We start from the raw sequence: 144179 nt of genomic DNA on the forward strand, positions 1-144179 counted from the left end.
TTCTCATTTAGGAGTTTTCTTGTTTTTACTAGGCTGTATTTTCCCTCATTGTATTGGGTTTTCCACCTATAATTCGTTGTAGTGCGGGGTTTGTTGTCAGATATTGTGTTAATTTTGATTTGTCTTGAAATATCTTCGTCTCTCCATCGATGGTGATTGATAGTTTTGCTGGGTATAGCAGCTTGGGCTGGCACTTGTGCTCCCTTAAGGAGTGCATGATGTCTGTCCAGGCTCTTCTAGCTTTCATTGTCTCTGTTGAGAAATTGGGTGTGAGTCTGATTGGTCTGCCTTTATATGTTACCTGACCTTTTTCTCTCACTGCTTTTAGTATTCTTTCTTTGCTTTGGGCACTTGGTGTTTTGACTATTATGTGTAGGGAGGAATTTCTTTTCTGGTCCAACCTATTTGGAGTTCTGAAGGCTTCTTTTATGCTCGTGGTCATCTCATTCTTGAGGGTAGGGAAGTTTTCTTCTATGATTTTGTTGAAGATATTTACTGTGTCTCTTAGTTGATACTCTTCTCCCTCTTCTATTCCTCTTATCCTTAGGTTCGGTCTTCTCATTGTGTCTTGGATTTTCTGTACATTTTGGGTTAGGAGCTTTTTGTTTTTTGCATCTTCTCTGGCTGTTTTGTCTATGTTTGTAATGTTGTCTTCTGCCCCCGAGATTCTCTCTTCGATCTCTTGTAATCTATTGGAAATGCTTGTTTCTGTGACTCCTGATTTCTTTTTTTGGTGTTCTGACTCTAGGGTTATCTCTTTTAGTGTTTTCTTTATTGTGTCAATTTCTGTTTTAATTTCCCTCTTCCATTCCTTTATTTCTTTGGTTCTGTTTTACTCTAGTTCTTTTAGTTCTTTGAGTGTTTTTCTTGTTTCTTCTTTAAAAGCTTCTGAATCTTTTTGCTTTTCCTCCCTTTCTTGTTTAAGTATCTCTATCAACATCTTGAGGTATGATTTCAGTTCTGTGTCTTTTTTTCTGGAATGTTTGGAATTCTGATGTTTGCTGTTATGGGAGAGCTGGGTTCTGGTGTTGCTAGATTGTCTTGGTTTCCTTGGGATATACTCTTTCTCTTTCCTCTTGCCATTTTGTTGTCAGTGATATGTTCTTGCCTTTCCCTTGTATCTGGTCTGTGTCCCTGGTTCTCCACTGGTCCAGGTGTCATATGGGCCGAGCCCTGTTCTATGCCTCAGAGTCGTCAGGTGTGTACAGAAGTTCCAATGTTCTGTTTCTGGTCACTGGATCAGGCACAGCAGGGCAGGGCAAGACAGGGGGTGCACTTTCCGTGTGCACTCCGCAGAGATCTCTCTGCTTCCCTGCAGCCTAGGTCTCCCACTCACCAGTTGTTCAGCCTTTACGAGCTGCCGTTCTGGGTAGCAGATGGGCCGGGCTTCGCTCTGCATCCTGAAGTCACCTCCGGGTGGAAACAGAAGTTCTAATTTTCTGTTCCCAGTCACTGGATCGGGCAAGGCAGGGCAGGGCAATGCAGGGGGTGCACTTTCACTGTGCACTCCGCAGAGATATCTCTGCTCCCTGGCAGCCCAGTCTCCCACCCACCAGTTGCTCAGCCTCTACAAGCTGCCGTTCCTGGTGGCAGATGTGACAGGCTCCGCTCTGTGTCCTGAAGTCGCCTCCAGGTGGAAACAGAAGTTCTGATTTTCTGTTCCCAGTCACTGGATCGGGGAAGGCAGGGCAGAGCAAGGCAGGGGGTGCACTTTCCGTGTGCACTCAGCAGAGATTTCGCTGCTCCCCGGCAGCCCAGGTCTCCCACCCACCAGTTGCTCAGCCTCTAAGAGCTGCCTTTCCGGGTAGCAGATGGGCCAGGCCCAGAATAGACTTTTAAATGTAACTAGCTTTTTAATGTAGCTAGTTGTTTTTATTATAGTTCCCTGATTGTTTTAATTCTCTATTGTTTATTATTATAAGAGAAAGAGCCATTTATTGAGACAAAAACTTGTAAATGTAGGAGGTGGCTCTGGTGCTGCTTGTAGTTAAATGCTAAATACTGGCTCCCAGATCTGGTTGTCACTGGTGAGCACATCCTTATACCAAGTGACACTATGTAAACCTGGCCCTTCCCCTCTGCAGGTTATCCATAGTCGGTTAATAAAGATGCCTTGTAGGCTGCGCTGTGCAAAAAAAAAAAAAAAAAAAAGGATGGAACAAAGTTCCCAAGCATGGGGTTTCAGGCAGAGACCATGAGGAGAGAGATTAGAAGGAAGAACTCAGCATGGGGTAGGTGGATCTTGAGTATCTGGCCTTGAAGATAAGCCTGTTGGAATTGGAGTGGCCCAGGCAGACAAGGTGATATCTCAGGGTCATTGGCAGGGAAGTAGACAAGTTATCATTCTACATGGAATTTCTGCCAATTTTGTTTCAGATGTTATTTAAGTTTTTTAAATATATTTTTTTGATAATTTCATACACAAATACATTTTCTTTGTATTAATTCTTCTCTCATCAAATGAATCTTAGTTTCCCATCCTTCCACGTTTCCCAGTTCTGTACCTTCACCTCCCTTTCTCCCATATCCTGTTCCCCTATTTTTTTGACAGAAAATATCAGGACTTCTAGGGATATCTGCTTAACATGGCATACCAGTATGCAGGAAGACTAATGCACAAACCCTCAATTAAAGGCTGGAGAAGACAACCCAGTACAAGGAAAAGGGTCCCAGGAGCAAAAAGCAAGAGTGACAGAAACCCTCACCCCTGCTGTTAGGAGTCTCACAAAATCTGCAAGTTCAACAACCATACCATATATTCAGTGACTGTAGTGGAGACCTGCACAAGCTCTATGATTACTGCTTCCTTCTCCATGAGGCCCTGTGAGTCATGCTTCATTATTTCTCTGGGTAATGTGCACTATTTCTTAAGCATATATCAAGGATCTGACCGTTTTTCTTGTTCTTGAGTCAAAATCTTGTAGATTATTTTGAAGCTGTTTGTATTTTAATGTTAATTCCACTTCCCCAAGAAGAGCTGCCTATTCATATGACTCCAACTGAACCTTTCCATTTTAGTCAGTAAAATAAAGGAAAGCCAGTTACTGGGCGGGACGAGGGAGGTGGAGATAAGGGAGGTCTAAGAGGTCAGAAGACATGGGGTCAGAGCATGGAGGGTGAAGGTCTTCGTGGCACCATGTAGTTTCCCAAGACCCACGTGATATAAATTGGGCATTAAATAGCTATGAACATTAAGGATTTTATAGGTCTAACATCTTATATAAAGGGCAGTTTGTATCTTTGTCTATTTGATGAAATCTTGTTGTGTAGAGGGTTTGTGGATTGAGAGTTAAACATATAAACCTGTATGAAAAGCTATCCTGTTGTAGAGTTGTGTTTGTGTGAGATTTTGGGGTTCAGAAATACCCCAGGACAGAGGTGGGGAACAAGCACGATCATAAACCACAAAGGGAAAGAAATTGCACATACAAGTTGGGCCATGGTGGCTCGGACCGGTAGCCAGAGGTGCGCGCGTCTCTGTGTCAGGGTCGGGCCTGAGGAGTGAGTCCTTAGGGCTGGTAAAGACATAAACCGCTTCATATTTTTTAATATTTACTTCAACAAAATCTGCCTCTCAATTTATCCCATTTTGCTGTGTTTCCTGAAAACATGTATCTGAAGCTGAGAACTTTGAAGCTTAAGGGGAAATAAAAACATTTTTATTCCTTAAGAGCCACAACACTGAGTGAGAAGCAGTGATATGGCTGGGACAGTCCTTCTCCTCTCCTCTTCCTCCGAGATTAACATATTGGCATTCTACTGTAGCTATATTACAGTCTATTCTGTTGCACTGCTTGGGGACTTACAGCATAAGTGTTGAGACAGGAGATAAAGGAGAAATTTATTCAGAGTTAAGTAGCCTAAACCTGGAGAGACAAAGGCTACGTTTTCTTTCTTGTGGACCCTAAGCTAAAACCTAGATTTAAGTGCATAGAGTGAAGTAATGGTAGAAGTCAGGGAGGCATAAAGGAATCCCAGGAGAAGAGCGATACAAAATCCTCAAAGAGGAGAGCAGGACATAGGTTCTACCAAGTGACAATTACAAACAACTTTGTGTTTGTTTGTTTTGTGACAGGGTTTCTTTGTGTAGACGTGTCTATCCTGGAATTTGTTCTGTAGACCATGCTGGCCAGAACTCACACAGATCTGCCTGCCTCTTCCTCTGACACCCTGGGAATTTGCCATCCCTGCCCAACATACTGAAAGATTATAAAATTAGGGTAAGTTTGATTTGTAATGGAACAGAATAGTTATATAGCAAGAGAAGGAGGAAGGGAAGATAAATAAACAATATTATGGACTCTTTTAAAAAGCAATCCGAATGTAAACAATGGCTACTTAAAGAGAATTGGTTTTCTCTCTGATACGTGTGTGTGTGTGTGTGTGTGTGTGTGTGTGAGAGAGAGAGAGAGAGAGAGAGAGAGAGAGAGAGAGAGAGAGAGATTGAGAACATCAATTAAAAAGAAAGGGATTATGAATCCAACAGGGAAGGACATGTATAGGGCTGTATTTGTGAGTGGTAGAAATAATGTAAATGCAGAACTAATGTACGAAATTCTCAAAGACAGCCAAAAATTGTAACAAGAAAGGAACATTCATTATTTAGTGCTTTCATATGTAGGGAAAGCCCCAAGCCCAGAAGAAAATGGCTAACACACAATGAACTTAACTTTTTAAAAGATATGTTCGGGCACTTTTTAACTTGTTCTTTTGTTTGTATATTATGACTTCTGATTTTGTATTCTTATGTTTTTTGTTTCTCTCTCTCTCTCTCTCTCTCTCTCTCTCTCTCTCTCTCTCTCTCTCTCTGTGTGTGTGTGTGTGTGTGTGTGTTTCTCATGATTTTATTTTCCTTTTAAAACTTTGGTTTGTCAGTTTTAGTTTATTTTTTTTTCTAAATAGAGACAAAAAAGAAGCTCTTAAGCTTCTTTTAGCACCCTTTTAAGGAAATAACTAATATTTTAAATTTTATTTTGTTACCTTGACTCTATGAATTTATAGTTAAGAGCCATAAAGTATCTTTATAAACCTAAAATTTTTTAAAATATGTAAAATATGGTCCCTTGAACATCAGTTTATTTAGAAATATTTAAAATCAGCTCTAACTTGCAGGAGGAAAGGATACCAGTTAGATGTAGAAGAAAGATATGATATTTATTATTAAAATCAAGTTTAACATAATGGAAAAAGACATCATGGAGGAAAGAAGAATTAGGAGGACAAAGAGTCATACTAATATCTGTGGACCTGTCTTTGGATCTCTGGTATCCAAATACAAAGATAATGTTGGATCATTTTGGGGTCTTTGGTAACTGTGGTAAAGTGTTGGACATCATCTCTATGGGCTGTGTTTGTTAGGTATTTATTTAAATGCCCAAGCTGTTAATATTGGCTCATGCATCTCATTTACTATTGCTTTGATCTGGCCCTTTTTTTCCAATAAGGCCTTTACTCTCCATATCTACCTGTCTAATATTCTCTTATTATTTTTCATAATAATAACAAGGTATATCAGAACTGTTAATAAGTCAAGTTTTATCATTAAATATTTCTAGAACTTTAATTTTGACTCCATCATTAGATAAAAAATTACAAGGTTTACATCAAGCAAATTATACTTTTAAGAAAGACATGTTTTGTTTCTTTTTTATTTGTGTCATGATAAAAGTTACAATTAATTTATATATTCTTTCTAAAACCACACTTAATATTTACAATACCATCAAAATAATCCATGTAAAATAGACACTAATATCTTTTACAGATGTCTTCATTGTTTGGTGCTTAATTTAGCTTATTTTATGTTCTTTCCATTCTTGTCCTTATTTTAGATTGGTACCCAATGATATTATTCAAATATTCTTTGCCCCATTTCACAGAATATATGATAAGCAATGACAGCACTGTTTCTGATTACTGCCACAATTTCCATTATCTCACATCAAAGACAGGTTATACGTTTAACAAGTTCATTTAATGCCCATTATTTAGAATAGTGACTAACATGGCCCATTTCTAAAGCTTCCACAAACAATGGGGCATCTTAAAAAACAAATAAATTGTTTTTAAAAATATTCTAGCATGTGAGTTCTTCAGAAAATAAACATTTTTTTATCGATGATGTTATTGTGATTATGGTTAGAAACATCCTATTTAATTTCATCAATGTAAGAACTTTTGTCTTTAGAATACGTTGTGCTCTTAGAAATAAAACGTTGAATTAGGCCTCAATGATATAATTATACATTTGAAAAAGATACCTTAGTCTACATGTAAATCTCTATGCAGAAACCTTTAAGGACACTAGAATGCAAATACCAGCCAACCTCTATGGTGACCTGTTAGGTATTTGGAAGGGGAGATGTGGCAAATCCTTCTGAAATAATGATGGAATGTATGTGGTTAGTATTGTTTTTGCTTAAACTATTTTAAATGCCACATCTTTCAAAACATTTTAAAGGAGCTTAAAATGAAACTGCTTTTTGGTTTAGTCCTTTTCTTGTCAAGAGAATTGTAATAAATGTTTGTGAAATAGTGTCCAGAGTAATATTTTACATTCTAGAAGACAATTCACTTTGTTGAGTTCAGGTCTACAAGACAAAAACATTTTTATGAATCTAAATGCCAATAAATAGCACCTGGTAACTTGAGTAACTTTATATTTTTATATAAATTTATTACCATCAGAGAGAGCATTTGTAGTTTATATGAAAAATAAATATAATAACAGAGAAAGAGGTTGCACCTTCTGTTTTCTTATCCGAAGGGTCAAGTTCAAGTTCTCTTCTACATCAGTCTTCTAAAACGTGGCTAAGCCTACCATGTGGTGAATTACCAATTTATAATGATTTTACACTTCTTGTTCTTTTCTTATGTGTCTTTAAAAGTTTATCAACCTTAAAAATTGGTCTTTGAAATGCTGAATTCCAAAGTGTACATGTATGTGTGTGTGGGGGGGAATATGCCATGTTTTCTCTGTGAAACCATTTTTTTCTGAAGCCGTTGCCATATTTGGTCATCTTGTGTTGACACTGGGAAAAATTTCCAATTGTTTTTTATTCAAAAATCTTATTGCAAATGGAATCTCCCACTAAGCCTCATGGTGGCATTTGAGGTGAATGAACCCTAAGTAAAACCTCAGAATTAGCTTTGTCTAGGGTCCAACTGTAGCTGAAATCTATGTAGTTACAAAATGAAAGCATCCCAATTTACAATAGAACTAGATTGACATATGTAACTATCACAGAATATGGGCTCCAAAGGGTACAATGTTTATTGTGGAACTGGATATAAGGAAAGACTCCTTGTGACATGCTGTTGAGAGAAGGGCATTGTCAGAAGATGTGACTAAAAGGCTCTGGTACCAAAAATCTGTGAGTCCAGTGATCTGTTATTTAATCCAAAATACCAAAAGAAAAGGAGAACACTACCTAATTCTCACTGAAGATCTTCAGGAAGAAAAGACACCCAACTATCAGTACATCAGCTTCATCCAGCAACTGTGAAAACTGCTCAGTCTCTGTTTACCACTGAGTATTATTGAGTCAATAGTTACCTATTGACTCAAGACTGAGCTGTGTGCTGGGTGGACAGGATAGTTCATTTCACAGAGACAACAGCTTAGAAAGGAAGATAAACAAATATGTACAAATATATGATTAAATATCTATGATTAGATTGGGCACATTTTTGATTGAATGCCACAGTGTACTACAAGAGCATATGGCAAGGAAATTTACCCTAGTCAGCAGAGTTATAGTAGGTTTCCCAGAGGGGTGGCTATTGAAGCAGTCGCCAATCTGTAGAACAGAGCCTGTCAAGAGTGTGACAATGACAGTTCCATGGAGATTGGGCCAGGAGGTCATTGCTAAAACACAGTCTCAGGAATGAGATGGGCTGAAGCCAAGTTTTTAAAAAATGAAGCATAAAGACAAGGTCAGTTCAGCTACAAGAGTGATTTGATTCCAAACCAGAGAGGAAGTTTGGACAATTTAGATTATTTTGTCCTTGCTATGCTGTCTTTTCCCATTTGCCCATCATTAAGCAGGTAAAGTTGAGAATCTGTCTTAGTAAGCTCAAAGAATGACTTCAGATATAGGGTGAGGCAGTATACAAGGAGTGGACTATTTTGGGGTATGGAGAATTTTACTTGGTGAAAAAGATATTGTCTTTGGGTAACCAATTAGCAAGGTCAGGGATAATTAAGGAAATTCATATATTTCAATGTATTTATTTTTTTAATGAAGAAACAATTATTGGGTGGTACCTTTCTGGTTTTGTGCTTTTTCCTAGAGGATGTAACAGTGAATAAATCAATGTTTATATTTATATTGTCATCATCTAGTATACTAGATTGTGCAGTAGTAATTAAACTATAATATTTCCAGACTTATGTTCATATTATCATGGTCTAGTGTACCAAATATTGCAGTAGTAATTGACCCAAAATATTCCCAGACTGGATAAAACATTGAAAAGGAAATAACATAGTGATTGTGGCATACATGGTTATTAAAAATATAAGATAATCCAGGAAAATGTTTGGAATAAAGGGACATAAGATAGAAGATCACCCAAAGAAAAGAAAATAACTTTGAGAAAGTGGGCAATACAAAGAAAGATAAAAGAATGCCTTTATATCTGAGAAAGGCATTTACATCTGTAGACATACAAACACGACAATCAAAGCAAGAAAGCAATCCAATAATAGACTGAAGATTGTGTTAAAAGCAGTTAATTCGAATGAATTTTTGAGTGGTATGTTCTTATGTTCTCTTTGAGCTTGAACAGCAAAGAAAATGATGCTCTTCCATGCTAAAGCTGAGATACTGCGAGGCTGATATCAGAAACTGAACTGATGTTTTCCAAATGATGTAGGGGAACATGCAGAGATTTTAAAGTGCACATATTTCAACAGGTAGGTGTCAGAACATTTGGAGGTATCAGGCTACACTCGTCCTGGGTGACTCACTGAGCGTCTGCCATTCACTCTAGTCTTTCTGAATGCAGTTGGCAAACTTGGGAACTGTGGTCCTTAATTGTGGAGATGTTTGCCTGTCTTTCCACACCAGTCATGGTGCTTCAGTATCTCACCATTGTCACCATTACATAAGAACATTACAGTGATATCAATATAAATAAGGTCTATCGTAACTGGAAAGCAACTTGCTAAGAATTCTCATATCCTACATCTGTATTTGTCCACATATTATTGCATTTCAAATTATATATTGATATAACAGTGACCATAATGAAATGTGTAAGTTTAATATCTTTATCAACCTGTAGTCTTTAAACTGCCTTCTCTTGCTTTTAAATGAAACACTGTAGGCTAGATTTGTTCTTCTGTTTGTATTCTGAAAGTTTCTGAGGGATGTGGCTATCAAGAATCTAACAAGCACAGAGTCTCAGCATGTAAGAATGTGCAATTACTTGCAATATCTAAAACTGTCTTTATTCCCTGCCTTTAGCTAAAAGAGAAAGAGGATAATTACACTCCTCAAAAGATAAATGGGGAACAAATTTGGATCAAGTCAGTGAATGAAATATATTTTTAATGGAGGGTTTTGGAAAACAATGGCCAGATAAAATTCAAAGATGACCTTATTTTCCTCTTGGTGACACTGCTTCCCAGGTTCCAAGCTGTTTTCTTTTATTGAAATAGAATAGTGCCAAACATTGAACCTGCTTTGTAAGACATACATCAAGAGAGAAAATATTTCACCATAATGACATGACCTGGCATTTTCAAACAGATAACAAATGACACCTTGGCAATGACATCAATTTATTATTCCCTCTCTTGTACCTTGGTGCCACAGCAGGGTACACATTCCTTTTAATCATGAGACTGTGTTAAACAAATTTTTTTTCCTACCAGCAGAGACTCTGAAATGCTCCTCATCCTTCCCAGGTATCCTGACCTCTGGGCTGTCCTCTCTGTAGTGTCTAAAGACAAAGGCTATGCTAAATTTTTCATCATTTTATTCAATCCCAGATCCAATTACATGAGGGTCTTCCATCACTTATGTGGGTTGTCCGTGCTACAATACCAACTGCCACACATTAATAAGACTCTTTTTATCCTGCAGACACCAGTGCTAAATCACATTACTCCCTGAAAGAGAAGATGAAATAGATGCAAATTTCTGAGGTGGGTGCTTTCCTCTGTGCAGTTACAATGGGAAGTGGCTCACCCAGGTGGTCCGCCCATCATCGAGAGCCCAGAAAGTCGCAAAGTGCCCGTTGTTTTTCATGTGCTCTACCAGATTCCTCCTCTGAAATGCCACTTCTCTCTCTTGCTTTAATAACCCCCAGCCTGTTTATATCACAGAGTCCACGACTTTGAACACTGCCCTGGGTGCTGACTTTCTAGCTGAACTGTTGTAACTAATCGGCCTGTCAGCTGAAAAATGACCAGCTTGACACCCACTCAGCCTTTCTAGCAATGAAATCTCCCTTTATTTCAAGTCTCTGACAAGCACAAAGGACCAAGACCTTAGATGTTTCATATTATTGACTGAGAACATCACAGCTGTAGGTCAGAGGAATTTGTGTTAGTAAGTTATCTGAATGAAGCTTGGAATGATGGGATTTTTAGTATCTTAAATTCTACTAGATTGTCCCTACATGAAGATGAGTTGCTCAGGGCTTTATTAGAAATATATGGACTGGGTACTGAAAATATTAAGCATCATATGAAATTTATTGAGAGTACTACAGTTTCTATTGTACATTGTATATATTAGGCATACAATTTACGAGAAACAGAGGTTCTAGCACTATTGTAACAGCTTTTGAATTCTGTCACACAGTTAATTGTAGGTTTTGATAAGTCTTTAAAGCCTGTTATTCTTTAAAAAGTAAAAAAGGTAGTATTACCTTCACAGTTTGAGAGTTTTGAATAAACTAATGTGCATAAAACTGGGTAGAAATACTAAGCATTTGCATAAGTATCTTTGTGGTGTTATCCTGGCAAGATTCTAAAACAAGAGTAAAAAAAAAATAAAACAAAAAAAAAATGCTGATGTTAATTAATGTGAGAGGACATACTGGGGTGAATAATAAATTTATCCTTTCTGAACTTGTATTTAAAACTTTAGTGATTTATTGAAGAAAATATCTTAATTGTTCTCAGGAAAGTATTCTATAGAAAAATCTTCATAAGTAGCCCAAGAAAAGGTTTATAAACATAACTATCAAAATGTCAGCATGTAAAATATAGCAATTATATAAGGATAATTTCACAAAGTTTTTGGATAAAAATTTTTGTCAATGAAAGGCTTGTTTTAAAAGATTATGCGATGATATGTACTTTTTGAATATTAGATTAATATTATAGGTTTGACTCTCAAAACTCTAAAGATGAAGATCATAATACACACTGATTCACTGATTCATACTTCAGAAGTTGTGTGTGAACAGATGGTTTTATTTATTCCAGATTTGCAAAATTATTTAAAACATTCCAATTCTTGATATTCATGTAAAATATTCTGTTGTACAATGAAGATATCTTGCGAAAATTTTTATTTTAATCAAAATGAGCTATAATTACAGCGACTCAACAACAATATCCTGGCAAAGAGCTTAATTTATCTTTTATGACCCCCCCTCAACCAATCAAGCCATTGAGCTTTTGCATATTCTTGGAATGCAGGATTGGAAGACCTATCTAACAGATACCTGCAGGATTATAAATTTGACCTCTCTAATAGTAAGCAGAACAATGCCAAGTCATATTGCCAGAACTTATTTAATTGTATCAAGACCTGAAGCTAGCTTAGATCAGATTGTTAACTATGGCTGATTTTTCAGTGCAAACTACACAAAGAATTTCTAATATTGGTTCACCCAGTTCACTCAGTTGTAGGCTCAGAATTTTCAGAACCTCCTTTAGCAAAGGTTCTTAATGTCTTTAACCTCTGTTCTAGCTCTTCACCCAGCAAAGAGCAAAGGAGGATGTGAATCTGTTTAGAAATTGTTACAATCTCTGTCCATTTTTAGGATATCAGTAGTTCAGTTCAGACAAATCAGCAGCTGTCTCCTCACAGACACCATTTGTGAAGTAGAAATCTGACTTTGATCAAGAAGAAACTGTGAGGCTCTGCCAGTTGGCCAACTCCACCAAAGCAGCAAGAAACCACAGAAATATCATGAGAAGTTCTTTGGTACATTTCTCTTTATGTTGTCATGACAACTGAAGATCACTGAGGAAGGCATGATGAACCAATAAAAGACATCATCAGTGAAGACCAGTGTCAACCAAGCCTAATGAAGATCAGCAAAAAGTGGCAAGGCAAACCAATGCCACAAAGCATCATCCATGTCTGTTGGTATATCTTTACATTCGTTCCAAATATCATGTGTTCTCTCAAGTAAACACTCTAGCAAAGCATCACATGCCCTTTCTCTAGGCAGCTTCCAGGAAAATACCACGTTTCTGCCTCAGCAAAACATGCTCTCATAAGAAAGTTTCCAGGAAAAAATACACAATGACACAACTGAGTCTCCAGAGAAACCAGAAATTTCACTCAGAAGACAGGTGTGCAAAAGTGTATTTGTTCGCAACATGTCAGCCTATTTGTACTGGTTATTATCAATGTTTTCTCTAGGAAGATGAGCATTATGATAGCTGATAAGATATCATAGGATGAAAGTGACAATACATAAGTAAGGAGGCAAAGAAGACAGAGTCCTAAGAAATCAGGGTAGTGATGAATTTTACCAGAAGATCAGTAAATTAAACTTTGAATCACCTCATGCCTTGACCAGAGTATCATGAGAAAAAAATATTAATAGTTTTTCCTATAATATGCTTTGTATGGTTTCATAGTACAGAAGTATAAGCACATTTCTTTGTAATTATATTAATTAATTCAGATTTATATTTCACCTCAGCCTTATTGATTACTGACCAAAGATATGTCTTTACATATTCTCTTTCATTTCCATCCCTTCCTTCAAGTTTCCTAGGGAAAAAAGAAATTGGTTCAGATGGAAAACTTAGCAACAGCCACCTCCTTTGCTTCACTTGGTTTTGCTTTCCCTAGCTAATACAAATTATTCTGGCGGCTTAGCTACATCTCTTTGTCAAATCATCAGGCAGTGAGTATTAAATAGAAGCTTCTATTTTGAACTGTAGGACTATAGCACATTAGGTCACAGGCTTCTTTCACACCATTTAATTAGAGTGGGGTTGTGTTTAATAAGGTTGCAAACATTATATTAAGATAACTTGTTAGTGGCAATGGCACAATACATATTACTATATCAGCCTCTTGAAGGAACGGGGAGAGCAGGAGCACAGCCTGAAATGAGGTGGTACTACAAAGGGCTGGGGACTTGATTAAAGTGGCAGGAGGAGTCATTCTGGGGAAAATCAGAGCAAAGGCTGTGAATAAAAGGAGGATGGTACACCTTGAAGAGGACAGGCACAGCATCAGCTTTCACTGCCTGGTGAAGGTAATTTGAAGTGACTGACAACAAGCAGCGTCAGCCTTGGATTCTCATCCAGTGATCTTATTCTATGAGAATTTAAACGAAGGAGAAACTGAGGGTGGAGAAACAGATTTGAAAGAAGAATCAACATTTATTCATTATCTCCTCTGGCTTCATTCAATTAAGTCATCAAACATTAGTGAGTTGAAAGTATGCTGCTACACATATTAGAATATGACATTTTACTCTCTGGAAAGTCACAGATGAATTAGACATTAAAAACAGTTAGTGAATGGATTTTTCTATTATGGGCTCATGCTAATACATTAATACACATATATTAATACATACAAAGACACACACATATTCTGTATTCCTGAAAAAATTTGTGAGTCACGGAACTAAACATCATAAAAGCAGGACTAGAAGAAAGACAATGGACTGTACACACTCATGCAAACCTAAGTAAATTAGAAATTGAAGCACTAACTAAAGCAATAGTGACCTTAATAAACACAGAAGTACGGTCATAACCTCTGTGCTTACTTGTTACATTTTAAATTTGCACCCAATAATAACACCAGCTGATCTTTTGCTGAGTTAGTCCTGGGATCAGGATTTTTTCTTGTGTCTTTGAGAACATCCACTTATAATGGATTCCAGGTGCATCAAAATCTGTCTCCAGTGTATGTAACACATAAGAAATATGTTCACAGTTACATCATCGGTGCTGTAGAATTCCTTAGGTTACTTAATATTGTGACAAGATTAACACTTGAATGAACTAATCCCATAGCTTAAGATACTTTTTCAGTTTTTAGCTTTTTGTGTAAAGTTTTCAAAGACCACTTAAACGTTTTCCATACTTTTGAGAAAATGTTTCAGTATTTCAAGCCCTAGAAAACAGAAGGACAAACTAATACATTGTCCTGACTTCAGCACTATATTTACATCTCACCAATTAAAGAATTATAAATGCAGTAATTTCCCATCAATGACAGACAAATTATAGAAGAAAGGATTAAAATATAACAGACAGGATAAAGTCACTGATGGTTACCAAGAGATCACAGAGGAACTACTTTGAGAAGCTTTCCATTCCAAAGTGAATGTGTGTGTGTATGTGTGTGTGTGTGTGTGTGTGTGTGTGTGTGTGTGTGTGTGTGTGTGTGTGTGTGTTTGTGTCTATGTTTTGTTTTGTTTTAGGGTTTTAATGTATAGACCTCACTGTTCTGGAGCTCACTTTGTAGAGCAGACTGGCCCTAAACTCACAGAGACCAAAGGGAATATTTACCAAGCTTTGAGACATAGTAAACCTGTACAAAAAAAAAATGAGAAAGTGTGCATTTTTTTCTGATAGAGAAGAAACAGATTAAGTTATTGATATGAGAGAGAAAATTTGATACATTATACTAGACAGCCTTGAACAGTCCAGATAAAATCCCTAAACAAACAACCAAACAAACAGCTAAGGAAACAAACAAAAACCACCTGGAAACAACCTTCATTAGATCATATTAAATAAGCAAGGATCACGACACGTAGGTAACAGCTTCATTTAAAATGAGTAAATTAGGGCTGGGTATTTAGGGGAAAAATCAAATGCTGCCTTCCTTATACTCATAAGATCCCTGAGTTAAATGTTCAGCCTTAAAAACAAGCAACACAAGAACATAGCAGTGATTCCTGTGGAGATGCTATCTACTCTTTATGTCCTTGACTTTATATAACTGTGATTTTCATTAGCAGCATGACAGAGAAAAAGAAAAGGCAACTAGTATGGGTATCAAAATTCTTAGGTTTCCTGAGTAGGTCTGAGGTCATGTCAGCCTCAGATATATAATTCCAAGTTGTCCTCATTTGAAAGTTGTTCGGTGGCAACTTTCAAATTTCATCTTACAAGGAGAGAATGGGAAGTTTGGAAAACTGTGCTGAAGACTCACAGAGGGAATGTAGCTCAGGTTCATTTCAACAGCACCGTCTATATTCAACCACAGAAAAGGAGAAGCCAGATGCTAGTCTGCTGTAGAAACAACAGTGCATGTGAAATGAAGATATGGGCAAGCAAGGTTAAGAAAGCCTTTGACTTAATTTATATGAATGGTAAGAAAGGATCATGGGATGTACATATGTGTCTCTATGGGTATGAATGTATGTATGTATTTGGAAATAAGGAATTTGAGAGTATGGTGAGGACTTCATGAGAGTTCAATATCGTGCACAACATTGATGGATAGCATTTGGGAATAAACTCAGAAGTAAATATTTAGACCATTTTCAATAAATAATCTATATGCAGACTTATATGTATACCTATGCGTGAATAGCATTACCTTATGTAACAAATATCTGGTGACTTTTAAAAATCAGAACTTCTGAAATATAACTCTTTATAATCTCTACTAAGTTATAAACTCCCCTAGTCAGGTTTTCAGCTTAACCAAGTCACACTGGCATTTCCTGAACTTTGCTTGCATATGTCTTTACAGTTTAGGGACACCTTAGAGGCCAACAGTGAAGTTCTAGAGTGACAAACACACCTTGCTCTATAAGCATGTAGCCTGCTTCTGTTTAGTGCTCTGTGCTGACACCTAGAAGCTTGTCCTAAAGTCCTGGTGTGGGCACTCAGCTCCATCATGTACTACTGGTCCTATCTTCTGTATCCCTAGACATGTCTTCCTAAATTTGACTCTTGTCCCTTTCTGAATAGGAAGCGTGTCCACCCATTGCTTGATGCTCTTATGATTTTACAGGATCCTCCTGTCAATCAGCACCAGCTGAGAGGAGGGAATTAGGACCCCATACTCTTCTCCATTGCTTCCCCCCACCCTTCATCTTCCCACTCTCTTTTCCTTTACTCTTAGTTCTGAGCTTTGCTTACATGTTCCTAGAACTAGAGTCAGAATCTCTATACTTCCAGAGCCTCTTCCTTCTACTTCCTTCTATTTTTCATTGCTATCAAATGAACAATTTCACAGCTAAGAACTACATTTTTTTTTTCTGTCTTGCTTCTCTGTTCTATTTATGGTGATGGTCCTTGTGGTGCACTTTGGCATATCTTCTCTCCAGTATATGGCAGGGTTCATGGGAAAACAGGAACTATGTGCTGTTTGTTATTTTACATTATTGATCTTTATTAGTTAACATATCATGAGAAAAGATGCAGGATGTCAGGTTTCAGAATTTTAGATAAAGAGATGAGAAAAGTAAGTGGGTGAGGGTGTGGGGTTGGCAGAGAGAAGCCAGAAGCGAGTCACTGAGCAGCATAAAGTTAGCCGACATTTTTGAGGCAGGCCACACTTTACTTTCCACATACGAAGCAAGGAGGCAAGCTCTGAGGTAACACACCGCATAGTGTCCATAAAATGAAACTCACCTGTTGCCTAGTAAAACCACAATTATTTCCCGAACTGAGACCAGAGAAAAGATTTCTCCCTTGAGTCCCCATAAACAGGACAACACAATGTAGCATAGAGCATCCGCTAGGAACTGTCCTAATGGTGACATCAATGAATTTTATCTCTCTGTTTGTTAGGATCCTTCAGTGCAGGCCATTAACACAGTGCCAAGGTGAAAGTGCAGTTTATTACAAGTGTTTCTGTGGGGACATTTTTTTTTTTGGTCTAGATGTGCATTTTTATTATTTGTACATCAGGCATTTTCCATAGGAAGGTTGTTACTGTTCCTTTATGTGGATTGAGTTACACTTCAGGAAATCTCCCACAGATACTATTTTCTAACTAAAGTTAGGATGCTTTCCAAGCTGCAGTAAATTTGTAGCTGGGCTCTCTAACAAGTACTTGGGGTGTAACTATTTTGTGTTATTGATGAAGAGCAGAACTGCATGCTCTGTATTTTATGTGGGCTGGGAGTAGGCTAGCGTTTCTAATGATGAAAGCGAGACTCTAGAAAGAGCTGGGCTACATGTGGTCTGTGCTTTTACTACCCAGAAAATGGCTGCTGGGGAAAGGAGATAGAAACATCCCCTCATGAGGCAGTTTGGAACCTACTTTAATTTGCTGATGAAAAAAAAAAAAAAACAAAGCAAGTCTCCTTGAATATGACCATAATAACTTCAGCCAGAAGGGAAGAAAAAGTATACTGTGTGTATTTAAATACTCAGAGCAATTATGAAGCTCAGCATGGTCTCCGTTGACCATTTAACCTTGAGCACTGTAATTTCAGGATGAGTCTCACAGAATAAATTGGCTGCAAACATACATACACAGAAGTAACTAAGTGAATCAAGTTGGTCTAAAATTGAATTATAGCTAAAATGTTATCTATCAATAATGAGCTGGTTTTAGTGGAGTGATAAGTCGCACTTTTTGGCAGAAATTAAATATTAGACAAACTTGGAAATGAAGAGTCACAATAGAAGATCAATTTCATTTTCAGATAGCAATATTTTTTAATTTTTAGAGAAAATTAATCAAAATTGAGTCAAATACATGAAAGTATACTTAACATTGCAAATACAGTGATGGTGAAGAAACATTGTTTTCCAATATTCTATACATATTATGTTGTAATGATTAGAATATAAATTACACCATCTATGAGTTTCTTTGCTATTTTATCTTGGCTCACAACTCCATGCCTGGTACATGGTATAGAAATGGATGAGATAGTTGTCATTACTATATTGAAAATATTCGTCCTCATAAAATACGAACAGCAGCATGAGATATCATTGTCTTATGTGACTATCAGACATTTAAATGAAGAATTTCAAATATTTATTTGCCACGAAATACATATTAATCTTTAATTGACTTTAATTTCCTTTTTTAATTAAACAATGGGTTGCTACATGTTAATAATGGTCTTTGATCTCTGTAGGCACATAATACAGAAACACGGTTTTATGTTTCTTTTTTTTTTTCTTTATCATTTCTTTCTCTCCTTTTTTTTTTGTCTCTTAAAATAACATACCTCTAAAAATTTTTTTCTGAACAAAATATATCAACTAATTATCCTCCAACTTACTCATTCTGCATTTGTGGCTAGGCTATCATTATGGTAATTAGCATATGGCAGATAACACATGCTTTTGAATGCTTTCAGATGGTGAGCTCATGATGCATTTGTAAAGCTTATTGAGTGCTGAATATCAGTCAAAGGTCTTCCAGGATCAAAGTACAAAATTAGCATCATGAATTTAAGTCTATACAAATCCCTGGTGTTCTCTTCCTCTTCTCAGGTAGAAAACACATTAAGTGACTTCTTTTACAATATCCCATCTAAAATGATATAAATATTAAAAAAAAACTTTAAATAAAATCCCTGCCATTACCACCAACTGTTGAATGTTAACTAGGAGATTTGGCAGGTGCAGAGGTTTTCAGTCTTCAGTCACCTTCAAAATTGGGATATAGAAAGCCAAGCGGCGCATACACTAGCAAAATCAACATCCTAACCATCTGGCAGTGGAGCAAACATGTCATTCTTTCCACCTTTGATTGGCAGTGCTTCTAGACATGGAGGAATTTAAAATCTATTTCTGATTCTTGCACAAAATAATCTTGGTTTACTTGGCCTCATTCTATTTCTTGGTGAAATCACAAAGGCAAAATTTCTACTCTGTTTCATAATTTGCTGACTTTCCTGTATCCCCCTTATTTCCAGAAATCTTTTGTACCCCTTTTTGATTTCAAAAGCTTCCAATTCACACCCTACTGAATGTATACCAAAGAGCATGAGCATTTGGTTATTTAATAAAGGTGTGGCTCCCAAAGCAAAGCAGTACCCTCACAGAAATGTGATCTAGCTTTAAAGGGCTTTAAAGGGCTAGCATGGATTTGGAAACCTCTGCTCACTGATTTGCTCAGGAATGATTTGGTGAATTTTCATCAGTGATCTCAGTGACCTTCAACTTAACTCTCTATGAAGCAGTGGTGTTTCTGCCTTTCCATTCAGTTACGGGTTGAAAATGGCCCTCTACAAATATATCTGGTAGAATTTTTTAGGGATAGTAGAGATCAGTCTCAGTGAGTTTCTCAAATTTTGACCTAATTCCTCTCCTGACCTACTGAAAATTTTTATTAATTTAAAGAAATGCTAACTGAATTCAATAATAGTGGTAATAATAAGAGTGTTTCTAGGGTAAAGTTAGCAATCACAAAAACTATAAATGACCTGTTTAAATTAGAAACTATAGATTGCCTGTTTAAATTAGAAAATAAAGCCTTGGATAAAAAGATATAAAATAACCATTTTCTATCATTTTAGTTTTTTCCAACTTTAGTATAGGAGGGTAAAATTGTTTTTAGCTGTTAAAAAGGCAAGAATTTGGAAATTAAGAATGTTGTAGTATTTATCTTGTCTTTGTTTCAGGATCAAGTGTTCAATTATATCTTTTGAATAATTCAAATTCTTCCTCATCACTGAGAACACATTTTAAATTTAAGGCACAGAAGGATTTCAATCATCTTTGGCATTCAAATCTGAAGGCATTTCCCATATTTATTCAGAACAGTTTGACAGAATGTACACAACAGACTGCAATGTAAAGCCTCTACTTTTTGCAACATATATTTGCAATAAAAGTTCCAAGGGTTTGTACAAATATGAATGCATTGTGGGTATACATGTTTTGAACAATTATTTGATAAGGGACTTATCATGTAGAAGGACTGGGTTAAAGCATAGGCATAGGGTGGAAACTAGAAGACCCTAGAAATACATGGAGGAGGATGTCTAACAACCGATGACATCTTCTAACTGCTTGCAAATAAAAATTAAGTTTTCTCCAAAAAATTTCACCATGTATACAAATTTCTCTGAAGTACAGGCCCTATAACCAAGAGTAGACAGCTAACACAGAACAAACACAATGGCATTTTTGGAATTGTTTTTTATTATAAGACTTTGTCAGATACAAAGTTTTCTTTTCAGATACTTTGCAGGTTTACTGTAGTTTCCAGTTTGTGTTTTTATTTCAGTGGGTATGAATATCTGTATACCTGCATATATTTATGTGTCTTGAGATTTTTATTTTGTTTTTATTTTTAAAAATATTAAATTTTCTTTTATTATTAGTGTTTTAAATGCCTGTTTATATCCTAATGAAACAAAGAATGTTGCTTTGGGTGGGTTAGGAACTTAGGAAGATCTAGGAGGAGGTAGAGTATGGGAAACCATAACCAGAACATTTATTTTCAATAAAAATTCAGTAAGAGTGGTAATCTAGCCATATGAATAAGACACACACACACGTGACTTTACATGAAGAAATGAAACATTGAAATAAAAGACCTTGTATTTGAAGAATTTGAAGAAAAGTAGGTTAAGAGGCACATCAAGAAAATGCATCAAGACAAGACAAACTGTTCTAAAAAGGGGAGATGTAGGTCTGACCATAACAGGGGCGCATTGTATGTCATGTCTTAAGTATTGCCCATTGATCTGTGTGGTAAAATTTGGTGCCCTGATGGATGCAATTGGGAAGAAATAGAATCTAACTTTGCAAAATTGGATACACTGGTGAGAGGTATTTGATCATTCTAAATGAGCATGGAAAAGCTGCAAAACAGTGCTTTGTCCTCTTACTTTGTTGGTTTACTCCCTAAGCAGGAGATAAACAGTTCTCATTCATGTTTCTACCCCACTGCCCCTAATAAAAATGGCCAAGTAAATGTGAAGGAAAACTTCCCAAGCATAGAGTCAAAATAAGCCTGTACTGCTGTTAAGCGAACTTAGAGTTGACTGATGCAGACATCTGTATGGAATAAGTAATGCCATACTACCCAAGTTACAAGATACTAGGAAACTCACCATCCATGTAAGCATGTAAAATAAAGAGAAGACAAATTAAAAGTGTAAAAAACATCATACACATAGGTTGGCAATAGCAACAACATTTTAGATATTTTTAAAAGTTTGAGAAAGTTAACCAAATAGATCTGAAAGTTAAGAATTTCATAATTTTTGTGAGGGTAATTGTCATTCAAAAGGTAAGAGGGGCTGGAGAATTGGATCACTTGTTAAGAGGACTGGATGTCTGCCAGAGGACCCGGATTCAATTCCCAGCACCCACAGGTCAGCTCATAACTGTCTGTAATCCCTCTTCCAGTGAATTCAACACCCTCACACAGACATATATACAGTCAAAACACCAACGTACCCAAAAAATAAAAATATATAAACTATTTTTAAAAGGAAGAGAAAAATGAAACTATAATTCAAACAAGTGAGAGGGAATGAGAAAAACTGAGAGCTAGTGTGAGAATTTAATTTTACAATTTTGATAATTGAAATTTATGAAATTATAAAGATAAAGCAGCTTGAAAAGAGAAGGAAAAACTTAATGGCTCAATCTAAGGACAAAATAGGGATGAGAAAGCCTGTCCTAGAGGAAGGAAAGCCGGAACTTCATGAGGTTTGGATAAAACCCTAGGAAGGACCAGACCACACACTCTCTGTAGGGTTTCCATTTTATTTATGAAACAATGAGGGAGAGGCTGAAGGAGAGGCTATTGCACATCCTTGAAGGAGCCTGACATGAAAGATGATCAGAATGGGAATACTGAATAAGTCAGATACAGTGCATGCCTGATTAAGGATAAATAGCCCAGTGACTGAGGAAAGTCGGGGACCATGGGCTATTTTTAACACTTGCACTAGTGCTCATTATGACACTCTTCCTGAGGCTAACACATATTTATGAGCTCAGCCTATGTGTCTACAAGTATATTAAGGCCCGGTAGTTTTTGTAGGAAAGAGTCACCAAGAAGCCAGGTCTGTACTGTGAGTAGCATTAAGTGTACTTCAGCCCATTGTCATATTTTCTCAGCATCTCATTGCGATGTATTCCATTTGGTGCCCATCAGAGACACCTCTTTGTTTCTTTTCATGGCTTTGAACAGGTCATCTCTATTTTGTGAATGAGGAAATGATATATAATGTGAACATTTTTTCCCTTCCTCTTAAGCTTTTAGAGATTATGAGGCCATGTTTACCGGTGCTCCCTGCTCTGAGCATCCCAAGATGGATGTATTCAGGAAATATCCTTCTGTAAGATGAAAACTATGGTACTGAAACAGTGCTCACTGTTCTGATTGTGAGAATAATACATATTTTTAGCATATCATGTCATCTGCATATGGCTTTCTCAGCTGTATAGTATTAAAACATTACCCAGTGTTCATTCTACTATCTTAAAATGTCTCCTCCCCTCAAATTGGACACAACTAAACTATACTTCATTGCAGTTTTTCATTATGTTGACTTATTTATTCAGTTAATTACTTATTTATAGTACATGAACACATAATATGTAATTTGTAATATATCTGATATAGAATTAGAAACCTAAAGACAAATTTTATTAAACTTTAAGGAAACTGTTGTCAGAAGAATTGTTTTAAATTTTTTTCTTGACAAGTCCACATTTCCAAAATATTATAGTAGAGATTTTTAATTATCACCCTCTCTCCTTTTAATTGGCCTTTTTGCTCCTTTATTGTTAGGAACTGATCAGTTACTTCTTATCAATTGACCTTCTGGTGCTATATGTAGAGACTTAGCAAGGCGTAACCAACTTGCAATGGACATATATTCTACATCATGGATCCTAGGCCACTTAGACTATATTGGTCCATTTAGAGTAAAGTGCAGAACCTTTATTTTCTGGCAGAATAGACGTGGCTTATCCTCTTAAGTCTACATCATGGGGCCCAAACATGACGTTGGCATGTATGGGCATCAGGCTGAGAGTAGAAGCAGCAGAGGAGAAATGCACAGTAGACAACAAACATTCAGTTCAGCTCTTCTGCAAATCCTCTTTGCCTTTGCTCATTTTAAGCCTATGAGTCATTACAACCCTTTACAGGTTGTTGTAGTTAATATTATTTGTCAGCTTGAGCAGGCTCTAGACTGTCCAGATTAAAAATTACTTTTGAATGTGGTATGTGTGAAGTTATATTAGCATCTAGATGCATATGATCTATTGAGAAGACACCATTCCTGTTTGTGGGCACAGTCCAACATGTTGAGAGTCTCTAGAACAAACAATGGAAGAAAAATTATACTTCTTTTTCTTGACATACAACAAGGAAGCTAGGACATCTCAAGTCTTTGTATCATAAGGTTGAACTAGGATTTGTACTGTCAGCTTCCCAGGTATTCAAGCCAGACTTAGCCTGAATATAACAGTGTTGTTCCTTAGTCATGTATTTGAAAATGTAAAAAAATGGAGACTCCACTGGGAAAGAGTGTGTCACTTTCTGTGAGAAAGCACATTCACAAGAGTGCTGACACATCTGAGAGCACAGGTAAGAGCACCACCTTGGCTAAAACTACTAGCTCAAAAGGAACATGCCCCGAGCCCTCAGAGCAAAGGAACCTAGGAACAGTCTGGGACAGAATCCTTCCAGTTTCCACCTGTGCCCAGAGCTGACCCTGTGCTACAGCTTTTTATAACCAGATGCTTCTCAGAGAGATCTGGTCCCATAAAACTACTGGTTTACCTGAGGGCACAGGTAAGACCAACATGTCTGCTCTGAGGGGTCTGTCTGCAACCTTCCGGATACAAGAATTGAGAATGAGTTTGGGACATGATCCTTCCAGTTTCTGTCTGTGCAGTGAGCTGACCCTATGCTACAGCTTTCAGTACCCAGTTGCTGATGGGAGAGAGGTGGTTTCCCAGTAGTTCTGAAACACAGACTTACAGGAGGTTCAAACAACGGTCAGAATCAGCAAGACCAGCGAATATTAGAAAAGAGCAGATAGTTTTAGGCAAGTCCAAGAACCTAGGCAACAGAAGAACCTTGACATCATCAGAACCCAGTTCCCACACCACAGCCAGTCCTGGATACCCCAACACACAGGAAAGGCAATATTCTGATTTAAAATCATAACTCATGATGATGTTAGAGGACTTTAAGAAGTTCATAAATGACTCTCTTAAAGAAATGCAGGACAACACGTGTAAACAGGTAGAAGCCCATAACTAAAGCATGCTGCATTTGTAAGAGTCACTTGGCACAACTCTGGTAATTATAATAGGGTTTTTCTTTCTGGCTTCTCTAAACTTCAATGAAAACAATTTCTTTTTTCCTCTGTTTATTTTACTTATTTACATGTCAGATGTTGTCTCTTTCCCCAGTTTTCCCTTTGCAAATCCCCCATCCCAGTTTCCCTCCTCTTTGCCTCTGTCACAGTGCTCTTCCACCTACCTGCCCACTCCTGCCTCTCCACTCTAGAATATTCCTATGCTGGGGCATCAAGGACCAAGGGCCTCCCGTCTCATTGATGGCAGATAAGGCCACCCTATGCTACATATGCAGCTGGAACCATGGGTCCCACTTTGGTGGTGGTTTTGCCCCTAGAAGGAGCTGAAAGGGATTGTAACCCCATAGGAAGAAAAACAATTTCTGTCCACGTTATTTTTTCTTATACTAACTTGAAATCAGGAAGGCACTTAGGATCATTGAGAAATAAAAACCAGTAAGGTTTTCTTTCTGTGGTGTTGTTCAGTGCCATAAGGTTTATAAAGTTTGGATATGAGAAGACCAAGAAAATTCTATTTTCTGATCTGCTTCCTCTAGGGATATTTTGAAGATTAATGTGGCTCTTTCAGGGAACTAAGGTACATTTAGAGCACTAAAGAAGTCATTTACTAAATGGTGCCCTTGGGACTTGAAAGAGTTAATGTGTCTCTCACAAGGTGAGCAATGGACTCCCAAATGTATGCAGAGATCAGCACCAGAGCCTCTAAAGCCTTATAAGAATGTTGGTTAAAAGCAGCTGCGGTCCATAGCTTTATTATTTATTACTGTGATCTTAAGTCAATGATGCATCTTCGGATTTCCAGTGCTTGAGCTGTTAGCAAGCTGTTTCACTTTGAAAGAGCAAACACGTGATACTATAAGTATTGTCCAAGGGGGATGTAAAGTATGTAAATGTTAGCCAGATTTCATGAAGACAAATTATGAAATTTTAGACCTTCACTCCAAAACCCCTTTCTTAATTAAAATCAGACTGCTACCAGTTCCTTTATAGATTTTTTAAAGAAACAGTAAAAAAGCATGTGTGATTTTAAGACAATTCTGAAAAAAAATCCCCATTTTGCAAAAAAAAAAAAAAGCACAAAAAAGAGAGTTAAAATATTAACTTTATTTATCACAGGTGTGATAATGACTTGTTTGATACACTTTTTTTTCTTAATTGTTTTTGTCTATTTCTTGCAAAAGGAAAAAGCTTATAAAACATTGGCATTATGAAAGGAGATTTAAATTTCTGTAGGTGGGTGATATTTCTATCTTGCTTTCTTCTGACTGAAGAAAAAAAAATTAGCACTACTACTTAATATGTACAAAAAAAAGATTGTTGTCATCTTAACATTCCAATGAAGAACTCCATTACTCTTCACAGCCTGTTTTTACATTAGCTCAGTGGACTTGTAGAGAAGAAGGAACCAAGAACTACGATGGGTCTCAAATACTCTGTTCCCCTTTCTTCCTAGAATTTTTAATCTGATTGACACAGTTTCCTTTCATGGCTTGATGTGCCTTTTGAGAACTAAAACTTTTCACATACTTACCCAATAATCACTCCATAATCAATATATGTTCCAGCTAAGCCCATGCAAGTTGCTAAAAAGACTTCATTCTGTTTTGACTAAGAAGATATTGAATTCTATTCATAAGTTTCCTAAAACAGCAGTGATGGAAAGACAATGAACTCTTAAATTTCATTAAACCTCACAATTCTCAGATATCACTCAAACATATTTACCTAGCATGTGCTTTATAAACTATCGGGGGGACTCAATCTTACACAATTTTTCTAATAATCACTGAAATTGCCTTCTGTCCTTTATATTGAAGTTGGAGTCATGAAGTCAGACTTCAGGTTCATATATACCACTGGTTAAAAGTCTGTACTATTAATTTACACCCTGTAGTAAAATAATTTGTGAAGGCAATATTAGCTTATTAAAATGTGGAGTCTTTGAGTTGAACATGGTGAGTTGAACTCATGTCCTGCTTTATTGATGTATCAACCTCCACAAGAATGATAGAAGATATCATTTGTCTGTTTTTTGTTTTGACATAAGTTCAAAAGGGTAACAGAAAATTTATGACTCTATCTAAGTGTCTTACGGTTTCCATTGATGTGAAGAGCCAGTGTGACCACGCAACTCTGATAAAGAAAACCATTTCATTAAGGCTGACTTACAGTTTCAAATGTTCAGTCCATTATCATAATGGCAAGGAGCATGGCAATATGCCAGCAAACATGGTGCTGGAGGAGAAGCTGAGAGTTTCTCACCTTGATCAGAAGGCTGCCAGGAGATGACTGCCTTCCACTGTCCACCAGGAGGAAGGTCTCTTTGGTACTGGCCTGAGATTCAAAACTCACCCTATACTGCAATGTACTTCCTTCTTGTACAACAAATCCAAGTACTCCAAGTAGGCTAAACCTCCAAATAGTGCCACTTTCCATGGCCCAAGTATACTCAAACCATCACGGTAAGCATGAATTTAGTAAAGGAGTTTCTCTCAGGAAGAAGAGTATTAACATCAGCTGTTCTTCCAAGTGAATGGGCTAAGTTTACAGCATAATTCACAGAGACCTTCTTATCAGTGTTGACTGTCAGACTTAAAAATGAACAAACTAACAGTTAACACTGACCACACATCTGGAAACCCTCCCAAACCAAAGATGAAGGTTAACAAAGCATAAAACTAAAAACATAAATAAAACCTTGCACAAAGAGGTAAATATAAGAAAAACTAAATTTCAAAAAATTATTGTAGTTGGTCTGAAGCTATAGGACTTGGGTAAGAAATTTAAGGATGATGAAATTTATTTTAACTGTTGTCATAGATATACTGTACTTGGTATATAAAAATCCATAGCACTACACACTATTAGAACAACACACCTTATTAATGTAAAATTTAGAACTCAGCTGGATGCCTGTGCAATAGCACCTCAACCACAAGACAGTAATGAATGAATGAATATAATGAATTCATTAAACAAGAATCACAGGAGCATGCTAAAGAGATTGAATTCTTTTTTTTCAAAAGGTATGTAAAAGTCTTAAGATCCTGTGTCCGTCAGTATGAATTTAGAGTTGTAATCATTTAAAACTGCAGTCAGGAGTCTAAATGTCTAAAAATGACCATCATGTCTAAAGCAATCTACAGATTCAATAGAATCCCCATCAAAATTCCAACTCAATTCTTCATAGAGCTAGAAAGAGCAATTTACAAATTCATTTGGAATAATAATAAAACAGATGTCAAAAACTATTCTCAACAATCAAAGACCTTCCAGAGAAAATCACCATCCCTGACCTCAAGCTCTATTACTATTCAATTCTGATAAAATCCGCATGGTATTGGTACAGAGAAAAGCAGGTAGATCAATGGAATAGAATTGAAGACCCAGAAATGAACCCACACACTTATGGTCACTTGATCTTGACAAAGGATCTGAAAACATTCAATGGACAGAAGACAGCCTCTTCAACAAATGGTGCTGGTTCAACTGGCGTGAGCATGTAGAAGAATGCAGATTGATCCTTTCTTATCTCCTTCTACAAAGCTCAAGTGGATCAAAGACACATACAACCAGGTACACTGAAACTAGCAGAACAAAAAGTGGGGAAGAGCTTAGAACACATAGGCACATGGGAAAATTTTCCTGAACAGAACATTAGTGGTTTATGCTCAAAGATCAAGAATAGACAAATATGACCTCATGATATTGCAAAGGTTCTGTAAGGCAAAGGACACTCTCAAAAGAACAAAAATGACAATGAACAGATTGGGAAAAGATATACAATGAAATCATGAAGTTAGACCCTAGAGAATCAAATAACCCTATCAAAAATGAGGTACAGAGCTAAACAAAGAATTCTCAACTGAGTAATATCAAACTGAGAAGCACCTAAAAAAATGCTCAACATCCCTAGTCAACAGGAAAATGCAATTCAAAACAACCCTGAGAGTCCACCTTACACCAGTCAGAATGGTTAAGATAAAAAACTCAGGTGACAGCAGATGTTGGCGAGAATGTGGAGAAAGAGAAACACTCCTCCACTGTTGGTAGGATAGTAATCTACTACAACTATTCTCAAAGTCAATCTGGAGATTCCTCAGAAAATTAGACATAGTACTACCTGAGGACCCAGCTATACCACTCCTGGGCATATACCCAAAAGAAGTTCTAACATCTAACAAGGACACATGTTCTACTATGTTCATAGCAGCCTTATTTATAATAGTCAGAAGCTGGAAAGAACCCAGATGTCCTTCAACAGAGGAATGTATACAGAAATTGTGGTACACATACTCAGTGAATTTCTACTCAGCTATTAAAAATAACAACTCAATGAAATTTCTAGGCAAGTAGATGGAACTAGAAGCTATCATCTTGAGTGAAGTAACAAAGTCACAAAAGAGCACTCATGATATGAACTCACCGATAAGCAGATACTAGCCCCAAAAGCTCAGAATACCCAAGAAACAAATCAGAGAAATTACAAAGCTCAAAGTGAAGGATGGCCAGAAGGTGGATGTCTCATTCCTTCTTAGAATGGAGAACAAAACACTCATTGGAGGAAATAATGGAAAAAAAATAAAGGATCAGGGATTGGAGAAAAGGTTATCCAAAGACTGTATTACCTGGGGATCCATCCCATATGCAGCCACCAAACCCAAGTACATTGCCAATGCCAAGTAGTGCTTACTCGCAAGAATTGATATGGATGCCAGAGCCATACTGATGCAGAGGAGGATGCTTGCAGCTAACCATTGGACTGAACACAGGGACCCCAATGAAGGAGCTAGAGAAATGACTGAAGGAGCTGAAAAGGTCTGCAACCCCATAGGAAGAACAAAATTACTAACTAATCAAACCCACCAGAGCTCCCAGGGACTAAAACACCAACCATTGAATTCTCATGGAGAGGCCCATGGCTCCAGTTGCATATGCAGCTGAGGATACCATTCTCTGGCATCAATTAGAGGAGAGGCCTTTGGTCTAAGGAAGGCTTGTTTTCCCAGCGTAGGAGAATGCCAAGGCGCTGAGGTGGGAGAGGGTTGCTGGGAGAGGCAGAACCTTTATGGAGGCAATGGGAGGAGGATGGGGGACTGGATTAGCAGAAAGGGGATAACATCTTAAATGTAAATACAGAGAATATCCAATAAAAAAATGAAAAAAAAAAGAAAAGAAAACGAGGGTGAATAATAGTAAGAGTTGGAAGATCAGGGTGCATAAGGAAAGTTTGTGTCTCCCAGTAGTATCAAAAGCTACAGCCATAAAAAGTCTCACCAATATGACTACAGTCCATGCATGATAAAACCAAAGTGGATGAAGAAAAGCGCAGTAGGCCTTAACACCACACAAGGAACTACATGCAACTGAGGAAAGTAGAGAATGGGAGAAATTGTTCTTCCTCAGAGAAGGGCACATAGGAATGGTTCTCCAGTGCCAAGTATTCAGCTCTGAATAAAAGAAAAAAATGAAAGCAAAAGCTTAAAGCAAAAAAAAAAAAATCTAGGGTAAACAGTAACATGCAATTATATTTCCAGTTTTTTTTCATGTGGAGTTTATCTAGTTTAATAACAGGCAAGAAAGCTGTAATTACATGAATTAAATTTAAAGGTATACTCCTTTAGATGAACTTAGTGAGTTAATTTATGTAATTTTATAAACTTCAAAGCCTTGGAATTTGCTTAATTAAATAAAGATTTGATATTTTTCAAAAGGTTATTACAAAGTTATACACGGAAAAAGTCTATTGTTTTACTGACTCAGTCTCTGACCCTTTGTTATAATTCTCATGGGAAACTAATATAGGAATTTACTCAGAACACAACATTTTTAACCAGATCTTATAAGGCTAATAAGAAGGCCACCAACAAATATAACACATGCACAATACTGTACTCTAGTGAGCAAGTTTATTACTCACAAGTGTTTGGATTAAATTTCTGAGACATATAGACCAGGGATACTAAAAAAAAATACACTGAACTGTAATACACACACACACATATGTATATATATTCTATAAGTATTTAGAATGAAGGTTAGCCACTTTTAGATAAAGATATTAATAGAGTGTTAAAAGGCTAGATGTACCCTGTCATGACAGAATACATTTATGCTATCAATATAATGTACACACATTAGTGCTATAAAACATACACTCATATGAGTGTGTCTGGGTCTATGTGAGGTCCTGGTAAAGAATGCAATCACTTAGCAGTAAGTTCACTGAAAACTTCTAATATTTTTTTTGCATGTTCATCCAACATAACAAGCAAATAGAAAAGTGGCTTAGTCCAATGTAGGGGCGCTAGAAACTAAAGAAGAAGTTGAAATGCCTTACTTTGATTATGTAGGTGCTCAAAGATTATCAAATAAAACAGAATTATTGGGAATGAATAACAAAGATAAAGTACATATTTCTTGGTTTATTCATATATGCTTTAGTGATTAAGTAAATGAGTATCTCCTTACATCTCATTCTTATAGAATGCTTTCAACCCATACATGTAGAGGCACAGGACTAGTAGAAGCCATAACTAGACACGAAAGTAGTGGTTATTGCAAGCATAGAAATTAAAGAAAGTTCAAATAAGGGACAGATAAACATGAGAAACAACAAGGTATTTTCAGTTTTAAAACATTACTTCTAATATATTTTTATTTCAAAGTTTTGATTTAATTTAAACTTTAATTTCAAAGTTTAAAAGTTCATTTAGGGGTCGTTTTTAAGTCAGACAGAAACCATTTTATCCAAATGATCAAACTAAAGAGCTCCAGTAATAAGACATATCATGTCAGCTAGCTGTGTGATATGATGTACTCAGAAGAGCACGTTACCTTGTTAGTCTTTTCCAAGATCTACAACCTCAATTTAATCATGGAGAAACATCACATGGACTCAAGATGGATACGTTATGAAATAAATGATCAATGCTCTTCAAGAATAAGGTCATAGGAGACGAGTGAAAACTGAGGAATTGATGCTGACTGCATGAGACCGAAGAGACAAGACTAAGTGAAAAGGCTGTAGCTAGAACAGAAGCCATGGGGGATGAGGGGACAATAGGCATATGTTGCATTTGTGTGTGTGTTATTTTCTTACTTTAAATAACTGTGTTTTACTATGCCATATATAAGCATTAAAGAACTGAAAAGCTTCTGCAAGGCAAAGGACACTGTCAAAAGGACTAAACAACAACCTGCAGATTGGGAAAATATCTTTACTAATCTTACATTCAGTAGAGGGCTAATATCCAAAATATTCAAGGAACTCAAGAAGTTAGATTCCAGAAAACCAAATAACCTTACTAAAAATTCATGTACAGAGATAAACTGAGAATTCCACAACTGAAGAATCTCAAGTGAGTGAAAAGCATCTCAAGAAATGTTAAGCGTCTTTAGTTTTCTGGGTAATGTAACTCAAAATGTCCCCATGATTCAACCTTACACTAAGTAGAATGGCTAATAGCAAACACTCAAGTGACAGCAGATGCTGGCAAGAATATGGAGAAAGAGGAACATTCCTCTATTGTTGGTGGGATTGCAAGCTGGTATAACCACTCTGAAAATCAGTCTGGAGGTCCCTCAGAAAATTGGAAACAGTTCTACCTGAAGATCCAGCTATACCTCTCCTGGGCATATACCTAAATGATGCTCTACTATAGCACAAGGACACATGATCCACTATGTTCATATCAGCCTTATTTATAATAACCAGAAGCTGGAAACAGCCCAGATGTTTGTTGGAACAATGGAAGAATGAATACAGAAAATGTGGTGTATTTACAGAACGAAATACTACTCAGCTATTAAAAATGAGTTCATTACAAATTTTGCAGACAAATGGATAGACCTAGAAAATATTATTCTGAGTAAGATAATGCAGATCCAATAGGAAATATATGGTATGTTCTCACTGATAAGCCAAAAAGTTCAGAAAACCCATGCTACACATCACAGATCATATGAAGGTTAACAGCAAGGAAGACCCAAGTGTGGATGCTTCAGTTCCACTTGGCACGGGAGACAGAATAATCACAGGAGGCATAGGCAGGGAGAAACTTGGGTTGAAAAGGGGAAGGGAAGAAAAAAAAGGGGTCAGTCAGATGTGTGTGTGGGGGGAAGGGGGGACAGGACAAAAGCCCAGAGTGCTAGGAGAATGAATAGAAACCTGACATTATTGCTGATGCCAAGATGAGCTTGCATACAAAAGCCTGGCATGGCTGTCCTCTGAGAGGCTCTGTCAGCACCTGATTGAGGCAGACGCAGATACTCACAATCACCCATTGGACTGAGCCCAGGCAGCTCTATGGAAGAGTTAGAAGAAGGACTGAAGGAGCAGAAGGGAATTACTACCACATGGGAAGAACAACATTATCAACTAACTATACCCCTCATAGCTCCCAGGGACTAAGCCACCAACCAGAGAATACATGGGCTGGTCCATGGATCTCCCCCACCTCCACTTCACATGTAGCAGAGGATTACCTTCTCTGGCCTTAGTGGGAGGGAATTACCTTCTCTGGCCTTAGTGGGAGGGAATTACCTTCTCTGGCCTTAGTGGGAGAAAACGTGATTGGTCCTATGGAGGTTGATGCCCCAGATAAAGAGGATGCTAGAAGGGTGAGGTGGTAGTGGGTGGGTGAATGGGGAGCACCCTCTTAGAGGTGAAGGGTGAAAGAATGGGGTTGGTGGGCTCAAGAAAAGGGGCAGAAAGGGGGGGACAATATTTGAAATGTAAGTAAACAAAATAATAAATTTAAAAAGTGAAAAATTACTCAATGTCTGGGAAAATTCTGTTTTTTTGCGTTTTGCTAATATTTAAAATTATTTCAAAATGAAGTTCTAAGAAAAAAATAGTAATGATGTCCTTGATTGAGAAAGCTAACTAATTTTCTCATGGTACACTGAAATAGTCCAAATAATGTAACTGTTATAGACACAAACTCTCCCTAAAAGTTGAAATTACGACAAGCAGAAGGAAAAAAAATAAGTATTTATAGATAAAGAAAGAAGGTGTAATCTCTTAGATATTAGGGTACTAAAAATAAAGATACTAAGACAGGATGAGGAAACAGCAGAGGAGAGGAAAATCTAGAACACCAGGATAGAAACTGACAGTTTATTACAACACTTGTGTTACTGCCAGAGTTATTGAGAATTGAAAGTCACCACCATAATGCTGTTTTTAACATTAATTTATACATGTTTATTTTTTGTTGTTTTATTTTAATAGTGTGGCAGGAGTTGAGATAAGATTTCTATAGAAGTAATTTATGGAATTTCAGAAACATGGAGGTGTAGTAATAAGAGTAAGAAGGGGAGAGAGCTTAAAGTGAGTTATAAAGATCTGAAATGTGAAAAGTTCATGAGATACTTTAGTAGCATCAATAGAGGAATTTTACAAAAAAACCTTTTGATTTAGACTCTAAACTAGTTTATTATTCCAATAAAAATATAAAATATTGATACTTCAGTGCAGATTAGATCTTAAAAGTTAACCTCCATGCACTTAGTTTAGGAAGCACTTAGCAAGGCATCTCAAAACTACAAGAATAAAATGGAAGTCATTGATTTACACTTCCATAGAGACTAGAAACAAAAGAAAATATTAGTGCAATAGAGAACATTTTGACAGAGTCTGGTATTTCTGCTCCTGTGGACATGGTGGAGTTAGCCATCTATGCAGTATGGGAATGTTATCAGTGTTCACATCCTTAAAAAAGAAGTATCTCCCAATTGCCAAGAGTTCTTAGTGAGGGATGAAACCTGGAAGTTATCTTCCCCATCTGAGCTAAAATTCTGGGTGTTTTGGGGGAATTGGAGGGAAAAATGAATCACCTGTTATTTTGTTTCACTGTATACATACCTGACATTCTAAGAAAAAGGTAAAATTAAATAACCACTCATTGTATATTGTATGTGTTTAGTACAATATTATATAATGACACAATTAGAATAGAATATATGCTATTATATATACAATAGCAAATGTTAATAGAAGTGGTAATTAGCTTCAAAGAAAAATAAAAAAGATCAGTGGTAATTATTCTTGCTTTTCATGTGGCTCAGCTGTGAATAGCACTGGGTTCTAAAACTCTTAAGATATAACCAGTACAAAATTGGTTCATTTGCATGAGAATAATGGAGATATTAGAAGCATCAATATCCAATAAAGGAGGAGTTGTAAGGAAGAGGTCTAAATTTTAGTTTTCTATTTTATAAGTTCAACATAGATGTTATGATAATGAAATATAGAAGAGGTAAATTGTAATATATTTAAAATATGGAAGAAAATACCAAATGAGTCCACTTAGCAGTCAGTGTCAGTGATGTTGAGACCATGCACGCAAAGATATGAAATACAATAGATATAAATTCTTTAAGATATAATTCATCTTATTTTATTTACATTAATGGGAGTAATGAATGACATTTATTGGGAATAGTTCATCAGTTACATGTACATACTGCTTGCTGTTCCAGAGAATCTAGGTTTGATACCCCATATGCACTTGAGGGCTTTATAACTTTATTTTCAGGGGTATTTGATGACTTAACTCTTCTTGCCTCCATAAACACTGAACTATGTGAATGAAAGTGGCACACAGGTATGCATGAAACAAAAATAACCATACACAGAAAATCATACAAAATAAAAGTTAAATTAAAATAATGCATCAAGTATTCTGTAAGCTTTCCATTCATTAACTTTTCTTTTTCATTGTCACTCCCATTTAATAATGGGGCAATCTGCCCAAAAATTTACATCAATAGATAACACACAATAAATGAGTAGTGATAACTTGTCCCTGAGCGTAGAGTCATAACAACATCATGAGAGTTGGGCAAGATCAGATTAAAAGAGGCCAAGACCCCTCTATGTTTTAGTGAGTATCAGTGTACTGTGCACAGATAGATCCCTGGGGATGGTAGAAGAATACTTTGTGTATATATTGATTGTTTTGTTTTCCAAAATGAGATTGGTTGGTCCTGAAAGTCAGGAGAAGAACAAATTGAGGTGGATAAAACATGGCATGTGGTAGGGAACAGGGTATCATTGGTGTTACTAATTTAAATTGTACAGCTTATAAAAACAAAGATGAAATGTGTTGGTTAATGCATCTGAACCTTTGGACTTTCAAAGGGAAAGCAATGGAAAATAAAAAAGTATGCATTTTTTTTCTTTTTTTATTGGATATTCTCTGCATTTATATTTTAGATGTTATGTCCTTTCCGCAATTCTATCCCCGCTCCTCCTCAGTTGCCTCCGCGAGGAAGCTCCCTCTCCCAACTACTCTCTTCCACCTCAGAATATTGGCATTGCCCTACCCTGGGAAAATGAGCATTTGATGGACCAAAGGTCTCCCCTCCCATAGATGCCAGAGAATGCTGTCTTCTGCTGCATACATACCTGGAGCCACGGGTTTCTTCATATGAACTCATTGGTTGGTGTTTTAGTCCCTGGGAGCTGTAGTGGGTTTGGTTGGTTGTTTGGTAATTTTGTTTGTAAACTAGTGTTACAGACCATTTCAGCTCCTCCAGTCCTTTCTCCAGCTACTTCATTGGGGTCCTTGTGTTCAGTCTGATGCTTAGCTGCAAGCATCCTCCTCTGTATCAGTATGGTTCTGGCAAAGACTCAAAGGAAGCATCCATATCATGTTTCTGCCAGTAAGCACTACTTGGCTTCAGCAATAGTGCTTGGGTATGGTGGCTGCATATGGGGTAGATTCCATATCCAGGCTCTAGATGATCCCCAAATGCTGCTACTCTATTTGTCCCATTATATCCTCCCATGAGCATTTTGTTTGCCCTTCTAAGAAGGATTGAGACATGTACTTTCCGGCCTTCCTACACTTTGATCTTTATGAGTTGTATGACTTGGTTCTTGGGTATTCAAGCTATTTGGGTTAGTATCCTCTTATAAGTGAGTACATATTATGAGTGTTGTTTTTTTTTTTTTTTTTTTTTTTTTTTTTTTTTTTTTTTTTTTGGTGACTAGGTTACCTCACACAAGATGATAGTCATAAGTCTTATTCATTTGCCTAGAAATTTCATGAAGTTGTTTTAGTACCTGAAGAGTAATCCTTTGAGTATATCTACCATAATTTCTATATCCATTACTCTGTTGAAGGACATGTGGGTTCTTTACAGCTTCTTGCTATTATGAATAAGGCTGCTATCAACATGGTAGAACATGTGTCCTTGTTAGATGTTGGAGCTTCTTTTGTGTAAATGCCCACGAGAGCTATAGCTGGGTTGTCAGGTAGTACTATATCCAATTTTCTGAGGAATCTCCAGATTGACTTTGAGAATAGTTGTAGTAGATTACAATCCTACCAACAGTGGAGGAGTGTTTCTCTTTCTCCACATTCTCGCCAACATCTGCTGTCACCTGAGATTTGATCTTAACCAATCTGACTGGTGCAAGGTGGAATCTTAGGGTGGTTTTGATTTGCATTTCCCTGAAGATTAGGTATGCCGAGCATTTCTTTAGGTGCCTCTCAGTCATTTGATATTCCTCAGTTGAGAATTCTTTGTCTAGCTCTTTACCCCACTTCTTAATAGGATTTTTCCCTAGAGTTTAACCACTTGAGTTCTTTTTATTTATTGGATACTAGCCCTCTCTCAACTGTGGAATTGTAATGAACTTTTCCCAGTCTGTGGGTTGCTATTTTTTTCATTTTGACAGTGTCCTTTGCCTTACAGAAGCTTTGCAATTTCGTGATGTCCCATTTGTCAATTCTTGATCTTAGAGCATAAGCCATTGGTGTTCTGTTCAGAAAATTTTCCCTTGAGCCTATGTATTCTAAGCTTTTCCCCACTTTTTGTTCTAATAGTTTCGGTGTGCCTGGTTTTATGTGCAGGTCTTTGATCCACTTGGACTTGAACTTTATAGGATGTAAGAAAGGATCAATTTAAATTTTTCTGACTGCCACTTCAATTGGCTTTACTTGTTGGGAGAGGCTGTTCTCTGTCTATTGAATATTTTCAGCTCCTTTGTCAAAGATCAGTTGACCATAGGTGTGTGGGTTCTTTTTTCTGGGTCTGCAATTCTATTCCATTAATCTGCCTGCCTGTCTCTGTACCAATACCATGCAGATTGTATGACAATTGATCTGTAATACAGCTTAAGGTCAGGGATTGGAATTCCCCCAAAAGTTTGTTTATTATTGAGAATAGTTTTTGCTATACTGTTTTTTTTTTTATTATCCCAGATGAATTTGCAAATTGCTCTTTCTAATTCTATGAAAAATTGAGTTGGAATTTTGATGGGAATTTCATTGAATCTTAGGCATGTTAGCCATTTGTCTATGTTGATCCTTCAAATCCATCTTTCCACCTTCTAGGTCTTCTTGAATTTCTTTCTTCAGAGACTTGAAGTTCTTGTCATACAGATCTTTCTCTTGCTTTCTTAGGTCACACCAAGGTATTTTAAATTCATTGTGACGATTGTGAAGAATGTCAGTTCTCTAATTTCTTTCTCAGCCTGTTTGTCCTTTGAGTTGGGGAAGGCTACTGATTTGTTTGAGTTAATTTTATATCTAGCCACTTTGATGAAGTTGTTTATTAGCTGTAAATGTTCTCTGGTGGAATTTTTGAGGTGACTTAAATATACTATCATGTCATCTGCAAATAATGATATTTTGACATCTTCCTCTCCAATTTGTATCCTTTTGACCTCTTTTTGTTTTCCGATTGCTCTGGTTAGTACTTCTAGTACTATATTTAATAGGTAGGGAGAGAGTGGGCTGCCTTTTCTAATCTCTGATTTTAGTGGAATTACTTCAAGTTTCTCACTATTCTGTTTGATGTTGGCTACTGATTTGCAGTATATTGCTTTTGCTATGTTTAAGCATGAGCCTTGAATTCTTGGATCTTTCCAATAGTTTTAAGATGAAAGGGTGTTAAATTTTGTCAAACACTTTTCAACATCTAAAGAGATGATCCTGTGGTTTTTTTTCTTTGAGTTTGTTTACATAGTGGATTACATTGATGAATTTCTGAATGATGAGCCATCCTTGCATCTCTGGGTTGAAACCTACATGATCATGGTGAATGATCATTTTGATATGTTCCTGGATTCAGATTGCAAGAATTTTATTACTTTTATATCAATGTTCCTGAAGAAAACTGGTCTACAGTTTTTTTTTTCCATTGTAGGGTCTTTGTATAGTTTAGGAATGAGACTAATTGTAGCTTCAAAGAAGGACTTGGGTAGTATTCCCTCTGTTACTGTTTTTGGAATACTTTGGCTTTTTATTATTATTTTTTTTTTTTTTTGGTTGGAGGGTTTTTATGACTGCTTCTATTTCTTTAGGTGTTATGAAACTGTTTAGTTGGTTTATCTGATCCTGATTTAATATTGGTACCTGGTATTTGTCTAGAAAATTGTCCATTTCCTTTAGATTTTCCAGTTTTGTTGAGCATAGACTTTTATAGTAGGAGCTGATGATTTCTTAAGTTTCCTCAGTTTCTGTTATCATGTTTCCTCTTTCATTTCTGATTTCGTTAATTCTTTACCCTCAAGTTAATCTGGCTAGGAGTTACCAATCTTGTTGGTTTTCACAAGGAACCAGTTTTTGGTTTTGTTGATTCTTTGTATAGTTGTGTTTGTGTCTATTTGGTTGATTTCAGCTCTGAGTTTGATTATTTTCTGCCTTCTACTCCTCTTGCATGTACATACTTCTTTTTGTTCTAGAGCTTTCAGGTGTGCTGTCAAGCTGTTAGTATATGCTTTCTACAGTTTCTTTTTGAAGGCATCCAGAACTATGAGTTTTCCTATTAGCACTGCTTTTATTGTATTCCATAAGTTTGGATATGTTGTGCTTTCATTTTTGTTAAATTCTAAAATGTCTTTCATTTGTTTATTTCTTCCTTGACCCTATTATCATTGAGCAGAGCATTGTTCAGATTCCATGTGTATGTGGGCTTTTTGTTCTTTTTGCTGTTATTAATGACTAGCTTTATTCCATGGTGATCAGATAGGATTCATGGGAGTATTTCAATCTTCTTATATCTGTGGAGGTCTATTTTGTGTAGGACTATATGGTCAATTTTGGAGAAGATGCTGAGAAGAAAGTATATTCTTTGGTTTGAGGATGAAATATCCTATAGCTGTCTGTTAAATTCATTTGTCTCATAACTTTTGTTAGTTCCACTGTGTCTCTGTTAAGTTTCTGGTTCCTAATCTGTCCATTGACGAGAGTGGGGCATTGGAGTCTCACACTATTATTTTGTGTGGTTCAGTATATGCTTTGAGCTTTATTAGAGTTTCTTTTATGAATGTGGTCATCCATGTATTTGGAGCATAGATGTTCAGGATTGAGAGTATATCTTGATAGATTTTTTTTGATGTGTAAAAAGTGTCCTTCCTTATCATTTTGATAACTTTTAGTTGAAAATCTACTTTATTTGATATTAAGATGGCTACTCCAGTTTGTTTCTTGGAACCATTTGCTTGGACAGATTTTTCCTAACCTTTTACTCTGAGGTAGTGCCTGTCTTTGTTGCTGAGATGAGTATTCTGTATGCAGCAAAATGCTGAAACTGTTTATGTATCTAGTCTGATTTCTATGTCTTTATTGGGGAATTCAGTCCATTGATCTAAAGAGATATTAAGAGATAGTAATTGTTGTTTTCTGCTATTTTTGTTGTTAGGGGTAGAATTATGTTTGTGTATGTTTGTGAATTTTTCTTCTTTGGTATCTGTTGAAACAAGATTAGTTTCTTGATTTTCCTAAGGTGAAGTTTCCCTCTTTGTAGAGGAGTTTTCCATCTATTATCTTTTCCAACCATTATACTTTGTAGGGCTGGATTTGTGGATAGATACTGTGTAAATTTTGTTTTTGTCCTGGAATAGCTTGGTTTTTCCATCTACAATAACTGAGAATTTTGCTGGATATAGTAACCTGGGCTGGGATTTGTGTTCCCTAAGGGTCTGTATGACATCTGTCCAGGATCTTCTATCTTTCTTAGTTTCTGTTGAGAAACCAGTTCCAGTGTAATTTTGATTGGTCTGCCTTTATATGTTACATGACCTTTTTCCCTTACTGGATTTGTATTCTTTCTTTGTTTTGAACATATTTTTGTTTTGATTATTGTGTGTCAGAAGAATTTTTCATCTGATCCAATCTATTTGGGATTCTATAGTCTTCTTGTATGTTTGTGGTCATCTTTCTTTAGGTTAGGGAAGTTTTCTTCTATAAGTTTCTTTAAGATATTTACTGGGCCTTTTAGTTAGTTGTTCTCTCCTACACCTATTGTCCTTAGGTTTGTTCTCATTTTGACCTGAATTTCCTGGATGTTTTGGCTTAGAATCTTTTTGATTTTTGCATTTTCTATTACTGCCGTGTCAATGTTTTCTATGTTGTCTTCTGCCCCTGAGATTCTCTCTTCCACCTCTTGTATTCTGTTGGTGATGCTTGAGTCTATGACTCCTGATCTCTTTTCTAAGTTTTCTAACTTCAGGGTTGTTTCCTTTTGTGATTTTTTGTTGTTGTTTCTATTTCTGTTTTCAGTTCCTTTACCTGTTTGGCTCTGCTTTCCTGAAGCTCTTTAAGTGGTTTTTCTGTTTCCTCTTTTAGGGCTTCAACTTGTTTGTGTGTGTTCTCCTGGCTTTACTGTACTTCTTTGAGTGTGCTAATTATGTGCTTCTTGAGCCCTTTGCTCTCTATTTTCATTAATTGTTACATACATATCTGTGTGTATATGTGTGTATGTATGTGTGTGTATATACACACACATACATACATACACACATATACACACAGAGAAAGACTCACACACAGTCTTTATAATGTCTGTAAAATAAGTCTGTATGTTACCTGTATGTGTTTTCTCAGCACTGAACATTTAGTACTAGATAATCATATGGTGTGATCTTTCTGGGAAAACTCTTTATTGCACTCTGAGCATTCCTTTCTTGGCTGCAGTTCTTTGTGTAGGGTTGGGGTCTCATTTGTTTCTCTATCACAATAGCTAGGACAAAGAAACAATCCAGATGTGGTTCAACTTTGGAGTGAATAATGAAAACATGATAATATATTTCATTAATCTGAAAATAAAAATGAAATCATGAAGTTTTCAGGTAAATAGATGGAACTGGCAGCCGATATGAGGCCTCCAACACATATACATCAGAGGACTCTCAGGTCTGGGTTCAGTCATAGAAGATGCATTTAGCCCTCAAGAGACTCAAGGCCCCAGAGAGTTTAGAAATCTGGCTGGGTGGGTGGGGTGAGGGCATCCTCATAGAGACAGGGGGTGGAGGAGAAGGTATGGAATGTGAAACAGTAGGAGGGTGGACCCGGAAAGGAATAAAATCATCAGCATAAAATAAAATAAATATATACATATAAGTAAAATAATAAGATTAAGAAGAAGAAAATGACTGGATCCAAAAGACAGAAGTTAAATTATGTCTCTCATCAGAAGCTCCTACCTCCAATTCTTCAGATTCAAGTATGTAGCCTAGAATCACTGAATGCAGAAATGTAAATGGGACTAAAGGCAGGAGTAAGTGAGAGAGGAATATCAGTGCACAAGTAATTTTATATATTGAAGAAACTGGCAAAATGGGGATTTCTAATTAGACAGGAAGAAAGTGATACATGCAGATGAAGGGAGGCAAATAAGGATGCCTGAAAATTTACCAGGAATCTCCCTACTTATGACCCATCTAAAGAAAACCCACAATCAGCATAAGTCTGTATTTATACATAGTTCATTACTTTATTTAGAGTCTATTTTTGTTGGTTGCTTTTGAAATTTCCTTGACAAGCAATACATCTTCAGAAAGAAAGAACTTTAGAAACCGTGGCATTCCTAATAAAAACACACATGTCTATACATGTTCCCTGCACTGTTCTATAACTGAATTCCAGTCCTTTAATTTCCTCCTAGTTTACAACACTGAAATTTGTCTCCAGCAGACAAATGAGTAAGGCTTTCTCTTGCCAGTTACTTCTCTCCCCCTGCCTTTTTCCTATTTTAAACCAACAGATAGAAAGAATTCAGAAATTTCACCGGTAAAAAAAAGTTCATATATAGTTATAGTTATAGCAAAACCACAAGCCATAGCAAAGAGAAATTGGATGAAAAATAATCTCTCTCTTTAAACTTATTGTTATATTTAAGTTAGCACTAAATGATCCTTCAAAATGTTAATGCTAGGAATAGAATCAGGTCTGACTCAGATTTTCAAGATTTGGGAAACAGGTGCATGTCTGTGATATTTTCTCATTTGGGTGGAAAAATTTCTTGTTCCTCTTTAAAGTATTTTCTTTTTAAAGATAAAATGAACAGTATTCATATAATAAGTTTATATGAGACAAATTTTGCATTATTCTTTTACATGCTAAACATAATAATCAAATATCAGAAAAACTGAATAGGGAAATTTAGCAATGAGTTTCTGAACTTCAGTTAATTGGGTTTCTTCCTTTATGACTACTGAAATATAGAAAATAAGGAACTATAACCAACTTTCTGGTTTCCCGATAAACTGCAATATCTGATTGAACATAGTAGTACATTTGTATATTAGAACCTACAATCTAGTGTAATTGGATTGTGCATATAATCATTTGGAATATTTTTGAAAAAGAGAATATTGTAAGAAGACTATTCATTAAGTACATTGAAAGACCACCACAGCTAGTGATCCATCCCCTCTGCAGACACAAAAGCCGGACACTATTGCTGATGCCAAGAAGTGCTCACTGATACGAACTCCATATAGCTGTCCGCTGAGAGGCTCTGCCAGAGCCAGAGCAATGCAGATGCATATATACAAAGTCAAACATTGAACTGAGCATGGAGACCCCAATGGAGAAGTTAGGAAAAGGATTGTAGAAGCTGAAAGGAATTGCAGCCCCATAGGAAGAAAAATATCAACCAACCAGACCCCCAAAGCTTTCAGAGACTAAACCACCAACCAAAGAGTACACATGGAGGAACCCATGGCACCAGGTTGATATTTAGCAGAGGATGGCCTTACCTGGCATTACTGAGAGGGACCCTTTGGTCATGTGAAGGTTTGATGACCCACGGGAAGGCAATGCTAGGTCACTGAGGCAGAAGTGGGTGGACAGTTTGGGAAACACTGTCATAGAGGTGGGGGAGGGGAGGAAATAGGGAGCTTGTGGAGGGGAAACTGGAAAGGATGATAACATATGGAATATAAATAAATAAAATAACCAATAAAATGAAAAAAGTATATCTAACTTTTTAACTGAATAACAAAATTCCCCAAACAACCATTATTTTGAATCTCCTGAAGAGAATCAGAAGAAACAGTCACTAGGAATTCCCAACTTGACATCTATTTCTTCTTAGATTTCTCTCTGAGAGTCTGGAGGGGATTATCAAGCATGAATAGAAGTTGCCCTTTTTCAGATTTCTGGTCCTATAAATGCAAGTGACTTAATCCACTTAAGCAGAAATTTAGACTTTGACTCCAGGCTCAGTCTACAGGCAGCCGTCTAGTATTTGGCTGTGGTGAGGTAGGACCTTGTAGCAAGAACACATGGTAATGCAAGTGTGTCATCTCAAGGCAGGAGAAAATTTACATAAAATGAAGATTAGGGATGTGCTTCCAGTAATCAAGCATGAGCTCATGACCTGAGTTCCTTCCACGAAACTTGTCATTGACTAGGACGATGTTTTCACCCCATAGCCTTTGGGGAGAAGAGAATCCATCCGTATCAGCTGCGCAGCTTTGTTTTTGTAACATTATAATTATGTTATAGAGTTTCAATAATTTCCTTGTCTGGGCAACATAGCTATAAACTTGCCAATCAAAGTTCACAGTGAATTCTATTTCTCTCATAGCACAAACATTCATAGAAATATTCAGTGAATCAAATGATGAATCAACATCAAAGCTGTAACAGAAATCTCAACAAAATATTAGATGTTTAGGATTTGACACACATATATATATTCCTGTCAGAATGATGTAATAAGTACAATAATATTTACAGTTGATATTTCCAATTTATATAACTCCTCTGCAACCAAATTATTAATATATGCATTTGGCTTACCACCTTTTAAATATAAAATTCACAGAAATAAATATTTTAATGCTCTCTATCCTTATTTTCAGGCACAAGAGTATCTATCCTTAATAATATTTTTCTGTGAAGGAAATATATTCTTCTATAAATGCCACATAAGCATCTTGGTTTGGCACAGTTAAAAGTTAAGGAAAGGCAAAAAGGTCACCAAAGGCATGACAAGATTTACAAGTTAAGCAGAGTTTGTTAAAACTTTTTCTACTGTTAGCTTCTGGCTCCTTTAACTGACATTCTAAGACCAAAAAAGAGGAAATAACCTGACAAGCAAGAACTGCTGTTCTCTGGGGATACAGACATAACAACTAGGTGGAAGTCATTGAATCATAAGTTCAAGCATAATACCTAACTATTTTAAATAGATTTATATCCTAGGTTGCCATTTACAAACATCATATATATCAATTTATTATATCAAATATTCCTTAGGAACGTTAAGGACCCAAAGAGTAGCTTAAATAATTATCACTTAACTTGCCCACTTACTGTTTTTTAACTTAAATCATTTAGATGAAATTCTTTGCATTTAATTAGAATACCTAAAAACATAAGTTCATAACTGTACAGTGCGGAACAGTAACCTGAGGAATTTATTTTGGTTCTGACACTCTGAAGGCAGTGGGGAGGGGAAATTCAATATGCTTCTCATATTCAACCTTAGCTCTATAGTTTGTTTCTATTTAAATGAATTATTATTAAGTTACAAGTTCTATTCCACTACAACTGGAAGTCCTGGTGGCACCTGATTAATCTGTCACACAGAATAATTGCAAAGATGGAGATGGGCAATTCCACTCTACACATACTTGCTTCTTTGCAATGTGACTAGATTGTGTTTTCTAATATGAGGTCTTTTTGTACTTCTCTATAATCTGACTTGATCCTGAGAGTTTTCTTTAGCATAGAAACATCACACATTTAATGTTATATAAATTCTGATTTTAAAATTCTTGATGGTACTTGCTTTTCTTCACTACACAGAAAAAAGTAGAAAACACAATGTTAAATAAACAATATTTTGAAATTGTAAATTTATTGATGGTTTTAATGTTTTTGTTTTTATTCACTAACTGCATAATTGATATATAAATACATATCGGCAGATCTATATGAACAAAACACAAAAAGACGATCTCACAGTAAGTTCAGAATTTAGTGAGCTCTCAAAAAAATTAAATAATTATTTTTATTGAAATAATATACATCTGGAACCCTTATTGTTGCTTTGTTATATTTTAATAAATGCATGTTGGGTATTAAGTATCTCTTGAACTCTAGCAACTAATATTTTTTAATTGGCTTGATGCTCAAATATAGGTAAATAAATTGTTATAAGCTTAATAGCTATTTGAAAACAAAATTAACTTGTCTCTTATTAGGACTAATCTCAAATACAAGATGGAGTGTCAAGAGCATTGATCTACCTTCTGATAAAAAAATGTTTATGATTTGAGTTCTAGGCCGTATAGAACAGATTCTTCACTCACAGGATTATCCAGTGAGTTTTAATTAAAATTCTATTTGTATCATCATATATGGAGATGGTTGGTGTAATGGATATCTCAGTAGGAATATATTTATAGCAGCTTGAGATGGACAAGAGACTCTACAATGATGTTGATTAAAGCATTATTGAGTTGTGAGATTGCCCATTTGACTTTTTAATAGAATAATTTCCCATTTGCATACATAGCAATTTTATAATGACAGCTTCAATCCAACTGTTCTGTTTCTCCTTGGAAAATGTTGGAATGAAGTACCATTTGTACAAGCACCAGCCATGCCCACTGGTCTGTAGTGTTTATTCCTTAAGACTGACTCTAAATCGAACAAATGACACAAAGTCCAATCCATTAGATGAGTTTAAATGTGGAACAAATGAATTCATGGACCAAAGTATTATATTTCAGAAAGTCATTGCAGTATTACATAATGATTTATAAATACAACCAAATTCCAAACTCTAAGAAAATCTGGGAAACATTTTTCAAGACCAATAAATAGTAATTTCTTCAGGGTACTTTTCAAATAGTATTTCATCACTAGTTTCATTTTGATCTATTTTTTAACTCCAATTTCTCATGAAAACAAGTTGTACAACTTATGGTATCACTCCAGGAAAATGATTTCCATAAATAAAGCAAGAAGTATTGGAAAGGAACATATATAAAGATTAATGCATCTGACTTTAGGTTTATCGTGACTAACTATAATTCCTGAGCCTGAAGTTATTGGAAAGGAAATCTCTCTCACAGAAACAGGCAACAAATCTCAAACTATCTGGGCAACACAAGGAATTTACTTTCCCTTGACTTAAAGAATTGTGATTTTATAGCCATTTTCCTCAAGTTCATTGATTTCATATGCAGTTTTGAACAGTGACATAATGCATCTGGGCTTCACACAGACTGAAAGGATAACGAACATTTTTGTCATTTGTCAAAAGAAAGCAATCAATGGGTCCTGGTCACATTAGATGTCCAGAGCAGCAAGGGATAAATTTTCTTCAATCAAAATACCAAAGGGTCATGAAAGGTAAGGTTATTTCAAAAGAGCAGACAAAAAAAAAAAAAAAAAAAAAAAAAAAACAAAGGAAAGAAAGAAAAAAAGAAAATGTGAAATATCAGGGTAAATTCTTCTTGTATCTTTCCTCAGTCCTTGCATTATTTTAGAGCCAGTGAATTTGGATGGACACTTGTCTGAGAATGTCTGCTTTAACTACCTACAAGATTGGTATGTTCTCTAACTCTGTGAATGCTTATTAATCTCAGTGCACAGAAATGTAAATTCATCTTAGTAGAGTGTGACTTAAAAGACAAATGTGACGGTAGGTAAAAGATCATACCATACTCTGTACATTAAAGTGCAAGTTCTGGACTTATCTTGTTTTGTCTATGTGTATCTACTACTTGCCATTTTAGAAAAAGATACTAAAGGAATTCAGAAGAAATGCCAGCATGTATAGGCAGACCTAGTTAAAATTTCTAGGTTGGTGCAACTGTTTCTTCTTTATAATCCTTTCTTGTTTGTTTTCCCCACCACTATAACATACACCATTTCAACAGTTATTGACACTACTCGATCTCCATAGTACCCCATTGAATTCATTCTTGTCAGCTAGCTAGACAAATTTTTATTCCAGTTGTTCTAACCCATAGACACATCATGTCTGACTTATTCCAACCACAGGCAATTCATAAAGTTCAGTAAGACAGACCAATGGAATAATAGGGGAGTTTTGATTTGTGTGGCATTTCCTTTTATCCTGAATATGGTCCACTAAATCTCTGTCAAAGACACTTGAAGCAATAGATGCAAAAGACATAGTTACAGTGAGAGTTGAGTTCTACAGTTAAAAAATAATCTAAAGAAAACATAGTTTAATTAGAACTTGGTTAGTAAGTGTGTGGCATTCTGCACAAGCAATTTCAAAAATATTTGAGAAAACATTTAAGAATAATCACAAGACAGAATTTTTTTTAAAAAATGCAGAATCTATAAAGAAAGCATTTGATCCTAGAGAAGTGGGACCATATCTTCCATTCCTAATTTTTCCACATCTATAATCTATTCAAATTTCATTATCTCCTAGCTGTTCATATCTGAGAACTTGACACATGCAGAAAATCAACCCATTTTTCTCCATATGGTAGATTCCTTAGGTCTTTGTGTTTGGTTATTAAAATATAAACAAATCATTGCTAAACTAACTTGGGAAAGAATCATTTATGCATCATTTAAAATGCTCCAGTCCACAGGATCTTTACTAAGCATTGCTCTTTTTTTATTCTTTCAACTAGAATGTGAAATAAGAACAGATACTGCTAGCTTCAGTTATGACAAGAAATGAAATTTTGGAACATTGCACTAATTATAAACTTTGAAGACAAATAGTAGTTTAAAATGACAGGAACACCTTTTGTTTTCTTTTTTGTGGATAAATCAAGCCATTGAATTGTATCTGAAAATAAATGCACTCCAGGACTTCATGCCAATTTATTCTTTCTCTAAAATATAAAAATTTATTCATATATATAAAGAAAAAAGCAAAATGCTCTCTTTCATCACACGTTGTAGAGAAAAAAATCAACTTACTGGATCCTTAATACCTCTGATTATTTCAAGCCCATCCTCTGACTTCCTAATAATGTAGCTGCCTTTTTTTTCCATCTCTGGTTTGCCTCGTGCATGAAATCATTTTTTCTGCAAATCGAAGGAGAATGTAACAATCATGGTTCTAAGAGGGTTAATGAGATGTGGAGATGGAAGCTGTGGTCCCAGCACTGCTGCTTTATTTGGGGTGTTAGAAGAACCGCTGAGTAATAGAAACTGGGAATCTATGTGTCTCCATTACTACTGATGCCCTTGGACAATCCCAAGTACTTGTGTGTCTAGCAGACAGCTTCCAAGAGGCACCCCTGCCTGAGTCAGAGTTAGGAGTTATTTCAGTGGCCAAGGTCAAACCCTGAAGGGTCAAATACCTGCAACTAATTTGTATGCTGCTCACGTCAGGGTTCAGTTTCATAGGGTGGAGATATTCAAACTAAGGCTATTGATTTGTCTTCAACTTAAGAAAATAGAGCAGTAAGCCATGAAGAAAATGACTCTGAGGCTCAAAGACACAGTGATCTTCAGCTTTGGGGAATCAAAACCCTGCCACCTTCATGGGTAATTCCAGTTAGTGATAAGCTACTTCCATTATTCATTTAACTGTACTTATAAAATACCTATTGTGTATTCCTCTTGGAGTGGAGAAGCAGGAAGCCAGACATATTCTTTTAATTTGTTCTTTAAATTATAGAATCACAAACTCCTATAGCTTCTTATGCCTTTGTTGATACAAAACACTTATAATTTTAACTTACAACAATATAATCTACAGCAACCAGCAATATATTGAAACCTTTGTGTGGATTTAGGGAATGCTTCAAGGCAAAGGTATATTCCTTTACAAATTTGCATAGGGTCTGTGAAAAAGGTATAAATACCTCTCATAAAATGTACATAAGCATAAACTCTGGTATAATTGTAGTGGGCAGCTGTAGTTCTTTGTGGTACAGACAAAATATCTGAAGATGTGTGAGTATATTAAAAGAGCTAATACATAATTTGTATCTATGCTTTGATTAAGGAATTTGCCATAAACGGCAATATGACCTGAAACTGAGGGTCACTCAGATGGCAGACATCTTGAATCAGATTTTCATAGTCTAACAGATGGATCTCAGTGTTCCACATTTAGGAGCATCACACCCCAGGTCTAGTCAATATATAGTACTGACAAGGACAATTTTTTTTCTTCCAGACATACTTTCTAGAGATCTAGCTAGTTCTAGCAGAACACCAAAGGGAAGGGCAGTATAGAGTTGGCTATTATCAGCTGCCTTATACACACAGGCCTCCCATATTTAAGAACAAAGTCCTGAGTGTGTGAGACCTTTACTTTATTAAAAATTTTCATCACTCCATTCTTCTTCCTATGTAACATCCTCCTCCTATCATTTGGAAGCCCCATAGCCTACTAATGGAGATATCTACATAGACTAAAACCATACCTATGTGGTAGTAGAGGGAAAGTTGAAATAAAGCTTATCACTCATTTAAAAGGAAATGAGTTAACTGAAGAAAACATTTATGTAAACACAATTTAGGAGTAATATATCATTTTTTTGCTGTTATGCATAAATATTGTGTATATGGTCATGTATGTAATTATGCAGGGAGATGGTTGTGAGAGTACTCAGATAATTTCTTAGAAAATTTCGTCTAGCCAGAGCTCTATGTACCCAGACTCCACTGGGAGAGAACCAGTCTGATAGGAGAGTTGACACATCTGAGAGCCCAGGTAAGATCACCACTTCAGCTCTGAGGGACCTACCCAGACCCCTCAGGACACAGGAACTGAGGATCAGTGTGAACACTCCTTGATGTTAAAAGATTTGGAAAGAGAAGGAATTCAAGTCCCATACCTAAACATAGTAAAAGCAATATACAGCAAAGCAGTAGCCAACAATAAACTAAATGGAGAGAAACTTGAAGTAACCCCACTAAAATTAGGACTAGATTTCAATATAATAATCAAAGTCATAGACAGAGCAATTAGAAAACAAAAGTAGGTTAAAGGGATACAAATTAGAAAGGAAGAAGTCAAAATATCATTATTTGGAGATGATATGATAATGTAATTAAGTGATCCCCAAACTTCTACTAGAGAATTCCTACAGCTAATAAACAACTTCAGAAAAGTGGCTGGATAGAAAATTACTCCAAACAAATCAGTAGCCTTCCTCTACTCAAAAGATAAACAGCCTGAGAAAGGAATTAGAGAATTGACACCATTCACAATAGTCACAACAAATTTAAAATACCTTGGTGTGACCCTAAACAAGCAAATGAAGGATTTGTATGACAAGAACTTCAAGTCTCTGAAGAAGGAAATTGAAGATCTCAGAAGGTGGAAAGATCTCCCATGCTCATGGATTGGAAGGATCAGCATAGTAAAAATGCCCACCTGGCTTAAGGCAATCTACAGGTTCAGTGCAATCCCCATGAAAATTCCAACTCAGTTTTTCTTAGAGTTAGAAAGAGCAATTTGCAAATTCATTTAGAAAAAATACTAAGATAACAAAACTATTCTCAACAACAAAAGAACTTCCAGGGAAATCACCATCCCTAACCTCAATCTATATTACAGATCAATCATGATAAAAACCACAAGGTATTGGTACAGAGACAGGCAGGTAGATAAATGGAACAGAATTGAAGACCCAGAAATGAACCCACACATCTATGGTCACTTGATCTTTGACAAAGGAGCTAAAAACTTTAAATGGAAAAAGAACAGCATCTTTAGCAAATGGTGGTGGTTCAACTGGCAGTCAGCATGTAGAAGAATGAAAGTGGATCTATTCTTATTGCCCTGTATAAAGCTCACATCCAACAGGATCAAGGACCTCCAAATAAAATAAGATACACTGAAACTAAGAATAAAGGACAGTGTCATTAGGACAAAACAACAGCCAGCACAATGGGAAAAGATCTTTGACAATCCTACATCTGATAGATGGATAATATCCAATATATACAATGTACTAGAGAACTTAGACTACAGAGAATCAAGTAATCTTCTTTAAAAATGGGAGAAAAAGCTAAGCAAAAAAGTCTCAATTGAAGAATATTGAACGGCTGAGAAATACCTAAAGAAAAGTTCAATATCCTTAGTCATTAGGAAAAATGCAACCAAAACCACATTGAGATTCCACATCAGATCAGTCAGAATGGCTACAATCAAAAAGTCAGGCAACAGCAGATACTGGCTAGGATGTGGATAAGGAGGACGCAGCTATACCACTACTGGGCATATCCCTAAAAGATGCTCAAACAAATAACAAGGATACCTGCTTAACTACATTCATCACAGCCTTATTTATAATAGCCAGAAGCTTGAAAGAACCCAGGGGTCCTTCAACAGAGGAATGGATACAGAAATTGTGGTACATTTTCACAATGGAGTATAACTCAGCTATTACAAACAATGACTTCATGAAGTTCTTAGGCAAATGAATGGATTTAGAAAATATCATCCTGAGTAAGGTAACCCAGTTACAAAGAACACGCATGGTATGCACTCACTGACTGATAAGTGGATATTAGCCCAAAAGCTCAGATTACCCAAGATACAATTCACACACCACATAACACTCAAGAAGAAGGAAGACCAAAATGAAGATATTTTAGTCCTTTTCAGATGGTCGAACAAAAATAGCCATAGGAGGAAATATGAACACAAAGTTTGAAGCAGAGTCTGAAACAACGGACATCCAGAGACTGGTCCACCTGGAGATTCAGCCCATATACAGCCTTCAAAAGTAGACAATATTGCTGATGCCGAGAAGTACATGCTGACAGGAGCCTGAAATAGCTGTTCCCTGAGAGACTCTGCTTGATCATGTCAAATACAGAGGCAGATGCTCATAGCCAACCACTGAACTGAGAACAGGGTCCCCACTAAAAAAGTGAGAGAAAGGATTGAAGGGGCTGAAGGGGTTTACAACCCCATAAGAACAACAATACCAAGCAACCAGAGCTCCTACAGACTAAACCACTATCCAAAGAGTACAAATAAATGAACCCATGGCTCCAGCTGCATATGAAGCAAAAGATGGCCTTATTGTGCATCAATGGGAGGAGAAGCCATTGGTGCTGCAAAGCTCGATGCCCCAGTGTAAGGGAATGTCAGCGTGGGGAGGCAGGAAGAGATGATTGGGTATGGGCGGCACCCTCAAAGAAGCAGGCAGAGGGGGTAGGGAATAGTGGATTTGTGGAGGAAAGACCAGGAAAGGGGATAATATTTGAAATATAAATAAAATATATCCAATAAAAAATAAAAATAAATTTTAAAATAGGAGAAAAAACTCAGCAATATAATCTGTATGTAATTCACCAGGCAGAAACCAATTTCCACATCTGGGTATTATCTTTGATTCACAAAAAGAAAACACTTGGAAAATAAGAATTATATTTAAACATCAAAGATATACATGTGGCCTATTATTTTATGTACCTATTTTCAAGTTTCGTTATTGAGCCATTAAAATAAAAATAAAACTTAAATTATATTACCAGCTTAATCACATAGTAATTAAAATTCTTAACCAAAACTATTTCAGTGAATGACTGCTAATGTAGTTATTCATGTTTTAACCATTTATAATGTGCATATAAATTGCCTTTAATTCCATGCTGCAACTGTATTTATAGAAGGATTAAGTTTTAAATCATTACTTGAAATTGTTCTTTGTAGCAACTAACCCTATCACCATCCACCAGCAGTGCTATTTGATAGCTTGTTTTAAGAACTGTTACACCCCAGTAGAACCTGAAACCAGAAAGAAATGTTCTGTGTGAGATTTGTTGGACCAGCTGACTTTGGATTTCAAGTTCTAAAATCTCTAGGGATGTAGTTCATGACAAAGATGGATATGACAGATGGTCTTCTCTTCCACACTCCCCTGAAATAAAATCCAAAGGAAACGTGAAATAAACACAGTAAGCAAAATATAATCACGAGGGATAGAGGTGTGAATCTCTGTGAGAAAGAGTAGACTGGTCCACTGAAGTTGACAAAAGTTCGATGTGTGACTGAATTCTGAATCCTTTTTGCATCTATTTATTGCATTCTACTGCTTACAACTACCTGTTGCAAGCATTCATAACAGCATGTAGGAGACAGTTTCAGTGCCCTGGCCTATCACTACACATTTCCTTTAAACATTCAAGAATGACTCTTGTTCAAGACATTTGGGAGATCTTTTCTATCCATAGTTCTGATGTCTGATAGAGCTATGAAAGGCTGCGTTATCTTATCTGAATATTTTTAAGAAAAAAATACCACCTACTATCATTAAATGACCTAGAATCAGTCTAAATTCTTGATGTACAGACACTTTAATACCTAACACTTAAGTGCCCCTCAAAATATTGAAGTCATTCAGCTGTTCAAAATAAAATGCCCATGAAAGTAGACGTTATCAGATGGACAAAGTCATTTCATGAGAAATAGGTAGGTCATTAGGAAAAATGGGCTTTAAATCCTTCTATTACACATTGTTCAATGCAGTCTTGATTTTTTAAAGGAGCCTTTCTGAACAAACATCTTTGGCACAACTATTCTTCAGTGTAACTTTGCTTTAGCATTTTCCCTACTTGTTGGGGAAGATCCTATAGATCAGTTAAAATAGACTGTTGTTTAATATGATCTAGAATCATCAAGGAGACACTGCTGGGTATATCTGTGAGGGGCTTTCTAGGTTATATTAACTGAGTTAGAAAGGCCTACCTTAACAGTTGGACTGAAGAAAATGAAGACTAATTCATCTCTTTCTGCTCCTGACTACAAATGCAATGTGAACACAACTGTCTCCTGCTGCCCTGCTTTCCCTCTAGAAAGATTGTATCCTACAGCAATGAAAGCAAAAACAAACACTTCTTCCTTTAAGTTGCTTCTTGTTGGATATTTTGTTACAGAAATTAGAAAGGTAATGAACATATAGGACCTATCATTTTCTTAAAACCAGTTCTAAATTGTCTACTCATAGATGCTATACTTAACTAAGGCTTCCTGATTTTCTTCATCTGTGCCAGTTTATTTGTCAGTGGAAATATCTTCTGGTTATAATTGGGTCGGACAGAAAGTGATGCTGCTTGCTAGTGAGTCTATTTATTCTGTTTTTGAAGCAGCTGAATTTGCCCATCTTTAGTGACGTCAGAACCCAGCTTTCTCTGCTTTACAATATTCACTGGAGATTGGTGGCTCTCCAGCGTTCTTCCAGGTCTCCAGTGACAGACTGGGATTTCTGAGCTAGCCACTTTAATGAATGGGACCACTACCAGTTTCCCAAGTCACGCAGTCATATTTGAAGCATCTAGTCTATATTGTGTAAGCCAATATAATAAATGTTCTTTATATACATATATAGATGTGTGTATGTATATATATGCATGTGTATGTAACATATATACATTGTATAATCATATATGTGTAATGTATGTACATATATGTGTAATATATTGTTATACATTTATTTTTTTCATTCATTTCTCTTTGGTTTTCTAGAGGAACTTAACTAACACAACAGAAACCCATACATGAATAAAGCTTTCACCCACTTCATTCCCTTTTATTTTTTTTCCTTTCTCATTTCTCCACTCTATGTTCTGAACATCATCCCCTCCCTTTAGTACACTTCTTGTGCACAAATAATCATGTTCGCTTCGGAAGAACTCTAAGGAACACAAATTATTGACTCAATATATCTGTGTTCTACAATCTCAAGGAACTTAATAAGAAATATGATGTACTTTAGTTATCAGAACAATAATGTGCTCTTTTATCCTCTCATCTTCATTGACCTCATTTGGTATGAGAAATTTTCATTGTTGTGTCCTCATTTTAACTGTGTAAGGAAATGTCAATGAAGGTCAGAGGCAGGAACTTTGGTAAAACCTGAAACTTACAGCCTATGTAAGAACCATCTGCCTGAGTCAGCCATTCTTTGCTGTTTATTGTGTTGTATAGTGGCCTCTAAACATCTTCCTTTTAGTCTTATCTCTAAGCTGAATACCTTTCATTCCTAAAAATAACTAGCAGAAATGTCCTCTAAAACTCTTTACAACAACCCAAAGTTACAAAGTCCTCAGCAGGTTAAGGCACAAAAGGAAGGCAAGGTTTGTTTTGTTCTGTTTAAAGAAATCTGTCCTTGGGAGACGTTTGTTATATTTAATTATGTACCTATGTCTCTTTGAGGAGAACACTTTCTGTTAAAGAAATATTGATTTAAACCCCTTTCTCTCCATGCATTCTCTCTCACAGTTCACTGTGCAGGAGACAGGCGTTCCAAAGAAATTGGACCTAGAGAAAAAAAAATCTGTTCTAAAAGACATTTTTCAAAGTTCTAGTTCCTCATTTTATATTTTCTCATTAGCTTGTTCCTAAAATATGAAAGCATGAGGTTGATTTCTTCCTCCATCGTACACTTGAGAGCTTTGAAAGGCTGTGAGGTGTTAGAGGGAAGATAATCATATGCTAACAGGAAGTACATTTTTGGATCAATTTGCATAGCTCTGCACCTGGTGCCAGTGTGCTCATGCAGTGATGGAAGGATGTCTGTTGACTACTTCTCCTGTTCACCTTGGCTTATGGAGCTGAGGAGACACTTGTCATTCCAACCACATCTAAGGCTATTTAGAGACTAGAGCAGAGGGAAAAAAAAGAAAGAACAAATAGAAAATTGGAAGGTAGGTGGCATAATTCAAGGTGAATCTTACTCGTGGGGATTATCTTTCTATGAAGGTATGGTAAACATTAGATTAATTTGTGTTATGGGTACATGCTTAATAGCTCTCAAATTATCTGATAGTGAAAATGGGAACTCTGCTAGCAAAGGTGATTAGACAGGACAAATTCAGAAGGTAACTGATTGGTTAAGTCATTTAGTAATAGAAAGTGACATTTTGCTTTTAGGTCACTGTTCTAATTCAGCCGAACAGAAGAATGACAAGCCCTAGTTAAAATGTGATAGTTTGGTGTAGTCATAAATACACCAGAATATCAATTATAACTGTCTATAATGTTAGGGTTTTTTCCAGTAACTGAAGACTGTATATTGCTTATATTCTGATTCTATTCTGATTTTTTCTCAGAAACTGCATCACTGTTCAATGAGATTTCAGAAAAGTTGGGTGGCAATCATTCTTCTCAAAGACTTAGAGACTTATTGGTGACATTGGCTTGTTCCTCATAATAACTAATAGATTTATACATTAAATTTTAAAGTTAAGAAAAATGTCACTTAGATGATATTTGAGAACTATGTTTCTGATGTGCCTTCTTTTTAAATCTTTGTTTGCTTCAGTTGGCATAGGTTTGGCTTCTGGGTAATTTTAGAAAAAAGACCAAAAATACCTTTCTGCAAATGCCATCCAGATTTTCTCTGCATAGCTCCACACTCAGTTCTTCTAGAGAAATGTGAAGCTTGAATGGAATGGTGTGGACTGGTGGCCAAACAAATGGTTATGAATTCCACAGGCAATGTGGGATAACTTCCAAAATGCAGACATATTATTCAATGTGCTTGCTACCAAATGCCAGGAGAACAGATCTTTAGAAGTAAGTAGTGATTAGCACATCCAAAGGGGACAAGGTTACATTTTAAAGAGACTTAACAATTCTCTTTTCTATAGAGAAAGTTATTTCTCCAACATGTAGATATTTTTCCAAAAGTTAACAATCCTAAATACATTTTGGATACAAATGACTCTCCAAATCAGGTGTATATTTTGAAGGTTTTGAGATTGTATGGCTTTGTGGAGGAAAAGAGGGGAATATTCTTGTATCAAATAATGTCTGTATGGCTAGATAGTGCTGTAAGTACACTGATGTTTAAAAGCTCACAATGTTAAGACTTCTATTTATGTCTATAAACCAGTTCAAGATCTTTCTAGCCCTAACCATCAATATTTAATCCTTATTTCTCAATCAATAACACTAAGCACCAAGGTAACAAACATATTTTGATTTTTAGTTATGTAGAAAATTAGAATAGACATGGCAAGCATTTGCTTGTTCCTTGTAAAATTAGATTTTCTAATATATTATTCCAATGTAATATGTGCAGTTATGTGAGGCATAGGTATATTTATATATAAAACAATTTGATATATAAAACACAAATTTAAGTTGTTCTATTTCTTTTGAACAGTGTAGATGAAAACTAAGTGCTTACAGGTAAATATGAATGAGATTTTTAAAAAACACAGCTTACATTAAAATTAAGCAATAAAGCTAACAACAACAAGAAAAAGTAAGACTTGAATACCAGAAGGACCTAAATGTTGACGTTGATATCAATGGGTTCTCTTTACTCTGAAAAATTGTAGATTTCCCTGTGCTATTGTGCTGACAGCGGTGAGAGCAGTGGGAAGCATTTGATAAAAATCCAAACAATTATTGTGTAAATTTTGATTTGTCTTGAAATATCTTCATCTCTCCATCGATGGTGATTGATAGTTTTGCTGGGTATAGCAGCTTGGGCTGGCACTTGTGCTCTCTTAGGGTCTGCATGATGTCTGTCCAGGCTCTTCTAGCTTTCATAGTCTCTGTTGAGAAATCGGGTGTGATTCTGATTGGCCTGCCTTTATGTTACCTGACCTTTTTCCCTTACTGCTTTTAGTATTCTTTCTTTGCTTTGGGTACTTGGTGTTTTGACTATTATGTGTCGGGTGGTATTTCTTTTCTGGTCCAACCTATTTGGAGTTCTGAAGGCTTCTTTTATGCTCGTGGTCATCTCATTCTTGAGGGTAGGGAAGTTTTCTTCTACGATTTTGTTGAAGATATTTACTGTACCTCTTAGTTGATACTCTTCTCCCTCTTCTATTCCTATTATCCTTAGGTTCGGTCTTCTCATTGTGTCCTGGATTTCCTGGACATTTTGGGTTAGGAGCTTTTTGTTTTTTGCATCTTCTCTGGCTGTTTTGTTTATGTTTACAATGTTATCTTCTGCCCCCGAGATTCTCTCTTCGATCTCTTGTAATCTATTGGAAATACTTGCTTTTGTGACTCCTGATTTCTTTTTTAGGTGTTCTACCTCTAGGGTTATCTCCTTTAGTGATTTCTTTATTGTGTCAATTTCCGTTTTAAATTCCCTCTTCCATTCCTTCATTTCTTTGGTTCTGTTTTCCTCTAGTTCTTTGAGTTCTTTGAGTGTTTTTCTTGCTTCCTCTTTAAATGCTTCTGAATCTTTTTGCTTTTCCTCCCGTTCTTGTTTAAGTATCTCTATCAGCATTAAAAAAAAAAATCCAAACAATTTTTTCTCACCTCACAGTATATGTTCAATATTCCACTCTTGTTTGTTTGTAGCTGGAAAATTCAAATAAATAATTTGCCCCAAATAGACAAACTATCACGAGTGAGTGTAAGAGAAACAACAGACAGAGTGCTATGTCAGGACAGCTTGGTTCTGGAAACCTGGCTGGGGCAACTGGGGAATGAAGAAAGATAGGCATATAGACACAGGTACAGAAAAATGGACCTGGGTAGAACTTGCTCATTCTGAAAGGGTAGGAATGACCAGGACATCAACAACCCAGAACTGCAGTCCATTTATAGGTATAACACAATCTTAGGGTATTGTTGGCTAGTCCCAGTAGGAAGTTTCTGTAGGGGATCAGTGTCAGGCTGTAAACATCCAGAAGGAAAAAGTTGCCATGGCTGATGCTTTAGATACATTCTGTGAACATTCACACCTAGACCAGAGAAAAGCCTGTGGGATCACCTTATTCTTGTCAATGATGCCATTTGCCTAGGACTTTGTCTTCTCTTACTCACTTGCTCTGGGCTTTCTCCACTCCCCACACAAGAGCCTAAATGAACATTATTCTACTTGATTTTTAAACACCTTTGACAGTTTCATGCTCTACATCACAGATTTTTTTCTTATACTCCTAACCTCGAGCCCTCTTAAGCCTCTCCTCCCAACCAATCTCTAGTTAATTTTAATGTCTATTGTATTTTGTGTTTGTAATCTATGAACCACTGGGCTTAACCAGGTATGATCTCTGATTCACTCTTTCTTTTCTGGATGGATGAATCAAGGTAGGTTCTGTCACATACTCCTTCCCAATCACATTGGGACTCACTATAGACCTACAATTAACAGAACTAAAAAATATTAAAACAAAGCAAAGCAAAACAAAAACTGACCATTAACCTCTAAAGCTATGAGTAAAATATTAAAATAATCTCATTTAACAAATTATGCTTGTACCTCTAGAAATCTCAGTGAAAACAAAATATTCATCTTAGAAAGCATGGTTTAGGAATTTCATGAAGTTGTTTTTGATAGCTGAGTGGCACTTCATTGTGTATGTGTACCATAATTTCTGAATCCATTCCTCTGTTGAAGGACATCTGGGTTCTTTCTATATTCTGGCTATTATAAATGAGGCTCCCATGAACATGGTTGTGCATGTTTCCTTGTAAGATGTTGGGGCTTATTTTGGGTATATGCCCAAAAGTGATTTTCTGAGGAATCGCCAGACTGATGTACAGAGTTGTTGGAACCGTTTACAGCCCGCAACAACAGTGGAGGACTGTTCTTCTTTCTTCACATCCATGCCAGCATGTGCTGTCACCTGAATTTTTGATCTTAGCCATTCTGACTGGTGTGAGATGGAATCTTAGGGTTGTTTAGATTTGCATTTCCCTGATGATTAGGGATGTTGATCATTTCTTTAGGTGCTTCTCATATTTGATATTCCTCAGTGGAGAAGTCTTTGTTAAGCTCTGTTTCCCATTTTTAATAGGGCTATTTGATTATCTGGAGTCTAACTTCTTGAGTTCTTTGTATATATTGGATATTAGCCCTCTATCAGATGTAGGTTTGGCAAAGATCTTTTCCCATTCTGTTGGTTGCTGTTTTGTCCTAATGATGATGCCCTTTTGCCTTATAGAAGCTTTGCAATTTTAAGAGCTCCCATTTGTCAGTTGTTGGTCTTAGAGCATAAGCCATTGGTGTTCTCTTCTGGAAAATTTTGCCTGTGCTTATTTGTTTTAGCTCACCCCACTTTCTGTCCTAGGCAAATGGATGGAACTTGCTGCTATCATCCTGAGTGAACTAACCCAGTCACAAAAGAACAGTCATGGTATGTATTCACTTATAAGAGGATACTAGCCCTAAAAGCTTGGAATACTTAAGGAACCATCCACAGAACTTATGAAGCTCAAAGTGAAGGAAGGCCAGAAAGCAGATGCCTCGTTTCTTTTAGAAGGAAGAACAAATGTTCATGGAAGGAAATAAAGGGACAAATAGCAGAGCAAAGATTGGAAAAAAATCATCCAGAGACTGCCTTATTTGTGGATACACTCCCAATGAAGGAGCTAGAAAAAGGACTGAAAGAGCTCAAAGGGTCTGAAATTCCGTGGGAAGAACAAAACTGCCAACCAGCCTAGGCAACTAACCAAACCTACCAAAGCTCCCAGGGACTAAAATACCAACCAATAAGTTTGCATGGAAAGACTCATGGCCCGAGGTACATATGCAGCAGAGGATGGCATTTTCTGACATCAATGGGAAGAGAGGCCTTTGGTCCAGTGAAGGCTCATTTTCTCAGTGTAGGGAAATACAAAGGGGCTCAGATGGGAGAGGGTGGTTGGGAGAGGGAGCATCTTCATAGAGAAAATGGGAAGAGGAGGGGGAATGGGATTGTGGGAAAGAAATAACATCTGAATTGTAAATGCAGAATATTTCCAGTGGAAAAAAATTGGGGGTGGGGAGAAAGCATGGTTTAGAACCTGTTAGAGTTTATTTGAAGGAACAATTTAAAAACACTTGTAGATCGGGCTTGAGGAGTCACAGACTGTGTGTCAGCTAAAAGCATGAAGCTTGTGGGATCTCAGCAGCCTAGAATATTTCACTTGTGAGGTTTCAGAGCCGGACAGCGGCCTGCACTGCAAACTGAGACAGAAGTTATTCATGTCAAAGTAAGACAAAGAACTTGCCTGTTTTTCTTTTGAGTACCTTGTTTTAAAGATGGCAGACTATTTTGTAAGAGGAAATCCCATGGTCCAGCATTTAAATGTGCAATAGGTTTTCATAGCTGCTACCAGTAAGGTTTATAAGAGAAAAATTTGAATCCAAAGGCAGAGCATAGAGATTTGTACAACCTGTAGCTTAGTTGGAAAAGAATCTGTGTAAAATAGAAGCCAAATGGAATGGTTTCTTATGGAAGTATCACCATTAAAAAGGAACCAAGTGCTTGGCATCTGTTCTTTAGGAAAACTATTTAATATACTCATTGTAATTAGTCTTTATATTCTCATCACAGGATTCAGGCTAAGAAAGGATAATTGTCTGAGGGATCTTCTTTTGAGAAGGGACTTCCTCAAGGATGTCCTGATCTCATAGACAAAGGATAATGTTGCTTTCTCAGGGCAACTGCCACTACATTCATTAACCCTGCCGCTCAGAGGCCACTGGAGTCACTCCCCAGGATTCATGAGCTTTTCAGCTGCTGGTGGTGCTGGTGTCATTGTCATGGCTTTACGGGAATGCAGATGTTTAGGGTTACAGTGCACTGGACACTTTTACTCACATTTCATATGTGACAGAATCAGGATCTCTGTAGGCATCCCAGGGGAGAGCCATGCCTGAGAGGTAACAGAGAGGTTAATGATGCTAGGGAAACTACAGGAAGCTAAAGATGCTGGGGACAAGGGACAGCTGCTGTGGCAAGCTGTAGGCAATAAGTAGAGTAAACACAAAATAGAGGCTACATGATTGAAACTGGCAAGGCCACCGGTATGAAATTACCCAAGCTCTTGGGAGTTCACAGTACACAGCAATGTGCCAAGAATGTTAAACATAGAATTGTTGAATTTAAGTTTTCATTACTAGTTATATATATAGTTTTCTTCTGTGTGTCCAGATCCCGATCTATGAAGTGAAAATGTTTCAGCTCTGCCATTGGGTCATGGAAGTGGATAAATTGCCTTTCAATATGCACTAGACCTCACAACCAAGTTAGCTTTCAGTCTCCAAATTTGAACCTTTGAACAAAGCCAAAGCAAACGAGATTACATAGACTCTTTATGACTGACTGTATATGCTTCGTACTCTGCCGTAGGTAGTCATGAGATTTTGGGAGCTATGGTCTGAATATTATGCTTTAAATATGGAATGTTTCCAGCAAAGCCATTCTTGAAATTTATTTTTTAGTTGGTAGTACTATTTCTCTGATCTTAAGGAGGGGCTAGAGATGTACGTCTCTGCAAAGACTGGGGGATGACTCTTCCCATGCTCCTTGCTTTCTCTCCACCATGAGTTGTATGGCCTTTTCCATGGGATCTTGCTACATTTATTTTAAAAACATTAGACCTAAAATGAACAGAAGTAATGATTCAAACTTCTTTCTTTGAGTTGTTTTGAACACTTAGTCCTCAGTTGGTAAACTGGGAAAGATTAGAAGGTATGGCCTTGTGGAGTAGACGTGGCTTTGGTGGAATAGGTGTGACCCAGTGCAGAAGATGTAACTTTGGGAGTGAGGCTTTGGAGTTTTCAGAAGTCCATCCTAGGCCCAGTGTCTCACATTTTCCCTATCTGCCTGCAGTTCTGGTTCTAAAGCTCAGCTCCCCACCATGGTAATAAAGGGCTCACCTTGTGAAATTGTAAGCAAGCCCTCAGTTAAACTCTTGTCTTTATAATAGTCGCTTTGATCCTGGTGTCTCTTCACAGCAGTAAAACACTAAGACAGTTTACTGTTTGAAATGAGTTACAGTTTTTAAAATGAGTGATTTTTGAATTTCCACAGCATTACATACATTCAAATGATAAGCATTTAAATCACTTCTTGCAGGGATTCTAAGGACAAATTGCATTCAAATTGTTTTCCTGTAGGCAAAAATGAAACCTCCTGTTGGTGAATGTTCACAGAAGTGACTCAGTCACCTAAGCTCTTTCATGGGTGTAATACTAGGTGGTTAGTTTAACAGTAGGGGAATTAGTATATGAGAATAGTATTTTAATTTGTGGTTTTGTATAGGAAAAATTAGCCTCCAGTCATTGCATATGATTGTTTCTTGTCCCACAGCTGGAGGGTGAAATAGGCAGAAAGCAAACAGCAGGGTAACCTGTCTGATGCCTCGCCACTCTGGTTTCATGATTTCCCTTTCCTTTTTTGAGCCACTGGGTTGGCTATTTTATTTGGTACCTATCTCTTGGAAATTGCATTGGAATCTAATAGAGAGCCATTCACCTTAACACATATTTGTGGGAGGCATATTACTCTGTATGATAATATATTTTTTATACTTCCCAGGTATACAAAATGAGATCTGCCAACACTGTCTCACTCATTTAGAAACCTTTTATTTATCTTTTTCACTACTGTTGTTCTTTGAGCATTAATTCAAGCTTAACTGTGCTCTACATGAAAAACGAAAACCCACAAGTGTTTCCACTAAAACAAACCAGCCAGAAAAACAAGTAGTAGATATCTTTAACTTAGCTACAGATTATGTCAGGCATATTTAAGACATCTAATTTAGCACTGTGTGCATGGTATAAAAGATATTTTCTTCTTGTTTTATCCACAGGATTTGACAATTGTGTGTGCATTGCAGACTGTCACCATGCAGGACCTTAGCTCTGATATATAAGTTGATTGGAATAATGTTGAAGGATGCTTCAGAAGAAAATAATGAAATCTTGCATCACACTCAAATTACAAAGCAGAAATTGCCAACCTTCTTCTTTTCTAAGATTTATTTTAATAATAATTTTTGAAACTATTCTACATGAGTATAATGGTAGTGACTATATTTTCAAAGCAGGCAATGTTCTTTGGGACATCCTCTTTGCCATTTGCTTTATTCTCAGGCTGGATAAACAACCCGTGATTCTTCTGCTTTGCCTCTTCTCTGTGCCTGTGGGAAAGCTTCAGGAGCGAGCAGTTTGACAGGTGGGCTTGGGCAAACTAGATAATTGTAGAAGGCACTTTCAAGTGCAGAAGGACATTCATGCTCTCCCACAGTTGAATGTGGCGGGGCTATTTGACAAAGGGATGAGGTCAGCTTTGGTTTAGACGTCCTGCCACTACTTTGGAGAAGAACTAGTGGACTTAGCTGGTCATGGTTACACATGGTACAGACTTTCCTGTGTGGTGTTATTCCTACCTGCCGTTTATTGCCTGATGGGGATACCTGCAGACTCATCATAGGCAAAGATAGGGGAGAACAGGAAGACATGCATTTCTAATCCCTTCATACAAGTTAACATGAAAGAGGCAGGAGTTCTAGCCTGATGGAGTCTAGTAAGATGAATTATGACAACAGATGTGATGAGATTCTTAGGCCCTTGAGAAACAACATCCTGGGGCTACACTCTGGAGCTTGCATTTGCAAAAACTGTATTTTATTGCAATTTTTTTTTCTGAGATAAAACTGCCTATCCAGGAAGAAAGCCTCATTAAGACAAAGGGTGTTTACAAGGAGGTAAAAGAAGATATAGGAGGACATAAAGCATCCTGTCCTTCAGGGGAGGTCTTAAAGTCAGGAAGTAAATGATTCAAAGTAGTTTCAGGAAGTCCATAAAACCTATCAGTATTACTGGGCCATTCTTTCCTCAAGTATATTAAAACAGTAAAAGACTTTGAGAGGAACTTTTGACAAGCTGAGATATCTAGATAATTCTCAAGACAAATTGAGTTACCTGTAAAAGAAAAAGAGAGAAGGAAAGAAGGAAAGGGGGGGGGGGCGAATGAAAGATTAGCTGAGACCCTAAGACAGCAAAACTAAAAGAATAATATTAGACATAATCAAAGAACTCGGGAAGATTAAAAATATTAGCAAGCATTTAAATAAACATGGAGATAGTAAGATACTCCTGACTAAAGTCTAAGAAAATACAAATTTGGTTCAAAGAAATGAAGGAAATGTGTGGACTGAGAGTGAACTCAGTAAGATGTATATGTGTGTTGCTGGAATTTGAACTCAGGACTTCTGGAAAAGCAGTCAATGCTCTTAACTACTGAGCCATCTCTCCAGCCCCTCCCCCTTTGAAGAATACATCTATAAAACATACTTTTAAATTAGATAACTTTTGTATTACTTTTAGAATCCAAATGTTTACTTGCTAACTACATAAAGATGTCCTCAATGTTCTTTTAACACTTGCAAGAAACATGGGATCCAATCTGTCGTTGTTTCTACCAATTATATTCATGCTTGTCTGTGCCAGCCTCCTTTTCCTCTGTTGTCTATGCCCCAAAGCCTTTACCTGCTCTTCCTGCAACCAGTAGGGGCAACTGCTAATGGAGTCACATTGCTGTTCTGAACAAGGAAAATGACTACCTGTTCCAGACCCTGGTCAACACGATTCAAGAAGTAAGATTCTACACAGGCTGCTTGAGTCAGTACTCTCAACACCAAGTTGAAGGTACTATTTGGCCTTTTAGTTCCTAGGGGAAGAAGGACTCTTCTCCCTCTGTATACTTCCCTTTCATTTTAAAAAGTCATTTTGATTATTAATGGCTTAGCATCAAGTTCAAAACACTCTTTCCCATTGTAGCCACTCTAGTTTATATACAATAATATCTCATTTTGATTTAATTTACTTATGTAAATCTATTGAATTTCTTCTCTTAAACTCCTTGACTATTTAATATTTCAAATAATTTTGATACGTGTTTATACTGTTTGATGTGTTTGTCTTTTTGAGCAGTTAAACTTTTTATGGTAAAACATTCAAATTTACTTCTTTTTATTTTTTGTACATTATCATTTACATCTCTCTTCTGATTTTAGTTGTCCTGTTTGTCTTATTGAGCAGTTGAGATTTCTTTTTGTGTATCCCTCATAGTGTATATTTTATTATCTTGATAGTTTATATTTTGTCACAGTTATGAATAGGGTCATTCCATAATTAATCACTGTCATGTTTATGTACTTTACTTTAAAACTTTAGTTTAATTTATTTGTTTCCTATGCATGTGTTTGTTTTCTTGTGTGTGTGTGTTTGTGTGTGTGTGTGTGTGTGTGAGTTTGTGTGTGTGTGTGTGTGTGATATTTGTGAATGTATTTATGGCCTATGCATGAATGGAACAATTTGAAAGAGTCAGCTCTTCTCTTCTACCATGTAGGTCCCAGGGAGCTAATTCACATCCTTAGACTTGTTGGCAAATTCCGTTACTAAGTGAGCTATCTCATCAGCCCATATATAGTCACAGATTATATAATTTACTTTATATTATCCACTTCCAAATACTTTTGATTACACTATTTAGTGACAAGTAGGACATGAGGTGTAAAACATGATGATTTTATAATATTAGGTAATAATTTCTTCTGAATTAAAACATTCCTTCCTGAGTTAGAAGAGATATTCATGAGACTCAGGAAGAAAACTATCTTACAGAATGTGCTAGTGAGTTGCAACTGATATCCATAAAACAATACCAAGCTTGGAGGAAGAGAAGAGTTAGAAGTATTAGGTGGAGACCCTTCATTCAGCCATGAGGGGTTCATTGAGAGTTTGATTTGGCTGCAAGTCATGTAGAGTGTTCCAGAGTGCAGCTTTGGTTGGGTGACATTTTGAGGATACAACTGTTTTTGAGAAAGCCTTTCTCCTGTAAAAAAAATTCCTATATTATTTTTTAAGAAACCTCGATAAACTAATTGGGTTACTAAGTTGTGTAATCTTTATTTTGGTCTGTTATTGGTTGCCTATCTTGGGTAAGTAAACTTGTATATCCTATCTCCCAAGAAAAGTTTTACAGTATATATGTATATGTATATGTATATGTGTATATATATATATATACACACATACATATATATATACATACATACATATATATTGTATATGTACAACATATATGTATATATATATTGCATGGTAATTACTACAGTCAAAAATTATTAACAGGTTTATGTTAGATAGTAAAAACTCAGGCTTGTGTGTGTGTGTGTTCATGTGTGTGTGCACCTACATGTGTGTCCTTTGAAGAGCCCAATGTCTCAATTTTCAAGAAGCACGTTTATTTTTAATTTTATGCCTTTTGCATTCAGATCATATTTTCCAGGACTGTTTGTCCACTCTGAGATTCATGTTATAAATACATTTTAGTTCTTGTTTGTGAGAAAAAAAATTTGAGTTTTTCTTTTTGTAATAATATTCAGTTGTTTCAATACAATTTGCTAAAAGACGTTTTCTTTATTAAATTATTTTCATGCCTTTTATAAATTCCAGTTGAAAATGACTGTGGTTATTTTTGCATGGATTTCTAATCTACTCCAGAGGTCTTTTTATCTACATTTGCACCAGTGTCATAGTAGTTTGTTCCTCTAGGCCTATGGAAATTATTGAAATTTACTTTGATTTATCTCTCATCTTTATTAATTTTATAAATTACTTGTCTTTCCTAAGTTGTATGCTTTTCAGAATTAATAAACCAAGTTCTATTAGAAAGCATACAGTATTATTAAGATTGTATTGATTTTATAATTCAATTTAGTATCATTTTATTAACACTTTGGACTCATCTAATTTCTGAATGTATCAATATCTGCTTACTAAGGTCTTTAATTTTTGTCAGTAATGTTCTGTTGTGGTCAGCATATAATTACATATCTTTACTACATTTATTCATAGTTATCTCACATTTTTACATTATTGTGAATGTATAATTTATATATTATATCTAGTCATTTTTGTCTCCTACTGTATAAGAATACATAAAAACTTTGGTATATTAAGACATTCCTCAATTATTAAAATCTGATGTTATTTTCTACATGTGGAGAGTCCTGAGGATACTTATCCCATAACCATTTTTATATAAGTAGAGACTGTTTGTGTGTGTGTGTGTGTGTGTCTGTGGTTTTCTGATTGTTTGATTTTTGGGTTTTTTTTACTCAATGGCTTTTTATTACTTTTCATTACTTCAACAATTCGTGTCTCTGCTGTAACTTTGAATCATACTAGTGTGTGCAGAATCTTTACTATAAATTCTTTTCAAATTGCCACAGTAAAATTTGTAGATAACTTACAGCTTCAAATGTTATTTGTGATTAAACCATTCCAATTATATTTTATTTTCGATTACTAAATTTATGTATCTTTCTTCCTCTTATCACAATTAAAGCTAATTAGTTTTTATTTTCCTATTTTATTGTATCTATTTACTTACATCCCAATCACTGCCCTTCTTCCTTTGGTCTTCCTCTCTCAAAATCCTTCCCCATTCCCCTCCTCTTCTAGACTGAGAGGGGGGTGTCCCTCTGGATATTCCCATACTCTGGCATATTAAGCCTCTGTGAGGCTAAGTGTATCCTCTCTCTCTGAGGCCAGACAAGGAATCCCATCAAGAACAACATATTCCACAGACAGGCAACATCTTTAGGGATTGCCCCTGCTCCCATTGTTTAGGACTATAAAGACCAAGCTACACATCTGCTTTACAGGTTCTGAGAGCCCTAGGTCCAGCTCATGTATGCTCTTTAGTTGGTAGTTTAGACTCTAAGAGCCCCAAGGGTCCAAAAAAATTGACTCTGCTGGTATTCCTATGAAGTTCCTATCCCCTTTAGGGCCCACAATCCTTCCCTCCACTGTTCTTAGGCTCTTACTATTCATTGATCTTTTAGATCCTTTTGAGGACTATTGTGTACAGACTTTTGTAATGAATTAACAAGTAGACTTCATATCTTCATATGGTTTTCTCTGAAAGTGTGGTCAAATTGGCAGTGAACTCATTAAAGACATTGAGAGTCATGTTTCCTCTCCTATTTTCTAGAGAAATTTAAATAGAATTCTTATGCATTGGCTAAAATGTTGAGTAGAATTCCTTCAGGGCATTCAACTAAATTAAACTATTCTTGGCTAACATTTTAATAATTTATTTTACCTCTAAAATTTATAATGCTGTTTTTGCAGTATTATACTTTTGGAAATAATGATAAAATGTTGGTTAATTTCATTTAGAAGAGTCTTATCTTTTTGCTATTACGTTAAGTTTTACAACAGCATTTCTAAAAAATACATTTTCTACTTGAATTTTCTTTTTTCCATTTATAACATAATATATTCCTTAAGACCATAGATGGAATAACAATGTAATCATATTTTTTCTTTAGCGTGTAAAATGTTGTCTTCTACAGTAGTGTCTGGCACTGTAAATAATTGTTAAATGAGCCATTAAGTGAACTAAAATGTTGATGATGCGACCCACCCTTTAACTTACTCCTCCTGCATCAATCACAGAATCCTCATCTTTGAAGTGAGTGGGTATCTGAGTTATTTAAGCTTCTGTCTACATTGACATCTATTGAAGAGTTCTTGTGATTTTTACTTTGGATGTAAGATAAAAAGCAAATTTGGCAGCCATAACTTTTCAGGTTGTTCCCAGAATTCTTTCAATCAAACCAACTTCAGTCTGCCTGTCTTTTTAGGTCTCTTCAGGAAAGTTTTGGTGTTAATAACTGCAAGAATACTTCCAATCTGTACTAGACCTAGAATAATTCTCTATTTTGTATTTAATCGAGTAGTTTAGCAATAATAGGGACTGAGAATAATCCAATAATGTCTTATTTGTGTGCAAGAGAGATTATTGAATCTCAGAGATAATAAGTATTTTCTTCCACCTGTATGAGAACTTTTGCCAAATGCAAAATCCTTTGAACCACAAAGGAAAAGGGCTGAGGGTGAAAAGAGAAAACCTGAGTCATTGAAGTTTCTTCTTTGCTTACTCTCACTTATCTCCCAATGAGGAAATATTAAGATCAAAGGAGATTTAAGAGATTCCTGCAGCAGGCATGCTGGAGGGTATCAACAGGTCAGGAGATTCAAGCTTTAGAAGCTGGCTCTATACCATCTCCTACAGTTTTCCTGCAGCTTAAGATCAAATGTGTTTTCTACTTGTTTCTCCTTAGCATAGAAACATTATTTATTTCAGTGCCAATATCAAGACTTCAAGATTTCTTCATTATTTTTTTTTTTTTTTACTCTTAACTGCTGCAATGAAATTCAAATAAAGTCATGCAATGATTTTGTATGTGTAGAGGTCCATCCGTATATATATTTTATGTACATATCATTCTTACTAAGTCAGTTTCTTTCAAAAGCACATTTTTCAAGAAACCTTGAATCTTTTCCTCTCACAATGAAATCCTAATTAGCTCCAAAAAGAAAAAAAACAAAAAAAAAAAAAACAAAAAAAAAAAAAAAAAAAAAACAGCTGAGTGTGATATCTAGGGGTAAACTAAATAAAAACAAACCAACTACTTCAGTTATCTGGTCTGTATTTTGAATGAAACCAGGACTGGGGTCTCTACAGTTGGGAGAAATCACCATTGGCAGGTTTGGAGTCAAGGATATTGGTGGCAGAAAATTAAATCGTTCAATTTGTGTCCTGTATATCTTTAATATCATCTGACAAGGCTTTTAGTTGCATCCCCTGGTAATTGTGAGCCTTTAGAGAAAAATGAGAACTGACAAAATGTCATTTTAGTTTAAAGTTGTTATTATGCAGATGAAAGATGGAAATAAAAAAGCTAAAAGAAAACTCGAGAAAAAGAACAATTAATCTTAAGCTTTATATGTAGCCCAATATAAAACCAATATTTCTTATTTTGCTTTAGAAAAAAATAAAAACAGGTAAGGACTAGACTTCAAAATTAAAATATTTCTCATGTTTTGTTTTAAAACATCTTTTTTTCCTTACAACTTTGTTTTTAAAAAATAGGGGGATACATATACAGATTTTTAAAGGCATTTTAGCATAACACTATATGAATATTTTTGTCAGTACTTAATTCTTTTAAAGGTTTGATAGCATGCATTGAAATCTCATTAGTTACCATAAGCATAAAGTACATGTAGGACAGAACGTAACATGGAAACAGATTTCTTGCTGAGTATAGATTAAGCATAATGATCTGCAAACATCACTGGATGAGAACCATTGATTTAAACACTCTCTAAATTTGTTTTAGCAATATGTGTTTTTTTTGGTTTTAATTTTGTTTAATCATAAATAAAAATACAGAAAGAAGATAATTAAACCTAAATTGAGAAAATATAAATAAAATTTTGAGTGGATAAATTGTCACAGACTTCTACTCACACAAAAAAATGCAAAAAACTATTTGCTCATTCTTATTGCTTAGTTGAAATATTAACAAGGCTTTATTTTTAGTAGTCAATTGTATTAAATTTGACTAAACTAGTAATTAATAAAATAGGACCTTTTGTAAGACATATTAAATACTTTAAGTATATTAATCATAAGTATATTACTATGATTGTACAGATAGCCAGACATCAGCTTTTTCCTGGCGTGATAAAGAGGAATGGTGGATTCTGACTTGATGACATTGTTCCATCTCTTTGCCTATGACTTTAATATTTCCTCCCTCTCAAATGATGGAACCAAGCAATGCTATATGATTCTTTGGTTCTTTTACTCCATCAAGCCACTTAAGAGGATTTCAGGTCATCATTTTTGTCTCTGATTATAAAGTTATTTTTCTTATTACTTTAGTAACTGTCAAAGAGAAACACCACAGCATTCAGAGGGGATGGCCCTTCGCTTTTATTTTATCTGTAGTAGAGGAGGATGCTGTAATTATGAAAAATTAAGGGTAATAAGTAATATGATCCTAATAAATACCAACTGTAAAACTGAAACTTAAAATATCATTCAAAACCTAGTTAATGTAATAGATTTATTCTCAATTTAGAATATCTCATTGAAAAATCTAAATAAAAGCAATTAAGATGATTAAGCAAGAAAGAAAATCAATATATTTCTATGAACATAGGAACTTTGAGGGTAGTGGATTATTAGAAATTTAGTGTTATAGCATGTATAATATAATAATAATTCCTTATCTCAGAAGGTATTAAATTATTTTTTCTATTTTTGAAAAATATTTTCTATCATTTTAATGATTAAACATAAATAAAACTTTCTATTAATTTACTTTTGAAAGCTTGTCCAAAAATTAGCAATCTCATATCTAAAGACAAAAAACACATACATACTTAAATCAATATTAAAGTCAGATGAGAATCCTTAAATATCACAAAGAGGATATATATTTAATTGTTTTCTGGATTTGCTTAAATTTCATAGGCAATTTTCATTGAAAAGGAGTTTATTGTGGCAAGATCAAATACCATAAACCCAAGAAACCATCCACAGAACTTAGGAAGCTCAAAGAGAAAGAATGCCAGAAAGTATATGCCTCAGTCTTTCTTAGAAGGAAGAACAAATGTCATGGGACAAAGTAAAAGGACAAATAGAGGAGCAGGGATTGGAGAAATGAACCTCCAGAGAACACCTCACCTGGGGATCCACCCCATAAGCAGCCAATAAACCTAAGCACTATTGTTGATGTCAAGATATACTTACTGGGAGGAACCATCTGTGGATGCCTCCTCAGAGGCTCTGCCAGAGTCATACAGATACAGCCGAGCATACTTGTAGCTTACCACCAGACTGAACATGGAGACCCCAGTGAAGGTGCTAGAGAAAGGACGGAAGGAGACATGTGAAGAACAACATTATCAACCAAACAAACCCTTCACAGCTCCCATGGACACCAACCACTGAGCACACATGGAGAGACCCATGACTCCAGTTGCATGTGTAGCAGAGGATAGCAGTGTCTGGCATCAATGTAAGAAGAGACCTTTGGTCCAGTGAGGGTGCATTTTCCCAATGTAGGAAAATGCCAAGGCACTGAGGTGGAGAGGGTGAGGGTGTACCTTAGTGGAGACAAGTAGAAGGGAAGGGGGATAGGAATTTCGGAGGGGAGGGGATAATATTTGAAACGTAAATACAGAGATTAGCCAATAAAATAATTTTTAAAATGTTGCCACCTTTAAGACTTCCAATGGAGGGATTGGGAAATCAACCAATCCATAAAATCTTTGATCTACACTTTGTCTTGCCTTCAAGATGTGCTAGAGTAAAAGCGGCACATGTGATGGTAGCTTACCGCTGAGCTCAAGACCCATGACATAAGAAGAAGCCCACCTTTGACACTGCCTGGAGGAGGAACAGGAACTAAAAGTTGGGAGCCCAGAGACCTAGGGTAGAACTAAATACAACTGGGAAAAAAAAAATGATTCTGAATGTTAGATTTTTGGCTATACTTGTAAACAGGAACTTAGTATAGTACTCAGAGAGTATTCGCCCATAACTGATGGAAACAGGTATGGATAACCAAAGTCAAACATTTGGAGGAGCTCTGGGAATCCTGAGGATAATGAGAAAGAAGGATTGTAGCACCTAGAAGGGTCAAGGACCGGCACACAACACATCCAAACCACACACACACACACACACACACACACACACACACAAACCAATAATAACAAAAACACCCACACATGTACTATCAATGAGCCGTTTCTTCTGGGGTTCACAGAGACTGAACCAACCATCAGAAAGCCTGCACGGTTTGACGTAGGCCCTTTGCAAATATGTCATGGTTATGTATGCAGCTTAGTCTTCTTATGTAACCCTCCCCCTTTTTTATTGGATATTCTCAGTATTTATTTTGTAAATATTATCCCCCTTGCTCCCACTCCCATCCTCCCTCCCCTTGCCTCCATATATGTGCTCCCACTCCCAAACATACTAGCCCACCTCAGTGCCTTGACATTCCCCTACACTGGGAAAATGAGCCTTCACTGGACCAAAGGCCCCTCCTCCCATTGATGCCAGACAATGCTATCCTCTACAACATATGCATTTGGACCATGGTTCTCTCCATGAGAACTCGTTGGTTAGTGTTTTAGTCCCTAGGATCTGGGGAAGGTTAGTTTTGTTCTTCCTATGGGGTTGCAGATTCTTTCAGCTCCTTCGGTCCTTTCACTAGCTCCTTCATTGAGGTCTCTGTGTTCAGTCCTATGGTTAGCTGCAAGCATTCTCCTCTGTATCATTATGTCTCCGGCCGAGTCTCTGAGGAGGCATCTATATCTGGCTCCTGCCAGTAAGCATTTCTTGGCTTCAGCAATAGTGCGTAGGTTTAGTGGCTGCATATGGGGTAGATCCCCAGGTGAGGCAGTCTCTGAATAATCTTTTCTTCAATCCCCGCTCCTGTATTTGTCCCTTTATGTCATCTGTGAGTGTTTTCTTCTCCCTTTTAAGAAAGACTAAAGCATCCATTTTATGCCCTTCCTTCTTTTTGAATTTCATAAGGTTTGTGAATTTTTTATCTTGTTACAATATTTTTTATCAAAAAATAAAACAACTGTCTTAGAATACAGTGAATCTTAACCAATTGACAGGTCACTATTTGATGTTATCTTAAGAAATATTACTCACCAATAACTGAAGTCTTAAGTGAAGGGGCTTTGTCAAAACTATACCATTTCATTTAAACCCTATTGCTGCAAAAACAAAACAAAAAGCAAAACAAAACAAAAAAAAACCAAAACAAAACATACTTCCCATTTAATGATGAAAAGGGAGAGCACAAATATACTAAACAATAAATATGACAGCCCATGTTTAAACTTCAGGTATATTCATTCATCCATGAATTTGTTTCTGAGGCTCCACTCGGTCCCACAGATCGTGCATGCCCCTCTGTGGCATAATTTCTAGACTTCTTCCTGATGACTAATGCTGACTGAGAATTTTTGATTTAGTTTGTTAAAGAAAAACACAGCAATATTTTATAATGATTTAGACTCTAATTCATAGACTATCTCAAACTGGGTATCTATTTACCTTTCTTGTCAATATTTGGAGATGAAACTATTTCCTATGTTGCTGTAGAATGAATTCATTTATAAAAAAAAGTAATAAAATGAGAATATTAAAAAGGAAAAAAGAAAAAGTTTAACAACAAAAAGGGTTGAAATTAATTCAAACAACAAATAGTGTTCTTTGAATTCTTTAGTAAGATATCAACAAACAGCTTTCTTTTCACATCTTTTTTTATTTATAGCTTTAACATCTCTTTAAAGTATATAAATTGTAGTACTCCTACTTGAAGCTCAGATGATTTAATTTTTAAGGTCAGTTAATCATTTTCAGAGCCTTCTACCCTCTGCTACATTCGTTCATCTCTTTCTCTCTCTCTCTCTCTCTCTCTCTCTCTCTCTCTCTCTCTCTCACACACACACACACACACACACACACACATGCACACTTTGCAAATTCATATTTAATGATGTTCATTCTGCATGTTGTGTTTGTCTTTCAATTCTTAGAAGGACATGGGGATATTTGCCTTATTATAAAATTGCATTTTTACCCATTCACAAAAATATTTGCCAATTTTGTAACTCACAGTTTGAAGACTTACAGACTGCTTTTGCCATACCTTTTGTTAAACTTTTGAATATAAGCTTGCCATCCTGCTTAATGATGTTTTCTTGCTCTCTACAATCTCCATGTTTTCTTTGCAATTTCTTTTATAATCCCCAGGCCAAACCCCTGGATTCTAAAACTTACCTGGAAACAAAGTCAACTAAAGTATCAGTCACAGAGATTAGAAAATTTGGTTCCTCATCTTGATTGAACTCATCCATTTTAAAAGCACGAGTTCAGTGTATGGTTATAATCTATTTATTTATAATATGTCTGACTGTGATTACAGGGCATTGCTTATCTTCCTTTCTTTTATTAGCACAGTGTCTGGGCTGGGAAGACACTCTGCCTGAAAGCTGAAAGGACACCTGGGGAATTGGTGGGACTCTCTTCTCGCATTTTTTTCTTTTTCTGTTTTAAGGCCTTTTAGGTTAAATTTCGAGCTAGCAGCTAGCTACATGTTTGAGCATGGATTCCTTGGTTTGTAATGAAACAGCACATCCCCTAGGACAGCGCTTTGAAGAGGAGATGACAGAGTCCTGTTGCTTTGGCTTTGGTGCAAATTAGAATCCCTGCATTCTTCAGTACATATCATATTTTAGTTGTCTGCTGACATTTTCCAAAGATGGAGAGAAAACTTATTTTAACCCCAGAGGAAAACGAAAACTACCAAGTTCAACAAATGCTGCTTTTTTTTTTCTCAGTAAGAGTGTGTATAAATTCTCAAATTCAATTCCAGTTTTATCTTCAGAAAATATCCCTTGCTGTCCTATCAGTGATTTTTAAGGTGAAACTTTTAAATCTTGGTGCAATGTCATTTGACTGAGAAAATTCAAGTGAAGTATGAGAAAAGACAAGGATTTCATTTTGATAATTTTATTTAGAGAGTTTGGAATGCAAACACCGATTCATCTTTGTTTTTATGAAATTTAACAGATGGCACCTAATCAAGTAGCAAACATTTTATACTGAGAGTACAAATACCATCAGGTTCTGAACACTAAATCCATTTTCACCCTTCTTACTCTTTATGTTTTTACTGTACAGTCTGAACACACTAATTCTTTACCTTTCTTCCTAGTCTAGGTAGATAGATCCTAGCTAGATCATTCATGAACTTGACTTTTGGAGAGTGAGGCATAAGTCACCTTTACTGGACCATTTCTAGGGAGAGTTTGTAATTTCCTTATTGAAGTGATAGACTAGAGATCTATTTTGGCCTGAATGCTGTGCACCTATAAGATTCATGAGTTAGAATACTGATCCCAAGGGAATGTTACAAGTGGGTGGAGCTCCTGAGAGCATAATACACAGAGAGTATCGTCCTCATGTTTATATTTAGCAGCTTAGTAAAGACTCTAGAGAGAGCTAGATTTTGTTGTCCTGTAACAAATAAGTGTGCAACAACCACTGTGTTATTCAGCATCAATAAACTAAGACAACACTCTCCTAGGCTTATGCTTTAAATGGCCAATGATTATAAAATCTTGGAGATTATTTTTTAGAGCACAAGAGAAAGTCATAGAGAATTGTAGATGTGCGATGTTCTATCCAATTACGTGATATTTCAACCTTAGCCAAGACTGACAGATAGCTCCAGAATGGAGAATACAAGTCAAGTGGCAGTCTTTTAAGGTCTGAGTTGGGTGTGTTGGTACCCAGCCTAAAGTCACAGCAATACAATGATGTTCTGTTTATTTTGTGAAATGGTCCAGGACTCTTTAGCAGGCAATGTTTACTCTTAAGTGAGTTTCTTAAACTGTGTGTCACAACAGTTATGTAAGGTAACTGAATAGAAGCTGATAAAACATTCAGCAACACTAAAAGATTTGAAAAGTATGGTGACTAAAACTTAACAAAAAAAAATCAAATGTATAGGGAATGCAAGAAGTTTCTGATAGCAGTCTGCAATGCCCTGTGAACAACTTCACAGCACCTTAATTCTGAACACAGAATGATCACACTTGGGCTGAGGGTGCTGAGATAGCTTCCTGGGTAAAGATGCTTCCTGCCACACCAATGACCTGAGTCAGGGCTGTGCCACCTGACATAGTAAAGGGAAATAACTACTCCAAGGAAGGCCCCTACTCTAGAAAATAGACAGAATAAACAAAGAGAAAACATCTTCCACTAGTCTAAAATTATGACACGTGCATGCTTATTAATGTCTTCATTTTGTGTGGCTATTGAATATAGCAATAACTTATTGACCATTGTTCTTTATTACTCTCTCCTACATGTCCAGGGATTTCATTGTAAAGCAATGTAGCAAGCAAATTTCCATTTAACGCTTGCATGAAGTTTTACTGTTTTGAAATAAATGTGATAAGCATGAGGAAGGTGTTCATATGAAAGCATAGCTTTTCCTCTGCACTTGTATAGAAGGGGAAAACTTCTATACAAACTGTCACACCCCAGCAAGTGCTCTAGCTTCTGGAACCAGGTGGGATAAGGTTAATCAGTCATAGTTTCAGAAACAAAACCTTTCAGGAACTGTATCTTAAGACCCCTGATACAAAAGGACATTGACAATACACAAGTGTTCTTATAAAAAGACAGTACTCCCATCCAGACTAAAAATCTGCAAGGCCCCTTGTTCATTAATCCTGAGCATTATCCAGATCTTGAGTCAAAATCTAGGTCCAAAACAGAAATTCATTCTCTTTGAGTCATTTTAGCATAATAATAATAATAATTCTGTGACATGGAGATGAAATTGTCTATTAATCTGTAGTTGAAGCCTTGTTGGATTAACAATTCACCTTTTTCTTTTTGTGTCATTCACTTTTCCACATACTTTATCTGTAACAAACTTTCAATTTCTTAAATACATTCTGTGAAACTCCGTTTGCAAAAGGCTGCTATTGGAAGGAGTGCACACCAGCTGGAAAGATTCTTCAACATTTTATTTCTATGAGTTTTTCTGTCAGTTTTGCTAGTTAGTGGTAAATACGGGACCCGCCATTTTACAGACCTGTCTGGAGCTTCTGGCTGGATTCACATTCCTCTTTGAAGCAGCCCTGCTTGTCACACAATTCATCTGAGTCTGAGCTTCAGCTTACAGACAGTGAGATGCCCAGCCTGTCTGGACTCTGCTTTGAAAGGTTTTCAGGGAAAGGCAGTTTCTGAATGTGTTCTGCACTTCAAGGATTTGTTCAGATTGCCCATGCAGCTGTGTTTGTTAAAGTGCACACTTCTTTAAAAAAAAGAAGAGAAATAATCTTTACTCCTTAACCAAGGTACTTAAAAAAATGAACTTTTTGATCTCTCAGCAGATATTTCCCAAATGGATCCTATCGCTATAAATTTTAGAGTTCTATTTACAAACGTTTAAAGGGTTCTGGGTGGAAGGGACCTTATAAAATCAAAGGTGCAGCTTCACTTGAGGCAGAAACCAGCTCTACAAATCCTTACAAGGGCATAAGATAACATGGTTTTCTAAGAGTGCTGGTTTAATATTAATTCTGACTGTATGTTATCAAATATTTCTTTGTATTACAAGTAAAGAAACACGTGATAGTTAGTGAAATAGAGAGGCAGAGAGAGACGGGAGAGGGGAAGAGAGAGAGGAATAGAGAGAAAGAGAGACAGAGAAAGTTTTACTACCACACTGTGTTTACTACCCACACTGACAGAAGTGTGCTGTACTTGTACCCATACAAGGACAGAAGCTTGTATTTGAACCCATGTTTACCTGTGGCCTGGTCATGGTAAATGCTAGCAAGAAGACTGAAAAAAACATTTGCTCACAACTATGAGACCTGAGAAATAGAGTCTTCAATATAACCTTCCTGAAAGGGGGAAATATTTTAAAATGTGGCATTTCTTTATCTTTTATTGGGTATTTTCTTTATATCCCCTTTCTCTTTTCCAGCTCCCCCTCTGGAATCCACCACCCCATTCTCCCTTCTCCTGCCTCTATGAGGGTGCCCCCCCATCCACTTCCTCCACCTCTCCCCCCCTAGCATTCCTCTGTACTAGGGCATTGAGCCTTCATGTTATTGAGGGCCTCTCTTTGTTGATGCCTGACAAGGCCATCTTCTGCTACATATGTGGCCGGAGCCATGGGTCTCTCCATGTGTACTCTTTGGTTGGTGGTATAGTTTCCAGGAACTCTGGAGATCTGGTTGGTGTGGCATTTCTATACCTTCCTTTGGTTAGCAGGCAAGTGAATCTAGGCCCAGACTCTGCCCTTAACAACTCCAATAACAAGAATCACATTTCTCTGGTAACTTAAACTTATGGCACATTTCATTTCAACATTTGTTGAAATAGCCAAAACCAGAATGTTAAAAATAACCTAGATAGTCGTTGCAGTGCAGGTTTTTAATCTCAGTGCTTTGGAAGCTGAAGGAGAAAGATTAGGAAACTAGTGTTTTATGGGATTCCTGAGTGTATGAAGGATTGGGTCTGTCTATATTCATTTCATTTCTTTTGCCTTTTCTTGGGCACTTTTACCTCTGCTTGTATTGGCCAGTTCCAACAGGTTAGTTTTTGTTTTACTATTCTTTGTTTTATTCCATGATTATCCCTTAGAATAAAGATAATAGTGTTCCTTATCTCATAAGAGATAGAAAGGGGGTGGATCCGATCAGACATGTATCTGAAGAACTGGAAGTAGTTACAGGGAGGCGACCCAAAATCAGGATATATCAGATAAAAGGAACAATATGAGGGGAAAGATTGTGAGTTCAAAACTAGCCTAAGCTATATCCTGAAATCATGTTTTACAGTTTTCATATAAATAAACAAGCAACTAAAGAAACAAAATTGTAGGATTGTAAGAGTTCAATAGAATTTACAGGAGGAGTTCTGTGGATCAATAGCCATGGGCTATCTACTTTTCTAATCTATTCCAAATGCAAATTGAAGAAACAAACTTCCTAAGGATGGAGAGATAAATGGGATGGTTCCTTTTCTACCCAACCCCCATCATATGTAATGTTTCTGCCTTTGGACTATAAGGCGAGGATGAGGTTGCTTCTGTGTAAATACCGTAGCATGCTCATAGAGCAGAGGTTTCCAGGAATCTCAAGCCAAGAGGAGGAAAATCTTCTCTCCTACCTAGGGGTCCAGATTCCTCTCAGTAAGAAAGTAGGAATTTAACATCGAAGTGAGCTCTTTCCTTCAGAAAGAGGGAAGAACCATCATTATTTGAAAAAAAAGTGTGGACAGTTGGAGATGAAGGGATCTTTCTGTAAATAGCCCTCCTAATAAGAATAAAAAACAGAAAGTAAATACATCAGCCATCTAATTTAATATAGAAAGTTGAGACAGTTCAAAGGAGTCCAGTGGAAATCCTCAAGGATCAGTTTTAGACACTGTCAACCTTTAGTGAACCACTGTGAACAATTTATGCTGGGAGACACTGGGGAAAACAGTAGAAAACAGCTAGTATTGGAGGAATCTCCCAGAGTAAGGCATAATAGCAAGAAAGCAAAAGATGTACCAGAAAAGCAAGGAGGACAAACTAAGAACCACAGGAAGAATCACTGTCATCATAGAGTGAGCATCCACATGCCCACAGCTTACTTCTGAAAACACACACCAAAGGCTTCACACTATGAAGAAAACAGTTTGCCAAAGCAGGCTCGTTAAGTCAGAGAAGGCACATACTTGCAAACAACCACAAAATCAATCCCCATGGAGAAAAAGGAACTGATTCAGGGTACTGTACAAATGTCCCACATTTAAGAAATGAAATCATGAGACATACATAGAGGATAAATGCCAGTAACAAAAACTGCCTGGGAGCACAGAATAAGAGATTCAACAAACATGTAAAAGTAACCACAGTAAGTTTAAGGAACTACAGCAATCAATATGTAAAAGGCAAAGGAAATGTGTGAAAATACAACTTCATGAAGCAACATAGTATTTGTTAAAACAACCAGTTGCTAATTCTGGATCTGAAATCTTCCATACCTAAAATGAGAAACACATTAGATGGCTTAACAGTCGACTGAACCTGGTGGAAGAAGTAATATGTGAATCTGAAGATGAATTAACAGAAACTATAAAACTTCAAATCCCAAGAGAGAAGGCACAAGAAATGAACATGTAGCCAACACAAAGAACCATTCTGAAGATTCCAAGACGTGGGGACAGACTTTAATATTCAGTACAGCACTTGGCAGCAATGTACAGTTTGCTCTAGAAAGTAGAAAGATGTAAGACACTACTAAAGACAAAGACAATTATAAAAGCAAAATTTTCAAAGATGATATATGAGACATTCCTCAAACCCATCCCCCACCCCAAGCTCTTACAGTCTACTTGGCAGAAGCAGCACACTTGGGAAGATGAGAAAAACATACTTTAAAAGCTCAGAGGAAAAGAAAATTATTAGCTAAACATCTTACATACCAGAAACCTATCTTCAAACTCTCTCTCTCTCTCTCTCTCTCTCTCTCTCTCTCTCTCTCTCTCTCTCTCTCTCTCTCTCACACACACACACACACACACACACACGGGTTGGGGGAGGAGAGAGAAGAAACATGTAAAAATCAAGTAAACAGAAGTCTAGAAGAGAGAATCTGTTTCTAGCAGACAAAATTTGAAAGAAAAAATAAAGGTTTATATGAGAATGCCTTAAACAAAAATGAAAATTGCCGTGTCTGGAGAAATGAGCTACTAAGTACACTGGCTGCTCTTCCAAAGGTTTTAAGTTCAAATCTCAGCAACAATATGTTTGCTCACAACCATCTATAATGGGATCTGATGACCTCTGCTGCTGTGTCTGAGACAAGAACTGTGTGCTTATAAATAGAGTGTTAAATAAATTTAAAAAATGATTGCTTAAGAAATGGAAATTGCAATAAATAAAAAATAAACTAAAAGAGGAACATGTTGTAGTATCAAATAGCATAAACTGAGGAAGATGTTGGGTAATTAAGATGTATGGATGTACAGTGTAAGCCCTAGAATAATAACCAAGGAAATAATAATAGATCAAAAGTCACTAAAGAATTAAAGTGCTGTGGTTGGATCCTGGTGCACTTCTAAAGTTGAAATGATGAAGGAGGAGTTCCCAGAGAGGCACCAAGTAGAAGTGCTATACCTGTAAACTGAGGGCTCTGTAGGAAGTACTATGTCACTGGTAACACCCTTTAATAATGACAGAGGGACTTTGAGCCTCTCTCTTCATCTTTTCTTTTCTAATGAGGTGATTAACAGTTTTTCTCTGCCACATTCGAAACATAATAGAACATTTCAAATAGGGGAAAAAAACAAAGATGAAAATAAAATAACAACAAAAGAAGAAAATACTCACGGATGGAAGTCTCTGAACCTGTGGACCCAAATAACCCCTTTGTCTGTAAGTTCTCTCAGCATTTGTTGTAGTGAATTTAGGTTAATTAACACGGAAATCTTTGTACTGACATATGGTTCATGTAAAAGAATCAACGGGGGAGAACTCGTCTTGTGGTCTGGATCTGGGCTGCTCAAGGCTTATATTTTAATGTATATCCCCAGCTGGTGACACAATTTTAAACAGACTTTGGGAACTTGGGGAGCTGAGGTCTAACTAGAAGTAGGTCACTGAGCATGGAAGTTTGGAAGTTCACTCTCTCTGCTTCCTTCTTAGTGCAGATGTAATGTGTTTCCTTGGTCATATTCTCCACCTGGCAAGATGGTAGGATTTTATAAAGGAGGCCAGGAGACAAGGGACTGACTCTTCTGAAACTTTAAGCCAAAATAAACCATTTGTCTTGGGCCAAGTTTCAAATGTGATATTAGGTAACTATAATCTCAATATCCGGGCTTTTTGTCACCTTCACACAAAGGTAACTGACACACAAAAGAACCAATAATAGTAATAATAATAATAATAATAATAATCTGAATCAGCAACTAGAAGATATAAAATCACAAATGAAAGTCAATGTGGTGACACCAATGGAATCTAAGACAGTATTAGTGCAGAAAGACATAGAAACAGGACCTAACTCTGCTTTCCTTAGGGAAGGTAGCTTGTGGAGGTAAAAACACTGAAATAATAGGGCCAAGCGGGCAAGAGAAAAAACAAAGACAGAGTGCTTATAGAATACTGGATAAGTCAGGCAGTGGAGATCTATGCCTTTAATCTCTGTACCCAGAAGGGAGAAGCAGGTGGATCACTGTGAGTTCTAGGCTCGTCTGGTCTACAAAGTGAGTTCCAGGACATCTAAAGAAATCCTGTCTTGAAAAACCTGATGATGATGATGATGATGATGATGATGATGATGAAGATGATGATAATATAATGATAATAATAGTAATAGTAATAATAGTAATAGCAAATAGCCTCAGAGAGAAATCAATTATTTTGACTTGTTATATTGGATCAATTGTTGGCTCAATATTTTCCTTTCTAAACTAATACGCAGTTACATCTGTAGTATTTTATAGTTGTAATCCTAGTAGTTTGGAAGGTGTCATAAATGGTTTCCATGTGTTTGCGACTAGCTAGTCTAACAAAGTGAGTTTGAAGCCAACATGGGCTACAATGATATATGTATATATAAACAAAACAAAAAAAAAAAAAAAAAAAAAACCAAAGAGAAGTAAAAAAGAAAAAGAAAAGAAACTGAAAAGAGGAGGACAGAGAGAGAAAGAGAGGTTGGTCCTCAGAGGGGCTGTGAGATTTGAAATAATGTGCTTTGGTTTGTTTGTTTGTTTGTTGGGAGGAAGTGGTTTATTCAGCTCATACTTTTAGGTCACTGTCCATCACTGAGGGAAGCTAGAGTAGGAACCCAAGAAGCTGAAGCAGAAACCATATAGGAATACTGCTTCCTGGCTTCTTTCCTCTCTAGCTTTCTCCCAGACTTTCTTACACAACCCTGGACCACTTGCTCAAGGATGCCAATGTTGGGCCCCACCCTCCTAAGTCAATTAGCAATCAATCAAGAAAGCATCACACTCATGCTGTCAGGCCAATCTGATGACAGGTAATTCTTAAATTGAAACTTCTTCTTCACAGATGATTTTAGCTTTTGTCTAACTGAAAAATATTAGGTAGTACAAAGCCCAAGGCGGGGTGCACCCAACCCTGGTGGTCTCCAGAGAACATGAGTGCTGTGGCCTGAGAGGCACAATGCCAGCAGACTGAAAAAGATGGTTCTCCTGGATTCAAAGAGGGATCCAAGTGTGGGAAGAGACTGTGTGCTTGAGATTGCCTCAGTAACTTGAGCCTTGGGCTGCTCAGAGGGCAGGCCCTAGGATGCTGTTTGATGCCTGAAAACTATAGGCTAATGAATTAGATCACAGTTTTTGACTCTGTGAGACCCAGAGAGCAGAGGCCTATCAGCTCTTTAGGCACAGGCTCACAGGCATAGCTGGCCTTGAAGGCTAGTTCCTCTCAGCCCATAGGCAAATGGCTGGTGCTCCTGGTGCGCATGGCATTTGCAGGTTTGCAGGGAGCCCACACTCTTAGCTTTTGTATACAACTCAGGTTGAGGGAAGGCTGGTGTCTCAGCAGAGTCCAGTAGACTTGGCTCTTTCCATCATCCCATCTTCTTTTATTTGTTTGTTTCTTTTGTCCTATTCTGTTTTGTTTTTGATTTCATTTTATCTAGTTCCAGTTATTATTAGTTTCTAGATCTCTTTTGTATATTCATGAGAAAGAGAAAGGAATGGTATACATTTGGGTGAGTAGGAATGTAGAGATCATCTCAGAGGTGTTCGGGAAGAGACAACTAGAATCACCTTATATTGTATGTAAAACTCTCTCTTAAAATTTCAGAAGAATGTTCTGACAGTTTCTTATTTCAAAGATACCTTAATGGGTATCAATACTGTGATTTACTGAATTTCATTACTTACATTTTAATGTTCTTTTGTAGAATGAAAAATATTATAAATTTAAAGTATTACATAAAGGCCACAGCTAAAAGAAACAAGGAAGTCACATTTTGCCACAACAAATTTGGATAGTGTATCGCCACAGACATCATAGTGGGTAAAGAATTATGTGCATGAACATTTAATTTGAGAGGTGAGTTGACCTTCTTTGTTCCAATAAAGCCATTTTTAATCATTAAGAACAATGTAGATTCTGCCCTCAACTCCTTCACAGATACCAGATACAATTATTAGTAAATCAAAAATTTACTTAACTTTCCAAAGATGTAGACAAATGCCCAAAGAAAATGGTTTCCTTTCATGCTTTTGCTATACATTTTCATACAGTCCTACATTTTTAAATATGCTGGAACAAAACAAGTGAAGTTTGGTTTAGTAAAATAATGTTTATATAATGAATCAGTCCTGTTACTTAATCCTTAATGTATATAAATGTATTAAATGGTTAGAGTTCAGCACATCTTTTTTCTGAAGCAAAAAACAAGTTTACAGAGATGTGATGTGTAATGAAAGATCTTGTTGTATATTTAAACATGGTGTCTTCTGAAATTTCTATGGATTTACTGATGAGATCTGCTATGAACTTCTAGCCATGAGAAAGAAGTGTGGCTTCTCTTTTGGAGATTGATAATCATGATTCCTGCCTTCACTGTTTTCTTTTTGTTCCTTTACCTTAACAGAACCCATCAGTCTTCTCTGGTTAATACAAATATAACTAGTTCTTTCTGATGCTGGAAATCCTCTTGATATCTGGTGGCCATAAGGTGGCAGCTTGAATATTCAGTCCTTTGTAACCTTTTCCTGATAAGATTTTGTTTTATATATGAGCTCCCAACCATTGTCTTCTTCCTTTATTTGATTTTCCTACTTGTTTGTGTTTTAATTGTATAGTATAGCATTTTATAGAAACATACATAAATATTAAATAGTTTGAAAACAATGGTGATAAACCATAGAACAATGTGCCAATGTCAATAAAAAAATGTCCAACATTTTTGATGAGGTTTCACACGACTGTAAACCATCTTAAGCTTCCAACCCCAGAGCCAAACTTTCCTCACTACTGTGGGAATAAATTTATTATTTTGTAATTCAGAATGATTGACATATATACATACACATTTAATTCTGCTCCCTTGCCTTTTATTTATGCAAATGAAATCATAATTTAAGTAAATAATTGTACTTTGTTTCCTTGGTAAATATATTATCTGGAGAATACAATCATGCTTTCCCAAATAGTTCACTCTAATTTTTGCCTTTTTTCCTTCCATTATGTCCTTTGTTCATATATTTCCAATACCTCTTTAAACTTATTTTATGTTTCATTTATGAATATATCTAACTTATTTTTAATTTTCATGAGGATATTTTTAATTATTCTGCCTAATTAAAATGATGCACAGAGCTCTTATAAACATTACATAATATTGCCATTGCTCTGATTACATTCCAAAATTTAATAGTAAGGACTTATTATTGAATACTCCAGATACTTGTGTCATAGAACATAAAGAATCATGCTGGCACTGACCTCGAAGTTTTATCTTTTATGGCTACATTCAATATTGCCTTAATATTCCCTGAACACAATCAGAAGAGAAAAATAATGAACATTCTTACCAAGTCATAAACCATGGGATGTAATGAATAGACTTGCAAGTTCTGTTAAGTGTCACAATAGTGGTATAGCTGTTAAAGGAAGAATCAGTCCTTTCCAGTACTGTTTCTAGGGCACCAATGCCATTGCTCACCAGGTCATTGGCACTAAGGATAACCAAGCATTACTACTATTGGCATCTAGGGTGACCTACAGCCTCTGAATCCAGTAATGACAACACCCCTAGGTGACTGGGACCTGTGTTTGTTACTATGGCAATCGCCACACATGCCTATACACTTTACCTGTGTGAGCTAGTACTTGTGATTTCATCATGGCCCAAATAAAAGGCAGAGCTCCCCCCAACCCTTCCCCTGTTTTCTTTCTTTCTTCCACCTCCTCCTCCTCATTTTCCTCCTCCTCTTCCTCCTTCTTCTTCTTTGTCATCCCTCCTTTGTTTTTTTCTCTTCTCCCCCTTTGCCCCAATAAAATCTCTCTCATAGAGCTGTACTGGCCTGGTTTCCTCTGTCCAGATACAAGCTGCTTTTCTAACACAAAAATTATTCTACTGAATAAACATTGTATTAAATTCCCCCTAAGTTTTATTGTTATTTTCATAGACTAGTGCATCCTTATCAATCACCAGAGTAGCTTTTCTTTCCCCAGTAGATTAATACAGAGATCCTGAGGTAGTCAACATTCTGTTATAAGAGACTAAAGAACAGTCATTTATAAATGGTCAATTGTATCATCAATCCCCTCAAGGCTTACAGATTATTAAAGAGGTAGAAGTGGAAAGATTGGAAATGCCAAAGAAAGTAGACATCTGCAGTAAAACAGTATTTGTCAAAAGTAATAGTGCTGCTACCTTCAGGAACTCATAGTGGCTGTATCTACAGACAGAATACCTGGAGAAAATGAGGCCAGCCAACAGCCCAGCATGGATGAGGGAGACTAGTGAAGACATATGCAAGTAGCCCTAAGCAGACTGCATGAGTTTAGAAACATAAAAGCACAAAGAGTTGTAAGAAGTATGTGGTATGAGCAATATAAAGAAATATTTGAATATGAAGGGAAGCAGAAAGGTTTGGTTAACATATGTTATATGCATATACAAATTTTTAAGAGAAAATAAGACATGAATTCATAAAATGTCCATCTTGTTATTTGTATGTATGTAATTAAAGGTAAAATATAAGAACAAACAGAGTTAGAATTAGGCATTCTATAAAAGTGCATATGATTTAGGGGACTGCTCTTAAAGGTGCTTAAAAGTCTATGTTGGTGGGACTGTAAGCTGGTACAACCACTGTGGAAATCAGTCTGGTGGTTCCTCAGAAAATTGGACATAGTGCTAACTAAGGACCCAGCTATATCACTCCTGGACATATACCCAAAAGGTGCTCCAATATTTAACTAGGACACAGAGTCCATTATGTTCATAGCAGCTTTATTAATAATATCTAAAACCTGGAAAGAATCCAGATGTCCTTCAACAGAGAATTAGATACTGAAAATGTGGTACATTTCCATAGTAGAGTACTACTCAGTTATTAAAAACAATGACATCATGAAATTCTTAGGCAAATAGATGGAACTAGAAAATTTCATCCTGAGTGAGATAACCCAATCACAAAAGAATACACATTGTATGTATTCACTGAGAAGAAGTTATTATCCCAAAAGCTTGGAATACTCAGGATACAATTCACAGACCATATGAAGCTCAAGAAGAAGAAAGAAATGTGGATTTTTGGTTCTTCTTAGAAGGGAGACATATGTAGCAGAGGAATCAATGGGAGGAGAAGCCCTTTCTCCCGCCAAGGCTCAGTGCTCCAGTGTAGGAGAATGTCAGGGTGGAGAAACCTAAAGTAAAAAAAGGGATACCATTTGAAATGTAAATACAATATATCCAATAAAAAGAGAAATTATAACAAAATACTCACAAGAGGAAGTACAAGGACAAAGAGTGGAGCAGACTGAAGGAAAGGTCATCTTGAGACCTCCTCACTTGGGGATTCATCCCATATACCAAACCCAGACACTACTGCAGATACCAAGAAGTGTCTGCTGACAGGAGCCAGATATTGCTGTCTTCTGAGATGATCTGCCAGAGCCTGACAAATACGGAGGTGGATGCTTGCAGTCAACCATAGAACTGAGAATGTGGTCCACAATGGAAGAGTTAGAGAAAGGACTAAAGGAGCTGAAACGGGTTACAACTCCATTGAAAAAACAATGTCAACCAACCAGACCCCCCATAGCTCCCAGGGACTAAACCACCAACCAGAGTCTACATGAAGGGACTCATGGCTCCAGCCACATATGTAGCAGAGGATGGCCTTGACGGGCATCAACAGGAGAGGCTCTTTGCCTTCCCAAGGCTCAATGCTCCATTGAAAGAGAATGTCAGGGTGGAAAGGCAGGAGGGAGTGGGAGGGTGGGTGGTTATCACCCTCAAAGGGGGAATGGGATGGAAGTTTCTGGAGGGAAAATAGAACAGAGAATAACATTTGAAATGTAGATAAATATCCAATAAAAAGTGTAGATTGTCCTGAAGCTGTTGTATTTTAATGTTAATTCCACTTCCTCAAGAAGGGCTGCCTAGTCATATGACTCCAACTGAACCTTTCCATTCTAATTAGTAAAATAAAGGAAAGCCGGTGACTGGGCAGGGCAAGGAAAGTAGAGAGGGCTGAGAGCTCTGAGGAGGTCAGAAGATGAAGTTTCCCAAGGACCAGCTAGACCCAGGTGATATTGATTGGCATTAAATAGCTATGAACATTAAGGATTTTATAGGTCTAGCATCTTATATGAAGGGCAGTTTGTATCTTTGTCTATTTGATGCAGTCTTGTTGTGTAGAGGGTTTGTGGATTGAGAGTTGAACATATAAACCTGTATGAAAACCTATCGGGCTATAGAGTTGTGTTTGTTTGGGATTTTGGGGTACAGACATACCCCGGGATAGACAGAGAACAGGTGGTAGTAAACTGCCAAGGGAAGGGAGTTGTGGGGATGAGTTGGGCCGTGGTGGCTCGGACCAGGCTCCAGAGGTGCACGCGGCTCTGTATCAGGGTCGGGCCTGAGGGCTGAGACCGCAGGTCTGGTAAAGAGATAAACTGATTTTTATTTTTTTAATATTTACTGCAACAAAAATGTGTAGAAAGTGACAAATTAAATTCATCTTCTCAGATTTGTCATGAAAGCTCTACACCATGACACTGTGATAACTACCAAGTGTTAGACTTCTTCACTGTCACCTGTATATCTAACTCTGGGATCTGGATGAACTGGAGATGCAGTTTGGTAGAATAAATGTCTGGGCCGACCTCAGATTTAACTGCCAACACAGTGTTTTAATTTAAAGCAGATCATCACTGGCTGAGATGAGAACATTGACCTACCTTACCCACAGAGAAAACACCAGGTTTTCTACATCTGCTACTAGCAGTACCAAAACAAAGCACACTGTAGCAGGGGGAAAGAAGATGCAATTTACTATCTGCCTCCACAATAACTTTGGAACCTAACTAGTCATCAATATAATTAAAAAGATAAATTAAGTGGGGTTGTACAATAGCAATTGTGATATCATTCTAGGAAACAGTGTACATAGAGATATTAATAATTGATTTTTAAAAGGCAGTGATAAACTGTGTACCTAAGGGGAAAATCACCATTTGGGTAATATTTTGCCCGTATTTAACAAAGTTGACTTTAATAAAAGAACAAGAGTTGCCAACATGGAGCAATTAGGCCAGACAAACTAGAAATTAATTACTGTAGACAGGTCCATATGTCACAAAAGCATTGTACATATTCTCTAAGCGTGGAAAGAAAAAGATTTAATTTTAGAAAGATCTTGATATACTAAGAGGGCCATAGCTACAGAAGTTACCCTGGAGAGTGGTTTAAAGAATCAAAATTCCGAATGCACAAAGTACACTAAAACATAATTTAGGCGGAGTCAGCTTTGTTTAAGCTACTAAAAATAAAATCAAATCATATCCAAGTTATGTGATTTCAATATCCACAATGGCTTTGCCATATACCATGAACCAACTGCAAAAGACTCTCAGCAAATGAAACTCCCCATCACAGAGCCATTAACACTGAGATGGAGACAGGACTATTGTACTCTTTTGGCTGTATAGATGTTTCCTACGTTCAGAATTGGCTCCAGTTTAGTTTCAATGTAAAGAAAACTTAAGCATCTGTTTTGCTTCCTGAATATTCTCCAGTGCCAGCACTTTACACCTGAGAAATATCCTTATCTATTTTCAAATATCTACCCATTCATCCATCAATCTACCCACCCATGCATCCACCCACCCACCCATCCGTCTGTCCATCCATCTATCCATCCATCTACCCATCCATCCATCCATCCATCCATCTATCCATCTATCTATCTATCTATCTATCTATCTATCTATCTATCTATCTATCTATCTACCTCTCTATCAGCTATGTGTTTGTGCATATGTGCATGCCTTTCTCTCTTTGTCCTGTGTGTATGAGGAAGAGATGTTTATATGTATATGTGAAAGTGTTGGTGCCATAGTGTAAGTGTAGAAATGAGAGAACAATTTTTTTTTACATAAAGTAAACCTCAAATATTTTAATGATCCTAATTATAAGAAATTACAACAAATTATAAACAGTAGTTTTATGATACAGAGGTCACTGGAATTATATCAAACTTATCATCTGTTTATACTGTTTTAATTTAATGCAGATGGAGGAAGTGAGGAATCACCGGATCGAAGTGTAGATTCTTGCCAAAGCCGCTCTGGGCAAGGTAAAATCATTTTAGTGTCAGTGGCTCCTTCCTAATTTCATTTGGGGAATGGTAGTTTGCTGGGTCTCTTTTAGGTATTATAATTTTTCATTTAGTTTTTCTTTTTATTTCTTTTTTTATTGGATATTCTCTGTATTTACATTTCAGATGTGATCCTCTTCCCCCCCCCCCCCCCAATCTCATCTTTCTCGCTTCTATTGCCTCCATGAAGGAACCACCCTCTTCCAACAACCCTCTCCCTTCTCAGTGCTTTGGCATTCCCCTACATTGGAAAAACGAGCCTTCACTGGACCAAAGGCCTTTCCTCCCAATAATGTCAGACAATGCTATTCTCTGTTGCATATGCCATTGAGCAATGTTTCTCCTTGAGAACACATTGGTTGGTGTTTTAGTCCCTGGGAGCTGTGGTGGGTTTGATTCATTGATAATTTTGTTCTTCCCATGGGGTTGTAGACCCTTTCAGGTCCTTCAGTCATTTCTCTAGCTCCATCCTTATGGTGAGAACAAATTTTTATTGTCTGTTCTCTCTTTACAGCTTTTTGTGGCTCTGTGATTAAACTGTGGTCCCCAAGCTTATACACCCAGCAACTTTATTCACTCAGATATTCCACAGTGTCTTCTTATGTTTTTTTTACATTTTTATCATCATTTTATACCAATTTTATTTTCATCATTTAAACATATCACATTCAGAAAATGTATTTTCACCATGAGACTCTAAAGCATTGTTTTCTACCTCAGTGTAATAAATCAAAGACATTATTACTTTTGTCCAAGTTGTCCCTTACATATTTTAACTTGGTTGCTTCAAATTGGACACTACTAAAACTCTGATTAGATGAGCTCATATTTAGGCGATGGAACTGACATACCATGATATTCATTTACTCTCTTCAAGTTGTTTCATGTTTCAAAAAGTCTGGGTTTGGTGAAGGAACCTTCTTAAAGAATCACGGGTGCTTTGTTTGATGTTCTTGCTTATTAGGAATAATGAGAAGCAATCACACACATATTGCCATGTTTCTAAAAAGTCAAGGGTAGAGTTATGTTCATGATAAAGAATCCATTTTGCACTGGACTGAAAAGGACCCCCCACACCTCATGTGTTTTCTGCACTGTTTGGTAGGATCACTGTCTGACACTTTTGATTATCCAAGCATTTCAAAGTTTCAGGCAATGAACTCAACAAGAGACAAGAATGAGCTCCTTAAGACAGTGGGCTGTGACAAGGCTGTCTCTGCACTATCACCTTTTAGGATAAAATGTAAATAAAATTTTAGCTTTATTTAAAATGGCAATGATACCTTTATTACTTGAATAGTAAATATATCAAGATGACAATGCCATTAATCAATACTTTAAACAATGGCATCAGAATTCTGACTTTATAATTCAATTGGAAAACTGTGTGCTTCACCCCATTGCTCTAAATTATACATGTGTTTTGTCATAATGTGCCTTGTTTCTGGCAGCCACACAGGTCATTCTAATCAGATGTTTCTGCTGGCATCTACTATGCTCAAGGCATTTTTATTCCTTGGCAGGCAGCAAGAGGAACATTACACCCCATTGCCTTGGAAAGCCCACTGTCAGCATCACCACAATCACAGCACTTTGAGGCTCTTCCTCCTCACTTGTCACAACCCATCTTGCCAGATCATGAACTAGATAGAGGATATTGACTGTGCTCTCTGTTCCTCTTCTAATCTACTGCCTAATGTGAGGCTTTGTTTCTATTTTCTGGTCCCTGAAATTATTTCCCTCCTTTCTCTCTCTGCCAAGCCCACAGCTGGAGTTAGAGGCCACCTGCAGTTCATCCTCAGTTTCCATCACACATCCTAGAAAGTCAATCCTGTCCCCAAGCCTGCAGCCTCAGAACTGATACCAAGTTCATCACACTTTACACCTCTGTGTGAACTTCTCACTCTTGAGGCAATAAACCCACTCTGTTAGATGCTTTGCATCTGGATACTACTGTGCTTACTCATAGAATAGATATCCAATAAATAAAAATAAAATGACATCGTATTTCTGATACTAAAGTGTTTTCATTATTCCCAACACTTGTTTTCCTTATCAATTTAATGGCCAGATGAGTTTAAGAGTTCTGTCCTATGGTCCTGTCTTAGCCAGGGTTCTCTAGAGTCACAGAACTTATGGAATGTCTCTTTATATTAAGGGACTTTATTGTAATGACTTACAGTATGTAGCCCAACTAACTTAACAGTTGACAGCTGTGAATGGGGAGTCCAAGGATCTAGTAGTTGCTCAGTCCCACAAGGCTTGTTTAAGCTGTTCTTCTGTAGATGTAGGTTCCAATAGGTATTCTGGCAAATACGTGCAAGCAGCTGAAGAAGATTGAATCTTCTTTCTTCCAATGAGCTTATGTAAGCCTCCAACAAATAAATGTGGCCCAGATGAAAGATGTGTGCCACCATGCCTAGATCTTGAACTTGCTGTGTCCCAGGCTGACCTTAAACTCGGAGATGTTAGTCTCAGTCTCTTGGAATTAAAAGCTTGCCCAGAGATAAGTTTTCATGGCCACTATGCCTCAAGATCTCCATGTTAAAATTCAGGTCATAAACCTGCCTTCAGGCCTCAAGATCTGGATCACAGGTATGCCCTCCAGTTTTGGATTGCAGTTCATTAAAAATGGAACCAAGTTGCCAACCAGGAATAGCCATAACAGGTCCTTTCCAGATGTCACAACTCCCAAGCATGTCAGATTTCTCCTTTGCTCTCCTTTATGTCCTGAGAAACTCCAATGGGGATGGGAAATCATAGTCTGAAAGGCTCACAGCAAAGCGTTCATGTAATACTTAGTTTTCTTCTCTAAGCCTGTGTCAAAAGGCTACAGAGTAAAATGGCGATTCACTAGAATGAGAAGGGTTCCCACACTGTGCTTGTCACTCCAAGACTTTGTATTTGTTTGTCAAGCATCCTGCCCATTAAAGTATCATGCACTACATATCTTCAGCAAAAGTAATTTTTTCATGGAAAGTCTTAGTTTAAGGTCAAACTAATCATAGGGTGGACACCATCTAGGGCTCAGAGGAAGAGTTGTTCCATCCGCTTCTCCTGTCTTTGTTAATCTGCAACTCATGTTTGTCTCTATACTACTTAGAATAAAGGTATCCTTTGCTGCCTTTTGCTTTTGTAGAAGGATGTACATGATATTGAATTGGGCTCTAATATGACCTATCTTAACTAATTACAACTTTGTTGATCTTATTTCCAAATGAGGTCATATTTTGTAGAATTTGAAGTTAAGACTCCCTTATGGTTTTGATAACAGTATATTTTATCTCATATTAGGTATTACATATACAGTTTATCTTATCTAATCATCCTAATTGTTCTATGAGTATTTTTGTCTTTCATAAAATTGTTCATAGGTTCTATCTTGACAGAAAACTCAGACAACTTATCCAAATTTGTGCTTATAGAGTGTGTTCTTTTTCCTTCAGTGCATCATAAAAATCTGTTTTTTTAATAAAATGGTTTCTTATGAATCTCTGTGATTATATTTTTGTCTGATATCAGTTTTCTAGGCTTCACAATTGCTTTTGGGGACAGGATATTGGCAATGTCAACTAGTTGATAAGATAACAAGATATAAGAGTTCATTCATAGGAATTCACACCAGCTTTTCTTAACCTTTGTTTGGAGGATTGGTCTCTCTTTGCTGGCTATCCATTTTCATTTTTTATACAGCCAATTTCCAGCTCCTTGGATAGCTAAAAAAGTTAAAGAATAACTTATCTTCTTATTAGATAAATAGAATCTTCCTGATCAGTTTAGATTTTAATGCATATGTGTTATTGATTTTATATCTCCTTTGTTACAAGGTCACTACCCAGACAGATTTTGTTGAAGAACACACAGAGATACTTTATCATATCTGTGTTAGTATTTCTTGGGGCTGAGTTGGATAATCCTTTAGAAAAATATATTTTTTTACAGAAGATTCTATTTTGAGCTTATCTTTATTTTTATTTAATACTGATAATATATGAGACCAATATGTAACAGGAAAATACATAGTGAGATAAGAGGTTAGTAAAGTGGTCTAGAAAGAAAAAAAACATCTGAAAAGTGTATTGTAAACAAAGAAAGCTTTACCATGCAATTAGAACAATAAGGTGTTCTGCTCAGAGATACAATGTATATTCGTGTCTACTAATGTGGATGAAATGCTAATAAACCTATTAAGGATTGAAAATACTACAAGCTATAAGCATGCACAGAACTTACAAACATGTTACACTTGCTCAGAACTTTGCCAAAATTTGAGGATGATAATTTAAAACAAAAAACATTATTTTAAATAAACTGTAACAATAGCTCCTCTAACTTACAGAATACCAGGACTGCAATTGTAATGTTTGTGTGCATGCACTTGCACCATCATAAGTACTAAACTCTTGATCAATATCAATTGTAAGTTGGAATCCATCTACTATTGGTCTTCCCTGACACAGACTTGAAAATTACCATCTTACACACTTAACCATAAGGAAATGCATATAAGAAACTATAACAAAATTCTACATTAGCCCAGTTGGAATGGAATTATGTCATTAAAAATTAATGACAAGTGCTAGGATAAACGTGGCCAAAAGGAACACTTCCATTCTGGTGGAGGGAATGTTTTCTAGCATAATTAATGGTCTTAGATATGACTCTAAGTGTTCCTCAAAAGGTAGAAGAGACTTATCATAGGACATAGCCAAATCATCATAAACATTCCCTAAGAAAATTGTACTCTAATGCAGAGATATTTGCTCATGCATGTTTAGTGCAGCTGTATTCATAACTAGGAAATGTATCACCTAAGATGTCTACCCACTGATGAGCAGCTGATTAAAATGTGATAAATACACATGATGGAAACTCAGACACTAATCAACCAAAATTAAGAAATGGAATGGAACTTGAAAGAATTGTACTAAGCAAAGTATCCAGGCTGGGAAAGATAAATGCTACATATTTTCTCTCATATATGGATACTAAGCTTCATTCTTTGGTTTTGGAGTATATCAGGAACTCAAGACACTATAAAAGGTAAAACAGGACTGGGTGTGAAAGTTAAAGCAGGCAAGATAATTGTAAAAAGCCAAATAATTTTGGGGACAGAGCGTACTGGGTACAGAAAAACATGGGAAGATGAGCAAGTAGATGAAGAAAGAGTAACACAAAATGAAGAAGGTACCAAAAAATCTCAGAAATCTGCTATCTGGTGCCTTGCTACAAAGCTTAAAGTTTGAAAGCAGGTGTCTCACAATACTAGACAATGAGTCCTAGAAGCAATGCTGTAGGACACCTCCATGACAGTCTTTGGTCAGAAAGATTCTAGAGGCTTCCCAATAAATATGGGTTCTTGCCAATCCACTCGATTGCTCACTGGAATAAATTGATAAGTTACTAACTGTAGAAACCACACATGTTAAAAAGTCAAGTTGGAATTGGCCTAGAAGATTGCTCTCTGTTAGTTAGTTAGCATGGTACTACACAGTGCCATACTGGTTATTGTGGAATAAGGACATTAGTGGCCTAAACCAGCTTTAAACACTTCAATCATAATATAAACTTGCCAAGCAAGATATGTCTATGTTGGTTTGTATATGCTTGGGCTAAAGAGTTGCACTATTAGGTGTGGCTCTGTTAGACTAGGTGTATCACTTTGGGTGTAGACTTTAATAACCTAGTCCTAGTTGCCTGGAAGCCAGTATTCTGCTAGCAGCTTTCAGATGAAGATGTAAACTTCTCAGTTAGCTTGCACCATGCCTGCCTAGATGCTGTCATGCCTTGATCATTCTGGACTAAATGTCTGAACCTGTAAGCCAGCCCCAACCTCATGTTGTTTTTCTAGTTGCCTTGGTCATGGTGTCTGTTCACAGCAGCAAACCCCTAAATAAGACAATGTCTGCTGGTGCATTGAAGATATGTTTGCACTTGGGGTTACTAACTGCTCTCTATGTGAACTTGGGGCTTGTTCGATGAGAGGAAATCCATGCTTAACATTGTAAATGTAATCTAAAACCTTGTACCGAAGATAAATTACATTTTTCAGAGAGGACTAAGATGGCTACTTTACTAAGGACCTGAAACCAAACCATGCCCTAAATATATATTTCACACCCACACTTAAATATCTACATATCTTAAAAAGATAAGCTTCTCTTTGCAGTGAATGGAAAAAGCCCAGGCTGCACAAGGTAATTAAATACAGGCAATGGTAGGTGCAGCTCTAGTATTTATACTAGGTCCTCAAAAGCTCAGGAGAAAAGCCGAGGAAAGAACAGAGGTAAATAATGGGAAAAGAGCTGAGACCTTCCATGGAAGTCTGGCCATCCTCGTAGTGATCTAGAGAGTAGGAAGGAACTCATGGTCCCTACTGCCTACTGCTGACCTATCAGCACTCTACAAGTGCTGGGCGGGGAGACAAATAAGACCCAGTTTTATTTACACACACAAACACATCAGGCATCAACTATAGTACTAAACTCAGGATTACACAGCCATCTAGCTTCTGTTATACTGACCAAGACCAAAGTAGTAAATAGTTGGAAGCGATTAGTAAAGAGGGAATGTTGGTAAAGAAGGGAGGTTAAAGAAAGGTGTGAGGAGATAGACTAGAATATACAATGTACACATATTGATTTCTGGATGAACAAAGTTTATGAATACAAACAATACTTTCTTAGAATAATCAGACATGGAGTCTGTACTAACAGAAACCATGGGCAGTTCATTTTTGACTTCCCTAGCAGATATGAGTAGAAATATCAAAGACAGAGCTAAATCTATCTGGTTAAAAATAAGGCATTAATGGGCTAACATGGAAAGATGCAACCAAATATATTACTATTTTCTCTGTGCATTAATTGTACTTCTCTTTTAACCTCTCAGATTTAGCTGTACTTAAATACTTTTATTGAAGTTTTCATTTGTTTCTCTCTTCATTTTATCATTATATCTTTATTGTTAATCTACTTTCTATGGACTTTGTTAATTGATGAAAAACTTTTATAAAAATAAATCTGAAATACTTAATCCTAATCACAATATTATATTTTAATTTATTTTTCAAATATTATTTTTGTTTATTCTTTATAAATTTTTGATGATAGATCAGAACACATTTTCCCCCACAATCACATATATTGAAGTCATGGAAATTTTGTTTACTGTTCTTTGTCTTCCAAACTGAAAGAACAAGGAGGCCATAAACTGAGAGAGGATCTATATTCATTTGTGCTTACCACTGTGATGCCTTGTCATTTACTAATTCACATATTCAGTTGATACTCATCTCAGCATCTTGTCAGGGGCATGGGATGTCAACAAGTGGGGTGAGGCCTCTTTCTTATAATCATAAAGTCTATAAACATAGAAAATAAATTAATCTAGTTTTACATGGTACCTTCACGTTTTCTCTGTCTCTCTTTTTAAGTATGTATGTATGTATGCATGTATGTATGTATATATATATATATATATATATATATATGTATATATATATATATATATATATATATATATATATATATATATATATATGCATGACTGAGTACATGTTTGTCAACATGTTGTTGAGACCACAGAAACTTGAGAATCTGTCTTCTGACACAAGGACAAGAGGTCAGAACTGTATGATTAGACTCTCCAACCTGGTAGTAAGCTCAGGGACTCACTTAGATTCATATTCCAAACACTTAGATTATAAGTACATGCCACCATGCCTGTCTTCCTTTTAAATAGATTCAGGGAGTTGAACTTAGGTCCTTTTGTTTCCTTAAGTAGCATTTTATTGACAGAGCAATTTCTCCAGTACTGCCTTTAAAATGTAAAGTTATGATGGTAGTTTATAACTTATTGAGAGCTTAGATATACAACATTCATAAATGCAGATTTTGTGAACCAGAACAGATTGTCCACAAAGAATTAACCAAAGTAAGAGTAAAAATCTAGACACTGGACACTGAAGTATGACTTCCTTGAGAGTGACGAAGAGGACACAGGAGGCACAAACACAGAAGAACCAGTGTGAGTGCTCTGGGGAACAGATAATCATCAGGAAAAGATTCCCACATGTGCAAAGAGGACAGTTTTTTCATAACTCCTGCCTTGATAAATTTCTTGCAGTTGAGTGAAAGAAGTAAGTAAATAATTTCACTATTGTTCAAACTTCCCTGACTCTTCCTTCTTGCAATACCTCTTCTGCTCTGGTCTATGAACTAGCTTCTTGTTATTGTAGCCAGCTTTTGGTTGGTTCAGAGTTCCTTGTTATTTGATTTCAGCACATTTCTTTTAACTATTACATATTCTCCTTTAATTAACACTGGGTAGGTTTTGTATTTCTATTTCTGTGATGGGTAAAAGGTCTTCACAGGTGTCTTAGTCAGTGATATGTTGCTGTGAAGAGACACCGTGACCATGGTAACTCTTATAAAGGAAAGCACTTAATTGGGGATTGCTTACAATTTTAGATGTTTAGTCTATTATCGTCATGGTGGGAAGCAACGTGACACACAGGTGAACATGCTCCTGGAGAGGTAACTAGTCAGTTCTGTATCTGGATAGGCAGGCAGCAGGAAGCAAAAGATTGAGAGAGGAAGAGCAAGACAGAGACAGAGAGACAGACAGACACACAGAGAGAGAGAGAGAGAGAAACACACACAGTGAAACAGAGAGGGAGAGAGCTTTTGAAAACTCAAAGGTCACCAGAGTGACGCACTTTGTTCAACAAGACTACACCTACTCCAGTGAGACCATACCTCCTAATCACTATAAAGTAGTGCCACTCCCTGATGACCAATCATTCAAATATATGAGCCTACAAAGGCCATTATTACTCAAACCACATTAGAAGAGTCAGGATTATCCTGAAAACAGTAATAAAAAGTATTTCTTTTAATTAATTGTGCACCTAGTTATGTATTGACTAGAAAGTCACTGTGTTCACTGAAATCTGAGAACTAAGACAGCATGAGTCATGTGGACTACTTAGTAGACTCCTGTGAAGCCTGATATGGCTGTTCTCTGAGTGGTTCTACCAGCACCTGACCAATAAAGATGAAAATACAGCCAACTATTGGACTGACCCTGGAGACCCCAATGGAAGAGCTAGAGGAAGGACTGAAGGAGCTGAATGGGATTGTAACTCCTTAAAAAGAACAATATCAACTTACTGGACTACCCAGAGATCCCAGGACCTAAATCAACCAAAGAGTATACATGGAGGGAGCCAGGAATTCAGATATATATGTAGCAGAGGATGACCTTATCTGATATCAATGGGAGGGGAAGGAAAATTGATGTCCCAGTGTAGGAGGATGCTAGAAGGATGAGGCAGGAGTGAGTGAATGGGTGGAGATGCACACTCATAGAGTAAATGGTAGGGGGATGGAATGAAGGGTTGTTGGAGGGGTAAGTGGGGAGTATATCATTTGAAATGTAAACAAATAAAATGATTAATAAAGAAAAAGACTTCTGTGCACATCTCTGCACATAAATAGAAAGGCTAAATTAATAGTTATGCAGTGTGTTTTGAGACTCAAAGTTGGATATGACTGTAAGGAATGAGAGTTCTAGCTGTGATAAACAATTAAAAGTATAGGAAGAAAGGATATTTAAGAGTGATTCCCAGGCTGCCCATCTGGGCAAATCATTATGCTGTTAGATGGAAAATACTAGAGGCTCTATCCAGAGGTTAGAAAAAGATGAACTTGGGGTCAAGGAATCAAACTGTTTAGCTTATGGCACAACAGGTAAGAGATGTTCAGTGACAAGGTTACTACCAGTCTGCAGTACATGAGACAAGAAGCCAGATCTTTACTAGACATACAAACCCAGGAGTCAGAAATACACACACACACACACACACACACACACACACACACACACACACACACAGAGAGAGAGAGAGAGAGAGAGAGAGAGAGAGAGAGAGAGAGAGAGAGAGAATTTAAAAAATATGCATAGACATTGCTTTTTGAGAGTTAGTCCTAAATTTGGTCAGATTTGGGGATCCTATAAGTCTCACAGTATTAAGGCAAATAGGTGTGTGGTGACTATTGGAAAGTAAGAGTAGGTTGGGTTTGGGGTATCAGACTACACATAGGCACATCAGACAAAAGCTAATTCACTTTTTTTTTTTTTTTTTGCTTCAGTTTTGTGACCATTTCTAACACACTCATGACTGTCCTTTATTTATTTTTCTGAAATTTCTTTGCTGATGGGTCCGATTATGGATAAAAATGAAGCTGACCATCAAGCTTCAGAGAACACAGGCAAAGATGCCATGTTCCCTTTCGATAGCCACTACACCTCTGGTAATGGTAAAGGGATGGAGATGATGTGAACCATTCCTTGCCAGGGCTCTTGAGAAATCTGTACTTCTACTGGCTTCTATGGACGTCCAGTAACCAGCATTTGGTGGATGGCAGATAAAACTGAGGAGACTTCTTATGCAGAAGGAATCCTGATAGGTAGGATCTTGCATTGTGGCTGCTTGTGAAGATGAAATATAATCTATTATAGATGAGAAATAGTTTCAGTTTACATTTTAGAGAGTCCTGGCTCATATAAACCAATACACTGCATTTTTGTGTTTCTTCATTGAACTCATTTGATGTGTTAAACTTCATTCTGACTGGTCTATGTATCTTCTATCTAATACTTCTTAAGGAAGAGCATCCAACTGTTTTTGTAAATTACCATCTGATAACACATTCAGTATTCCACTCTAAGAAAGATGTCCCTGCCAATCACCTGGTCCCTCTTATGTTCAGCTGTGAAAGACTGCCTTAAGGTTGGTCACAGATTCTTGGAATAGAATTCATCCTAGAATAAGTGGGTCAAATGGCTGTTGTCACTCTAAGTTTGTACTGTTTTTTAATCTCTTTATTCAGAATAAAAGTAAACGCTTAGCCCACTTTCTGAAAAGGAAGTCTAAACTGAAACACATTGACTTTTATTTTTCCTTTGTACTATATCTTTGAAACCTCCAGTTTTACTCTTTAAAACAAACCCAAGTTACAATATACTATATTATCATGTTATTTAATATATGGTCACAGACATCTCTTGGTGGTCAACTCATTCCCTTATGTGAACTGAGTTTGTACATACAACACTGTGCTTGAGATACAATTTATAATTGAGAAAGTCAGAAATTTTCTGAACACCCCTCAATTTATCCAACTTTGTTTTTCATGCTGTTTTCCAGATTATCTTTGTTTCCCTTTAGTCCAGCTATACTCCTTTAGAGACTCTGAATGTTTCGCTACCTATTAACCACATCCTTTTCCTAAGTAATAACTACTTGGCTTTCCTTGGGAAACTACTTACCAATGTGTTAGGTCATGTAACATCATTTCCATTTTCTCCTTGAAGTTGACCATGTAAACCAAATGGTGGCCATAAGCTCAGAATTCTCCGGTCAAGCAGTAAGATTTCTATTCAGAACATAACCACAACTAGTTGTAGCTACTATGAGGTCTTTGAAACAATAACAAAGAAGATGTGGTCTAGAAGAAAGAGGTAGAGGAAGACAAAAAGGTTGAAGAGAGGGAGATAGGGGAGATAAAGACTTGAAGATTGCTAATATCATATCTAAATACGGATCCTGGTCTAGACAACCAATTGAACTTTTCAGTATCTTGTTAACATATTTGTTCATGTGCTCTGTAACTTCTTATAAAAAGGTTGCTTTTGCTAAGGGCATTTTGTCAACTGAAGGTTTCCATTTCGTTCTGTTCCAAACTTGTCTTCATTACTTTGGGACTTTGCTAAAAACTACGTACGTATATTCACACATCGTTTTTTTATTATCAATGCCATGACATTCTAATGAGTCATTTTTCATGATGATGTTTGCCTTTGTTTACAGGTTCAAGTTGAAATCAATAGATGCCTGTTGTTATTGTTATTTTATTTTAGCAACCTTCTTTCATTTAAGTAAAAAATAATACTCATTTCTCCATCCAGTAGAGCATAGTCTTTCGAGTAATTTTAACAACTGCATTAGACAGCATACTACTACTGGTAGATGTCAGAGATTTTTTGTTTGAACATAACAGAAAATTAATATCCACTAAGCTTATTGAGAAAGAATCTGTACCCCTGTTAATCTGAGAAGGCTGGGAGAAACTTAAAATGAGTTTTGAATAAAGGTTGAAATGGTGGCTTGGTCACTCTTCTTTTCCTCTCCTCAGCTTTCCTGCTCTCTTCCTGTTTCCATGTCACAAATGTTCTCACATATGATACACAGCTGTGACCATCCCTTCAGTTTAACTATTAAATGTGGTACTTCAAGGTAATTGTCATAGACCAGTCCAGAGGGAGACACCAGCTATGCTTGACTTGAGCGTGTCCATGAAAGAATCACAGAGGAAAGGGGTATGGACTTGCCCCATTGGCAGGACCTTCAGTAGTCCATATGGCTCCAGAGCTGTTGTACAAATGAGCAAATGATCTCCCCACTAGGTAGAGGCAGCCCTGCAGGTGAACAGCTTGACAAGCAGATGGAGCCTCTTTGAAAATTAGAAAAAAAGGTGACCTTTCTCTGGGCATGTAGACTCCATGCCAAAGTACACAGCTTGGGGAGCAAAGCAAGGTTGCCTCTCAGGTGCCACTCTCTGTCTTGGCTAGATATCCTTGACTAAAACTAAAAGAGAGCCCTGTATATTGGCTGCTGTGGATCACATGATTTGCCTTATTGGAAGCAGGTGATGAGGCTAGGGAGCAGACACAGTTAAAGGAAAGTCACTATGACTTCAAACCTCAGGTTCAGATGTTCAAATCAATAGAGTAGCTTCCCAAAGGGGTAGAAGAAAACCAAAATAACAAGCCATACATTTCCATCTTGCTAGCAAGACACACATTTTTCAATTCTGTAAGAATTTTAAAACCTACAATAGAAATTAGATCATAGATATTCCTAGGATTAAAGGATTGTACCACCACACTCAGCATGTGTGTACTCTTGACACTATTTTTGTTGATTAGGTTGATTATTTCCGTGATTATATGATCCTGAAATGGAGGTATTTATACAGCACAAACTGAGTAAATGGGCAATAAATTTTTTATTAGTTTTATAAGTTAAATCCATCTAATACATTTATTGTATATCTTGGAAGGACATTCATAAAAATCAAGAAAACTATTTTAAAAGGAGGGTAGAAAACTAGATAATATTTTTTAATTTATTTTCTGCAGCCAGGACTGGAGGAATACAAAAGGAACAACTGAGATTTCTCAATTATTTTCCTGCAATGGTGAGAACTATAGTTTGTGGATAAATTAGAAAGTATTCAGCGATGTTATTGTTCAATACCTGACTATAGGTTTTTTTATTATTCTAATCTTATTTATGTAAAATAAAATTCCAAACATCATTTGTTGACCTACTCAAGAATTTCTAGAATTTGCATTTCCAGTTTGTTTCTTTTGATATTAGCTAAACAGAGTATTAATTAGAACTTATATCTTGATGGTTGGTTTATAAATTCTTTTTGAATGAGTGATATATTTAGGTAGAATATGTTCAAGTATCAACTACATCCATAGTGATATTTTAACATTTCTCCCAATATTTTCCAAACAGGATTAAATTTTATTTTAGTCAATCTACTTTAAAGTATGGCTTTCTCTATCCTAAGGCATTTTATAAAATTGTCTAATAGTATTTTAAGACACTGTACTAAGATGACATACTGAGGTTAAAATTTATGCTATTGACTAGATGGTGCTCCTCACACCTCACAAAATAAATAAAATTTAGCAATTTATAAAAACAAGGAATAATTGATCAGCTTGTGTGCGAGAGGTCAGGAGCAGCAGCTGGACAATAAAAATAATTTGGGCAGAGCCTCAGCTGTCCCTGTAGCTACCACTGAATTATTCACTCCCAGAGGTAAGATATAGGAACCACTATGTCTCCAACATTTTTAAAGGCAAAAGTTTAGTTTCTCTGATATTTTTGAGATATAATTGGCCATTGAGCAACACTGAGTAGAGAATAGAATTATATAAGACAGCCATTGAAACCAAGTAGAACATGTCTTATGTTTCTTCAAGAACTGAAGTGCCACACTAAAAATTATAACACTAAGACACATCCAGGTTCTCTGATTTTTGAGCACTTGAGGCCACGTCTCTCGTCTCTCAGGTCATGGAAACAGGAGTGGCTATATATATATTCTTTTTTCTTTATTTATGTCCTTTAATAAACATTTCATTTTTTTTTATTGAACGGGAGATTGATTTTCAAACCTACGTTTAGGTTCTGCGGTTTGGGCACAGTATAACTCCTATGCTAAGTAGAGGTGATAAGCTTGTGGGACATATTAATTGTATTTTTCTAAGTAATACTCAAGACTTATATTTTCTACTCTTGACTTTTAGGGTTGTACATCAAAAGGAAGCAAATAGTGAAAAGTGCGTCTTTCTGGAGAGTTAGTCCCATATTCTACTCTATGATGTGGGGATGGGAACACACAGTCAGGCCAATACAAGAAAATGTATAGGCTTGCTTATTAAATGAAAAAGTGATAATAAGATGTATGTAAATTTGTTCTATATATTGTATTACCAAATGTTATTTGAATTAAAAGTGAGGCACTCTTATCTTTTTTGATAATTTGAGACAACCTTGTTTTGTGCACACTCTGCTTTCCAACCATTAGTGTAGTGGGAGAGGCCCTGAAGAGAGTAACCTCAGAGAGAATGGTCTGTCGGTGGCTGCAGAAGATTGGCCTAACACAGGCTGAGAGTCAGAGTGGTCTGAAATTCAGGTTGTTGGACTGACATTTTAGAAGACAGAAGAAACGGAGAACAGTGAACATGAAGAGCATTACAATTTGGAATTTTTAAAATATTTTTGAACACCAAGATATTCGCTAATTTCCGTCCCTGAAAAGAACAGACTTTAAAGCACACGTATTTACTAACAAAGGTGGAAATGTTTACAATTGATTTTCTGTGAAGAAGTGTTTTCTCAGATGCCCACAGTGGAGACAGGTAGGGCTCTGTTTCCCACAATGCCAACTGCAAAGATGCTGACAAACCCTGATGTAGCATTTTCTAGGCATAAGCCATTTTCTCTTATGGTTTTGTGAAGTGGGAATTTTAAACTCTTATATATTTCTTGGCATAATGTTGTGTCAAGTATTTTGGCTGGCACAAATAGAAACGCTCTTCCTACTGGGACTGTTTTAATTACCAGACTAAGAGCTGAAGACTGGCGAATATGCAGACACTGTGTGCAGGATCAGGCTGTAATGTGCTCTCGATCTTGTTTTAGTATATGCTGTATAAATATAGCAATTATACAGCAACAGTTTCATTTATATAAGAGCATCGAAACATAAATTACTTATTTAAAGGGACTCAGAGTCATTGTTCCTATATAGAGAAACCAGTAGCAAAACTCAGTCTAGGGTGTGGAAACGATTTTTCACACATGTGCACCAATTAGAAGTGTCTTTGGTGGAGACTAGCATAATATTCTTCCATCTCACAAGATAAATCATTTGGATCCAAGAAATGACAGAACTTCTCCATCTGAGTTTTCTGCAGAGGGATGCCCCTGAGGCTCTCTTTCTAGGACAGACAAACAGCTGTGTGTTTGCTTCACGATGAGTTCATGTGAGCCACAGCAGAGGTTTGGGTTAGCTGAGCAGTAGTAAAATACTTGCCTGATAATTTCAGTTTTTAATGGCCTGTCACCATTGGAAAGGATGTACTACTTCATCAAATAGCAAAATTGTCAGCAATAAGTGTATTCTTCCTACTTATTGAACAATAGCTCTAATTATTCCCTTATCTGAAAAAAAATTACCTTGAGTACCAGTTCTCCAACAGTGTTCAAAATATTGTATTATTGTTTCCATGTTTGTTTTCCACTTACAACAAAAGACTTAATTTCTGTGCCATTATTTTTTTGTGTGAGTTAAGTGAGGCTACCGGAGAACACATGCTTAGAAATAAATATCTTGGTTTTCATTACCTTACATTTTCATCTGTCTTAACAAGAGATAAGATGTGATTTCGGTATTGATTTAGTATTAGCACAATATGTCTCACTGTAGGATGGAGGCATAGGATTTAGTACTGGAGTTAAGAAGTACATATGCAAAGAGAGTATTCTATATTTTTTTTTCTAAAACTGAGGATATTTGTTTATTGACCTCTTCTGGAGTCTATACAGAGCACACAGGCAAGTATTGAAACTCCTCCCTCACATTGCTTTCTCACACTGAAAAAGCTTTCTATCTCTTTGTACTTTAGATTATGTGTGATGTGTGGCTAATTGTAAAATTGCTATGGTGTGATCAAGTAACAGTATGAACTTTAAATAAATGTCATATTCTTTCTGGAATATTGTATTGCAGGTCGATCAATTTTTCAAATTAGAAGTCACAGACCCATTTTACAGAAGGATCAGGAAACTGGAGAGTACTAATAATGTGTCAAGTACACATACAAAGTAAGATACAGATCAGAGCCATGTCTCCCAATTCTCAAGCCATTGTTTTTACTCATATTTCATTTCATTCAGCCAAAATCAAGTACTAATTTCACACACAGTGGGTATGAATATGAATATGAAGATTCAGTATTTAAAGAAATACAGCTGGAATATCATTTGATGAGTGTTGGCACTACACTAAAATAAAATCAGTAAATGGATATGCTCTTTACATCTATTGAATTTACTTTTGTTTCCAGGTAGAACCTGAATGAATTAAATTTCACTCTTTCTTCAAAGGAGGTTTAGTATCAAATTCCAATTTGCCAGCCACAGGCACACAGGCAACATAAATAGATTCAGCTCTCTCTCTCTCTCTCTCTCTCTCTCTCTCTCTCTCTCTCTCTCTCTCTCTCTCTCTCTTCTCTCCCTCTCTCTCTCTCTCTCTCTCTCTCTCTCTCTCTCTCTCTTTCTCTCTCTCTCTCTCTCTGTGTGTGTGTGTGTGTGCGTGTGCGTGTGTGTGTTTGTAAAACAATGCTGACCAAAGCAGAGGTCATGATCGTGACAGGGAAGCAGGGGACTCTGGAATGATAGAGGGGAGAAAGAGAGAGAAATACTATACATTAGTCCTGTGTGACATTCTCAAATTAATACCAAAAAAATAAAAATTAAAAGCACTACTCAATTTGTGGTGAAATAGTCATGCTATAGACTTGTGAGTTTTGATATAAAAGATATTGTTCAGAAGAGTAATATCTTGTAAAATGATTTCTTGTGATTGTTGGTGGTGGTGGTGGTGGTTTCCGAGAAAAAAAATGAAGGGGAAAAATTTTTAAATTGCACAGATTGTTACTAAAAGTCCCAGGAGTGTACTGAATACACAGGAGGCTCATTCAAGAAAATAGATTGTCCAATAAAAAAACTTGAGGATCTAAATGCTGAGAGAAGACAGGCTGACTAATCTTCCATGCTAATCTAAAAAGAGTAAACAGAAAATCAGTCTAAGTGCCAACTATTTGAAATTCACTAGATCTGTTTCAGGTAATAATTGTTTGTCAGTGTATAGTTTCTTTCACATTTTGGCTTCACCAGTGAGAACTGATTATAAAGACTTAGTTTAAAGAAAATCAAATAGTATCGTAATGCACATATATATTTGATGCAACCCAATAGATAATTTTAATAAAGAGCCCTGTACCTAGATCAATAGACAGTAACTCATTCACTAGAGAAGGATAATTTAATTACTTCTTTCATGTCTCATATTAAGAAAGTGCTTTGAAAGTTGTTACTATTGACCACTTGCAATTAAGAGGCATTGGGGTTAACCTCATTTATTGTCACCACATCTCTTATCAGAAAAATACAGTTATCCTACTCCGTTTGCTGATGGAGAAGTTGAGGTTTTATGTGATGTTTTTGTTTGTCACAGATAGTCTGACAAGCATACATGGTTTGCACCAGGCATCCTAGCTCCAGAATGTAGGACATTGATACTCAACAGAATAGTGCAATTTCTTGCGGTTTTTATTTTGTGCATAGATAGGAGTGTTCTCAGCCCCTTTATTCATGTGCATAGAGGAGTTCCGGGCTGAATGCCAGGACTTTACTTTGTTTGTGACAGTGCCTCTTTTCTCTTTATCAGGACAGCTTCTCTTTCTTCCTGAGCTATTGATGAGAGAGAACATTGTCTTTGGTTTTATAGATGGTGAGCACTGAATAAGATATTCTCGGGTATAGACTTGTGCTTTGTCACCAAAAGAAAATGACTGTGGCCACCACTGTTGAGTATGTGAGCGCTGCTTTGGAGACCTGTCATCTGTCAAGTTGAGCAGTGATTTTTCAGTTTCTTTAGAATTTCTGCTAACAGAAGGCGAGGAAAGTCACAATTCAAGGGCCATCAGTCAGTGAAAGATTGCCATGCAGAAACTTCCTGAATGCATCTGGCTATACTTTATTTATTTGCTAACTATGCCTCTTAATGCTAAATACTTCTAAGAATGCCTTGTGTTAAGAATCAAGAAATGTTAGCTAATCATATTAACGCATTTTTTCTTATATGTCAATTTGCCTAGTGAACATATAATTAGCATCTTAGATACTGATAATATTTTAGGCTAGAAATAATATTCATTGGGAACAATCCATAAATCCTTCCATCTATCCACCCATCCATCCATCCATCCATCCATCCATCCATCCATCATCCATCCATCCATCCACATACTTTTCTATTTGCTCATTACCACTTACCTGTAAAGAATCACAAAATCAGGAGACTTTGGGTGACAGAGTCTTCATTCAGTATCTACTGTGTGGTTTAGCCAACCAGCTGGCTTCGCTAAGCCTCAATATACACATCCAGAGAATTGGCTGAAGAATTTAGTATCTGTGAAGATTAAAAATGATGTCAGCAAAGCTCTATGTTCTGGATGATCAGATTAATGTCTTACTTTCCTCCATCATCATTGGAGTATTACATTGCAGGCCAGCAAAATCTCTAGCATGGACCTTGTACTGGCTGGTTTTGTGTCAACTTGACATAAGCTGGAGTTAATCGCAAAGAAAGGAGCCCCAGGTGGGGAAATGACTCCATGAGATCCAGTTGTACGGCATTTTCTCAACTAGTGATCAAGGGGGGAGGGCCCAGCCCATTGTGCGTGGAGCCATCCCTGGGCTGGTAGACCTGGGTTCTATAAGAAAGAAAGAAAGCTGAGCAAGCCATGGGAAGCAAGCCAGTAAGCAACATTCCTCCATGGCCTCTGCATCAGCTCCTGCTTCGTGACCTGCTTGAGTTCCAGTCCTGACTTCCTCTAGTGATGAACAGTGATATGGAAGTGTAAGCTGAATAAACCTCTTCATCCCCAACTTGTTTCTTGGACATGATGTTTGTGCAGGAATAGAAACCCTGACTAAGACAGACCTCCTGGGTAAATTCATCTCACTTGGACCTGTTCCCTTCTACTGTGTTCCATTCATCAGTTCTGACTTAGAATCCTAGGGTCTTACCATAATGAATAGAACATAAAGACAGCTTACTTGGCTCTATATAATCTGTTAGCTACCTCTCATTCCTTCTGCTACTCAGCAGAGAAGCCTGCTTCCCAGTATTTCCCATTAATTTTGAATTACTTGCCATTTTACTGTGTGTGCTTAACAGGAAATAGGTAGAGAGAAGGTAATGGTAGAGAACTGGAAAAAAAAACCTGTAATTATAGAATGACAATAGAAATAAATGACCAAGATAAAAGAGCAGGCAGAGTATGTACATATGTAGGAAGAAACACTTCCTAAATCTCCTATATTGAGTAATATGTAAGAAGGGGGATAGATGTGTGTAAATGTCTTGTTAGGAAATGAGTCAGAGATTTTCAAATGTACATTATAAAAATAAGCCCCAAAAGGTGCATAATAGTGCATCTGTACTCTCTACTATGTAACAGGCTTAAGCAAAAAACACTACATCAGCATATGAGTTTGGGGTCAGCTTTAGCAATATAGTACCACACTGTCTCTAATGGTATTTTGCAAAACAAAAAAAAAAAAAAAGAAAGAAAGAAAGAAAGGGAGGAAGGAAGGGAGGAAGGAAGGAAGAAAAGGAAGAAAGGAAGAAAGGAAGGAAGGGAGAAAGAAAGGCAGAAATCCACATTCAAGTGCTATCATATTTCAATGAAGTCAAAGAATCTCTAAAGCAGAAACAAATGTTGAAGTCATGGGTGATAAATTGTGGATCACCTTCAGCAACCAACAACTACATTTAATAATTAACTACTACATTCCATAACCAACAAGCTACACAAATAGCAGAGGTATTGCCAACGGCTGATACCAGAAGATAAAAGACATCTAATTTTCATAATGGCAAAGTAAAGCTTAGTACATTATCACTGTTGCTCAATCACAGCAACACAGTTGCTGGGGAAAGGTTCCCATAGACTCAGGTATTAACTTATTCCCAGTCTTTGTTACTTCTGTGAGGTATCAGAACTTGTGTTGGGTGGAAAGAATGAGAGGAAGTTGGAAAAATGAGGGTGGAATCTTCAAGTGAATATTCAGACCTTGACTTCTTCATTTCCTTTTCAGGGGTCATAGGCTGTCAATTTTCTCTAACATCTTTCAACTGTGGGGCAATTCCTTACGTAAGGTCTAAACTCAGTAGAGCTAGCTAAATATGGTCTGAGACCTCCAGATCTGCCAACCAAACTAAGCTTTTCCACTTCATTAGTTAAGCTTGGCTATTTTATTTCACTTTAGTCACAGTGACATAAAGCTGACAATCACATAATAGATTCTTTCAGTGGTGGTGTTAAGTTCTCATGTGTTATCCTTTTTAGCATTTTCCTGCCTTTGCTGATATCATTGTGTTGACCGGGTTCATTTTATTCTTTTCTATGAGTCAAAAGCATCATGGTATGTACATGTTTATGTGTTCAAGTCTGTGAACCAGTGACTAGAATGAGCAATGAGAACTCTAAGGCTATTTTTAAATAAACAAGTAAATTAACAAAGAGAGGTGGGTCACAAAATGTGTTGTCATTGTAAATTCAAATTGTAATAGCTACAACTCATTAACTGTCTTGGCTTCATCTTCATCCTGAGATAGCAAATAACATTTCCCTCATTGTAGTTACTAGTGAGAGAAGGGCCCACAACACTCAACACTTTTTTCCTTCTTGGCCTGAGCTAAGTATGAAACCCTTCTTATTGACATAATCCCAAATCAAAACAGGTAATACATAGTGTCCTAGTATCTACAGTGGGCAACTTAATCCTCAAAGAATTCTCTCAATCATGACAAGGTCACCACACACATGTGGCTTTCTTGATAACCCTCCATTTTTTTAAAGCTATGAATTTAGTTGAACATGGTGGTACGTGTTTGAAATCCTTACACTCAAGTTCCAGGCTAACTTGAGCAACACAGTTTGACCTTGTGTCAAAAAAAAAAAAAAAAAAAAAAAAACAAAAACCAAAAAAACTAACTCTAACTAATGACCTTACTAGTTAGGGCATTTTTATATTTGTCTTGGGGTTTAGAAAATAATCTATTTTATATTATGTAGGAGCTGTGGCATGGAAATATATTGCCTTTTAATTTACTCCTTCATAGAAGCAGAATGCATTCATTTTATTCCTACCTTGGTGGTCCTGATCCATCAGGCTTATGAGTTGACCTTTCATAGAATTATTATTAGTATATGTTCTAATTAATGTTGCATACATGTAAGAAGCAGTTTGAAAGATACATTGGTTAATACTTCATGGTTAACTTGTTTCCCAAATTCTAAAAGTTTGTTTCTATAAAGTATATCTAGAGGAGATTTTTCAAAACATGAACAAGAATCATTTTTACCCGATCACTTTTAAAATTATATTTATAAAGCGACAACCAAAAGGAAATTTTATAGAATTCTCCCGCAGCCCAATCCCATTCTCTTTTAGTTAGTCTTTCCTGCTATAAGCATCTTGCAGTGGTTGGTACATTTGTTATATCTGAACACTCAATATTTGGGCATTGTTAAATCAAGCCCCCAGTTTGCACTAGGGTTAACTCTACAGTGTACAAATCTATAGAGTTTCCAAGTGGGTGAACTTTATTTATGCAATAGTTTTAATCCTTGAACAATCCCACAGATAGCACCTTGTGGTTCCCATTCCCCTTCTACCTCCTCACAGCCATTGTTGCCTTCAATGTCTCTATGGTATGTATGAGGATGTCACACAATTTCAGTCTTAGAGAGTGTGATTGTACAGTTTTCTTTCACTGAATAACTTATATAACTGGCCATCTTTTCATAGTTCATTAGCTAATTTCTTTTCAGCCCTAAATAATGCTCCATCCTGTAGATGTAGTACAGGTAATGGATCCATTCACCTACTGAAGGATATGGTTCTAGTTATTTTTCTTGTTGCTATGACTAAATTTCCTTAAGCAACTTAAGGAAAGGAGACTTTACAGTGGCTTATATTTTGTGGGGCTCATTTCATCTGGTAAGGGAGACTGGAAAGGAAGGTATAGTTGAAATATCCAGAAGACAGGCTGATCACATTGCTTCTATAACCAGGAAGGAGAAGTGAATAGGAGGGAAGTTCCGGATACAGATCTCAAGATGTAACAATTCCTGTAGTGAGACTCTATCTCTGATGCACTTCACAGTCCTTACAGACATTGTCACAAGCTGAGATCCAAGGATCTGAGCTCAGAACCTCCCAGGGAACAGTCATAGTAAAGTGTAACAGACATTCCCTTTGAATTTGAGAATACAATCACTAATAATATGTATGTACCTTTTTCTGGTTTATGGTTTGGGAAGTAATAGCCCCAGATCTGATACCATGGTATGCAGATTGTTGTACAATGGAAAATACTTGACATCAGTAGATGTGGACTCTGCTTCTTTTATGAGCAGCCCCTGATCTACCTACAATCTGTATCCTCCAACCAAGAACACAACCACTCCCAATCTCCCCTTAAATAGAATTCATTAAGGTAAATGGAACTTAAAACAAAAGGGAGTGCTTAAAAATCAAACATGATAACTAATAAAAATTCAGGAGATATATTGGTGTGTGTGTATGTGCATGCATATATCTGCAGGTCAGAGAACAACCTTAGTTATTTTGTGACTTTTTATTTAAGATGGATTGTTTGAGCTGAAGTATAATAGCTGCCCTTTCTTCCTCAAAGTTGCATTTATGAGAGCATCAGAAAGCAAAGTAGGATATAGTAAAGTCCTGTAATTCTGATGGTCTCAAGGCAAATCAGATTTCTACATAATTTTTAGACATGACAATTCCTTCTTGGTGACTTTATGACAAGTCCTGAGACCCAGGTCTGTTTCTTGCCCAATGAATTATCAGATTATAAGTTGTTATAGTTTAAGCTATTACATTTATGGCAAATACTTCAGCAACAATACACACCTTGCAGAGGAAAGAGGATTTAAGACTCATGTGAATAGTTGGAAAATGCAAGGGGAGTATAATCCTGATTGTAGAGTGCTCCTGGTATGCTGGAGACTAACTTGATTGGAGTAGATTTCAGGGGCAGGCCTTCATGTCACTACAGCTGATACCCCAGGGTACACACTGAAGAGGAGGGGGATACCGCATTCCTGAAGCTGCAGTAGCTCACTAGGGCAGCTGATGATGACAGCAATTTCACCACTTAACTACCTTGGATGCCAGTTCTGTGGAATTGCAACTTTTACCCAGAATCACAGATCAACATATTTGAGACCATAAAAGATCTAAAGATTTCACTCCTTCCAGGCTTCTGTCTTCAGACAGTCTGTTACTGTCTTCCTAGAAACAAAACATAGTAATGGAGAGAAGCAAAGAGCCATCATAAACCCTGGCCATCAATATGGCAGACAATCTAAAGTGCAGAGACAAGTGGCATATTTACCTGAGTGTCTTCAAACAGGGAGATTCTCATTTACCACCATTGTAAGTTTAAAAGATGACCCTGTACCTATTCTGCAAACATAAAACATTTTATAAATTTTTCTTTCAGATTCAAGTAGTGAGTGGAACATACTGAGAGGTTAGATATTCTTTGTAAATAAGTCTTCTAAATCCCAGAAAAAAATTGTGAATAGCAGAAAAGTCTCTAGAATTTTATGATTGCTTCTTTTTTTATTACTTGGGTTTCTGAACAAAAATCGCCTGTGTTTTCATAATGATATTTATTGTTTGCTTACCCAGTGTGAGCCCGACAAAGAATCATACCATGAATAAATGAGGTAAAGAGATTAATCTCATATATCAATGCTTGTCAATGATGCATGATCAATCTCTAACAGCGAAAGAATGACAACCTTAGCCTTGTTTATTGTGTGGAGAGACCATAACAGAAACATGCTAATGGGAGGTTGTAGTTAGACCATTATTTATGGTAGATCATGCTGATCTTTAGGATGATTAGAAACACCATTATGTATCTGATGTCATTCATTTCATTTCTGTCAGAGTAGCCTGAGGACCCAAGGAATATATATCATTCCAGCATGAAGAATATATATATGGTACTTGAGCTGGATAGAACTTGGAGCAGCGTGTCCTTAAAGAAGAGAATATTCTTAGCAGAGAGAGTGTGATCATTAAGGAGAACAGCCCTGCTAACTGCAATAATACTGAAGTCATCATTAAGCCCAGATATCACACTTGCAAGTAGGCATTACGAGGAATATAAATGTTTTGAAATATGTCTGACCTGGGTTTCAATTTCTTTTAACTTCTTTCTCCTTTCCCTTTCTTTCTGTCCTTCAATCCCTTCCTCCCTTCAGTCCTTCCATTGTTCCATTTCTTTATCTGTCACACTTTCTCCATTCATAATTCTTAATGTAATTGCCAATATGCAACTCATTAAGAAACCAAACCATATTAAGAAGCCAGTGTATAATGTCCACTTGCAATAAATGTGGTGTGATTATATACCACAGATCGTTGTAAGACTTCACATAAATTGTTCACTATCTCTGAATACTTCCTTAGTGGTCGGTCAGGTATTGAAAAGGATTAGACCAGAGGTCGCTGTCATTTGGTCTGATATAGAGTTCTTTGCTTGGAAATAAACATATCAAAACTCACTGCTTCCTGTGCCAATCATTCTGGAAAATGTAAAGAAAGGTGAAGGAGATGAAGACCCTACCTTCTAAGCTTAAAGCTTAAACTCATGAGATAGTCTCTACTTCATTTTTCCATTGATCTCAATGAAAGAGAGAAACCCGGAATGACATCCATCTTTTTCTTCAAAAGCAGTGCAGTGGACTGAGGAGCAGCTGTTTCAATATCCTCAGCAGTGAACTTAGGGGCTTTATTCCAGGATAGCGGTGTGCAGTGGCTGTCTTCTGTCCTTGACACAGTGAATCAGGCAGCTGTACGGTGGTGCTCATTATCAGGAAGCCCCCTTTCCTACTCTTAAAGCCACGTCCTCTGCCATCCATAAAAAAGATGGTATCTTGGAGCCCATCTGCCTTTCTTACTTGGTTCAGAGCTCAGGTGGGGAAGATCAGTGATATTTATTATGCCACTGTGAATCCCATTAAATGGTAATTATTGTTTCCTTGGGACTCTTTTGTAGAATATAATTTTTAAAAATGCCACTTGGCCCTAATGACTGCAGATGCTGGCATAATGGGCCCAGGCCGGGGTCACAGACCTCTTGTGCTCTGTGAGAGGGTCCATTGCAGAATGATCCCTTCTCCTCTAAAGAGGCCATGAAGGCGGCAAGGAAGCTGCTCCTGTATATTTTTTTTTCTCGTTTCCTTACTTAGAAATTAATGGCCTACTTCCAAAGGAGTTGTCAAAATTTCCTACTCATTTTCTTAATTACTTTTCTTAATGGAGTAATTGCACTTTGGGCATGCAATCATTTTAAAATTTGCTGGGGTTTACTACACCCTTGTGAAGGAAGACATCTTCATTTTCAGATGATGAAACCACTAGGACCAAGGAAGTGGCATTCCTAACATTACAAAGCAAACTTGTGAATTAGCTGGGGTGTATGCAAGCAGACTTAATTAGAGGTCACACATGAGCTCCGTTCTAAGGGAGCCGACCAGGAGACCATCAACTTGGAAATATGGGGAAGACATTTTTGTTGTGCTCATTATAATTGAATTTTTGAGGTCGTTCACATGATAATTTGGTATTCTGGTTTAAAGCTCTACCTGCAAGGGAGTCCCATCAATAGTCCTAGGGAAGCAGAAAACCTCCAAAGGCATTAAAATTCAGTGTATCTGATATAAAACTTGTAACTATTTCTCCAGATATTTATTATCACCTGATATGCCTGAGCATTAAAATCTCCTTGCAATAAATTGGGAGAGACAACTTATAGTTTGCCAGTTGTCAGATATTGTTATTGCTGAAAATTCAATTATACCCACCTAAACTTTTAGAATGATATTGATATAGAAATAAACATTTAACTCATCCAAATTGTTTGCTTCCTCTTTATCTTATTGGACTTTACTATGATCGCAGGTGTGAAGTTATTTGCCGTTGGTGCACTTTTATGGTAGAAACATTGTAATACGGGTGATAGAGCATCCCTTCCCCCAAATCCACCTCAGTTGTTTGCATCAGACATGGTGGGATTATTTGCAGCAAGGAAATCAGTAGATAGTATGGTTCAGAATGAAATTGTTTTGTTGATAAAGTAGACAAATAAATAATAAAAAATTTTAGTAAGGCTAAATTATAAATTGTTTCTGTTCCATGTCTTACATTTTGCCCAGTATCCCAAGCTAATTAAAGACAATGATTTTTTAAAAAAATTACTCACTTGAACAAAGATTTGCTTATGGCATCATGGGTGGCTTACTCTCTAATATTTGACCTCATTGTTCCCCCTTAGCTTTATGTGTTAATGGAAATTTAGAGAGCAATCACCATTTCTGTTAAAAATACAAACTGAAACTGAAATTTTCCTGTGGCTATAAGGGGTTAGCAAAATTCAGTGAAAGAATTTTGTGAGGGCAAATTCCCATGGGATTAAAGTTGTCTTAATTATTTGATTATTTTAAGTTGTGATTATTCTCTCTTCTTGTAGAAATATATTGCATTTAGTATAACACACACATACAACAATCTCCTACAGAGATCTAACAGGTGAGAAAAATAGTAATCACACCCAGAAGCTATGACTTAGTTCTCAGTATCTGTAATTGTCAAATAATGTGGATCAAACAATGGTCACTAATGACACATTACTGCAGTAGAGGTGGCTGAGGAAGTGAGGAGGAAGTGCTTATGCCAGGCAATCTGCATCCCTCTGATCCAATCCTGAAGTTACACAGGAAGAGGTACACCTATCCCCCGAAGCAGGTTAGAGTGACAGCCATGACAGGAACTTCCAGAACCACCAGAAACTAGATGAGAGGAGACACAGGTTGTTCCTCCATCTGTTCTACTCTAATATTTACGCCAAGGTAATAAGCTTGAGCACTTGCTTGTGTGTCTGAGGAGTGGGTGCCCAGACTGTGAGTCCTTGCTTCTCTGACTAAACTAGTGACATGTTGCTTTGAGACTGTATCTTCTGTCACCTTCCATCGGATCTCTTTCCTCCAAAAAATGGTCTTTGCTTCCATTGCCAGGGTAGCATTCTATGGCCATTGTGGCTGAGATTTTAGAGATCCTCAGATTATTAGTTTGCAACTTCTGTATTACTTCTTCCTCTACATTATTGCTGTTCTTCTCAGTAATGCTGTGTGTTGGAATTTGGACGTCCTCACCAACTCCAGGGACTGGATTGATTCACTGATTCGAGCTTGGTTACCTTCCCTATGACTCTATTGCATTGATGTCAGGATTTACCTCTATAGCTTCTTAGTCTATTTTTCAATACACCCGTGCCTTCAGGCTGTCATGGTGATGTATGATTGAGTTTAGTTTCTCCTGTGATGGCTTGGATCACTTTATTGACCCTCCTAATGAAAGAGCTGCCTGAGAAAGGAGGTATTTTCAAATTTGATTAATATTCCCTTATATAAAATTTCAGTGTGCTAAAAACTTTACTGACACTAAAAAGGAAAAAGGAACAATTTAATACAACCTGGTCAGTACAACCACTAGTCTTGTATTTGTAGCAAGTTAAAAACCAAAATCATAAATAAAACCAGATTACCACCTCAGTTTTTCAATCTCCCTTCAGCAATTAGTATTATCACATGTGGTTTTAATTCACGTAGATTTTATATATGTAGTAATTTTTGTGTGTCATATGTGCATTTCCTTACAATTCAGCCTTAAGGGCATTAAAACAATGGTTCTGACTCCTTCTGGGGACATGAGATTGAGTGTTAAGGACAGGAAGGTCTAAACATTTTGGCAATAGTGAGCATTTTCTGCAAGTATGACTTCGTCAAATATTAATTCATATTCCAACACACAATGAATTGGGATATTTTCTGGCAATACTTGCCAATGTTGCAACCTGCAAGTTTACTGCTTCTGAATCCACAGCACATACTTCTGTCTCAGGGCTGCAGACCATCCAATCCCAGGGAACACTCCTGGGAACAGCTCAGCTCAGATTAGAGACCAGTGTAGTTATGAACCACAGTGCTCTGCATGCAAAACTGATCTCAACTCTCATAAAAACTAAGTAGATCATTTATGGAAAACAAAAGGTTTCAACATTATTCCACTAACAAACTAATATAATTTTATCACACTGTCTTAAAGGGTATGGTTTTTATCATTGTTACTGGATTGATGGTTTTAGTTTTATTTAAAAATTTAATAATTAAGGTGTGAGCAGAAGATGGCAGAAGGGGCTGTGTGAGGTTTTTGTTGGTCCTAAACTGTTTTCACTACAGAGCGCCACACTTCTACAAGCGCTGAGGGACAAGCGCCTGAGGTAGGACTGTAACCCTGGGGGATAGACTATCATCTGAACCTTCAGAGGACCCGGTTGACTTCACTTCAGTGGATATTTGGCAATCTGCCTAACAGTGCCTAGCTGGATAAGGTGCCTGGAGCTACAGTACATAATTCGAGAACATAATTCGAATTGCTGGACACATTAGTCCCAGCCAGACCCTTTGGGGACTTCTGGGGAAAGGCCAGCTCAACTCCTAGGCAGAAGATTGTTGGGAGGAATGCTGGGAGAACTGGCCACCATATCTGCTTTCATACCTTAAGTAGGCATCTCAGCCATGTGTTCCAGGGTTTGAGATGTAACAACTGGCAGAGTTGCCCTGCAGAACATGGTACTTCAGTCACTGGGCCTATGAGCAGCAGTAGCACCTTCAGGCTTGTAATAAAGTCACACTACTGTGTGACATTGTGGGGAAAGAGGATTCCATATCAGTCCACCCCCTACAGCAGCCCCTTGCTTCTTTAGAAGTCTAGGGAGTTCAGTAGGTGAGACCAGAACCATCAGGGTGATGCAAGGGCTCTAAAGTTGATGGTGTCCCAAGGCAGCAGATACTCAGGGGAAGCAAAGCACAAAGGAGCCTGTCTCTACCCTATTCCTTTTCTTCCCTGGCAGGGGCCAGTGGCTGGAGGCAGAGGGGTCCATCTGAGTCTAAGAAGTAAAACTCTGGTGATGATCACAGGAATCTGGTTGACAGAGATCCTGGAATGTGCCACCTGGGCCTGGAGGACCTGTTGTAGCCCTGGCCAGAAGAAGTACATGATGAGCTATTTAAAGTAACCTCAGATGATATGAGGAGAAACCTGGTCCACATCCAGAATGAGTGAGAAGAAGCGGCTGGAAGAAGCCCTCTTAGTGCCCAAGGCCTTCATGGAGGCTCAGATGAAAGCAAAACAGGAATACTACCAAAAAGTGGCCCTGTTCCCTGACATTCTACAGGGCTTCTTTCTCTTATATGACATTGGAGGAACTGCAAGACTTTCTTAGGAGCTGGCTGTTCATCATTCCTCCCAAAACATTTCTGGATGACCACATGCTAGCTCCTTCACACAGTTTTCTTCCCTGCTTCCCTTATGTGCTTTGGGACAGAAGGACCAATAGGTCTCTCCCTGGAACCTGGGCTGCTAGAACACACTGTTTCCCCACCTGCTGCTGATGTGCTGATGGCCAGGTATATGCCCCAGGTCATAGGTCCCTACCACTTCGACTAGTCGCCGATCCTATACCCCTGGAGTCCAAGCCAGTCGCTGAGGAGGGGACACTGATACTCCCAAAGCTCTCCTAGCAGGTGAGAAGTAACCTGGGTGAAGTGCCTGAGTTGCTGAAGATGACAGCTGGCAAAAAGTGAAAGCTACCGGCCTAGAGATGCCCATCTTTACCTAGAGGACATTCCCCACACCCCGACGACAACGACCACGAATAATTAACAATAATAATAATAATAATAATAATAATAATAATAATAATAATAATAATAATAATAATAATAATAATAATAATAATAATATTTTATTCAGGGATCAGAACAGAAATTTCAACAATTCCTGAAATGGCCTTACACATATTTCTACTATTTTTCCCCTAATGAATAGAGATTTCAAGGAGCCAATCACTGGGTGAGTAGGCAGGACTTCCGGGTTGGAGAAGGGAAGAGGCGATGGGCATGGAGGCCAAAATGTAGGTAGCAGAGGCTCCCGGTTCAGGTGGCAAATCTGTTGGGATCTGCAACAGGGGTAGAGAGGGGTGAGGGGGTCGGGGGTAGGGAGGTGGGAGGGTAGTGGGGTGGGAATTCAATTTAGAATGGCTTACAATAGGATGTTAGCTGTTGTGCCCAGTGCTTGTGTTGCCTGTTGATTCTAAACTAAGTTTGTGGGGTGGTTTCCTTCATGGGACAACTCAGCTGGGTTCCAGAAAGTTTCAGCAGCAAAGTGTGGGTTTACAAGAAGTGCACCCCAAAAAGCCATGGGAATTTGGAAGCATGGGAAAAAGCCATGGGAATGTGGAAGTGTGGGACTGGCGTGGCAGCAACGTGCCATGGGAACTTAGGAGAGCCAGGTGGAGAGATTTCGGGGCTGGGGTCAGAGAGTCTGCTGAGCTGAGAGCAGGCCATGCCGGCCTGTCTGTTGGTACCTTGCTGTCAGTAGCATGGGATTCTTATTTATATTTCATGCTACAAACAGCAGCAGCAGCAACAGCAACAACAACAACGTATGAAGAGGTCTCACTTACGGTGCTTGAATAAGAATGTCCATGATAGGCTCATATATTTGTAACTTGGTCCCCAATTGGTGGAAATCTTTGGGAAGATTTAGAAGATGCACTCTGGATAAGGAAAGTAAGAAAGGCTCCAGGGCCGTTTTTTAGGGTTTACAGTCTCTCCCCATGTTTAGATTTCTGCTCCAACACCTCCTGTTTACTGCCATGCCTTCCTGGCGTGATGTACTCACCCTTCTGGAGTCATAAGCCAACGTAAACTTTGTCAGCCACTATTGGTCGTGGTGTTTAATCACAGCGACAGAAAAACAACTAATTGGATCCTCCTGCCGTAGCGCATGTTCTGCCAAGCTTCAGATTTTTCACATTAAATGCAATAAGCACACCCATCTCGTTAGTATGAAAAAAAATCTCATTTTGTTCTTAATAAATTATAAAATTATTTGCCTAAGAAAATATTTTAAAGTGAATTACTGATAATAAATCCTACACAAAAAGCTACCAATTTTATATACCTAAATAAATGGAGGTCATATGATAAATTTTCTATCATAAAGGGGTCACCAGACAAAATGGTTGAAGAACTCTTTCTTAATTACACGATGTGATTAATGGTCTAAGAAGCTTCTCTTGCCATAGGCTCATTTATTTGGCTGTTCTGATGGTACTCTAAACTTCTAGTTCCTGTGGATGTTTGCTATTTATAAAAGTTCCTTCTCAATATGCCTCATCATTTAATCTCGCTGTAACCACTTCTTCAGTTACTTCTAAATGAATGTGTTTAAGTTTTTCCTGCAGTAGAAAATATGTTCCTTTGAGTTGGTAGTTTAGCAATTTTCATCCTAAAGGCAAGAAAAGCAACACTTTAAGAAATTTACCATTTCCTGATTGTGTTTTTCAATCCACAGATCAGTTTGCAGTTAGATTTAATGATGTTTTCCCCTTATGTTCCACGAGATTTTGAACTCTGTAATTTCTAGAAAGTATTGTTCTGGTGTTTAGCATTTTGTTTATAGTGTTCCCTTCCAGAACAGGAAATTATCATTTTAACTTCATCTTTTGACTTTCTGTTGCATAATTTTAGCTTTATTGCATTCTTCTCCAGGATGAGGTTAAGTGGTGGGGGGAAGGGGGAGGGATGAGCTGTGTTGTAGGACACTGTCATAGCAGAGCCCATGCTTCTAATCATCCTATTACTTGAAAGATTTATGCTGTGACATAAATTCACATTCGCAAACATATATAAACAAAACTATTACACTTAGTACAAGGAGACCTGTTTTCCAAAACTCCAAAAAAAAATATATATATATATATATATATATATATATACACTTATACACATATACACATATATACATATTATATCAAGAGAATTATATCACCAAGATTATACGTATTTTATCCTTTGGTATATTATAACGTATGTTTTTCTTTTTGCCTAGTTTTAAGCTTCTACTCCATTTAGAAGTAATTTTTGTGAGATTTATAAAGTCAGTGTCTGTTGTCAGCTCTCTTTTGTTTTCACGTAGATGTCATTATTTCCAGAACCTTCTGTTGATGACACTGTCTTATTCCTATGGTTCTGTTTATGCTTCTTTGTCAGAGCCTGCATCTGGACCTTCAATTCTAGTCAACTGACAGATATGTCTATACTTGGCTTCATCATGCTGTCTGGGCTATAGAATGTTTGGGTGTTTGCTATTATTATTGTAGACCCAGTGAGACATATGTCATCTTTTAGTGCTCCTTTACATTATCTTTTTTGTTGGTTTCAAAAATTGCTATCTGGGAAAAATCTTGGACATGTCCAGAAGTATTTCTGTCCACCTTATTTATGATATAAGCTTGGTATGCCCAGAAAATTTCCTGACTCTCACCCTAATCATCTGAAGATGTGGTTGATCTATGATTTTAAGTAAAGTATGCCAGTAAGATGTATGCTATTTTTTCTTGTTAAACTGTTTTCTGAAATTGATAATTTTAGTGTGGTGGTTTGAATAAACATAACCCACATATGATCATTGATTTAAATGATTGGTAATTAGTACTTTCACCACTTAATATGGATTAGGAGATACAGTTCTTTTGGAGTATGTCTTTGATGGAGGAGATGTGATACAACGGTTGGAGTTTGGGGTTTCAAATGCTCAAACTAGACACATTCTCTCTCTTCCTACTGTCTGCCAACCCAATGTAGAACTCTTAGATACCTCCCTAGCAACATATTTAGCTCATGCTATTATACTTTATATCATGACAGTTATGCATAAAACTTCTGAATGTAAGGAAGCAAGCCTCACCAAAATGTTTTCATTAATGAAAGTTGTTCTGATAACAACATCTCTTCATAACAATAGAACACCGACTAAGACACTCAGTAGCAATCACCTTATAATGAAAATGCTCAGGAAATTGCCTTCCATAAAAGGACTTTCCTGTATCAATATTTCATGGTTACTTGAATAAAATCTTCATGTTTCCCTTACTTAACTATGCACATCAATTTTTAGCCACCACAGTGTTTTCTTTACTTGAAGAAATTAATACCATTTACTATTATTTTAGCATCTGTCTTTTCTTGCTGACTTCTTTTTTTCCACTTTTTTTATTTTTTTGTCAAAAGGAGGATGCACTGTGTGAGGTTACTCCATTTTAGTCTTCCAGTTTTGTTGATAAGAGTTCTATGTATTAAATTACTACAACTTTTCAGGTAAATTTTAGAAAGAGTTAAATTCTGAACATGATATGAATGAATGTGGTTGAAGATTTAAATAACTGTGAATTAGATGTGTTGTTCTGAAAGAACATGAATGTCCAATAATTAAAGAACATAACAGAGTCATGAATCCTTGTATTTCCATAATATGTGTGTCATACACCAGTTTGTTAGATTATTACTGTAGCAGAGTAGGGAAAACCTCTTTCTTAGAATTTGGATATTGTTGCATTATTAGGTTGCATGAAGATTGAGTTCCATTATATTAGCAATGTAATAAAAATTTTATCTAATCTTTATGAAAATATTATGCTAAACATAAAAGCTTCTGGTAAATTGCTGCTGCAGGAGACCAAGGATGGCTCAGTATGACTTTTGTTATTGATTTACAACTTTCTATTTTTTAAAAAATTATGAATATCTATTCAGTTAATGCATAAAAGTTCATGGGCTCTTATATATGTACCTTTCTGACAGAACTTTAATTCACGGTATCATATTAAATTGTTTAGTGGTCTTTATGTCAATGTAAGTAGTTTGCTCATTGATCTCTACAGAGTAATTTTAAGTTATTTTGCATAAGATTATATTATGTTTATAGATCAAAGTGGAATGCTCATTTGAGGAGACAAAACTAATTTCTTCTTAGTCTTAAATGTGGACTATCCCCTTATCTTTAGTAAATTTTTAATTTATTTCAGAAAACTTTTTTTGTTCCTCCTAAGTATTTTGTCAGATGATGTTGGGTTTATGTAAAAGTTTTTAACGGTGCGAAGTTAAAGAGAGATTTACTTGGTTTTGTCATGTGTCTTAGATAGGGCTTCTATTCCTGTAATGAAGCAGCATACCAAAGTAACTTTGGGAGTAAAAGATTCATTTAGCTTACACTTCCATATCATTGTCATCACTAAAGGAAATTCTAACAGGTGCACAAACAGGGCAGGAATCAGGAGGGAAGCAGAAGCTGATGTGGAGGCCAAGGATGTGTCTCACTTAAAGGCTTTCTCCTCGTGGTTTTCTCAATCTACATTCTTATAGACCTATCCTTATCCACCAGCCCTGGGACAGAGCTAATCACAATGAGCTGGACCCTCCAGTACTAATCACGGGTTAAGAAAATGCCTTATTCCTCCATTGGGGTCCCCATGCTCAGTCCAATGATTAGCTGCAAGCATCATTAGCTGTATCTGTAAGACTATGGCAGAGCCTTTCAGGAGTCATCCATGTCAGGCTCCTGTCAGCAAGGATTTCTTGGCATCAGCAACAATGACTGGGCAACAATATCAACCAACCAGAGTCCCCACAGCTCCCAGGGACTAAACCACCAACCAAAAAGTACACATGGAGGGACCCATGACTCCAGCTGAATATGTAGCAGAGGATGACATTGTTTGGCATCAGTAGGAGGAGAAGCCCTTGGTCTTGTGAAGACTTGTTTCCCAAGTGTAACAGAATGCCTGGGTGCTGAGGTGGGAGTGGATGGATGGGAGTTGGAGCATCTTCATAAAAGCAGGGGAACAGGGGTTTGAGAGGGGTGAAAGGGGTTAGCATTTGAAATGTAAATACAGAATATGCCATATAAAAAAGAAAATATATTACAGGCTTTCCTGTCACCCAATCTTTGGAGTCATTTTCTTGACTGAGGCTCCCTCCTCTCAAATGACTTTAGCTTGTGTTAAGTTGACATAAATCTATCCATCACATTGTGTTAGCCTTTACAATCTTTACGTTCAGTAGAAGCTGTTTATTATTTGTAAGAATTTCTTTTATCAATTAAGTCGTCTTCCTACCTACATTATTAGCCCTTCTATAGACAAGGATAAGTTCATTTTATATTTTCTGTCACCTTCTTCCTTTTTGGTGTTTCACTGAGAAGTGTTTATATATTATAATAGGTGCTGTACATATTTGTGTGTCCTGAGAATTTTGTATAATATCTGAAATGCATTCTTGACAGATATTTTATATGCTCCAGTTTGTTGGAAATTGTTGATTTATTTAGCTATTTGTTCTCAGTGTGGATGTTGTTTTGTGCCTTGTAATGTAGAATTGGACCAGACATTAGTTCTACATGAATTTCCCCAACCGCTTGATTTTCTTTGAATTCTAATTTCCACTCAGAGGATCATGAACAGCCCTGGCCAAGCCTCTTTCATATGCCCTCTTCACTGTGCGTGCTTTCTCAGCTTCCACACTGTAGCCATTGTAACCGAATAATTGAGTGTTGTGAGAACTCTGCTGTGGAATGTGGAATGTCTGGTAACATCCTTTGCCCAAATCTTTCATCATATCCAGATACAGCTCAAGGCAAAATACTGATTCAAATGTTTTAATGCAACCCTCTCTTATCCCTGCTGATTTCTTTCATACACTTGTGTGGATAACCTTCCACATAGGTTGAGAAGACCTCTGTACGTATCTGGAGTGCCATTATTTGCACCCATTTCTTCATTTCCTTGACATAGGAATTCTCGGTAGCCCAACTATTTTCCCACCTGTGTCTCTGCTTTTTATCCCCAACTTGCAGAATAGGCAAATGCCTGTTCTGGGTTTATACCCCCTGTAATACTTCCTGGAAACCTGCAGTAGGTAGGGATATGGATAAAAGTAAGGCTTCGTTACTCTCATTTGTTATCTGATATCCAACAAGTCAAACATTTCTATTTGTTTCAGATAAGAAAATAAATCAAGTTTGTGTTGCTTAATTTCATCATTAGATAGTTTGCTGTGAATGCAGTCATATAAACATTATAATGTTCCACTTACGTAATATGTAAAAAGTGAAGAGTGAGTTGAGGAAAAAAGGGAAATGAGGAAATACATTTATTTTACATTGTTGTTCTGGTTTCACTGAAAACCCTTGGCTTTAAATTTTCTTCTTGGTTGGTGATGGAGCCTTTGTTTTGACTATGTGAACATCTAACTTATTAAAATAACTTATCCAAGGAAAATTGAAATACAAACTTAGCTTATCTTGTAATAAAATCCAAGATCTTACATAGTCTAACCTATGGTTCATAACAAGACTTACGCTATGCTTAGCAATAGAATAATGGAAAATAAAAATTAGCAGAACCTAAGCAAGTGTTTGAAACTGGTATCCATGCTCTCCTTTAATATTAAAAACACATGCATGTTGTGTTTTCTTTGGGACATCTAAGCCTCCTTCTGTCTCCTAAGACACTATTTCATCATTTATTTCTTGTCTTCTACTTCTTAGTTATAGTTTGCAAACTCTGCTCTATGCGGCCTGAGTTGGTGTCAAGCTCCAAGACGCTACTCTTCTATTCAAAACTTAGATCAAGTTTTTTTATGAAGGATCTACTTTGGATGTAACAGATTAATCTGCTGCATTGGTAAACAGCAGCTAAGCATTTTTCGCTGCACGACTCATTGTGTTTGTGTTTTAGCAGTGATTCCTGGCTGTTGACTCTGCCCCCACTATCATTTCTTGTAAGTGTAGTAAATGTTCAGCAAACTTCATCATATTACAATATGATACTAATGCTTTGGAGGCACAGGGAGATGCTTGCAGCTTTGGAGACATGTCCTCTAAATAGTTTTATTCTGCCTTCTGTAGTAAATAAAAAACTTGCGAGGAACCTAATTAAGTGAAGAACACTTATAGAATGACACAGAAAGTTTTATCTTTGTAAAATAAATGCAGAATGGCTTTCAAAAAGTTCTTCAATTCATTTTTTTTTCTCCTGCAAAGGAAAGAGCAGTTTTCAGAATGGACTAAACCATGTTAGAAATGGCAAAAATATGAAATTGTCTTTTATAGGAACAAGCTCAGTACACATTGCACCTACATGCAATCTGTTGCCCCAGCACAGCGTCTTCCAGAGAACAGGATGCACAGCTGTGTATTCATCACACAGTGCAGCTTCTTCATCCCACACGGCACCTGGGAGCTTGTAAAGTGCATGCAGTGTGCACAGCCTGAGCTGGCACACCCAGGTAATTCTTTGGCGTTAGATATGTTACAAGTTGCTATGCTTTTATTGGAACTAAAGATCAAGTAGATAAACCACCGGCAGCCACTGAAATGCTGCCCTCCTGGATCTAATTACTTTGTTCTTTAGCTTTTTCTTAGCTCTGTGAGGTGTACATGGTACGTGTTGTGATCCTGTGTCCTCTTCTGCTCACAGCACTTCTTAGATTCAACCTACCTCCCCTTCACATCCAACCTGGCAGTTTTGTTTGCTGCTGTTGTTATTATTGATTTCTTTCTTTTGTACAATGGCTATGTGTGCAGCAAAAATAAATAAATAAATATATAAATAAATAAATAAGTAAATAAATAAATAAATAAATAAATAGTTTTGTGGTCTTCCACTGAAGTATGAGTCTCTTATCAAGGGCTAAACTTTTAGAGAAAACCGAACTATTTCACTGTGTAGTTAGCCATTTCTAATTACCCAGGAAGCAGGTGGAATATCTTATGAAATGTCTCATCTTTGGCTGGAATTTAAGTTGATAAGGGTTTGCACAGGTCTTATGCATGCTGTTACATCCATGGTGAAATCAGATGTGAAGCTGTCCTGCTGTGTCCCTAAGACACTTTTTCCTGGTAGACATCTACTACCTCTAGAACTTACATTCTTTAAGCCCCTTCTTCAGCATCAAACTCCAGCCTTTCAAAAAAGGGTTGAGATATATACATAAATCACATATCATATATTCCATTTTGGGCTGAAAATTCTGCAATATTTCATTCTCTGCACTTTGACCAGTTGAGGTTCTCTGAGTTGATTATTATCAACTACAAACAGAACTACTCTGATGAGATTTTGGGAATCATTTTTATATAAGCATAATGTTAAGTCATTATTGGTGAGTTTAATAGTGTTCATTTGGCAGAATAATCATCATTTTGAGAACCTTTGGCTAGGAAGATGATAGACCTTACGAGAAAAACTGATATTATTTTAACTTGTACTTTCTTATTACTTTAATATTTCATGCTTTTTTTCAAGACAGTGTTACTAATTATCTTTGGCTGTTCTAGAATTCACTATGTAAAACATGCTGGCCTCAAACTCAAAATATTTACCTACCTCCCCTTCCTAAATGCTTAGATCAAAGGCACACACCACTATATTATCTTAGCAATTATTATTTCAATCAAAATTATAAATAAAAATTTCAAATGAATATTTTATGTCTTCTATGAATATTTTGTTATGCCTTTATTATATTTTAATTGGAAAGTTTGGTTGTGTGTGTGTGTGTGTATATATATATATATATATATATATGGCAGAAACATTTTTGTTGTTGTTTTGTTTTTCTTTTTGTTTATTTATTTGAAATATAGAGGTTATGTAAACCCAGCTGTCTTCAAACTCATTGTGGAGGTGAACACAACCTTGGAATCCTGAACTTCCTACCTCTAACTATCAGCCACTAGGACTCCAAGCCTAGGGCACCACATCTGACTGGACAAATAAAAGTTTATGTTTAATATCTACAGAGATTTTGACCTTTATCTTCTCATTATCATTATATTATCACATTTATTTACTAGCACAAAATCACCATTACCTCAAATAGACATTATTGCTATATTTTCAAAGTTATTGTAATTTCTTTCGACAGCTGCATCCTCTGTCAGACAATGTTGTTTTGGTTTCTTTTATGCCATTGCTATTTAAGAATTTACTCATATACATATTGCATATATTATACATTATATTCCATATATCACATATTGATTATATATGACATAGTATATATTTGCTATAAATATGTGTGAAAAGTGGTGTCTATGTGTTTTTAACATGTGTGCATATACTCTTACAGGCCAGAGAGGGTATCAGACCCCGAGAGTGGGAATTTCAGCAATTTTACACTATTGAATATGAGTGCAGGGAACTAAACTCATCTCATCTGAGGTAGCAGCATGTTATTCTGATGGCTGAGCCAACCCAAGCCTTAGCTTTATCTTTTAATTGGTGTAAGAGAAGTTGGCCATGTTTAAAGGGAACCCATATGTTTATATTTTCACACGGCTAATAGTAGAAAGTAAAAATGATGAGAGCAAATTTCAGAATATTGGTGCTTACTCAAGTAAATGAGGCCCCAATTAACCATATATGCTTCCCTGTAATTTTAATTTAGGCGGGCTGGTGAGATGCTTGCTTCAAAGTCAACTTAGAGACTACTTGATAGTTTACTAGCATGGTGTCCCTCAGAATGATAGGGGATGGTGTAATTCCTTGTTTGATGTCTCACTGCAGTTGGGGCCTAGGAGTTGCTTTCGACATATACAACTTGCTGTTTATTCAGATACTTTAAACATCCCATGTGACCGATTCATTTTTCTATGCTATCTCTTTTACTCCTTTACAAACTTGTAAAGATGGCACTAAAGATCACCGGGAACTATGAATTCTGGATTTTGTAGTTTTGATACTACACAAACCCGGAGACTATATTCTTAGTTAAGATGATTGAATTTAACCCAAAACTTCAAAGTCATGATTTTTCTGCCTCTGCCTTCCCAGTTTATAGATGATATACATACATCTTTAGACCTTGTTCCAAAAGCTCTTGTAGATTAGACTAAATTTGACACAAACATACCTATAGATACAGACACACCACAACCATTAGTACAGCTTACTACACCCAGTTGAAGCATTTTAAGATAAGTTTGTACATCGGATGTGATAGTACAAATATATTCCAGAATTTACTCTTTGACATATTTTTTGTATTTTATTTTATTTATATCTTAATATGCTCATATATGGAGTGTCCAATGAAAAGCAATTGAAAGTTCTTGCTTTCTCTTTCTCTCTCCTCCCCCTCCTCCTCTCCTACCCTTCTCCCTTCCTCTCTCCCTCTCCCTCTCCTTCTGTGTCTTTCTCTGTCTCCCCCTCCCTCCTCACTTCCTCTCTCCCTCCCTACTCCTCCCACCCCCCCACCCCCCACCCCCCACCCCTACACTTTCCTGCTTTCCTTTCTCCCTTTCTCCCCTCTCCCAGTGTGCTTTGTTTTGGTTGCCCTAAGAAGCTAGCAGCTTCCTCTCCCACTGGTTTTCACTGTCATTATTTTCTTCTCCTCCACAGTCCTCACTGCACTGCCAAACTGTAGAAAGCTTGAACAAAATCATTTTCAGTGGGACTGTTCTTTCTGAGGAACTGGATTTGGGTTAGTAGCACCTAACCAAGAGAAGGGGGATGGAGGGTGCTCACAAACTCCTTCTATGCCAGCCCCAAAGATGACAATGCCTTTTCTTGGCCTCTGTTGGCCCCAACATTTAATCAGCGTATAAGCCTACACACAGGCCCTCACAGACAAGCATGAACCTGAAATGAAAGAACCCTCCTACTTTGATTTTCTTTGACTGGTATTTGACACAATAATGGACAGTTGACTGTTGTGTAGATCCTTAATGCTTCAATGTTCACTTCTAATCTGTAATCAATCACTGAAATGAATCTAACCAACTGTTTTATACCCAAGACCTGTTCCAGTTTATTACAGAAATGTATAAGGTTTCAGTTTTTTTATTGGGTATATGTTTACATTTCAAATGTTATCCTCTTTCCCTATTCTCCCCTCTCCCATCTCCCTCCCCCTGCTTCTATGAAGATGCTCCCCCTCCCACCCACCCACTCCCACCTTACGATTCTGGCATTCCCCCACACTGGGGAATCAAGCCTTCACAGAACCAAGGGCTTCTCCTCCTATTGATGCCAGATAATGCCATTCTCTGCTACATATGCAGCTGGAGGGATGGGCCCCTCCATGTGTGCTCTTTGGTTCGTGTTTTAGTCCCTGGGAGCTCTGGGGGTTCCAGTTAGTTGATAATGTTGTTCTTATGGGGTTGCAAATCCCTTCTGCTCCTTGAGTTCTATCTCTAGCTCCTCCATTGGGGACCCTGTGCTCATTCAAATGTTTGGCTACAAGTATCCACCTTCATATTTATCAGGCTCTGGCAGAGACTCTTAGGAGACAGCTATATCAGGCTTCTGTCAGCATGTACTTCTGGGCATCCACAATAATGTCTGGGTTTGGTGACTGTATATGTGATGAATCCAAAGGTAGAGCAGTCTGTTCATTGCCTTTCCTTCAGTCTCTACTCAATTTTTTGTCCCTGTATTCCCTCCAGTGACTATTTTGTTCTCACTTCTAAGAAAAACTTAAACATCCACATTTTGGTCTTTCTTCTTGAACTTTATATGGTCTGCGGTGAATTGTGTCCAGGGTATTCTGAGCTTTGGGGCTAATAGCAGCTTATCAGTGAGTGCATATGGTGTATGTTCTTTTGTGACTGGGTTACCTCACTCAGGATGATATTTTCTAGTTCCATCTGGTTGCCTAAGAATTTCATGAAGTCAGTTTTTTAATAGCGGAGTAGTACTCCATTGTGTATATGTACCACATTTCTGTATCCATTCCTGTGCTGAACGACATCTGGGTTCTTTCCAGCTTTAGGCTATTTTAATTGGGCTGCTATGAACATAGTGGAGAAATGTATCTTTTTAATCTTTGTTTTGTGTTTATTTATTTTGGAATACTGTCTAATTCTCTAGTCCAGGCTTTCGTGAAACTTCCTAGGCAACCTAGGCTGATGTCAACCTCATGGACCTACTTTGAGAGGATGGGTGTGGCACTGTGCTCATGAACTTTAGCTTTTGTAATCTCCCTAAATGATCATTTACTTAGACAAATCTATCTAGTATTCTTCACCCCTCATTCCAAATATTACTTTTCTCTATTGCAATAATTATTTTCATCTTCCTTTGTGCTGATAACTCCAGCTTTTCCTTTGCCTTCCCTCACAATCTGATGTGGCCAAGTTATATGCTTACTGGCCACCAGGAACTACAGGTTAAATAGGAAAAAGGGGGCAATGGGATGGAAAGCAATAAAACACTAGAGAGTTTACAGGAGGGGAGCAGGACTCTGACAGCTGGAGACAAAAGTCCCAATCTAAATCACAGTGACAAACTCCAGGAACTCTTCAGCATCATGGGGTGCATTGTTGCACAAATAACAACTTGAGAAAATGCCACAGGCCAAAGAAAAGAGTGCAGTCTATAGAAACAACACTGAAGGTTAAGAGGAATCTGCAAGTGTGAGACAGTTTTCACTGTGCATTATCTTGGCATTCCATGATCTTTTTATTTATTTATTTTTGTGGGAACCGAGGATACCAACACTGTGAACCATTAGCACAAGATATTTCAAAGCTAATCACACACTCCCAAGGCATTTATACATTTTTAGTAAGGGAGAATAAATATCATATGCAAATTCCATGTTTAAGATTCTTTAGTGTAGAAACCCAGATGGCCTGCCCTTTTTATATATGTATTCCTCTCTGATGGATTAAGGAGAAATGGTTTAAAAAGAAAAGGCACAAAAGGAGAATTTGCATAGACATAGCCCCAGTGCCTTAGTGGGTGTCTAGAAACCCAAGCCTTATGCTGGCCAAAGGGAAGGTGCTTAGAATATTGCTTTCCCCCTCCACTTCTGTTCTGTTCCTTCTCATTCTCCCTGATCATTATCATCAAGCAGCTGCTACAGAGAGTGCAGGATTAACCCACAGAACTGAAATGTTCCCTCTTCAAGCAGAGATCTGAAGGCTGCACAGGCAATATTCCGTTGTTGCTTGAGCTCTTACAGGGAGTGAGCAGTTCTGTGATAGCCTTTGATCAGTTTTTACCTGTTGTTCCTCTGAAGTGTTTTGTTCACTGTGATTAGATGAATCAAAGCACTGTCTGTCCCAGAGAGAGAATTGTCTAGATGCTAGCCAATTTGAAAACAAAGCAGTTTGTAAAGAAGCAGGGAAAAAAATCCTATAAAGTGAACTACACTTGTCCATAGTCTCTTCTAGTGTTTGAGAGTCAGTCCTCTGTGGTGCAAGTTGGAGCAAGCAGCTGCTAGTGTCCATTGTGGACACATTATATGAAAATGTACTCCAGATGCAGACACTTTTAGGGACAGGGTAACACACTCTTTGGATCAGTTTTAAGAATGAGGAGAAATTATTCACAGATTAAATATTGAATGTGCTCAGAGGGCATTAGGAAAATGTAACCCTTCCTACCACATCTTTTCATAGACTTTCCCTTCCAAGAACTATTTGATTTATCCAATAAAAATTTCAAAACCATATATATTTATATTGGCTAAAGCTTAAACCTTCCATGTCTCTACTCTTCTCAAACCACATGTACAAATGTGTCTGTTCCAGAAAGCAGATGCTAAGGGCCTATTCTTAAATGCCTTACTTTGGAAAGAAACAATAGGATGATAACCAAACATATGCCAATAGTGAGTAGTGCCCATGTGCATCTTTATGATGTTCCCCATCTTACATCTCACTGTAGACAATTGATTCTGCCACTGTCTGAGCCGCTAAGTTATGACAGTTCATGAAAGAATGAACTGCAACGAAAGGACCACTCTAGGCAATACTCAGGGACGGTATTGTTGTTAATCTTCCTGACAATTCTTGACTCTCTGTTTGTATAAATGAGGTAAGGTGCTCAAGGTTCAGTGATTAGGATTCCTATGTGGTCCACAAGCTAAACAGGTTTATGTTATCCAAAATAGATCCCTGACTACCTGGCTACATGGGAAAAAAAAGTGAGAGCAAAAGACAGGTATTGGAGAGAGAGAGAGAGAGAGAGAGAGAGAGAGAGAGAGAGAGAGAGAGAGAGAGAGAGAGAGAGAGAGAGAGAGAGAGAGAGAGAGAGAGAATTTTCTTAAGGTAGGAAGCAGAATGATTGACTGATATGTGAAGTTGTTACCTGACTTCCCTCAGAGTCAAATGAGTACCTCTACTTACATACCTGACCACACACACACACACACACACACACACACACACACAAACACACAGAGTCAGGTGAGATTTAAGATAGACCAAGAAGCCAGACTTAAAAGAAAACAAAATGGGTGCTAGATATGAACTCATTCATTTATTCACTCACACTCAGTCACTTATTCACTCATTCATTCATGGATAATTCTTCAGGAAAAGAACAGATCTTCAGTTTCCATCAATCAGGACTTTCATACTAGTAGGAAGTAAAATACAGTTACAAAGGACTAAATAGAGATGAGCTAAGTGTTACCTGTCTGGTCCCTAGACTAGACCCTAAGATGTAGGAATGAACCTGCCAACTTTGCCAGACTTCATTCTAGTCTAAAATATGTTACTTTATTGAAAATAATGTTTACCATAATAAAACTAATTCAAAAGCTTAAAATAAGAATAATAATGTTTTTTGAAAGTTGCCCTAAAGTGTAGAAACCAATTCCCCCAGCACTCTTCTCCCTGAGAAGAGTGAAAAATGAAAAAAAACTTTAAATATCAATTTGAAGTATTTTGATAAGAACTACTGTCACAGCTTTAAATGCCACTTCTACTCAATACTTTTTTGCTGGTATTTAAAATTGATTAGCTTAATTTCCTACCAATGGGACTTCCCTAGAAGGTATACCTAGGCATTTATTTTGGTTGGAAATAGTATTACTACCTAAAATCAATAGTGGCATTATTCAGTAGGGAGTGAGACTTGAAGCATTAGAGTGGCCAACATCATATCAGAAAAAGGTTAAATAAACTAGGCCTTTAAAACTATGTTGTCATTATTGTTTTGCCCTGACTTATTAATGAATATCAATGTCTGCTTCATGGTTCTGGTAATTATGAAGAGTTTTAAGGCTATCACAAAAAGGCAGTGGTGTGTGTGTGTGTGTGTGTGTGTGTGTGTATTTGTGTGTGAGTTTGTTGAAGTACACATGAATTATGAATTGAGCACTGGAGGTTGACTTCAGGTGCCATACCCTAGACACTAGCTACCCATTATTTTTTTCAAGAGCGTGTGTGTTGAGACCTGGAGCTCATGATGAGCCTGAGAAGACTGGCCTTGGGGACTAGAGTTTTTCTGACTCTGCTTTCCCAGTATTGGGGTGACAAGTAGTAACTACACACAGTTTTAATATGGGGGCTGGAATGGTGTGAAAAGTATGGCCTAATAGGAGGAAGTAGATCTCAAGGAGTATACCTGTGATGGGTTTGTCTTGCTGCAATTTTTTTTTTTTTTTTTTGTATTGTCTGTCTCTGCTCACTGGCTGCTATGAGATAAACAACTTCTTTTTTCTTCTTCCTATTTCTTTCTTCTTCCTCTTCCCCCTTCTCTTCTCCTCCTTCTCCTTCTGTTTTTTCTCCTCCTTTACTTTCTTCTCCTTTCCCTCTTGTTTTAAACCACACTGTTTTTTACATGATGCTTCTACACTCTGCTGACTAAAAACAATGACCCAGCTGACCATAGGCTGAAACCTATGTGATCTTGAGCAAAATAATTTTTTTTTCTAGCAGCTATTTGGTCACATCAAAGACCTTTCTAATTCAATAAAACAGTGATTAACCATTCATTGTCTTTTGCCTTTTCTTGTCTTTTTAGATTTCAAAGTAATCTTTCTCAGCCATATATTTATAAGATTGATTTAGAGTTTATATTCTTAATTATAAAATGACAACACAAGAATTATACATATCTACCAATTTCTCATAGCCTTTTCCCTGTCTAAACAATGAAAGACTTGGGAACTCCAATGTGTATTTTGATAGACAGGTAGAATACTGGCCCTAGGTATTTAAATTAAGAAGTTTATTGTTATTGCATAATAATGGTATGAGCTATAGTAGGGAGTAGATTTAAGAGTCAAACCATAGTTTACAAACATTAAAATACTTTTTTAATATTTTTTTAAAGTTATCATTTTTTCTGGCAGAAATTTTCAAACATAGTTTCAGATAACTTTACATTGGATCATCTTTTGATACTGTTTTTGAGGCTAAATTATACATTTGGATGATACAGTGAATTTATGAGTAGAATATTTGAGAGAAATACACTATGTAATAATTTCTGCTGACAACTGATATTTAGTGAATCAAATTTTTGGTACTATATCTTGTCCGAAAAAACTGGCTTATTACACATTGCTTAAATTCTACCTGGCTCTGCTCAAATACTTTTAGATCTATAATGAAGACATTGCTGATGAATTTCCTGTTTATTCTATTGTGAAAATCTCTTTCCTCACCACAAGTAATGTAAGAAAAAAAATGCTCCAACTGTAACAACATTTTAGAACCTAGTAATTTATGATGGCAAAACATTGACAATTGTCACAGAATACTTCTTTTCTGTGCATATGGAAAGCAAATATTTGCTTGAAGTTAATTTAGTTATAGGGATTGAGCTTTAGATAATGAGATATAGATAGTTATAATGTCTAGTCTTTCTTGTTGTAGGCTTTTAAAAGTCTGCATAAATCACTCCATCTTTTTAAAAAATTCTTTTTAAATTTTTCAGAACATTATACATGAGTACAGCGGTTTTACATCATTTACAGTCTTCTAGCTCCCACCTATAACTCATAGCAATTGGATGCTATTACAAAAATCCATAACTTGTAACAATGTAGAGACTTGGTGACTATGGGGTACTGGCTCTTAGTTAGGCAACAAGGTGGAAGACACAGTGAACGGGCTGTAAAAGCTATCGCATCAGGACTTCTGCTAGAGGATTTCCTTTATTGTAAAAGGGAGCAGCACTCATGAAATCACAGCAGAATAATTGCCTAAGCAAGAAATGGATGGTGGCTACACTAGTCAGTTGGTGAACAGAGATGGGGAGAATTTCATATGGCTTTATCACTAGAGGATGAACATCTCATATGTTGACATTGTAGTGACCCTAGAATTTAAGCATTATAGACAATGTAACAACAGAATGAAGGAGAGTTGTCGAATACCTATTGATAGTTCACTCTGATACATTATGCCATTAGTTTATTCAATGACTATGACAGTAAAGAAATAACATTTTGGGTTGAGAATTACCTCAGTAGTACAGTGTTTGCCTAGTCACTGCGAGGTCCTGAGTTGAGTTCTCAGCTCCAAGAAAAATATAAAAAAGAAGGAAAATTCAATTTTATCTATGTTCTTGGATTTCATAATTTTCTTTTTCTATCAACTTGACTAACAACACCCTTGTTGTGGCATAAAGTGATTCATCTTTAATATAAAAGTTTTTTGATTCCCTTAGATTTCTGGTTCTGGGCATACTGTGTAGGAATTATTCCAAGTACACCTTTATACATAAAATGTCAGCTGGTTCAAGTTTTTGCTACTTTGAAATATTTTATTTCATCTTCTCAAGTTTACTATGGCTACTGTTCACCTTACCTCACTCAATAGCTCTGTGACCATCCAATTTATATGGAGACCAATGAAGAGACAGATTAAAGTCTTGTTCTTTTTTTTTTTTTTGTTTGTTTGTTTGTTTGTTTGCTTGCTTGCTTGCTTAGAATCAACAGGTAACACAATATCTGGATGCAGAGCATCATAATTTTACAAACTATTCTAGTAGAAAATCACTGGTGGCAGGCAGATCTCCCACTCAAAATGACAGCCTCTGGATACGTACATTCTGTCTGCCTGCCTTACTCTTCATTGGCCAAAAACCTTGTTCCTTTCTCCTGCCTTCCTCTTCCCTTCCTGACTTGGAAGTCAGGCTTGCTTGGCCACTCATTGGTTTCCTGTAATGTTTATTTATTAGCGGAAAGTCCTACCATATTTCACTCTTTCTGCCCAACTACAATAACAAAAAAACTTTTCCCTCAAATATAAATTGAGCATTACTATTACCATTTTGTAATTTATTAAGCATAAGATACATCTAACACCCAGTCCATCATTTTTGTCAGTTAAATTGAACACTCTATTTTCTAGACTAACTTTAAGAAAGTTTATAATACCATATTTGTTATGTCCTGATTTAGTTTGTATACTATATGAAAACTATCCTCTAAATATCTTCTCTCAATGCTAAGTAGCCTGGGTTGGTTATGAGACTATAACTAGTTTTTAATCCTCTCAAAAACCTGAGAATGACTAATACCTAAAAATATAGAAAGTCTAACACAGCTTCTGGAACTGAGACAGATTATGGAGACAACTGCCTACATATACAGCCCTTGTACATCAGCAAGTTGGAGCATGAGTCTTCAGCCATCTGGCCCAGAATCGTCTGACAGACCTTTAAAATAAGAAATTTTAAGGATTAGCTTATTCTGTCTCAGCAGCAATAAGCTGTCCTATCCTGGAACTTGTGTTCTTTCCTGAACAGTACAAGTCTGAAGAAGAAATAGGCAATATGGGTCCAGTGACTACCTAACCACAATGTATACAACCTTCCCTGAAGGTAGAGATGATCAGTTTCTTCTTTGCATTCATGAAAGGGGAGCTGCTAGGAGCATATATGTCTCAACAACAAATGAATAAATAACATTTAATGTCACATTCTGTGGATTTCTGACATTTTTGAAAACTATGGAAAGTCTGTGGAAGGTAATTTGAGCTTTTTTCTGTTAACTACTCTCAGCTATTTCTAAATAATTAACTTGCAAACAACCTAGCAATTAACTCAGAGTCAAGGATTTGCTATCTGGCCTTTAAAACATTTGCTTAATCATTTCAGATCAGTTTGTAAAAGGCATTTATAACAGGACTGGGTCTAAGCTCTGTATTTTCTAAATTTTTGTATCAATAGAAGAAATTTATACTAATGAAAGCCAAAATCAATTCTCTACCAATGTAAGGAATTATAACTTCACCTTTGTATCAATATAAGAATTTTGCCAAGGGAGATATGGTTACACAACCAATTCTAGCTATATTTTATTAAATTCTGATCATTACTAAATTCTCCAGAAAGACAACCTTAGAATAACTACCTCTAGCACCCAAGTCCAGGGAGCTAGAATGGCAACTCTTTCATAACTTCTTCCTGCTGACAATGGGCATTAAGATATCATGAAGGGGTGGTGTATGGAAAATGAGGGAGTTGGTTAGGCCTTAAGAAGACCACACCAGTGATTGTGATAGTCTCTGATGTCTGTGTTCTGACTGGTTCTGGCTGAAACTCCATGAGATCAGGAGTTCAAGCAGGTCAGTTTAGCATGTCTGATGAAGAAACTCACCAAAGCGGTGCATTTTATAATATATACATCTCAAAACAAAATTTCAGCATCACCAAGATATCTGTATGGATTGTAATAGTCTGTGTAGGGTGTTCAGACTAGTTAGTATGAATTCTGCTCCAATCATAAGTCTTCATTTGTGCTACACACACATACACATACATACATACACACATACACACACACACACATACACACACACACACACACACACACACACAAACACAAATCTATTTCTTCAGGGGTCTGCCTCTATCAAATCTGATCCAGATAACTCTGGAAGATGTGTAGACACTATTTACCTTTTTTAAAAACTCAAAGACAAAACCTTTCTCCTAAATCAGCATATCCTTCAGTCAGCAACTGGAAAAACTTGTAGCTTGCCTTCTCTTCCAGGGGAATAATAAAACAACAGAAAGAATCAAAAAATTATCTAATCCCACCTGTGTAGAAACAATGGCCCAGCTGCCCACCCTGCCTTGTCCTAAGGCATTTGCTTTAGTAAACAATTTTCAGGAGAATCTTAAAATGTGCTGACTGATGGCCATCTGACCCTCTAGAGAGTCACAGTTAGGATCCTGACGCATATGCTCACTAAAATAGGTTTAAAGACCAGTGTGCTTAGCCAATGAATTTGAACCTTCCTGATGTAACCTGTACCTCCAAAAAAAATATAAAAACTGTAACAGCCTTTTGGGGTCACCTCTCCTCTGGATGTAGGCCACCCCAGTGGACTGAAGGAATAACCTCTTGCTTTTGCATTGATTCCTAATCTCTTGTCTCATTGATGGGAGCCTCAAATAACTATGACTCAATTTGGGTCTTACACAACCACAAAACTACTTGTTCTGAACCCTGGGTGAAATTTTCCATGTGACTCAGACAAAATATGTATATTAGTCTATCTTAAAAGCAAATAAACCAGCCCCTTTGAATTAAATTTTACTCCAATCAACATCTACCCCAAAAAGTAGGCAGCTTCCTTTTTCTAGATCTCTTTGACTCAGAGAAAGCAACCTGTATTTACCACAGCAGGAAACCTCAGAACCTGGGAGTATAATGTTCCTGGTTTCTTTGTTTCAAGGTTCTATGCTTGATCTATTACACTTGCCCAGAATCTTACATTTCTAGTGGATTCTTGCTTAACAAGTTGGATCACCATCTGTAACTGTGTCTGTAGAGCATGAGATTTTTAATCTCAGGGTTGTGGGTTGGGCCCCATATTGAGCACCACCTGTAGTATTAAATATTAAAGCCATCTCGAGCTAACACAGGCTATCACTAGCTAGAGGTCTCCAGCCCAGCAGACAGACCAAGACTGCATTCTTTCCTTTCAGCCAAGGGCCTTTCTCACCCAGGCTCTGTCTCTTTGGAGCTCCAAAACTGTTCTTTCCTGGCTCACTAAATTCCTGTGACTGGCTGCTGCTGTGGACGTCCAGCGCTCCCAAATTCCTGTGGCTGGCTGCGGTGCAACCTTGCACACTGTGCTCTGCAGCCATACATTTCTCTGGAACCCAGTTGAGTCTCTGCATGAAGGAAAACATCATACAATCTGATTTTCTAATCAATGGATAACAAAATCACTGGGTGTATCCTAATTTTACAAATTATCCTGTGTTAGAAATGTTCCAGCAGCCTCTGGCTACCTACAGTCAGTCTCCAGGATTCAGTCTTTAAATTCAATAATTTTATGGCTTTTTTTTTTCATTCAAGCAGATGTTAAATTTAGTCAAAACAATTAGAGATAACCTAGTGTTAAAGTACAATGTCTCCGTGGAATTTTTAAATACTATTATCACTGAATTTAACCTGATTCAGTATTTAATTTGTGACTTTTTACTATATTTAACTACAGAGTTTTCAGTGCTGTCATTCTTCTTACTTCAGGGCCCAGGAAGAACTCCTAGCTTGTCTTCAAATTCTAATTTAAAATCTTCCCATGTATTTCAACTTTACATTGCATTTACACTTCTGCTTTCTATGTGAGTCACTCAGCTCTCTTTTCCAATTACTCAAGAGTCTGTGTAATGATTTTTTTTGTTCCCTTTCTAGTCAAAACTCTTTTTGTTTTGTTCCCTTCAGAATCAAATTTTACGTTTCAAATCTTGTCATATGTTATATTATCAAGGTTATATAGAATTCCATACAAGCCTATTCTATCAATGTAGCATTTTATTTACTGTTTTACTGGCATTGGATTTCTGT

The sequence above is a fragment of the Micromys minutus genome (genome assembly GCF_963924665.1).
Source record: "Micromys minutus genome assembly, chromosome: 4".
NCBI lineage: Eukaryota > Metazoa > Chordata > Mammalia > Rodentia > Muridae > Micromys > Micromys minutus.